The 143,556-nt window shown below is 48.2% G+C and overlaps 1 protein-coding gene across 1 annotated transcript; it reads left to right on the top strand.

The window, feature by feature from the left end:
- The first annotated feature begins 69,901 nt into the window (after nt 1–69,901).
- On the top strand, nt 69,902–138,093 carry LOC143385936 (inactive carboxypeptidase-like protein X2). The gene is made up of 12 exons (XM_076841374.1): nt 69,902–69,997; nt 71,723–71,862; nt 96,245–96,329; nt 97,178–97,328; nt 103,227–103,315; nt 109,140–109,263; nt 110,911–111,107; nt 112,048–112,226; nt 116,751–117,049; nt 120,769–120,908; nt 132,151–132,250; nt 137,843–138,093. Exons 1-12 carry the CDS (start codon nt 69,902–69,904, stop codon nt 138,091–138,093), a joined length of 1,851 nt encoding a protein of 616 aa, XP_076697489.1.
- The last annotated feature ends 5,463 nt before the right edge of the window (nt 138,094–143,556 follow it).

Genomic DNA, 143,556 nt, shown 5'->3' with positions numbered 1-143,556 from the left:
TTATTTTTGTAATTACCTTGAATATTACTGCATCATGATTACTACTGTCTAATATAACTTAGGACTGTTATTATTTTTCCATACAAAGTTTTAAAACACTTTATTGCCCCTAATCTTTTCTTTTTATGCTTGTCACGTATTTTAATTCTACACATATTTTTAAATCTCACAACACGTAATTTTAAAATAACTCTTTATTTATTTATTTTTGTGTGGTGCTGAGGATTAAACCCTGTGCCTCACACGTACTAAGCAGGCACTCTACCACTGAGCCACAATCGCAGTGCCAAGATATAATTTTTGGTGTATGGTATCATCATGTTCATTTATAATTACATAATCCCTCTTTCTGCAGCTCTTAATTGCTTCATGTGGTTCAGGTTTTCCTCTGGGTTCCTTTTCTCTGACTTGTTTTAGACGGGGTCTGCTAGTGACAAAGTCTGTTTTGCCTTCTTTAAATACCAGCATTTCGGCTTCATCTTTGAAGTGTTTCCATTGGGTGCAGAGAGGGTAGCATCCCTTCCTCCAGCACTTAACACATGCCGTTTCCATTAGAGAGACAAACTTAGTCTGTTCACTCTGTGGAAGGAAATGCTTCTTTTCTCTCTGGCTGTTTTCAAGATTTTCTTTTTGTCTTTGGTGTTTCAGCAGTTCATCTACAGTGAGGTACGATTCACTCTGTGTTTATCTTGCTGGAAGCATGTAGTGATTTTAATCTGTGGATTGATGTCTTTCCTTGGTTTTGGAAAACTGTCAGTTCTTCGTTCTTTGATAATCTTTTTACCTGCTATCTCTCCTTCTGGACTGAGTCACATATAGATCAGGTCTTTGCACCTTGTTCCTCTCCATGACCTTTATGCTCTTTCTGATTTCCTATTTTTCTCTGTGTTTCAGTCTGCATTTTTTGTATTGATTTATTTTCTCTTCACTAATCCTCCTTGTTGCTAGTTTCAATCTATCGTTAGTAGATTATTGATAAGAACATATTAGCGTTCAATCTATCGACTGAATTCTTGATCTGTTTTTTCACTTTTTAGCTTTCAGATTTTCCACTTGATTCCTTTTATAGTTTTTCAGTCTCAGATGAATCTCTGTTTCTTCTCCCCTCTAGGAGGGTCCACAGTGACCAGCCCTCCTCTATGGTCTTTATTATCTTGCCCCTGCGTCTCCCAGGCCCTTGTCAGCTGTGGGAAGCACCTGGGCCCCTTTCTGCTGTCTGACTTCCCTGTGTTTACCTGTTTGGTCCTGTCTCCTGGAGGCTTGCAGATGCCCATTGCCTGCTGGACAGTGTTCATCCTTTGCTCTGGTAGATGGACATGCTGTGGGGTCAGTCAGGACTGAGAGACCTCACCCTGGTGTCTCTGCTCCCCACTCACGCTGCTCCAGGAGCAAAGATTTGGGGTTCCCTGGGGAGAGGCTGGGGTGTTCACAAGGGCCCTCACCCCATGATGCGTTCTGACCTCTGGTTCTTGTGCCTTCAGCACAACTCTAGAGAAAGTCACTCGGGGTCAGTGTTAACCTTCCTACCTTCCCCTTTGTGCAACTCCAGAAATCTTTGAATATCTTGAAAACTGGCTGAAAGTTGGGGCTCAGTTCTCAGTCCCATCTTATAGGATTCTGGCTCCCCACCCCCAAGAATCTGGTGTTTCCAGACCTAGAAGCCCCCTGAGACCTTGGCTGGTTTCCCTGCTCCCTCAAGCAGCTCAAGGGCCCCTGTCCAGGATTCCCCGGGGAAATGAGCACTTCTCCTGCCTTAGCCCTCTTAGGAATCCTGGTCTTCCCAGTCAGGGGCCTCAGCTGCTCTCTGATACTGTCAAACACATGCCTTGGGGCTGTTTTGAGTCAAACGACTGATCCTCAGCAAGCCATGAGAAACGCAGTCCCTTTCTGTGTTTGAGCCACACTGGTTTCAGGTCTGTGGCCTCAACCTAGCAGGGCCTCACTGACTATCACATAGCACTTCAATGTCCCTCTAGGAGCGGTCCACTGTGACCAGCCCTCCAGGCTGTGGAGGCCTTTCACAGACCACAGTTACAAAGGTGGAGGAAGGACGTTGTCATCACCCACAGATAAAGGGCTCCATCAGATACTGGATCAAGAGGAATTTTTTAAAATGTTTCTTTTTTTTTTCCATGCTGGAGATTGAACCCAGGGCACTGGACCTTTAGGCAAGATCTCCACCACTGAGCTGCATCTTATTGCAAAAATACACACTTATAAAAATTTAAGTTAATATAAAGAAAAAAAATCCAACATTCAGTAAATAGAGGAAAGTGTTATTCATACATCATCGTTTTTTTCCAGTTTCATTTCTACACATTTGGCTTCATTGAGATCATGTCATATGGTCAGTTCCACATGCTATTCAAAGAAAAGCACACACAAAATAAAATAATTTAGCATGTTCCCTGTGTTGTATGAACCTCCCTGTACCTCAGTTCTCTCTATAAATGGATGCCTGTTTTGCAGGGCTGTGGTATGTATCAATCTAATAATTGATATATACTTTGTTAAAATTGTTTTAGACACACTTGCTCAATAAATGGCAACTATTACACTTATTACTTACAGTAACACCTATAAGCTCATGTCAGAGGTAAGAGGAGTTAGCCAGCTTGCCCAAGGTCAAATTGCTATGAGCAGCAGACCTGGTCCACTTAGGTCCATCTGCACCAGGTTCTTTCCATTGTCATCTTTTGCTTCCAGCTGCACCCAGCACTGGGCTGGGTCCTGGGACAACAGAGAACCTGAAGTTCCCTCTGAAAGCTGGGTGGTGATCAAGTGAATCTGTCATCAGTTGCCACAGTAAGGCTGTCTATCAAATAGCTGCAAAACCTCAGCATTGCAATATGACCCTGAACCACGAGTAGGTGGGTCACAGACTCAAGCCGCTTTGTCAGGAAGTTCTCCTGGTCTTGTCTGGGATCGTGCGGATGTCTGCTGGTAGCCATAGGCTGGATGATATAGATTAGACTCAGTTGTTCACAGTTAACAGATAGCCTGCTTAACTGCCCTAGTTAATGGGTAGCACATGGCTTGTCCCTGTGTTCCAGTGGGATATGAGGTTTCCCCCCAAAACTCCCGTGTTAATGCAGGGATGTCCGGAGGTGAAATGACCGGACTATGACGCTGTCACCTGATCAGCCCATCTTAATTTGAATGGGCTGGGTGGTAACTCTAGGCAGCTGGAGCATGGCTGGAGGAGGTAGGTCACTAGGTGTGTGCCCTAAAAGGGTTCATCTTCCCTGTGGCCCCTTCTGCTGCTTCCTGGCTGCTTCCGGGCATCCTGAGTGGCGCAGTGCTCCTCCTCCACCCCCTTCCACCATGATGTTCTGCCTCATCTTGGGCCCAGAGCAGCAAAGTCAGCCCTCCACTCACTGAACCTTCGAAACCATGAACCAAAATAAGCTTTCCCTCCTCTAAGTTGTTCTTGTCAGGTAACTTGGTCACGGTGACAAGCTAACACATACAGCTCAGTGGCAGAGGGCTAGGAGCTGGAGACAGGGGAGACGCAAATGCTTTCCCGAGCTTCTGCTGTGTCTGCCACCATCCCATTCCACAGCAAGTCACGTGGGGGTCAAGGGATGGGGCAGAGTGTCTCATGGGTGGGTGTGGGAGTTGGGGGAGGTGGGGAGCAGGCGTGATGTGTCCAGTCTATTCCCAGGCAGAGAGGACATGCGAGCCAGCGACGGCCCCAGGCAGCCTGGCTGCACCCAGCCCAGCACTGGATGGGGAAATGGGTGATGGGCTCCTAACTCTGCAGAGCCCTTTGAGTTGTGAGTTAGGAGACCACATTGCCCCCTGCGGGAGCCACAAATAAAGGAGGGAAATTCCTAGTTTTTAACTTCAAGAGCACATCCCTCCCCGACTCAGGTGAGCCCACAAGGTCAGGAAATGGCCTCTGGTGAGGGGTGGAAGAAGGACAGGGAACAGCAGAGCTCAGAGGACTGGGGCTGTGACTCCACAGGAGCACAGCAAAGGGCCAAGAACACAGGAAACAAAAAGCACCCATGAGAGATGAGACATACTGGAAGGAGCGAAGGAGGAGGGTGCCAGGCCTCCTTGTCCCCAGACTCTGCAGAATCTCGCCTTTCCAGGAGCTGGGTGGGCTGGTGCCAGCTGCCGAATTGGAGCAGTGCTGCTCCCAAATTAGGAATTTATAAGCAACTCTGGTCTTATAAGGATCCAAAGCTAATTCCTGCCCCAGCAGAGCATGCCAAATCCAAATACAGACACACAAAGAGTGAACAAGATAAAAGGTCTTGGAATCTCCAGAGAAGGAAAGAGTGAAGGGATCCTCCCCTGAGGAGTCACACCGTCTGAGGACTAATACAGTAGTTGACTGCTTCCACCCTGGAGGATGGGTTGGCCTTAGGGGGACCACAGAGCCTCAGTCAGGGTCACCCAGTTGCAGGCCACATATGGGAGCCGTGGCCACCCCTCCTGTCCTGCCTCTGCTGAGGACCAGTTGCCTGAGCTGTGGATTCTGGATGCCAGGACCATGGGCCACTGCAGAGGTCTGGCAGGTGCCCCTGGTTAGGTGGCCTGCAGGAGAGAGTGAGCGCTCCCTGTCCTGTTGCCCGCCACCTCTCCTCCTCACACCTGGACTTAAGTCTATCTGGCTCTGAGTGTATTCAGAGGGAGGAGAACTTTTTGGAACCTTCTAGTAATACAGAACGGCAGCAAGTGGTGTGTCTGTGAGCAGGCACCTCCTCAGTTGCTGCAGATGGTGGAGAACTGCACAACTGCTGGCTTGGGCGTGTGGACGCCCGACTTGTGAAGGCTAGTTGGGTTCTTTAAGGCCTGGTCCTCAGCAGGGTGGCTCCAGTGTGTCCTGTGGGGGGTGGGGGGATGGGCACAGTGACCCCACCTCTAAGGTACTGCTTCCTGGCTGGGAATCAGAGGGCACTTATTAGTTTTTTTTTAAATTAGCATACAAATAAACTGACCATTCCCTCCAGCTGAGGAGAGGAGGAGGCCTGCACCCCATGCAGTCAGCCCCAGAGGCAGCAGGCTTGGGGGACGCTGGGTAGACAGGGGTCCTGGCGTGGCCCAGAGCACAGAGCCTCCTGCAGGATGCCTCCTCTTCTCCTCCCTCGGGCTCCAGGGAGGCAGGCTGGGTGACAAGTTCATGACCCTTTCTGCTCTTGCTGTGACGCACATCTGCATTTCTCAGTTTTGCTGCAGTCGAGAGCTGCAGGGGGAGAGTTGGGGGAGAGGCAGAGAACTTTGCTGTTTCCTTGCTCAAGAGAGAAGTTTCAAAGCCGTTCCCAAATAAACCAAACTCGCCATCAGTACTTCCCATGCTGCGCTCTGCCAGGGCACGTCGGGAGCACCGGGCGGGCTCCAGGCCTCCTGCAGGAGTGGGCAGGGCGGAGGGAAGGAAGAGGGCCCAGCCTGTGAGTGTGGAGTGTGGCGTGTCCTGTGCGAGTGTGAAAGTGTGCAAGCCATGTTGCTGTGTGGAGTTGTGTTTGTGACAGTGTGTCATGTGTGGATGTGTGTGGTAGTCTTGTGTGGGCTGGGTCCTGTGGGTGAAGAAAGGGGACTCCTCTTCCCCAGGGTTGTGTGGGTCCCTGGCCTCCCTGTCAGGCACCACATGGTCACCTGTGTGGAATGCCTAGGGGACCAAAGGAGGCCAGGATAGATCCTGATTGCCTGAAGGTCAGGCCCTGTCCAGCACTGGGGATGCCCATCTTGCAGATGCTGGACAGCAGCATATAAGTGGCCAAGGTCTTTTCCGGGGTGCTGAGGGCACTGGGCATAAGACAGGAGCTGGGGCAGGGGCTGCTTGGGCGTTTCTGGGGGAAAGAAGGTGTGAGCTCCAGATTGAAGGATGCGGAAGGGAGAGAGGGGACCAGCAGGCCTACCTATGTGGCACTATGTGGCCAGAACTCCAGGGCAGGTGCCAGGCAGCACCGTGGGCTCTAGCGTCTGCCTGTTTGCTCTGAGCTGGCCATCTAGGGAGTGCTGGGCATTGCATCTGGCACCCACTGTAGGCCCACCACTCTCCTGCCTCGGGCTGCCTCTCCCCACTCAGGCTCAGGCCCAGCACAGAGCCAGCCTGGACTCTGTTCCCCTCCCACTCCACCCCATCCCTCTGGGATCCACTGACCCCCTCTTACCTCCACTGCTGTGATGAAAATCCACAGGGCCATTGCCCTTCTCTGATGACCAGGCCATGGGCCTCTGTAGCAGTCCCTGCCCTGCCAGCTGCCCAAGGGAGCCTTGCAAACATGAATGGGGTTACACTTTGCCAGAGCCTACCATGACCCTCACCGGCTCAGACGAAAGTCCAAGTCCTTCTGGTGGCCCTTCAAAGCCTGAATGGCCTACCCTCTCTCCCTGGCCTTCTTCCTGGCCCCATGACTCCTCAAATACCCAGGCTGCCAGCCAAGGCCTCCATGAAGGTCTTGCCTGTCACCAGGCAGTGAGGCCACCCGTTCCCCTCCCTGAGCATTCCCAATCCCCTTGCCCTCCTCTGCTGCCTTCTCTAGATTCATTTAGTTATCAGGGTCCCCACGCCACCAACCACACACAGCTCCTCAGAGGCAGAGATCTGGGCTCTAGGCTCCCTGGTTGGGACTTCTGCTCACATTTTCTGGGTCCTGATTTGTGTTCAAAAGATATTGGCTGAATGTTGGCTGATCATGGGGTCCTAAGGAAGCTGAGTTTTTCTGGTCACCAAAACAGGCCAAGGGAGAGTTGAAGACAGGTGTGATCTGAGCTGAGTTACACTTCAGAGAGAATCCCCTGCCTGCCAGGAAGGTACTGGGGTTGGAATAGGTATGGGGAGATGGACAGCACCTCTTGTTCCCTGAGCCAGCCTGCAGCAGGGCTGTCCAGCTGGACTTCTTAAGATAATGGGTATGTCCCCACCTGTGCTGGCCTGCAGAGTAGCCACAGCTGCCTGTGGCTTAAAGCACTCAATTTGAACTTCACTTTAAAGTTTGAATCTTGGCTGTGGGAAGAGGCTCCACACCAAAGGTGTAGGTCAGGGCAGCAGATGAGAGTGACATTTCTCTTTTAGCTTCATGCTTGGGAAAGTCTGGCCTGTGGGGAGACACAAGAGGCATCTGTAGCAGGTCAGCATCCTTAATCCTGAGGAGTGGACAAACCATGGAAGGACACAGTGCCTCTAAAGACGAGAAGAGATTTGGAGTCTCCAAGGTGTGCCCAATAGGGATGAGAGGGAATTGTAGCCATTAGTTGAATGGGGGCTGGACTCCAAAGTCCAGTTAAAGAAAAATAATTTCCTCTAGGCTGTGGTTTGGAAATTCAATCTTGCTCAGATTTTAGCCCATGGTGGGGGTGAGTCTAGGGTCCTGGACAAGGGAAAGCAACCTTGTTCTTACTGCCACCATTGCTCAAATTCCAGCAGCGGATCGGAAGTCAGTCTGGGATCTGATTGGTGGAGTTGGGAGTCAGTAGCAGATGCAGATCAGCTGGACTCAGATCCTCTGACTGCCCTATGAGAGCAGAGTATGTTTCATAGTGACTGTGAAATAGCTTTGAAGTTAATAGAGGGAGACATCTCAGTTAAACCAGCAGGAGACTGTGCTCCCAGCAGGATGGAAACTGAGTCAAGCCTTCCAGGTCCTGGGGTCTGGACTGTCAGCTCCAGCTTCTGCCTCTGTAGCCTGAGCCCTGCCCCACATCAAAGTTCCTGGATGTGAAGGCTCTGCCAGCTCTGGTCAAGGGCATCTAACTCCCATGCAGATCCAGTGTCCATGTGAACTTGAATGGACCCCAATATACTGGGGTCATGTGACCTGGAGTGCAGTCCTTCCACCCTCTGCCCAGACATTCCTCTCCCTGCCCCTAGCAGTGACCAAAAATATGCCACTCACATATTTCATTCAACTAGCAGAAACTAAAAGTTCTTGATTTAAACGAGGGGTCAGAAGGGACAATAAAAATCCACAGAACACTGGGTTACTGACTTTCCAAACTGCCACTCCCCTTTTATAAGCATGGAACTTGGAGTCATCTGAGAACGCCCCCGAAGACCAGACCACCAGAGGCTGAGTAGCCTCAGGTCCCCCTCAGGCCTGCAGAGGGCAGCCTGGACCCGGGAATGTGCTGCAGCAGCTCCCTTTCCTTCCAGAAGATCCTAGGGATGTGAGGCTGGGCTTCTTTCAAAGCCCTGCTCCCTGCTGGCCTAGCCAGGACTCAGTTTCCTCCCCACCAAAGACAGATCTTAGGCTCCCGGCCCGAGCTTGATTCCCCTTCCCCTCCTGTGGGAACTGGACCTGCTGAGCTGTGTCCTGGGGGTTTGGGCAGGGGTCTTGTGACAAGCTGGTACCCTTCCTCTCTGTACTGCCCATTGGGACCCCTCACATGGCTCCCTACAGTGTCTGTGGCTCTGAACCAGCCCCAGGCCTGAAAGCCTCCAGCCAGTCCTGCTGGCCCCCTTCTGCCTGGACCTGGTCTTTCCAAGACAGACTACCTGAGCTCCCAACTCTGTTGTGTGGTAGCCATGTGACCTCATCTCTCCGTGCCTTCTTTTCACATCTGTGCCTTAGATTCTCATCTGGGCCTTAGTTCCTCATCTGTAAAATGGGACAATGAGCTAACATTTGAGAAATGCCTAGACAGCCTGACACACAAGATCTGCAAGAGAGAGACAGATATACACAGTTTTCTCAAACTATGGAAAACTTTCTTTCCCCCTAGGGATTTCCAGTGGACCTCAAGGTGCTGAGCTGGTGGGGCTGGTGGAGAGAGCTGGCTACCCCAATCACAAGTGAGCACAGAGTGACAACCGGAGCCTCCTGGGCCTGCTGGCCACTCTAGCCAGTGTGTTCTGCTGTATTTTATTTAAAGAGATTCTCAGTATGGACCTCTCATTCCCTGTGTGCTGTGGAAGGAGGGAGGGCTGAGTTTTCCTGCTGTTTCTTGCAAATACTTAGAGGTTGAGTTTCTGTTCCAGACTCTGACAAAGTTACACAGGTCTGAAATTATACCCAGGTCTGGATCATTCCAGAATCCCCCAGAGGTATGCAAGTTCACTGAGAGCTCCCAGGAGCCAGAAAGTCTCCCTTGCTGCCCTCCTTGGTGACCTTGGATGAGAACACGCAGTGGACACTTAGCCAGGGGATGGCTGGGCGTGGATGGGGTAGAAGGAATGGATGTCCAGAGGCAGACACAAGGGCCTTCCTATGGGTCACAGCACAAAGAAACTGAGCTCCGACTGCACAAGGCTCCTTTGTTGGGCTTAATCCCCAGGGCCAGGTTGGCTCCTGAGGATCCCTGCAGCCTGGTCACCCCAGCCCAGCCCAGCAGGTCATTCTTTCCAACATAGGCCCTGGGAGCAGCTCAGGCTCCTCTCTGCTTCAGCAGCAGAGCTGGGTCCCTGCTTTGTGTGTTCATATTTTAAGAGGCTTTTCATCCTGGCCCCATCCTAGGGCGTGTGCATTGTATGAATTCCAACCCAAACCCTTTTGGTTTTCATCCTCCTCATTCTGTTTGGTTTCCTCTGATGCATAAATCAGCTGATATATTAATTACAAAAAGATGGCTGGGCAGTGGAGCTGGAGGTGATTTGGTTTGTCTGTTTAGCAGAGTGGGGAGCGGGCTGGGGAGGGAGACTCTTGCCCCAGGTCACTGGTGCCTGCAGGGCCCAGTCCCGGTCCTCCCAGCTTTCTCCTCTCTCTTGCTGACTCAACTTTCCAGAATTTCTGGAAATTCTGGGCAAACAACTGATGCCCTGGGGGTGGCAGCGCAGGAGGAAGACCCCTGTACTCGGAGGCATGCTCACAGCAGGCAGGCTCTGAAGACTTGCCCCTTGGAAGGAAAGCAGGACTGGCAGGGTGGGAGTGGGGGTGTTAGGGGGAGACCACCTAACGCTGACCCTGGTGTGGAACAAGGGGAGGGCACACAGTCCGACTCCTCCCTCCCCTGCTCAAGTCCCTCACTAGATGGGGAACCGAGAGCCCCTATTCTGCTGAGGTAATGGGTGACCCTGGTTTTGTCACCCACAGGGGTTCCCTTCAGATTTGAAAAGGAAAGGGCTCTGGTGGCTGGCGGTTTGAGTGACAAGCAGCCAAGCAAGAGTGACGCAGCCCAGGTGTGGAAAGCGCAGGCATTGACGACCTGAGGTCCTTGAGCAGACCAGAAGCTGTCTCCCAGCCCAAGCACAAGGGGGATCAGTGTCAAAATGCGGCCCCTGAGAGGGATGTATGCTCACAGGGGGCCAAAGGCGGGGCCTTGCGGGGACAGTGGGGGCGGGGCTGGTCATGGAGGCCCAGGTTGGGGTCGAAGGGGAATGCGGCCCTCTCTGAGCAGTGACAGTGGTTTGGTGAGGGTGCTGCTTCCTGGGGAGGGTGGAGACCAGAGCAGAGGCTGCTGCAGGCGCCCTCTGACCTGGGGAGTCAGACCTGCCCTCCTTCCCTGCCCCGGGAGCCAGCCGGCAGACCTTGGGCGGCAGCTTTATTTGGGACTCTGATCCGTCCTCTGACAGAGTTCCTGTCTGTCTGGTTGGTTAGAGTGAGGGACAAAAGTATCATGTCACCGAGTCCTTGTGCCGTGAGCCACCATCAGCCTGGCCTGGCCTGGCCTGGTGGGGAGGACTGGCCTCCAGGTGGAGATGGGCGGGTGGCTCAGAGCAGACTGAGAGGTCCTTCCAGCTCTGGATTCATGTTTCCATGGAAACCTGCTCTTGCTGATGAGCCCTCCCATCCCAGGCCACCTTCAGGGCAGAGGGTTTGGTGGCCGTGTGTTTCCTTTCCAGAGCTCTGCAGGGATGGCCAGGAGCAAAGTACAGGTTTGTAAGCATGGAAGTTTCCAGACTCAGGGTAAGCTGGGAGCCTGGCCTCTCCTGATGGGGAAGGAGATCAGCCCTCCACCGTGCTGAGGCCACATTTCATGAGATGATGAAACCTGAGTACCAGGTGTGAACAGACCTTGCAAGTCCCTGGGCCTTTCCAGAAGGCCGAGGTGAATCTCAGGGACGCAGGGTGCAGGGCCAAGTGTAGCCTTGGGGACCATAGCTACTTCCCTGCATTTTCTTCCATCTGTTCAAACCCAGCCCTGAAGGTCAGAATCCCTAGTTAGGGGGCCAGCAGCCTCCCTTACTGACCAGGCCCAGTGGGTGTGATTCTCCCTGCGCTGCAGACAGAGTGCCGAGCAGAGCGAGCCCCACCCTGGACCCTGGCTATAGACTCTGTCCTCTAGGGACAGCCCTTGGAGAACAGTGCCAGGACTCCAGGTGCTGACGTCCTTGCTACCACTCAGGGCTGGTGGCTCTGGGGCAGCAAGGCCAGGGGTGGGCAGTGTCCACCTGTGATGGGGGCTCTGAGACTGGGCTTGGGGCCCTGAGATCTCTCTGGATTCATGAAGCAAGAGCGTGGGAGGGAGAAGGAGGCTCTGCCACAGCTGTGGCTGCACATCTCAGTGGCACTTTGGAAAATGACTAGTTTGAGCCCTAAAGTCACCAATTTGGGGAGGTGCCTCACTCCCCCTGGGGGGTCCTGCAGCTTCTCATCTGTTTTCATCATTGATCAAAGTCCTTTGCAGGAGCTTTGGTTTGGGGTAAACTAGAGCTGCCCCGTCCTGGGGGTTGGATAGGGGTCGGGTGGGGGTCAGGTGGCATCAAGAAGTCCTAGTGAGGCAGGTGCCCACTCCTCCCACAGGCCCTCACCTTCTGCCCCTGGCAGCTCTGGTCAGATCCATTCAATGCTTTTTATACAGATTTCCATTTGCCAAAGGGTGGTGCTGCTCGAAAGCACTTGGAAATCTTTGGATCCAGGACTGGGGGACCTCCTGGCTCTCATATTTGGTGATTCAGCAGTAACCTCTTCTCCTTAGGCCACTAATCATCCAGGTCTGCCCAAGACCCAGGGGTCACAGACGCGGGACTCTCAGGGCTAAGCCATGCCAATTGGTCACTGTCTTGCACTCTCACTGGGAGAGCTTACATTTGGAGGCTTGCTTGTTTCGGGGAGGGAAGGGCACACCATTTAGAAACTCCCTCAATACTCAGAAAAGTGAACTGGAGAACCTCGTCCAACAGTAGCAGCAGAAGGCAAGATAGAGCACCGATTGCATCTGTCCTGAAGGACAGAATTTGGTTTAATTTGCAAATCACAGGGGCCAGTCTTGAGGACAGGCCAAAGCCATTGGGGCCAGGGCTGGTGTGACTGATGGGTGGTAGGGAAGAGGGCAGTTTTCAAAAGGAAGAGAATTTTGTGCTGAATATTAATCTATTTCACAAAGAGACACATAAAATCCCCACATTGCCCTGGGACTATCATGCTCATAGACAGAGCCCGGCCAGTGCTGTAGAGGCAGCAGGGCTCTCTGCATGCACCCCACATCATGTACAATCTGAAGCTACACTTGGTCTTGTCTAAGAGCAAGTCCACGGCCAGCCTTGGCCCCAGTCTTCCTAAGGGAGAAGGGAGTTGGGGCCTGGACTAGATATCTCCACCACACTTGGGGGCAGCAGGCTCCTCTGGAGGACAGAAGCTGATGCACCATGACAGTGTGTGACATTAAGTATTAGCGCTTCTCCACTGGACATACCTGGAATGGCTGGAAGTGGCTGAGTAGCAGGTACAGGGAGGACCTGCAGTGTCTGGGGAGGCTCACAAGCTAAGCTGCAAACATCCAGGTCAGGGAAGTGAGGGCCACGCAGGAGGGAGATGGCACATGGCAGGACCAGCCTGCAGTGGTCAGAGAGGTGAGAGGAGCATCCCCTAGTCTGGCCTGGGAGGGGGGAAGAAAAGACCCGAACCCAAACCCAACCCTGTCACTGCAGAGAAGGTGCAGTCTAGATGCTACCTAGGAAGACGGGTCTGGGACTCCAAGGAGGGCAGCCGGGGTTGGGCCGAGTTCCGACACCCAGCGTCAACAGCACTGGAAGAAGCTCTGCTGGAAGGGGGTGGGCCTGGAATCCCCTTCCCTTCTCTGCAGACCCCCCCACCCGTCCGCGGATGGGCACGCCTTTGTGTTCACATAATGACTTTTTAATTTTTCCCCCATTACATGCTTTAAAGTTGTAGTTTCCAAATATTGGTCTATGTGGAAAAAATGGGAAAAGAATCAAGTTTCCCCTGGCCTAAGGCACAAAGAGAAACAGGAAGAAAATGTAACGAGCTTTTCTCAAAGCTAAGTTGATTCAACTTAAAGACATTCCATTCACACTGATGTGAGGCTGTTCCTATGCTGTTGCGGTTCAGCTGGCACCTTTTAATGGGAAACATTGTCCCCAAATTAACTGAAAATCAACATCACTGATTCCAAAATCCTAACGGCTGGGCACTACCACTTAGACACGGAGAGCTTGCTATATGTCACTATGAAGTGGCACATTGGCCTATGGCCATTAGCTATTAGGAAGGCAGATCAGGCTGGACTCCACTGGGTCTGAGGTGGACGTGGTGCATCCACACAGAAGATAAGAGGACCAGGCCCCAGGCAAAGCCAAACCCACAGCCTTCCCTCCTACCTCCTGGGCTCTGTTCCCTGAGGAAGTGCGTTACCGTGGTGGTTACCGCAATGAGGGAGGTGGCAGAGTTAGGGGAAGGCTGGATGGTACTATAAGGTTGGAAGCTATAAAATCTTTGTAAAATGTGTTTCTTGGAGCCAGGTGTGAAGTGGAAGCTTTTCGTCTCCTTTGTCCCAGACATGAGATTATAAAGTCACCCAAGACAGTGACTGGCTTTCACTCTGACAGCCCCCAATGAGCTTCCTCTAGCTATTCCTTGACCCCAAGCTTCCTCTAGCTTGGGGTCAAGGAATCCAAAAGCCAAGTCCACATGCCTACTTGGAGTCTGTAGGGAATGACAAATAATAATCTCTCTACCTTTCTCAGTTGGAATGGACCCTGGAGAGATGGAAGCTTAATGACACAGCAACCTCATGCACACATGGAAAATCCCTGGGGAGATGAGTCTTATAGAGGTGGCTGGGAACTCAGGCTTAAATACCATTGTCCCCTGAACAAAGGCAAGGTACCAGCAGAAGGCTGGGTATGTGGAGGTGCCAGGAAAAGGCCCACAGAGAGCAAGGTTTGCAGATTGGTAAACCACCCTTCTCTCCCTGGTGCAGAGGAGGCACACTGACCAATGGAGATGTCCTTTGGGATGGAAATTTCCCTTACCAAAGGGCAAATTTTACCCTGTATTCAGAGCTTCTCCTGGGTCTGTTGCTTCTCAAAATAATCAGCTCAAAATAGTTCGTATGCCAAAAAGGCATATTTTGGGGTGGCATGTTCTCAAATCCTATACGCCTTCCTTCTGGACAATGCTCCAGTTTCTAGAACCTTGGAAGCTTCCATCCAAATGGCCCCAAATTTTCTGAGTTCTCCAGAGAAACAGAAGCAATGGCGAACAGGTATTAGTTCTTTATAATAAATTCCATATCCATACATAATTACTTATGATAAATTCCACATACATGAAGAGAGATTGATTCATATTATATAAAAGAGATTTCTATACATAGAGAATTATTATAAGGAATTGGCTCATGTGGTCATGGAGGCTGAGAAGTGCCAGGATCTGCAGATGGTGAGATGGAGGCCAGGAGAGCCCACGCTAGGGTTCCAATTTCATCCCAAGGGAGAAACCAGGAGAACCAGGAGAGCGCACGGTGTGAGTTCCAGTCTGAGCCCAAATCTAAAGGCAACAGAAGACCAATGTCTGAGCCGAAGGCAGGTGGAGGAGAGTGAATTCTCCCTCCCTCAGCCTTGGGTCCTATTATGCCCTCGATGGCTTGGACGAGGCCACCCACATGGGGAGGGCAATTTGTTTTACTTAGTCCAATGATACAAGTGTTGATCTTGCCAGAAACACCCTCACAGATAGCCCAGAATGGCATTTAACCAAATATCCAGGCACACATTAAAATTAACCGCCCAGGTCCAAGGTGCTTCCAGGACCTGTGCCAGTCCTTCTGCCCCCAGCCCTGGGCCCATGGCTGCAGGTTGGCCACACTGTTGTGAAAGTACCTCTGGGCCCCAAATGAGGCCATGTGGGCTATTTTCAGAGGTGGGTAGAAGAGTCTGGATATGAGGGGCTGGAGAGGGGACCAAGGTGTGCATGGTGGGTAGTCCAGGGTGAGCCAGGTAGGAAAGAAAAGGGGAACAGACTGGGACCAGCGGCTTCCACCCTGGACTTTCCACTGAGAATTCCAAGGAGGCCAAGGATTTTCCATTTGAACTTGGCTTTGTGGGTTGTTACACAGACACATTTGTCAGTGTAGGAGGGTGGTCTGTACTCGGCAGCTCATTTGCCTCACCTGTAACTGTGACATCTATGCATGTGGCTATGTCCTCAAGAGTCATACACTGGCCCTGGCCCTAAAGGTCCTGTTTGGTGGATGGATCTTGATAATGTGAAATTGCAAATTAGAGGTGTTCGGAGAGGGCTGGCATTTCACTTGGGGCAGGAATTCTGAGGCTTAGGGAGGGCAGGACAGGTGTGGTGGACTCTGATTTTGGAGTGCACTTTGGAAACGAGGTGAAATGGATGGCCAGTTCCAGGCAGCAGACCAAACCGGTGAGTGTATCTTTACTCCCACCCCAGTTTCACCAAAAAGATAACAAAGGGTTAAAGGGAGCACAGACCCTTGAGCACAAGGGGAACATGAACGAGAAAGGGTGTTTGGGGAGCTGGACGGATGAGTGTCCCAGTTTGCTCAGCTTCTAGAATAAAATGCCATAAACTGAGTTATTCATAGACAGTAGAAACTCACAGCTCACAGTTCTGGAATCTAGAAGGCCAAGGTCAAGACACCAATAGACCCAGTGTCTGGTGAGGGTCCAGGCCTCACAGATTGCACTTTCCCACTGTATCCTCGTGGTGCAAGGGCAAGTGGGTTCCGGCAAACCCCTTTTCTGAGTGCAGAAAGGACCCACCTTGTGACCTAATCACTTCCTATAGACCCCTTCTCTTAATACTGTGGCCCTGGGTATTATGTTCCAACCTGTGAATGTTGAGGGACACATGCATTCAGACCATAACAGAAGGGGTCAATGACTGGCCCTCTAGGGAAATCTGCCAGGAGCCCAGTGCAAGGCCAGCAGGCAGAAAGAACCAGGAGGACTGTGGGAGCCTGTCCAGGAAGCAGCTGGGCTCCAGATGCCCTGCTGCCTTGGAAGAGAGTCACCTGCCCCTGCAATTCTCTGCAGACTGGAGTTCTGCTCCATGGAAAGACTTTACAGAGGGACCTTGGACTCAGGGACATGGGCACAGTAGAGAGGAGGGGCTCCCTGAAACTAGGGAAGGACTTCCCTCCTCCAGGGGACTGCTCTTTTCTGTCTGCCTTCAGAATGTGTGACTCTCCCTGGAGGAGTGTGCAGGTGGCCTTTGTGAGGTCAGTGATCAGCTCCAGCGTCAGCTCCCCTTGCTAGCTGTTCCTGGTGCCCCAAGGAAAGGGTTATGACAGGTGGCCTCACAGTTCCAAAGCCCTGGGTGTGGCAGTGCTTTCCTTTTGACCAGGTGGGCAGCAGCCAACCATCAAGGGAAGAGGAAGACAGACAAACACATACCAGAGAGATGGGGAGAGGGCAGGGAGCAAAGAAAACAGCAGGCAGCAGGGGAGAATCATAGTGTCTTTGCAACAGAAGCAAGATGCATAAAGAAAGAGGAGAGATGATAAAAAGAACTCCAGGAGACCGAAAATAGACCAGAACACATAAAAAAAATCAATGGGAAAAGTCCGAAGAAACAGAAAAAGGGATGGAGGAGGGGAAAAGAGGTAAGAGAATCAGAAGGCCAAGTCGACTGTCTGCAGAATTCCAGAGACAGAAAAGAAAATGGAGAGATGATCACATTCTTAGGTTCAGTTCTTCATGAGCTGCCTCCCTCAGGGGAACACAGGGTGTGGCAATGCCAGGCCCAGAGCCCCCTACCCTTCCCACACCGGGCAACCCTGACCAGCTCAGCAGACCAGGGGGCTGGGGAGGAAGTGGGCGACTTACTGCTTCCTTGTGGGTGACCATCGGGGAAACTGCAGGAGGGGCATCTGCTGGAGGAGGGGAGCGGATCTCAGCCCTGGCCTGAAGGTGTTGTTGAAGGTCACACCTTCTGCAGCCCTGGACTCGGGGGAGCCCTGGCCCAGCACGGCCAGCTTGATTCCACGATCCGTGTCTCCTACTGCCGCTCTTGCCATTTTGTCAACAGGGAGTGGAGCTGGTTCAAGCCAAGCGAGAAACAGAAAGAAACTAGCAGAAACCTGTGCATAGACCCAGGAAGAGGGCAGACCACCGACAAGCTGGGAGGACAGGAGCGTAGCTAGACCAGGATGAGTGCCCTCCAAAGAAGACGGCTTCAACAAGGAAGAACAAAGATCCCGAACACCTAAGCCATGAAACAGCAGGCAAACGACCAGAGACCGTGCCCAGCAGAGCTCCGGGTAAGATCCAAGCAGAGATGCTCGACAACAGAAGGGGACAGGGACAGGGGGAATAGACAGACAGCAGCACAGAGACATGCAGCACACACAGAGCCCCCAAGTCCCCAGCACACAAGTTTGACAAAATCACACGAGTATAAATCCACATAAAAAGATACAAAAATGATTGCAGAGCAAATGATTTCTGCAGAAGGCCAAGGTGACTGTTTCCCAGGGAGAGGAGGGAGTAAGAGAAGAGGGGTTTCCAGCGGGAGGACTTGAGTCTTCAACTCGGGGGAGTGCATTGTACCCCAGAAAGAGAAAAGCAGAGACACATGATGCTGAGACACAATGCTTTTGACATGATTGAAAGGTGGAGTCTCATGAATGAAAGACTCAAATGAAACCAGAGGAAGCATTTCCCCCGCCCCCACCTGGGGGTGTCCATACCTGAGGGTGGTGGGCAAATTCTACAGAGTTTGGGGACAAAGGGAATGCCACTCAGGCTCACTGTGATATGAAGCCCTCTTTGGTAAGGCATTTGAGGGAAATCTGAGGAATCAAACTGCAGACATCCGAAGTGAGGTGCTGTGCTTGGGAGGATAGTGGGAGCAGAGAAAATCCATTCTGTTCTGGAATCAAGACTCAAAAAGTCCCAAAAGTACTCTACAGAACACAGTGCAGGTGTTATAGGCCTGGCCAGGTAAATAAAGGCACCAGTAAGGGTGTCTGAAAGGAAAGGAGAGAAAGGGGGCATTTCACGGGTCTTAGCAGGACGTGACACGTGGAACACGCAGCCATGGCATATAGAGCAACTCAAGTTCTCATTATTTTTGTATAGCTTCCTCCCTTAACTTTGAAGGGATCTTTGAGTTCTTTTTAAACTGCTTGACTTTGTTTCTAATGAGCATGTTTTTTAAAAAAACATCAACAAAAAAGTCATTATTCTTAAAACATTTCTTCTGAGTTTTCTCCATCTGGTTTGCTTCATTAAAGAGAGACACAGAAAGGAGGCGGAATCTCTGAGAGGCCTCTCTCCCTCAGCATCCTCAGGGCAAGAAAGCAGCAGGGGGCTGCAGTCTGGAGCTTGCAGAAGTGGGGAGGGGGGCTCCCTGTTTTCTGCCGAGGGGCTCTGCAAGCACCCAGGTCTTAGAGAAGGGCTGGGGTTGAGGGGAGGTGGAGCCCTCTGCCTGGAGCCACAACTTGCCATTGTTGGGGTGCCTTGACTGGCGCTCTGTAGAGGTGGAGCCTCAGCAGGCACCCAGCCAGCACTTGAGGAAGGACTGAGCTCTGTTGCCATCCTAGAACCCTGGGGGACAACCAAAGAAGATGGTCAACCAAAACCCATTTAGAGAGTCACTGCTAGGGCCACCCACTTGCAAAGTTCCACATTAGTGGCCCTCTCCTTATCTGGGGACAGATATGTGGGTTGGGGTCAAACTCTCCCAGATAAGTAACCTGCCAGTTTCTCTCCCTTTCTCCAGGGCTTAACCTGTATCCTCTCAAGCCAGTGTTTACTTACGTAGAGAGAAATGGAGGTGAGCACGGGAGGAGGAGGGCTGGAAGCCTCCCATCCTGATCGGTGGGTCGTGTGAGCTTGGACACACCAGTACCTGCACTGTGCCTCAATCTCCCACCTGAGAAATGGAGCCCAGCCGTCCTTACTGGGTTGTGGGAGAATCAGCTGAGATGAGACACGTGGAGTGCTTCTGGAAGATAGTGACAGAGGTGTCCTGAGGAGACTAGAGGGTCCCTGGGTGTTCAGGGAACACCAAGTCCTGGTTCTAGATCTTCTAGAAGCCCAAATTTTGTCTTGCCCTTGAATTTCATGATCTAATCCGTGATTTTGTGCTAAAAGCCCCTTTTTCTAGCTTTCAACTGCAGCTCCTATGTTGGTGACATGGGCGTGCAGAGGCAGGGTAGGAGAATGCCTTCTAGGGCCTGGTGACAGGAGCAAGCTGAACATGCTGTGGTCATGCCATCTGTCCAAAGCATGAACACTGGCAGGGGGAGGGGCAGCCAGGCATAGGGCAAACTGGGGCTAGGCTTGGGGCCCCAAGTGCAGGCAAGATGACAACTGTGGGGCTTGACACATAGTAGGTGCTGCCACCTCCCTGCTACCTGGCCCCAGTGAGCCCCACTCCCAGCTTCCTGAGATCGGTCTCATCTGTAAGTGGCAATTTTGAACTAGACAGCCTCCAGGTCCTTTCCAACCCAAGAAACTGCATCTCTTGGGACTCAGTGACAGGCTTAGAATGGTGATACCTAGGATTCCAAGACCCAGGCACTGACACAAGCTGCCAGTCCCTGTGTTAGTTTCATCTCATTCTTGTTCCCATTATATGGATGAGAAAATTGAGGCCCAGGAGGCAAAGTTACCTGCCCAGCAATGAGTGTCAGAGACACTTGAACCTGGATTTTCTAACCCCCCATTTCTTGCATTGAATCATTATATTAATGCTTATTTGTCACACGTTTAAATATCAATTCTTTTTTTTCCCTCCAACTGATGGGTAGTAAAATACCAAAGGGAAGAATCATAGGGGAATGATAGGGACAGAAAGGAAAGGTCCAGCAATAAGGGCTGTGTCAGGGAGATCTGCCAGAGTCCTGGCCCCTTAATTGAGAAAGTGTTTGGAAAATACCCGCTTTGTGCATAATGGGCGGCCGCAGCAGCTGGCTTATGAAGGGCCTGCTAGGCACATTCCCTGTGGCAGCCTGGGCCAGGCCTGCCCTTGGTTTATTTCTCTGGGTGAGTCTGCATTTAATTTCCATAACAAAATGCCTCCGTTATGGTCTGTTCCTCATTTAAAGCAAGAAAAACCCAGGATTTAGAAACCCAGTATAGAACAAAAGGCCTTGTAATTTAGCAATCTCACAAAAAAGGAGGAGGAGGAGGAGGAGGAGGAGGAGGAGGAGGAGGAAAAAAAGAAAGAAATAGCTCATCTTCTTTGCTGGTTCTGTGTGCAGCCCTTGGTCACCCCAGGCTGTCGCTGTCCGCCCCCAGCCTTGCTGGCCTGCACTCTCGGGTGGGTGTGTGCTGTGTGGTCACAGGTGTCTGACCTTCCATACTGAAGACACATCTGGGGAATCCTAATCATCTGGCACAGTGAAAGAGCCATGTTCTGACCTGACTCTGTGGCGGCATTTGATCTCCCTGATGACATGATTTATCTTGTCTCTCCTGGGTGAGCCAGGAAGCTCCCTCTGAGATGTGCAGAGCCACTGCTGGAGGGTCAAGCATTCTGCTGTCTCCAGCCAGGCAGGCTCTGTGCTCGGCTTCAGGCGACTGAACAGCACCCTTCCCCTTGGCTCTTTGGGCCTCAGGAATGTTGCTTTATATCATGGTGACCTCCCCCGGCCAGTGTGAGGCCTGGGCATTGTTCCCACTGGGCCTGAGTCTACTGACCCTGCTACTCCAGGCCCCTCCCAGGAGGGTCGCACAGGTTAAACTAGCAGGTCTTATCAGACTGGGGGGTACAGGTGTGGCCCGGGAAGGACTGGGCAGGGGATGAGAGGTGCGGGTGGGGGCGGGAGGGAGAGGAGACTGGAGAATTCTTCAAAACTATCATCTTTCCTCCTTTGCCTCCTGTTTCCCAGACCACCCTGGCATTTTGGTCTGCCCAGTTGCCTCAGGGTCCTGGTCTGTGGCCCTCTGGTTCCTTCTGCACTTCCGACCTGTTGATAAGGACACAAGTTAGCCTCCCGGGTCGGGGGCTTTTGTAACCCTTCACAGACCAAATCCCAGAATGGAGGGAGGATGATTCCTCCTAACCATAAAATCTGTAAGATTACAGGTTCCAATTGGAAGCAATCAGCCTGGGCCAAAGTGACCTAGAGTTGTCATGACTGTGGGGACTTCAAAGTCTGATGTCATCTTGCTGTCAATCAAAAGTGAAGAGATAGTTACTGTGTGTGCCTATAATTCCAGTGACTTTGGAGGCTGAAGCAGGAGGATCACAGGGTTGAGGCCAACTTCAGCAACTTAGTGAGGGTCTCAACAATTTAGCAAGACTCTGTCTCCAAAAAAGATTTTTTTAAAAAAATTGTCAGGCATGTAGCTCAATGGTAAACACCCCTATGTTCAATCCCCAGTACCAAAAAATAAAAATAAAGAGGTGGGACTGCCAGATTCTCTGGAAACTTCCCTGGGGCTCCTAATAAGACAGGAGAGCTTTTCTGAGCCTCTCTTCTTTGGAGGACTCACTCTTTCCCTTGAAAGTCCCTTTCCCCCTTTCCTGTCCTTCTGATACCCTCACACCTGTTACTCTGAGTGACATTCAAAATCTAATTTGATCTCAAGAATCTGGTTTGAAGGGGGCCTTTGCCCTGCCTCAGTTCTCAGAAGGCCCTGGCCTGTAGCACGATGGGGGTTGACCTGCATCATCCTGGGAACGCCCCTAAAGCTGTGCAGGGCACACCCCAAATCACCAAACAGGATGACCTTGTCCCACCAAGTAAAGAGCCTCATTCCTCAGATAGTGGGACCTTCCCCAGGTTTTCAGTAGGAGAATGACAGGGTTATAAACGTGGGTTAAAAACAGTCACTCTGGCTGTGGGTAGAGGTGGGTGGAGGAAAGGAAGGAGGAAGCCACCAGGTGTAGGGCTGTGGCCGGGGCTGTGCAGGGAGAGGGCAGGGAGGCCGGGGGAGGGCTGGTAGACTGGGGACTTCAGAGCCACACAGAGCCAGTGCTCGGAACCTAGAGAATGCTTGGGACACATCGCACCTTCCCAAGCAGCACCGGAACTTGGAAAGCTGGCTTCTGTCGGCCTTTGCCTATGTCTCAGAGACTTTCCAGGATTTTTCTCCTCCACAGTTTCAATGATGCTTGAAAAATTGCTTTGCTGGCTGGAGATAATGTGCACACTTGGAGGCCTTTCCATTTCCGTATCTCTTCCGTGCTAATATTCAATACCTTTCTCATCTATGACTCAAAGAAACGTTCTTGACTCCTACCACCCACACACCAGATTGGCTCTGGAGAAGCAGGAAAGCTCAGATGCTTCAGATGGAACAGACTTGTGCCGCCCGTTTGCCAGGACCCCATATGCCCGTAGCCCCTCCCATGGTCAGGCTGGGGTCCCTGCTGGGCCTGCAGCTCCAGCAGAATTTGGCAGTCTGATCCCAAAGCTTGCCACCTGTCCACTCTACCACTCCAGCCTCACATCACAGGGAGAAGCCCCTCACCTCCAGGGCTACCCTGAGAACTACCCGTCCTCCACTTGTCGGGTAGTTAGTAATGGGCAGCGATGTGCGTGGCAAGGTCTCAGATTTTCATGGAGTTGCTCTTCAAGTTTCCTTTAAATTTCTGTTGAGGTAGATAAGTAAATAATTTGTCGCAGATAACTTGTAGAGAAACATCAGATGAGAACCGATTGAAATGAGAGGAGCTAATTGGGGAAATAGGTCAAGAAAGGGTTAATGGGACTAACTCTGGACAGAGTCCACTGAGGTCAGGGCACAGCTAAGATTTTTGGCTACTGGTGTCTCCGTGTATTTTGGAATGGAGGTTTGTTTAGTAATGGGCGTAATAAGGTAACTTCTGATGGGCCATTGACCCAATGCCCACATTAATAGAATTGGCTGTAGATGAAGCCACCTGAATGGGGCAGCCACATGACAGTTCCAGAGAGGACCGACTAGAGTCCATGTCATGCTGACATGGAAGAGGAGTTGCACACCTGACTGGTGAGGTGGATCCCAGTTCTCAAGCAGATGCCAATCAGCGATAGATTGGGAGACAGCAGTTTCCTTGGTCTTTCTCTGCTCAAGGTGAGCCACTCGCTCCCTGGAGAGTGCTCTCTGCTTGAGCCTCATGTAACTTTCACACTTAACAAAGTCCTCTTGCATGGCTTTTGGTGTCTGATTTTACATTTTCCTTCTTGAAACCACAAGAACCGGTTTCAGCTCCCTGCTCTCCTGTGATATACTGACAATCTCCCTGTAAAACAGAGAGAGAGGAGTGTGAATTCTTAGTAAATCCACTAGGGGGTGGGGCAGAGAGAGGGAGGGTAGGGAGGAAGAGAGGACCCAGTGAGTCTGAAGAAGACGATAAAGCTCATGGCTTAAAATCACAGTTCCAGGGGGAGAGTGGCCAAAGAACCAGGAGGCCATCCAGATGAACCCCTGTGGGAGGGGAGTCTGTGAGTGTGTGTAGGCAGCTGCTTTAACAGCAATGTCCAGGCAAGGGATGGCTCCTGGGCAGCTCACTTCTTGCTTAGGGAACCTTCTTCACCAAGTCACTTTGGCAGCCAGGGTCCTTCCTCTGGTTTCCATGCTGTCTGCATCTATCCGCATGAGGGGAATGGCCTTCGGGAGAACCTGGGGAGGTTTCAGAGCAGGCCTGGATGGTGCCCTCACATCTTCTGTTTTTTAAACAACTTCATCCAGGTCATTTTGCATATAAAATTTAACTGTGACAGCTGTACAATTCAAGAATTTTTGTTAGCTTTATCAAGTAGTGACCCATTGCCATAAATCAGTTTTAGAATCTTTTATACCCAGCAGTGAGGTCCCCTGTGCCTATTTCCTGTTAAGCTCTGGTCTTACCTGCAGGCAGCCCACTCTCCTTACGTCTCTGTAGATTTGCCCATCTCTTTTTGGTTGATGTTGTTCTGCTTTTGGGGGCAGAGCCCAGAGCCTTACCATGTCAGGTACACTCTACTCCTGAGCTGCGTTCCCAGCCCCAATGTGCCTTCTCCATCACTGAACTTGAAAGGAATCACACAACATGTTTTCTCCTGTGTCTGGTTTCCCTTCACTTGGCATCGTGTTTTTTTAGGTCAGAGACTGTTCCTTTTTACGGCTGAAGTGCATTCCATTGCGTGGGTAGCTCCTGTGCCTTTGCCTCCACTCCCTTCCATCTGCTAGGACGCAAGTCACATGGTCAATCCAGCCACGAGGGAAGCTGGGAGGTGCACCCTATTGTGTGAACTGGTTAGCACTGCCCCTGCCCAATTACCCCATAAAAATCTATAAATACACAAATGCCATGCATGAGTGTAAATTGTGTGGCGTGTGTGTGTAAATTGCAGAGTCCAGGTCCCAGGTGGCTCCATGAGCAACAGAAAGTGTGTGTGGGGAGCACACACCATCCAGAATGAGGGTAACTCGAGGACATTGATGTGACTCCTGCTCTGCTCTCTCAGAACTGTGGACTTCCACAGACCAGAGTAGGAGAAACAGGAAAGGGCTAAGCAGGTCCTTGGAGGCCTGGAGACCCCACCGACACATGGGTTGCATAATGGATGGCTTTGAACCCCTGGGAACAGCTCTGGGGGTGCCCTTCCAGGGCTGTGTAAAGGTGTCTCTTGGGCTGTCAGTTCCCCTGTGGGCAGCGCATGGTGGCCGACTCTTAGCTGTCCATGCATCTGTATTACCAGAGCTCAAAGTCTAGAAGCATCATTTTTAGAAAGAACCCATTGCCTCTTCTTGCATTCCTGGAGTAGTCATCAAAGGAGGAAGTGGCCTCCAGAAAAACCTGTGGTCTTTGTAGAAGAGAAAAAGAATCCCACTCCTGGCCTCTCCTGAGGCCGATGCTGGACCAGAACTGCAGGGTGAGGAGCGGAGGAGGAGCGGCAGAGCAGCCTCGTTTGTTATTTGAGGACACATTGTGCTCCCTTTGATTCTCAGCAATGTTTTTTGCTTAGCATTTTAATCATTTGGCAGGAACAGGGAGGTGAGCTTTCAGGGCCAGAGAATTCCATCACTTGGAATAACAGACTGAGCTGCCCACACTGACCTGTGGCTGGCTGGCTTCTCTGGGACAGCTGGGGCCCACACCTGCTCAGGAGGCCTGAGAACAGCTGAGCATCTTAATCAGGGCAAGAAGTGATGTTGCTTTTCCCCTTTGGAAATAGACTATTGGAAATGCAGCTGAAATTCTATCTGCCATCCAGAGGGCAGTGGGATTATAGAAAATTGCACAAATAACTCCAAGCAACCTCTCTTTACCCTGTCCAGAAAGTCCATTCAAGGGTAAAGTTCTATTTAGGGAGAGTCAAGAGGAAAGAGCAAGGAAGAACTCTTTGCTGAAATGTTGTAGCCACTTATTAGAAGAGCAGTCAGTTTCCCAGCTCCTGAAGAGTTGAGAGGTTTTATGCAAGGGCTCCATACTGGCTCAGGTCCCACAGAGGAGCCAGTGAGTGTGGGTCTGGGTTGGAACTAGCACTTGGTCTTGTGGCTCGTGGAGACTGTCTGGATCTGTGCTGGATCATGAGAGCCTGTGAAAGACCTATTTGCCACTCTACCAGAAGAAGCAGGTGCAGGCAGGTGTCCAGGGGATGTCAACATGGTTCCTATGTCCCAGGTGACTCCCACAGCTCGCCTGGTCCACACCACTGTTGCTCTGTTGGTGGACCAAGTAAACTGAGTTCAGCACCTCTCCTGAGGCCACACAGCAGCAACAGGAAGGGCTGGGACTCAGATAAGGTTGGCCTCCCACGCTAGCCCAGGGTCTTTGTGAAACCTCCTGGACAGAGTCCCTGGCATTTTAACCTTGAGGGGCAACACATCCTCTCCCAAGCTGTGAGAAGTTAGGATGGCCCCGGGCGGAAACAGCAGAACTGACCCCGGCTGTGGGCTCTTTAATTCAAATGCCTTGAGGACCTTCCCACCTCTGCACTAGCAGCAGACACTGCTGCTGGGAGGGAGAGCTTATTGCTCCTGGACAGAAGGAGCTCTGCCTCTTCCATTTGGGAAGAGGACCAGGAGGGTGGGACCCCTCCAAGTGGAGATGGGCTGTGCTTTTCTGTGCAGGTGGATTCATCTTGTGACAGTCTCACGTGACATGCCTCAGTCCTGCACCTCCGCCCTCCCGGCTGTCAGCAGCATCCCTGCACCCTGGCAGCACCAGTTGGCGCACACGTGGCCGACTGTACTGCTGGCAGGCATGCTTTTATGACCCTGTTTGTTATTTTTCAGACCTAACCTCATCACTATGCACTCCAGGGGCTGAAACGCAGCCCTGTGCGGGGGCCCACTGGGGCTTTGGCTTTCCTGCAGCCTGCTGGCCACCTGAAGTTTTGCCTCTTGCTGGTCATCCATGTCCTGCACAGACCGAAATATCCCCTCTGAGATTTTATTTGAGGCTCCCGAGGTACCCTTGAGGTATCAAGTCTAATATCTTTACCCTTGCATTGGCTGTTTTTGACCACAGATACCTTGCAATTGCGCACTAATGTGTACATCCACATGCTTTGTCCTGCTGCCCATATTAAAAGGATACTATTCTTAAATTATGACTGTCATAAAGAATGAATGAACACACATCAAACTTATTTAACCCATTGTTTAATGGGAAAACCATTAGTATGCTACATCCAGTTCAAAGGAAAATTCAAAGAACATGGCTTTGGAGGTAAGCAGGAACAGGTTAGCAGATTCATAACCAGGTCAAGCTGGTCAGTTCCCACCAGGCACTAAGCAACTGCATCTCACGGAGGGGCACGCAGCACTTCTACAGACAAAAATCCATTTCATGAATTAGTATTCTATAACCTACAGACTGTCAAATCACTCAAAGGCAGGAAAGGAGCAAGCCCCTGGAGAATCTGGAACCCTGCAGGGTACATGAGGCAGGTACCCAATATGTTTCTATTTTAGATTCTTAGAGTTTCTCCTGACTCTCTCCTAAGGACACAGGTGTGTTTACCTGTGAGTTAAAGTGCCTAACGATTTTAGGGTATGTGTTTTGGCTTCTCTCATCCTCAGATGAGGCTCAGAGAGGGCAGGGGGCTTGCTCTAGGTAAGGGAGAGAGCCAGTCTCCTGGCCTCAGGTTCTGGCTCTTTCCCAACGCAGCCTGGGGAAGAAGACATTCAAGAACTGGTGAGGGCCACAGGCCATAACTTGCTGCATGTGTGAGCAATCTTTACTTCTTACAAATTTTATATTTCATTCCCTCTTAAATCCAGGTTGAGCTAAACATAAAAACAATGTTTTAATTAGTGTGGGTCAAATTGTGTCCTCCAGAAATGTATGCTGAGGGCCCAATCCCAAGTATCTCAAAATGGGACCTTATTTGAAATAGGGATGTTTCAGGTAAAATTAGTTAAATTTACAAGAGGTCATATTGAAGTAGGGTGGGTCCTGAATCCAATATGATTAGTGTCCTTCTAAGAAGAGATGCAGATCCAAGAGGAAGAAGGCCAAGTGATACAAGTGGGGCTTGAAGGGCTACAGCTGCCAGGCCAGGAGCCCCAGGGATAGTGGCAGCCTCCAGACGCTGGAAGAGCCATCGAGGGAGCACAGCCTTGCCAACATCTTTCTTTTGACTTCTAGACCCAAGAACTGTAGGATAATAAATCTCAGTGTTTTAAATACCCAGTTGGCAATAGCGTGTTGTTGTGACTGTGCCAAGAAACTAATGCAGTCACCATGGAGACAGTGAACACTCCGGGAAGAACCATTGAGCTTGTCCTATGGCTTTGAGGACCACAGTTGTGCCTGCCAGTGTGGGAATCTTGCTCTATTTTATGATCCTCCATCAAAAGTTCACCAATGCCTTAAATGCCAGAAGGTGAAAGGGAAAAGCTTTGGACAGATGTGGATGCCTATCAGGCAGATGTCCTAGGAAATGAGGCAACCAGCCTGCTCACTGAGAGCTGTGATCAAACCAACACTCACAGGGTGGGCAGAAAGTGGTGGGTGGTTTTCAGGCTTGGACACCACCTCACCAGGCAGGATTCCTGGGTGGACCCCAGGAATCTCCATGGACATTGGGACCAGTGCCTGTCAATCATGGGTGGGTCCCAGAAGAGGCACAAGGACAAATGTGGGCAGCACCTCCCAGGGAAGTGGGGGGCTTGAGGCTGTGGATTTGGCATCCTCTCTGCCCTGAAGGTGGGCTGGGGTCTTGGGGTGAGCTGGGTGCAAACAGTGGGGGAGGGTTTGTGATCCTGCTATGGAGAGCTACAGGGGGACTTAGACGAGTTTAAGGGGGATTCTGGATCTGGGGCTGCTGTCTCCATGGTGAGGCAGGACCATCAAACACCCCAGTCTTCTACATCTCCTCCTTCTGCTCTATTGGGGTCCAGCCTGTGGATGTGCCCCACTACTCCTGCCTGAGTGCAAGGGAAGAATGTCCTGGTCCCACAGCCCTTCCGCTCTTCCGGGGCTATCACGGAGAGCTGGCCATGTGGCTCCCAGATGTGGGTCAGTTCCCTGGTCAGCCATGCTGGGATCAGTCTGTCTCCAGGATAGGAGTGCTCCCTGCCTCTGGTGTCTGTGCGGGCCAACATGCCCTGCCTGTCTGTGCCTGACAGAGCTGCACCCAGGCTCTGAGACAGGGGCCCTGTGCACAGTAGAGCTCACTGCTCCCCACCCCAGCACCAGGGGACAAGGACAGTGTGGGCTGTGATGCCCACTTTACCAGATGTGGCTCATGCAGTCCCCATGACCCTGTGTGTCAGGAAGCACGTTCGTCTCTTCCCCACTTTTAAGATGAAGAAACTGAGGCTGAGCTTAATTCTGGCTCAAGGCTACCCAGCAGGTCAGCAGCGGAGACAGGGTTAAAATCCAGGCCTGTCTGACCCCAGAGTTGGGATCCTTCCACCTCTCCTCACCAAGGGCCATAGTGAGAACTCCAGGGTACCCACAGGGGAGAGAGATCTTCCACACCCACCTGGGCCCACCTTCTGGGCCTCTCCTGCATGGCTTTTGTAGTTTGGCTAAAACATGAGAGCCATTTCCAGTCCTGCAAAGCAGGCCCAGGTAGGAATCATCACCATGGCAACCCCGGCTTCCAGCAGCCATGTTGCTTCAGGAAAAAATGAAACTTGGTTCCCAATGCTTAGTGCTCTGCAGGGCTGAGGGGCGGTTTAATTGGCACTGTTCGCAATTGGCTCAGTGGACACACTCTGGGCTTTGTGTCCATGACGTGGTATCCAGGATGCCAGGAAACACCAGGCCTTTGCTCCAGGAGGAGTGGGAGGGGCAGCCTGGCTGTGTCCTCTGCATGGGCTGATCAGAGGGGTTGGCCGACCTGGAGCTTGGTGGGCTATAAAGCACCTGGGTTGTGTTCCAGTGTGTCCCCAGGTCACGTATGTTCCCCCATCGAGGGTCACCTGGGCTTTCAGATGAGGGTTGCTCCCCTGCCATTGTCCACTCCATATTGAGGACCCAGCCCCTCCCCAGGTCTCTCTGCTGAATGCAGTAGATCAGAGAACACAGGGGTGGCCTCTACTGTCTGAAAGAGGGCTGTGGCAGACATTGCTGGCCTGTCACTCAGTCATCATTCCCCTTTCTTTCTTGCTGAAGGCATCCATCATGGTGATCTTTCCAAGTGCATCTTTCCGAGGTTCCCTTGCAGTTCCAGGTAGCCATGTGGCAGAGAGGTGGCCAATAAGATAGAAGAGGGCAGACTTCCTGGGAGACTTCCTGGGAAAGAAAAAGTTTTAATTCCCCTTCCTGATAAAAGGAAAGAGACCCGAGGAAGAGCCCCTCTTCCTTCTCTTAGGGACCAGACATGCTCTTTGGAGACATCTTTTGACCCAGAAATCAGGGACTAGATGAGCACCCTGATACAGCCGAGCTCAAACCACCCTGCACCTGCCTCTTGCTCTGAGACACAGGAGCTCTCCTATGCCAGGGCCTCATTGCTTCTGGTGCGATCCAAGCTGCAGGTCCCGGGGAGCCTGGGAGAAGTGCAGGCTGCAGCCCCTCGCCCACACCTGTTCAACCACATGCTGCCCTAGGAGTGAAAAAGATCACCAAGTGACCATGTCCACTCGGAAGTGTGAGCAAAGACAAGACGACCACACAGACAGAAAGCGAGAGTGGGCAAAGAAGTGTGGCCTCCTTGAAAGAACTGACTTTCTGGAAATTTGTTTTCTTGAAGGCATGTTTGTGCTCTTGCGTCTTTGAGCCAGGAGCAAGGGGACCCTCTCACTCTTCAAAGGGAAGAGGGAGCTGGCCCCTCCCTCGAGCCCCCACAGCACCTAGCTGCCCAAGCAGATGTTGGGGTTCCTTGCAGAACCACAGTCCATGGGACACAGGGGACAAGGGCTTTTGCATTGATCTTCCTCCTCTTAGAAGTCTGGTCTCTAAGTTTAGGAAGATCAAAAACTTTCCCTGAAAAATAAAGCTCTGCCTGAAGCTTTCTCATTCAAAAAGCTTGTTTCCCTCCTCAGATAAGAGATAGGGGCTCCCGAGAGGAGACTGCTGTGGGTTTCAGCTTCCAGGCATTGTGAGGAGGCTGCTGAGAAGGGAGCTCCATCTTGAGCAAGGATATTTGATTCTGGAAGTGAAAGAAGAATGCAGATTCCAAGGAAACAGAATTTTCATGTTTTTGTTGGTTTGTTTGTTCCTGACAAAGCTGAAAGCTGGTGTGCCTGTCGGCTGCTAGAGGTCTGGGGAGGGGGATCTCAGAGTTGCAGGACATTGGAGAGGTTTCTCAGTGTTGTTGCAGCAAGGCACCCTGGATGCAGTCGCAGGTTTTCCTCCTCCATGCGCCTCATACAGAGGGAAGCGTGAGGCTCCGAGTGAGATTGAGGCTTCCCTGAGGCCCCACAGCTGGTAAGAGGTGGGGTCAGGGCTAGAACCCAGGTCCAGGCTTCTTTCTCCACTGTTAGCACTGGCCCCATGCCCGAGTTACAGGCATGAATACTTTGGGGTCACCTCCTACTCATCCTAATTTTAGCAGGAAGCCTGGGAACTAGAGAGGGGGAAATGGCAGTGTGCTCAAAATTTGCAAAGGTCCCAAGTTGGCCTCTGTTCCCAGTTTGTTGACCTCTCTGAGCCTCAGCTTCTCATCTGATTAAGATGTGGATAAGGAAAGGCAGGTGGTGTCTCCAAGGAGCAGCCTTGAGCGCTGATGCTCCTGCAGAGTGAAGGGAGGGTAGAGAGACATACAGGAGAATGCCAGGGGAAGGGAACTGGGGGCTCCCCATGGAGGAGGAGACTTGGGACGGTGGGAGGTGGCAGTGGACCCAGACCACAGGGGCAGGGAGGGGACGTGGAAAAGGAAATGCTGTGTGGAGTGAGACTTGAGAAAGAGCAGACCATTTTAAAGAAACCTTAATGTTGTGTGACACCTGTCCTCATAAGAAAGACAATGTCTTCGTTCCTTTCCAAAGCTCATTGGAGCTGCCGTTCCCATTTGTTCGGGTGCATCATGGTGTGAGGCAGAGTTCAAGGTGTCCTCTTTTTCTTGGGAGATGTGCAAAAGAGGGACAATATCTTTTCCATGGGGCTGTGGCCCAGAGACAGAACTCCTGCTCCAGCCTGACCCACCCACACTACAGGAAACTGGTCTGCAGCCCAAAAGAGCCGCAGACACTTCTGGAATCTTCTGACTAATCGCTGATTTCCTGACTCATCAGCCACTTTGTTACTGAATGATCTTGTGGAGACAGGAAGGCATAATGCTTTACCATATGGTCCCTTTTGCCCTTACTGCCTGGTGACTTTGGAAGGCTCAGTCCTTGAGCCTTAGTTTCGTCATCTATAAAATGGGGATAATAAGGCTGACCTCAGAGCCTTCTTTTAATATAAAGTGCAGCGCCTAACCCTGGTAAAATTTCAAAGCTGACGATTGTGATGGTGATGATAATAATGGTGGCAATGATAATGTTGATGATGGTGGTGAAGATAATAATGGTGATGTTAACAGTGGAGAGGATGGGGGTGGTGATGGTGGTGATGGTGATGACAATGATGAAAATAATGGTGGTGATGTTAACGGTGGTGATGGTGATGACAATAGTGATGGTGATGATGATGATGGTGATGGTGATGATAGTAGTGGTGATTATGATGGGTGTGATGATGATGGTAGTAGTGATAATGGTAATGGTGATGACGTTGATGGTATGATAATGGGCACGATGATGACAGTGATGGTGATAATGATTGGCATGATGATGATAATAGTGATGATGGTGATGGTGATTATGGTAATGGTGATGATGATGGTGATGATGATGGTGACAGTGATGATGGTGATGGTGATGATGATGGTGATGGTGATGGTGATGATGGTGTTGATGGTGATGATGATGGAATGATGCTCCTCTGATTGGATCTTTGCTCAGAGTCTCTCACTGACATCATTCCTTATCTTAGCTCTTTTCCCTCCTAACTCTCAGGCCTGAGTTCCTACTCCTACCAGAACTGGGACACTAACCATTTTCTATGGGAGGAGCAGATAGGACACAGGATAGGGGCCAGGATGCCCATTTGGCTCCTGCTGAAGTTGTCAAGCCCCAACCCCCATGCATAATTTCTCCAGAGTATGTATTCGCAGATTCATGCCACCAGAGGCGGGGTTCCAAAAGACAGAAGCTCCGTCCTGTGTCCTGTGTCCTGAGCTGGCAGAGGCAGGCACCATGTAGTCCTTGAGGCTCTTCCTAGCAGGCCCTCCCTGGAGGGTTTTGCCCGGAGCTGCCCCCTCAGTTCCTGTTCGCATCACAATTACCTCTGCTTGAGCCCCCCCCCCCAACATCTGGAAATGCCACCAACTTGAGTCCTTATTCATTTAAAGTGTAACTCTCCCTGGGATGGCCACACTTTCAATCGGGGCAGGCAGCCTTTCTATGAGTCCTTTGTGTCCCCTCTGTGTACTAGAGCATTAATAGCCAAAGGTTAGCAGGACCGAGGGCTTTGTGCGTGGGGCCTCTTGGCAAGCCAGTTAGCCCTATGGTCTCATACCACAGCCCCCTTCCTAACAGGGAAAGAGACAGCAGATGTCAGTGAAGTAGCTTGTAATAAATGCCAGAGCCAGCAGAAAGGTGGGGCAAGAGAATGCCAGGGGCTTCCTCCTGGCTCGGCTGCCTTATGCTTTTGCCCCAGGACAGCCTCAGCTGCTTCTTCTAATTTTAGGTGGCGAGAATTCCAGCTCGCTGCAGCCCGGCAGAATGTGAAGTCTGAGCATTTGGATCAAGAAGAACCTGAAATGGTCTCAACACACGGCCAACAGGACACACAGTTGCCCCACTTTGCACCAAGCTGGGTCTGAGCGAGAGGTGATACATGGCAGAAAACAGAGACACGGGAAGAAAGGGAGAAGGACAGTGGCCAGGCCTCCCCCTCCATGTGGGTGGGGGAGCGCAGGAAGAAGGGCCTCCTGCAGGACAGCAGAGATGTCCACACCTGCTTCTGTCCCCCCAGTAGTCCAGTTGGAGATCAGCCTCGCTGTTCAGTGTCGGCAGGATGCCACCCTGTGCTTGGGGCCCTGAGGAGCTGAAAATGTCTCCCCCAGACTCATGTCTACAGGAGCCTGTGACTGAGACTTTATGGAGAACTAGGGTCTTTGCAGATGTAATTGAGCTAAGATGAGGTTATGACCAGTGTGCTTAGGAGAAGAGGGGCCCTTGGATGTTCCTGAGTGGTTGACCATGGTCTCCAGCCCTTCAGAGCCCAAAGCCCCACCAGAAACCACCTTGCTTCACTATCTGTTGTGGCTCAAGTCTCCTGGGACATTCTGACCAGATTTAGCCTTCCACACATTTAGAGATGACCATCCAGGGGTCAAGGGCAAAGGCCAGCCTCTCTCTGGTTAAGGTTGCTACTTTACCATATAGTAAGTACCTGAGTATATTCGTGTACACAAACCACAGTTCCACACACATACCCCCGACATCTGCACATGAGTTACATACATGTCAGCACACACACATATATGCATGTGAACACAGGGCAGAACATATACCCATCCCTGTCCCTATGAGCAGACATGGCTTCACATGTACATCAGTGTGTTGAATGTTCTGGGTTGTCCAAGGAGCCATAATTGAATGATCCCCTTCCCTTTCAGTCCCGTCCCTTTCTCCTCTGCTGATTAGGGAATGGAGGACTGCGTCTCCCACTCCCCAGCCCTCCCTCAATGTCTGTGTCCCATCTTCAGGACACCCATTTGATCGAAAAACAAAATTAATTCATTCTCCTTGCTGAGATTACCAGTGGTCAAGTTGTACCCAAGGACGTGCCTGACCTCAAAGCCTGGTCTGTAACCCAGATATCCCGGCAAATTCAGGTTGGGTGGCTCCTGCCCTCACAGCCCTGTACATTGGAGAGGGCAGTGCTGGCTGCTCATTTTCTGGAACTGTGAAGGGCCTGTGATAATAGAGCATCAACTGCCCAGTTAAGGTCAAGGCCAGAAAGTGCCATCGTGAACCGTTTGGGAGCGTTCTTTCACTGACTGGCTGGAGCTGCTCGCTGGACACCTCCCCCTGCTTTTGTGATAACAGAGAAATTAAAATCATGTGCAGCTTTAGGGCATGTTTTGAATTTTCAAATCTTGACCCTTTAACCTGAGGTTGGAGCATCTGGACTGCTCCTGGGCTGGCTGGTGTTTGCGTGCACTTTGAGGTTCCTGGGGAAGTGGACACCAGAGCTGTTTTGAAGCAGCCCATGGAGTGGGGCTGGAGTGCCCTGGACCCCGCGGGCACCAGCATTCACCTGACCTCTCCTTGGGCCTGGTTGCTGGCAGTAGGAGGGCCACTGCCTTTGGAATGTTTGAGGCCCAGGATAAAATGAGAGGAACAAGAAGCAGGGTCCTCCAGCACTTGTCGGCCAGCCTGGGGACCAGTGAGAGGCTGAGGGGCAGGTCTGGGATGCCCCACAGGTCCTCTTTGTGCACTTGGGCACAGTTTTCCCAAGAAAGCTGGCAAAGCCATTGGGTATTAGCTGCAGATCTTCCTTTCCAGTGGGTAGCGTTTCCCAGTGTGGGAAGGAGGCCCCAGGTGGTGGCCAAGTGTAAGTGGGGAACTCAGCTCCTCAGGGAAGAAGGGCCTCTCAGGAACACAGCCAAGGTGGCCCTGGGTGGCCCTGGGCAGAGCCTGGCATGGGCTGGAAGGCCGAGGGGGTGTTTATTGAGTCTGCTTCAGCAGGGCCTCTGCCAGGAGGGGACTATGACCTAGTGGTCAGGGCTGTGTGTCCCTAGACTTCTCGCTCCTTCCTGGTGATTATGGACGGGGTCTTTGGGGATGACAGGGCACTCAGGGGAAGGCCTGGTGAGGGCAGGGTGCTCACCTGGCCCTGGTGCACGCTGCCCTGCTTGTCCTGTAGGCTGTTACCAAAGCAGCTGATCTTGGACAATGGGTCACATGTGGGTGCCGTTTTACACTGAGTGCCCAAGGATCTGAAAGAAAGTGAGACAGCGGCTCCAGGTGGCAAATGAGGCTTCCTCCAGGGAGCCCTCCCATTCCTCCCCTCCTTGCCCTGCTGTTGGCTGGGACCTTAGTTTCCTGGTGACTAGATTCAGTCACTGTTTAGCAACCTCCCTTTTGTGAGAGGTCCCAGGGACTCTGATCCACAAAGCTGTGAATGGGCCCCACTAGGAAAACCCCAATTCCCATCAGCCAGCAGTACACCAGCTCTCTCCCGGACCCGCCAGAACCCACCCTCCCTGACCCTGTTGGGGCTTTAGATACCAGCTCGTCAGATCCCCTCCCGCTAGCCCCTTGGACTTACACTCTGAGTCCTGCCTGTCCTTGCTGTACCTGCTCCCCTGTCACCATGACAGCCCCTTCTCTGGTCTCCTGACAAAGAATCAAGGTGTCTTGTGGCCCTAAGTCTGCTGATCTTTGCAGGGTTCCCGGGCTCGACCTCTGTCCAGCATAAGGACTATGCAGGAGGACTCAGTTTCAGGCAGGGTTACAGGCAGCTAGCTACCCAGGCTGCTCTGTGTCTGGATTCTGGCTGTGGGTATGTACAAGGCAGTGTTCCTCTGGTGAGCCAACTCCCAGAGGGTAACAGGAGCCCTGTTATCCACACTTGGAATATTCTACACTTTCTCCCTGGAAATAGTAAAATGCCTAAACAATGCTCAATGCCAGCTGCTGTGGTAATGTCCTTCCTGAGGAGGTTCTGTGCTGGAGTCTTATCAGCCTCGACCTTAGACGCTCAGCTTCTGGGAATAAAGGAACTCTCTTAGACATCACCAATGTGTCACTGGGCCTAAACCTGCCCACATAATAGTAACTTTATACTATGGGCAATGTGTACTACTGATGTCAATCACCTAATGTAACCTTTGGATATAAATAAAGCTGGCAGCTCCCATGAGCAGCCCCTTTTACTTTGTCCATGCACCTTGCTTACTTCTCTGTCTCTTTTTGTTTTTCTTTACAGCTGGTGCCTGAACAAGGACCCTTCTGGGTGAACATGTTAACAGGGGAAGGGAGTAGCTTACCACCTGGAACAGGCTTTTGACGCACCTCTTTCATCGGCTGGTACTGATCCCTAATCAGTAAGCTATGGGAAATGCCCTGTCTGATGCTCAACATCGTCATCATCAGGCTGAACTTTATGATTTACTTCACAGGTGGACATACTGTAAGTAATGCTAACCTTGCTGCTTTGCTGGCAGGAATAGATTCTCTTTGCTCCTGGTACCCAGAAAGTGGTTTTTTATATTCCAAAGATTAGGAAGATACAGGGAAGGGGCTTCATGAGGAGCCATGGGCTCCTGTGCTTCTGCTGCAAACTTGGTTTCTCTGTCATGATGCCATTTCTAAACTTAAGCTTTGTAATTCTCAGCCCACACTCTCTTCCCCTCCCATGCTCAACACGCTGCCTGCTGCCACAATCCCAGAGCCTGGGTGTGGGGTCCCTTTAAATTATCTGCCACACTTAAATGCAACAAACATAGGAGTGAGGAGAATTTCATAATTTAGCAATCTGCCTATTAGGCTGAATCCCACTTGCCAATTAGAGCATGAACAATTAAAACAGAAAAAGAAAAAAAGACAATATAAACTACAACACCATGCTTTGAGAAAAAAATGGTTCCAGCAGTTTTCATTACTTCTTAGCCTCTCCCGGATCTCTGGTCTCCTAGCCTTATATTTAAAATGTGAATTACAGGCCTACAAAATATACCAGGCTTATAGAAAACCAGTTGAGACAAAAGAGGAAAAAAGTGTCCTTTTTAAATCCAAACTGCTTAACTGGCCATCTTAACTGTTTTCAGCCAGCTTTCTTAACCAGTTCCTCCCTAATGTTACAACACAGAAAGATAAAAGTTGAAAAATTCCAAATGTACAAGCTTTATTTTTATTTTTAATAATTTTATTAGTCATTCATGGGCCTTTATTTTATTTACTTATTTATATGTGGTGCTGAGAATCGAACCCAGTGCCTCACACATGCTAGACAAGCGCTCTACCACTGAGCCACAACCCCAGCCCCATGGTTTATTTTCAAAAAACAATTTTTTTTTGAGAATTTCAGACTTCCAACTGACTATTATCTGAGCTAAAGGTACACTCTAACCTGATGAAGAAGTTAATATTATGGCCATGTACATTGTTTAATATTCTTCATAAGTTAATGTATTTTTTTGATCAGTCTTATTTTATCTAACTATAAAAGTTTTTATATTCTGTCTTTGTCCAGAAGCCAATTTCTCCAGGGTTATCTCTCAAATACATTAAAAAATTTCTTTTACTAAATCCTTAGGAGGATATAGACATGGTGATGTTGGGGCTAAATCTGATAACTATTTTATGTGATAACCATCGAGGACAAATAGCTGGCTATCTGAAACCTCTGATTTCAGTGTCCATTGTGGCTGTTGAACTTTATACCTGACATTTCCACTTGTACAGGCCTGTCCTGTGTCTATATATTAGGTACTTGGTATCAAAATTGGCATTTAGACAAATGAGTGCTCATAAATGAAAATTTAAACAAAAAACAAATCCAAATAATTTAATTCAAATCAAGTAATCAAATAAAAACAGATGATTTTAAAATTCTAACTCACAAATTTTTTTCTAGATGATCAGACAATTAATAAAGTGTTGATTTCTATAAATCTCTAAAATGTAATGTAGCATTCATTGCTTCTAGGATTTTTCTTTAACAGGAAAGAGATGATTAATATTGTTAATAACATTTTTTCTGATATTTTTATTTTTTACAGTTAAAATAAATAAATTAAATTTATCATAAATAGAATTAATCTTCATAAATATATTTTCTGAAATGGATAAATTAAGAAAGAAGTTTTAAATTGCTTTGTCTTGGTCTTCACTAAAGCAAGGTTACTAAGAGATAAAGTTCTAACAAGTGTAATTCTATATGCAAAAGATTCAAAAGTTTCAACTATGTTCAATTAAAATACTGTAAAAAAAACAAAGTATTTCATCTTAAAGGAGTAATTTATCTAAATTCAAAATTTTATAAAGGCTATTTTCAAATTATAAACTTAAAGGGAGAGAAAGATACATAAGATTGTTTATAATGGGGGATTAAATATAAGATGATTTATGATGGGAAATTAGATATAAGGCTTGTGGAGAAAATTAGACATAAGGTTCACAATGGAAATTGATATAAAGTTTTTATTAGGATATAAAGAAAAAAGAAAATGTTTCTAGATAAGAAAGTCTTTGTGTTGTAAAAGTTGAAACACAATAAGAGGGTCTGAAAAAGTGACAGGAGAGTCTGTGTAAGTGAAGGGTACATTTTAAAAAGTTTGTGTTTCCGATTAAATTGGTTATAATTAGCACAGTCCATTAAATTTATTTGAAATTTAAAATTCTGATATAAAGCAAAGTCTGAAACATTGGTCTACTCTTATCAGTAAAATTAACTTGTGTGATTTTAAAATTCTATAATTTTCTTTTATTTGTTAGGTTTGATTACTTGGGAAAGTTAACTCTTAAGGAAATTAAGATGTGTTTCTGTTCCAAAATCTTAAATGATTACTTTGTAACTGTTAAACAAACAACTGTTATTTAGGTTATAACAATATTGTTGACATCCAAAGCAACCCTTGTCTAGGTATATGTGTGCATCTGAGAACTACATCTAGTGTTGTGTCAAAGTTTAAAGACCTGCCTTATATCTGTTTGCCTTGACTAAGTCAATTTCTACACTATTCCCTAAATGTATAAGATATTTAAGGCTATTCGTTGATTTTTGTTAACCCATACAGATCTGTAATTATCATTACTATACACTCTGAATTCTAAAGTCTACAAGTTAAACTTAGTTAAATGGAAAGCTTAGGCGAACATTTTGCCAAATTGGTGCTCTCCAAACTAAAAATTATGTGTAATGAAAGTTTTATCAAAAAATAGGGCTTAAAGAAGTTATTGTTTGTCCAACTCAAACTATTATTTTAGAGTATTATGTTACATTCCTGATTCTAAATTTTTCTTCAAATTTAAACTTGATTAATATAAAAACATCAGTGTAATTATAAACATCAATATAAGTGTGATGCTGTTAACTTTTTCTTTATATTCTAAAAGTAGTCATAAAATCTTTTGAATATAAAGTTTAGGAGAAAGAATATTTTTTTTAATATTCATTTTTTAATTGGACATGATATTTTTGTTTATTTATTTTTATATGGTGCTGAGAATCAAACCCAGGGCCTCGCACATGCTGGGTGAGTGCTCTACCACTAAGCCCCAACCCCAGCCCCAGGAGAAAGAATACCTTTACAAAGCCCGTGTTCTCCAAGTTAAACTCCTCTATAACAGTGGTCTATTATAAAAATAAAAAATTTAGTTAAAAATTTATTTGTGTGATTTTAGAATCCTATAATTAGATAAAAATAATCTGTGTTACTCTCTACAATGAGAGGTAAACCAAATATACTTTAAATAGGCAATAAAGAAAGCCTGTTTTATTTATGGTTTTTATAATATGAGATGTAAAATTACTTTTCCTCTTTCCCACACAAGTGTTAGAAGCTCTCTTGTTTGATTTATATTTCAGATGTAATGTTAAGTTATGTTAACTGATTCACATAGACTCGAAAATGATATACAAAAACTTTATAAAACAATATTTAAGAAAGAGATTAAGATTATTTTAAAAAATAAAACACCTTACCTCTAGAGGCCACCTCACCTGAGTTACGATCATGCCTCTGATCACGTGAGAAAGATATGCAACTGCACTTACACCAGCAGGTCCTGTTTGGATTCTGGCTCCATTGATGAGACCTGTCAGTTATGGGTTGAATCAGGACCTTCACAACCTGATCCCCAAGTTTCACTTGACCTTGGATGAGGAGGATCCCTACCAAACAAAAAGACAATCACTCTCCTTGAAAGAGAAGGACCCCACAGAGGGCCCCAAGATACCTGACCTCCAGTGACTTGGGGAGATAAAAAATCGTTAACAGCCTCAACTCAACATTTGTTGGCTCAAAAGGTGTTAAAATGCACTCCAGAAAATCTGGTTACGGCTTTGTTTGCTAAACTTACACACAAAATTCTGTAAATGTTTTGATCCTGATGATGTTGTTTTGCTGTTGTACCCCAGCTATGGGAATCCAGAAAAAAAAATCAGGCTCCTTGTTTATAATCGGATGTTTAGCAATACTGGGATTTTTATGTTCTGCTTGTTACTGTTAATACCTACCCTATTTTTGGCCTCCACCAATATTAAAGAGAAAAGAAGTGTTATTCATCCAAAAGGCCACACAAAACAAGACAGGGGAGCTGTCAGGATTGTAGCAGTGGATAGGTCCAGGGCAGCGTTCCTCTGGTGAGCAAATTCCCAGAGGGTAGCAGGAGCCCTGCTGTCCACATTGAAATATTCTATGGTTTCTCCCTGGAACTGTAAGATGACTCATGCATGCTCAATGCCAGCTGCTGCGGTAATGTCCTTCCTGAGGAGGCTCTGTGCTAGATTCACGTCAGCCTCGTCCTCAGACACACGAGCAACCCCTTTTACTTTGTCCCTGCACCTGGCCTACTTCTCTGTGTCTTTTTGACTTTCTTTACACTCTGGGGAAGCCCCACATCCTGATCACCACTGTCATACAACAGACCCCCAGTCGAGAGGCGTAAAGCAATTTTTTATTCTCACAGAGTCTGTGGGCCAGGAACCTGAAGAAGCTGGGGATGGCTGGCTCCTCTTTTCTGGTGTTCAGGAAGACTGAGGCTGGCTGGAGTCTGGGACCTCTCAGGGTTCTCAGTGGGCACCTGCGGGCAACCTCTCTGTGGGCTGCCTTGGCTTCACAGCTGCTGGATGGTGTCCTGGCATGATGTCCCAAGAGAGCAGAGCTGCACGTCTTGACCTCACCTCAGCAGTCACTCAGGGCCAACACAGTAGCAGGATCAAGGGGAAGGGACAGAGATGCTACCATCAGGTGGAGCAGTGTCAGGACTAGGCTGTCAGAGGAGCTGTTGAGGCCATATGCACTGCTTTTTTTTCTGCTTTGTAGAAATATAATTTAATTGCAGACATTTAAACCCCATATTAAACATGCAGATTATATCTGGAAAACACAACCCACTGCCCCAGAGGCCACCAGACCATTCGCCCTGGCTATCTTTACAGAGGTACTGGAGAGATCAGGGACCAGCAGTCTGGATGGATTGGCCAGGTGTCTACGACAATCTCTGGGGTGGATCAAAGATCTCTGGTGACCACTTGGTTCATCACCCAGAAACCAGTTCACAACTGTGAATTAGTGGACTACACAGCTGTTGCGGGAGCGATGGCAGGTGTCCGTCCAGCCAGCAGCCAGGAAGCTTGGCCGCTGCACCTGGAGCAGCACCCACCTGGCCCCAGAGGCCAGCTCAGTGCTGTACACATGGTCCTGGAGCAGGTGAGAGGCTGATCAAGGTTAACCCACCAGTTCTTCTTGGGCCCTGTGGAGCTGGGTGGACCAAGGAATGGAAATGTCTGGTACCTTCCACCATCCCTGGGGCACTCTGAGGGGATGCCGGGAGCAGGTGGCAGATGTCACCATCAAGTGGGTGGAAACTAGAGCCATAAGATGCTGGATGAGGTTGTGGATGGGACTCGTTTGCATTCACCAGGGGATCACACTCCATGAGAGTCACATCAAGAGTGACAAGAGCCTGTTGGGAGTCAAGGAAGCAGGGGCTATGGGGAACCCCAAGATCATACAGAGCAACAGGCAAGAGCACAGAGGCCACCACCAACGGCTCAGAGAGAATCCCAATCTGCCAGTCACGAGCTGGGCAGGTGCTCGCAGTCCTGTGCCTTGTCCGCTCCTCTGCGGAGTGGGAGTGTCTGCAGGCGGAGGCCACAGGGAAGTAAATGAGTCAGTGGTCTGTGACTTGTCTAGAGTGGTGCCCGGCACGGCGGTGTCTGCTCTCCTCATTGTTCGTGAGAGGCTGACTCCAGTCTCACCACGACCCAGGAGCCTGGCGCTTTTATCACGTCAGGTTAAGATCTAGTATCATCGGAAGGTGGAGCACAGGAAACCTCCAGAGGAGGGGCCCAGGGGCCTCAAGGGAGGTAAGGAGAGAGGGGAGATGTCTTTCCTGAGAAGGAAGCCACCTTCTCAGGGCCCAGAGGTGGCTGGAGCTTGGGCACACGGGGAGGCTCCTGTGGAGAAATCCACAGCTGGGTCCTGTTACGTGCCATGCCCTCGGGGTCTGGGAATTCAATGAGGAGGTCTGCCCCTTCTCTGAGAGGCTCTATCAGTTAGGGCCCATTTGGCTTGGACACCCAGGAAACCAAAACAGCAGTGACTTAAGGAAGTTAGGGGGTTTTCTTGGCAAAACAGTAAATCTGCAGCCAGGCAGTGCAGGGCTGGTACAGCCGCTCAGAAGCCACTGGGGACTTTATCTGATTTTACCTCCTGTCTTAAATTATGACTTTAGTCCCCATGGGAAACAATTTGGCTGCAGTACCTCCAGACATCACATTCATGTTCCAGGCAAGATGAAAGAGGAAGAGCAAAGGCCAAAACCAAAACAGAGCCAGGGTAGCTGGGTAGCTGCCCTTTAAAAAAGTTTTATCAGGGGGCTGGGGATATAGCTTAGTTGGTAGAGTGCTTTCCTTGCATGCATAAGGCCCTGGGCTCAATTGCCAGTACCACAAAAAAAAAAAGAAAAAGAAAAAGAAAGTTTTATCAAAGCTAGACTGGTATGTACGGCTGGTTTAATGGAAAGAGGACCTGGGAGGGTGAGTAGTTACAATGGGACCCACCCACTGCCACTTGAGTTCAGGTCAAGGGGGACAGATGGGGATGTAAGCAGATGATTCCAACAAGCTGTGCCAGGGACCATTGCAGAGGGATGCCCAGGACTCTGAGAAGCCATCAAGGGGCACCCACTGGGGAGGACCAGGGGGAGGAGGCAATGTCTGAGGTGAGGCTTAGGGACAGCGGGAGCTAGAAGAGGAGCAGAGCAGGGTGGAGGGAGTGGCTACCCCAGTGCAAGACTGGGCACTGGAAGATGGGATTGTTTTCCCAGTTCTTCTCAGCCCCAGGGTTGGTGTGGGCCAGTGACTTTCTATGGCCAATGGGAAGTGATGGACAAGGCACAGGCACATCCGGTGTGCCCTCTGGCCCTCCTGTGATTCACCAGGGGAAGAGCCTGCCAGGACAGTGTCTCTACAGGGCAGGGCTCAGGGGCTGTATCCCAGGGCCCATCCATCCCTGAGATCCTGCTGCGGTTTTAAGCATTGGTGCATAACCCTGTCACTGGAATTCCACTGAGAAACAATGCAAACAGGGCACATTTGCCTAATGCATGATCTTGGAGCCTACCTTTTACTGCGACGTTAATGCCCTATGCTAGGATCATGTCTGGAAGCTCCACGGGTTTGTTCAATTCAACACCTTCAGTTTGGGGAGAGTTTTAACACGTAGTAGATGGTCAATAGAGAGTTGTTGAGAGAACGAATGGGTGGGTGGTCTTCATGGTTGAGTGTGAGCTAGACAGGCCCTCAGAAGATCACACAGTATGAGGGGGGTGGGGGGGAGGGTGCAGGAACACCGTTCCTGCCTCTTCATTCCCTCGGTACAGATGAAGATGCCCGTCGCCTTGGATGTGTGGAACTCACCAATATTTTGGCATAGGCTTAGACTTCCAAGAGGATGTTTACAAATTAGAGTGTTTTTAGAATTTATGCATTTCAATCAAACTCACTCCACTATGTGGAATTGTTGTTGGATCTGCTCTCCTTCCCTATACACTAATTAGCAATCAAGCTGCCAATGTGTTCTGTGGATTCAGCGAAGGCTGACAAAGATGATCTTTGATTTACTTGAAAACAAAATTAATAAGTGTGTGCAATTCTTTCTAATAATCTCCATGGCTTAATGAGGCCTGGAAACTTGCCACAGAGCTAGGCTAGTGCTCCAGTCTTTCTGTCTTTCTTTCTGTCTTTCTTTCTTTTTGCTGTTTTTCAATGTCAGAGATTACACCTAGCTGAAAAAAATATATATATATATTCAGGAGGTCATTCCCTGAGCCTTCCCGCTGGCCCTCAGGTGTAAGGGAAAAGCACCAGATCTGGCTCCACCCTCTGTGGGAGGTGGGCTTTTGAGAACAGGACCCCACCCAGCCAGGCTTGAGGTTGCTAGCCCTTAAGCTCAGCACAGGGCTGTAGAGAGCAGGTGCTCAACTGTCTGGTGCTGAATGGAGACATCCGGGAATTGCATGGGAGCCGGAACCCTATCTGGCCTTTAATACAATTGGTCAAACTTACAGAAAATTTGGAATCCTCCAAGGTGGATATTGCCACATTTGATCTATCTCCCTCTGTATGTCTGTGAGCATATAGAGTGAATATATGTGTATAAATATATATTGCGATGTTACATATACATAATATGAATACATTTTTAGATATATAGATATATCCACATAAATCATTTGGACATAAGTTCAGACTATTATGACACTTCACCCCGAATCTAATCCTTCAGCACATATCTTCCAGGAACAAAGACATTTTCTTCATGTGACATAATAAAAATGACATACTTGGTCTCTGTCTCTTGATTTCTGGCACAGAATCCTAATCCCTTGGAATTCTTGGGGGATGGGTGTCTTTTGCTCTAATGAGAAGAGTCTTGGGCTCCTGGACAGCTACAGAATTGGGTCTGGTCTTTAGAAAGAGTGAGCCATGGTCAGAAGCTTAATGCTTCCTGTCTCATCCCCACACTCCTAAAGGGGGAGGGGGCTGGAGATTGAATAAGTCACAGTTGCAATGCCTACCAGCGGGAGGCATAAAAATCCCACAATAATGAGATCCAGAGAGCTTCTGGGTTGGTTAAAACACCCCTGAGCTGAGAGGGTGGTGGTCCCCTACTTCAGTGGGACAGAAGCCCTGCATGGGGAACCCTTCCAGGCCTCCTCCAGTGTCCCTCTTCCTCTGGCTGTTCCTCTGTGTCCTTTATCATGTCACTTATAATAAACCAGTCAACACAAGTCTCCCTGGGTTCTGCCAGTCAGTCATTATGGCAAGTTGTTGATCTCAAGGAGGGGTTCCTAGGGGTCCTCCATTGGTGGCCACACCAGGGACCCACTAAGTAGTCGCTGGCCTCTGAAGTGGAGGCAGTCCTGCAGAGCAGACCCCTCACGCATCACCTCCAGTAGCTCCTGCATCACTGACCTGCAGGCAACTGGGAGACTGGAGAAGTCCCACCCGGGTGCTGTCCAAAGTGAGGGTGTGAGAGCCAGCAGGAAAAAGAGGGTTTTATTTGCTTCCTTTTCACTTAAATAGGCACAAGACTACTATTACACTTGAAAAGCGAACCATGTCAACTGTAAAATGTCCACCTCCCTGTCCCAAGACCGTGTCATGCCTGTTTCTTAAAAATCAGGATTGGCTCCAGGTGTACTCATCACTGCCCAGGGTCCTGGATCAATCCCTTTGAATCTAGGATGGTCCCTCTGCTTTTCCAAGACTGTGACTCTCTGAAGTCTTCAGGGTGGTGGTCTTTTGGAATACCCCTCAGCTTGGATTCTTGTCTCCAGATCTTGCCTGATAGGCTTGTCACTGGCTTGTCCTTGCATCTCTCTCATGTGTGGTCCCCTATAGCACCTATGAGCTGGGCTTTAGGTGGTGGTCCAATGGCTTGGGGGAGTCAACCGTGAGATGTGTCCATGCTGAGCCCACCATCTCTTTGCAATGGGCCAGGTGTCTTGGGGTGAAACTTTGCCACCTGTGAGCATCTTGTTTCCCAGGAGCTTGTCACCCACTGATGATTCTGGCTTGACTCAATCATTACATCAGGGTTAAAAAATGGAGCTCTCCCTCCCTTCCTTCTGCATGGTCACTGGTGACATTCCAGGAGGAGGACCTCCCTGTCCCACCCCCTCTCTCACCTCTCCTACTCTCCTTTCCTTTGGAGAGTTTAATCTCAGTTCTCAGAAGTGCTGAGAGGTGTACTTCACGATAAAAGTATACATCATGAACTGCGGTATCCCCGTCTGCAAACTGGGAAGACTAACTGTAGATTCAAGTTGCAGCTGCTCTGGGGCGAGGAGCATTGGAACCCAACTCTTTGTGTTCCTTGAATGAAGGAATGAGCAGGTAAGTCCCTAACACAGAGGTCCAAGAGGGACAGCAAGACCTTTTTAAGAAGAACAAAACTGCATTATATCCACAAAAGAAGTTTTACTCTTTTCAAATATTTAAAAATCTTGAAACTTCTATGTTCTCTCCTTATTCTCTTAGGCTCTGCTGGGCTCAGTGGCCACCCCTGTACTTAGGACACCTGGATCCAACTCCTGCTTCTTTAGAAACTACAACCCGTGCAGTTTCCCAAATGGCTACACCGTGGTCCTGAACCATTTTTGAGGCAGGGTACATTTGGCAGTGTCTGGAGGCATTTGTGTTTGTCACAACCATGGGGCATGGGCGCTACTGGTCTCTATGATCCGAGGGCAGGGATGCTGCTAAACATCCTACAACCCACTGGATTTCCCTACAGTAAGGAAATTCCTGCCCCAAAAGGTCAGTAGTGCAACTTCTCAATTTCCTTGGAAAATCCAGAAACAGAATAAGAGATATTCTTAAAGGCAGAGGATTCAAGGGACTGTGCAGGGAAGGATGGAGAGAGGAAGAAAAGAGCAAAGGGGAGGGATCAGACATTACACACCAAAGTTTGCAGGCCTCAGCCCCCCCCCCCCCCACGATCCTGGAAGGCCTCTAAGTCGGGAATGTGCTCTCCCGCCCATGGTTGGAAGCTGTCAGGGAAGTAAACTGCCACGTCTCTTGGGACTCTTTGGCTCCTGGATGTCTGTCTCTTCATTTCCCACACCATCCTGCAGGTCCCCTGAATTATTGGGCATCGGGGACGTTTGCATTTGCGTCTCCTTTGTCCTGGCCTCAGTGTGCAGCCTGAACTCAGGAACTCTGAGAGTGCTCTTCACACATGATGGTTTGGGAGGTGGCTGCCACTTGTCCTATTTGCCACCTAGAACGTTCCTTCAGCTTTTAGGTCGGCATCTGCCATCTGAGGCTAGTGGATTTTTTTTTCCTTCTTTGCAGTGGATGACTTACTAATGGTGGGGCTGTGGTGACTGTTAGCATCTTGGAGGGTGAGACCTTTTTCTCTATGTAAACAGAGTTGAGAACGGTCAGGCATGAGTAGTATGTAGTGATTTTGAACTTTAGGTTTTATTTTTAAAAATCTCAACTATCTCAGATAATTGGAATTTCAAGAAAATGAATGAAACTGAAATAATGGGCCACTTTCTTCACCTGGGGGGCATTCTCTCACCCCCCCTACAGAAACCTTCAGTCTTAAACATGTTATTTTTTTGTACTAAAATTTAGAGATTAACTCTATCCTTTTCCCGACTAACCAATCCATTTAGAAGTACTATTATAAAATAGTGAATTATCCATTGAAATTTTAGAAAATATTAAAAGGAGAATTACTGATAGTTCTATAACTAAAATAAGTCTCAAATGACACTTTATTTCACTTTCATCTTGCTTTTCCTCTCTGAATAGAATGTTTGGACATAACTGCAATCATACTGTCTTTTAAATTCAGAATCATGGTTTTTTAAAACATCAGATCATAGGAATTTTTCAAAGTTATTGCAACCCCTTGGTAAATTTTTTTTAATTTTTAATTTTATGTACTACAGGTGGTAATTTTTTTTGTCTTCCTTTATCTGAGTACATCCTAATCTCATCTCCACTCCTAAAGATTATTTTTGTTAGATAAAGGATTCTTGACTCTGAGAACTTTAAAAATAATTTTCAACTGTCTCCTGTTCTCCATGGTTTCTGGTGAGAAATCTGCCGTCATGCAAATTGTGGCTCCGGATGCCTAAAGCCTCCTCTTTCTCTGACAGTTGCAAGATTTCCCCTTCATCTTTGGCTTTCAGCAGTCTGATTATGATAACTTGGCATGGGCTTTCTCTGACTTTATTTTACTTAAGGTTTGCTGAGTTTCTTGAATTTATAAATTTATGTCTCTTGTTAAATTCAGGAGAAGTTTAAAGATCTTTATTTAAATGTCTTTTGCACCCACTCCTTGTGGGTCCTCAGTGGCATCAGTGTTAGACTTGCTGTGATTCCACGGGATTTTAAGTCTAATTTTTTTCTATTATTGGATAATTTCTATTGACCTATCTTAAAACTGACTCCTTCCTTTTTCACCTCCATTTTGTTATTGTCCCCCTCTGAGGATTTCTTTGAAAACATTCTGCTATTATAATGTCCAGTTTTAAATTTTCTATGTATCATTTCTATTTCTTGGCTGAGAACTTTTAACTTTCTATTTGTTTCAAGAGTGTTCACCCTTACGTTTTCCCCCTCATACTGGGGATGGACCCCAGAGCCACACACATGCCAGGCAGGTGCTCTACCACAGAGCCTCATCCCCGGCCCCTTACTATGAAGTAGGACTGTCAAACCTACTTTAACTATTTGATAATTCAAACATCTAGGTAATCTTGTGTTTGGCATGTATTGACTTATCTTCCCCCTCAAGTATTTTTTTATGTAGTTTCTGTATGTTGAATAATTTTTGATCTTATCTTGAATGTTTTGAATATTTATGAGATTTTGGGTGCTGTTGAAATCCTCCGGTGAGTGTTAATTTCTTTACTGTGTTTCATTTTATCAGGCAATTTCCCCAATTAGTCCCCCATTCATCTTCCCCTGCCGTTGCAATGTTAACCTTGTTTACAAAACCTTCACAGTGGTATTTGGATATGTAGTGTGCAGACACCACCCAGGATCCAGGCTGGGACGGGGTCACCCTGAAGTCGAGTCCTGCAGCCTGGTGTGTATTGCTCTGTGTTAGTTCCATACACACAGCACAGAGATCAGCCTTCAAGCCCAAAAGTATGATGTCTCTTTCTCTAGCTTTCTGCTCTTCTAGATTCTTCTACTATTTCCAGTCCCTGATTCTCTGGCTGGAAATCTATTGTTATTATTATTATTATTATTATTATTATTATTATTATCTTCCTTATATTTTCACAAACTTCCTGTGATGGTGTCTTACCTGGAACAAGGCTTGGAAAAGTAAGAGGGACCCAGATAAATAACAGGCATCCTTCCCATCTCACTCATTAGACCACGAGGACCATTTTTCAAAGTTCCCCTGCTGCCGTGGGGCTGGTGATGAAGGACCACAGCTCTGTGGCAGAGGCTTGCCCAGGGCAGAGCTGGGAGAGCCAGAGCAGTAGAAAGAGAGCCTGGGCACCCCATGCTCTGCACTCAGGGGCTGCTTCTCTGCTTCTCTACCAGAAAGAGAGGGTTCTCCTGGAACTTGTTCTGGCCACATCTCTGCATAGCTCTGGGGTTTGGCTGTCCTGTCTCTAAGCCAGGAAATATGGGGGCAGGGGACCAGGACTCCCACTGTCACATCTGTATCTCTCCATTTTGATTTCCCTCCCACTCCCTTTCTTATTTATTTCTCAGAATACTCCCATAGCTATTTTATATCTTCTACCCTGAAATTTTAGTTGTAATCAGTGGGAGAGGCAGGAGGGAGTGTACCTCCTAGCCACAATCAGGGCCTGTCAAATTATTTTTCATTGCTGTGTAACATTTCATCAAGCCAGTATTTCGTGATTCCTTGAAATTTTCTCCTATTGGATTTGAAGTCATCTCACCTTGTTTTCAGTATTATAAATAAGCAGGGAGTATCTGTTTCTGTTTGAAGAATAGTTGCCTTACTACAGGTATCCAGGAGTGGAATACTGAGTCAAACATTCCAGGGAACATCTTTAGACCCCTGTGCTACCTGCTTTCTGGGACATTCTGCACCATATTTTCCCATGAATTGGACTTTCTTGTCATTTAACACCTCAGGAAGCACCTGATTCTTCTACCACCTAGCTCATCTGCTGTGTGTTTCATAGTCTTATAAGGTCATCCCCTCCAGGAAGGGGATCTGTCTCTCTCCTCCTCCACTATATCCCAGTAGCCATATAGTGCTTGTCACATAGTAGAAGCTCATTAAATGTTTGTCAAACAAGAAATACAGCATAGTCTTTCAACCTATGTGTTCTTAGACTGCTGGGTTTAAATCCTGGCTCAGATCTCAAAAGAGTATTGAAGGATAATGCATGACAAGCTTGGGGCCTGGTGCAGTGGACATTCATAGACCCAATGCTTACGTGCTGCTTTCAAATTGCTCCTTCTGTACCAAGGACTAGTAATCCTTCAGGTTGTGAGAGCACATTTGGTTGTGAGGTAAAAAGGTGACATTAAAATTCAAGGCATTATGTCTACTTTTATGCATAGAAAATAGCAGGAAAATTTCCTGGGGATTGCAAAGCCCATTACAACCTCTCCCCAGAGCCGCCGTGAAGTGAAGGCTTGGTCTGCAGCGCTTGCCAACACCCCCACGGCTCTGCAATATTTCCTTCTGAAAGAAAGTGCTGAAAAAAGTCCAGGCTGGGTGTAAGAAATGACTCTGTAATTTAATTATTTGTAATGACATTAAAAATGTTAGTCATTGTAACTTTCCTTCCTATGCCTGAGCCCATCATAGCGGATCCTTAATTAGAGACGGGGATAAAAGATCTTTGCTCCGAGCCTCTGGATGGGTGTTCTAGGGAGACTGGGACATTCTGAGTGCTTTGGCACCTGGAGATTGTATAGATCTGTCTCCAACCCCACCGCTCTCCCTCTGCCTCAAGGTCTCTCTCAACGTCTGTGCCTCCACCAGGCCCGGCACCCCCATCCTTGCATCCCTCCTGCCCCCCGCCTTTCCATCTGCTTCTCTCCCTGCCTGCCCACTCCACCAAGCAAGCAACTGGAATCAAGAGGAGAATCAAATGGCAGGAGGCAGCTTGAGCCCGAGAGCTGCAAGGAACTCTGGAGATCAAACCAACAAGCATTAATTTGATGCCTGCTGTTTGCCAGGTTCTGAGCTAGGGGAGGGAGTGATCCAAGGCTCCTGCCCTGGAGGAGCTCCTGAGATGGAGATCAGGTGCTCGTGGAGAGCTGTGGCATCAGCAGACTCAGAAGAGAGCACTTGGCAGGGTCTGGAAGAGCGGCCAACGCAGCGGGCAGGAGTGCCAGGGGGCCTCTAGACCTGGGTGGAGTCAGCCTGCTGCAGCTCTTTGGTGTGTCTGAATGAGGGCAAAGGGACCAGGACTTTGAAGTTGATGGCTCTGGCTTCTCAACAGAGGCGCAGAGCAATCCACAGCCTTATCTCGTGAGTAGTTCATCAGTGCAGAGGGGCTTCTCTACCCTGCAACTCCCAGCCCCTGCTCCATAGCTCCCACTTCTAATCACACAAATAAAGACGTCCCACCCCGACCCTCTGGATACAATTCAAGTTTGACAGTGGCCAACAGAGCACACTCAGAGCTGGAATGACAGATAGCTGAGCTGTCTCCCTGCCTGTAGTTTGTTTTCCTACAAAAGCAAAAAAGCAGTTTTGAACTCCAATTCCAATAAGAGAACAAGTCTTGCACCCAGTGCCCTGGGGCCCACCAGTTTCCAGGGCTGATGGCTGGTCTCCTGGAGGCCACCGAAAAGGCTCTGGTGCAGGTGCTAGGTGTCAGTTCCAAGAGCAGAGAATTGTTCAAGGCCATCAGGGGCTTTGCTGGAGGCCCCCAAGAGTGTTGGTTGGGACCCCAGGGCTGGGGGTTCAGGCTGACTTCCTGAGTGACTTGGTTGGGGAACTGGAAGGTCCCTAGGAAACTTTCTGAATCCCCCATTATCTTCTCTGATTCCTTCCAAGTAATACTTGTAGATGTCACTATGGACAGATCCTAGGGATACAATGTGGGTAAATCAGACACAGTTCTTTCTCCCGGGAGCTGCAGTTGAAGTTACACAAGGCAACAGACTAATGAAAAAACTTACCAGTTGGTCAAGTGCTGGGAACAGCCAGAGCTGAGATGGAGACAATAGGAGGCTTCTTTTGTATGGAGAAGTGGGAGGAGGTGGCAGGGCCAGACAAACAGCAGGCAGCCCAGGCGGGCAAAGGCTCCAGGGCAGGAAAGCATCTCCTTTTGGAGAAACCAAAAGAAGCTGGTGCGGGAGGAGTGGGAAGGGAACCAGAGTTGCTGTTGTGTTGGAGGGGACAGGACAGGGACAGTTCCAACCCAAAGCCCAGGGAAAGGAGTTCTGCATGCACCCTGTGAGGGCAAGCACTGGAAGGGTGGAAGCAGGGCTGCGGTGGATTCATTGTTTGAACTGGTCCCCTGGATGCTGCATCGAGAACAAACCATCTGTGAGCAAGAGTGGAAGTAGGACTAGTTTGCAGGCTGCTGAGCAAGTCAGACTGGAGACTGTGGTGACCTGAAGGATCAGATGATTTCAGAGAGTCAGAGAGGGAAACAGAGTCACTGTCCATCTTGGAGGTTGGGGTGACCAGACAGGAAGATGGGTGCTGTGCGGAGGGTAGAGGCAGAAGTTAAGGCTGAGCCCCAGATCTCTGGCATAAGTAACTGAGTGGAGGATGATGTCATCGACTGAAAGGAGGGAAACACATCTTGGGGAGAAAATCCGGAGTTTGCTTTTGGATTTAAGTTTGGGACACAGATGTGATTATCTGAGGGCAGGTGTCAGGAAGCTTTGGGTAGACAGACTAGGAGCTCAGGGAGATGTTGGGGCCCGAGGGTGACATGGGGACCATCTGCAGGAATGCTATTTAAGGCATAGGAATGGAGGGTGTCCCCTGGAGAGGGAGTGGAAAGCTAGAAAAGGGACCAAGAACAAGCACTAACCAGCATGTGCTTCCAGAGGCTCAGCAAGGCAGGGAGGTGGGGAGCCTGTCAGGCCAGGGGGTAAAGGCAGAGTGGCCTTCTGGGTCCAAGATGTGAGCGTTGAGGGGAGGAAGCCCTGGTCAAGTGCCTAACACTGCAGAGAGATTGACCAAGTGGACAGTTATGTCATCCTCACGGAGTCCACAGATGACCTTGTTAAAAGGTGTTTTGACCTTCAATTGGTCCAACTTATTTTTTTTGCCCCTCAATCCCAGGGGAGTCGGGACCCCCTTGCAACTTGCCACACTCCACAAGCAGACACAATTGCAGGCCCCTGGAGGTCCACTCCAGACCCCCAGGGAGCCAGTACTATTGGTCTGATGGTTAGCCATGGCATGGTGTCAGGGACTGATGGCAGCTTCCAGCTTCCAGGGCACAGGAGGTGGGGACCTTCTGCACTGGACCAATGCTTGGAAGGATGCCCACGGCATTGGGTTAAACAGTCCATCCCAGCACCTTCCAGAGCTTTATCTCTGCAGACCTGGAGCTGCTGGTCACCATGGAAACAGAAGCCTTTGTTCACCACTTCCTCTCCGGTTTTTCTCAACGCTCCTCCTCCTCCCCCTTTTCTTTCTTTCCTGTCCTCACACCCACTCGCTCTCTTCCCGCTACAGTTTTCCTTCTATTTTTACTCCTCACTTTCCATCTCACTTGTCCTGATTTCCTTATCCATTAAAAAAAAATTCTGTTATGTAGTTTTGTTAGTCCCCTTTAATTCCCTTTGAGGGAATAAGGTATCGCACACATACGTATATTCACTTATATGTACACACACCACCTACACACACAAACACATTTATAATCCCAGAGCTCTTTCCATGCCAACGCTACTCAAACAATTATTAGGAAAAGAAATAAGGAGTGAGGAAAAATGTATCCCAGCCTGCCGTTCACCACATGCTACTTGCAGTTTAAGGATTTTTCCCCATTTATCCTGCAACTCTGCATTTAGATAAGATGTATAACTTAAAACAGCCTGGGTTGTTCCTCTCCTAATAAGCATAGCTGTCAGTCATGTTCAGCTAAAAATACCTGCAGTGCATCTTTTATTTTATGTGTACACACAACCAATCCAGAATCTTCCAGGAACACGTCTGCCAAACGCTATAGTCATGAATCAAATCAAGGCAGAGAGCCCAAGAGCCCACAGAAGTCAGAGAATCCAGTTTTGAGCTCTTCATCTCTTCAGATTTGGGCCCTGGGATCTGGGGGCACCTCTCCTGCACTCTTCTAGTAGGTTGGCTCTTCTGGTCCTGGCCGTGAACTTCCAGGTGGTACTGGTTTAGTCAGAGTCCTGGGTGAGGCCATGGTAGAGATGAGTTGACAGTTCCCACCTGACATTGTGCAGCATGTTGGCAAAGAGTGAATGTCTGATATGAGAGAGAAAAAGAGGAACCATAGATGGTTGCCTGGAATGAGATGGTTAAAAAAAAATAGTTCATGGGAGTCAAAATGGCAGAGAGACAGACAGCGAGGGCTCAGAAGCCCTCCACTGCATGGAGTGGATGGGGCGTGTGTTTGGGTTCGCGTTCCTGTTCCTGGCGGTTCATCTAAACTGGTGAACATGGGTGAGAACCTGAGAAGGTGTCCCAGACAATAACAAGTGCTCACCCCCAGCTCATAGTGCCACCAACCCCTCTTTTGCCCCTGGGACAACAACTTGGCAGGACCAGTCTACAGACGGAGGCCTGGGCTTGGAGCAGAGCCGAGAGTCAAGCTTCTGCCTTCGAGGGCGGGGGAGAGAGATGTAGGTGCAGGGAGCCTCGGCTTCCTCCGCTGTGCCGTGTCAGGGAGCCCCACTCTGCGAGCTTGCCGGTGTAGGTAAAGCTGTTGCTCACTGTGGCACCTGTCATTGTAGGTGCCCTGTGTGTGCCATGACTTTTCAGTGTCACGTGAGGCCTGGCGTGACCCAGAGCTGCCTCCCGGTGTCTCTTCAGGCTCATCTCGTTCCTCCTGTCAATTACCAGCTGGCAGAACCATCTGAAGTGTCTGAAGACTTGAGGCTCCTCTCATCCCTGGATTCTTGGCAGGACTCTTCCTGTCCATGGCCTCTTTGCGGAACTGGCACTCAGCCTCAGCCTCAACTCTGTCGTTGTTCCCTCTGAGAAACATGATTGATGTCCCAAGACTGGTACAGAAGCCCCCCTGGTGTCCTCATGTCACACTTCATTGTGGCTGCCTGCTGACTTGTCCCCTGCACCATGAGCTCTTGAGGGCTGGAGTCCCTAGCACCTAGCACAGTGCATGGGATGTATAGGTGCTTAATAAATGCTTGCTGAACAAGTCAGTGAATGAAGAAGTCAGTAAAATGGATGTATGGCAGGAAACACAGGTCTGTCTGTTGTGGGATGATTTGTGTCCCTCAAAAAAGCTACATTGAAGTTCTAACCCCTGGTGCCTGTGAATGAAATCTTATTTGAAATCAGACATAATGACTTTGTGGACTTAATGAAGTTAAGATGAAGTCATTGGTGACTGCTGTCCTTATTAGAAGAGGGAAGTTGAACATAATCACAGACACAGAGGAGACCACCATGTGGAAAACCAATGAACCAGAGGAGCACTATGTAGCGATGAGACAGAATGGAAAGATGTGGCTCAAGTCAAGGGACCCCGGGGCTGGTAGGCGAGGACCTTTGGAGGGAGTGTGGCCCTGTTGACACCTGAAATTCAGATTTATGACCTCTGGACCTGAGAGAGAGTAAACCTGTGCTGCTTCAAGCTTCCACCTTTGTAGTGCTACAGCCACCCTGGGAAATGGGTACAAAGACAACAAGTCAGAGCTGGGCGTGTGGGATGAGAAACTGTACGTGTCCTCTATCTGTTCCAGTCTGGCTCACTGTCACTCATGTCTAGAAACTGAAGCATCTGAGGTAAACTGGTGTTGGCATCTGTAGGTGCTATTGGGAGGTCTGCTGAGGACTAGCTGGTGAGAGGTGACAAAAACTGGGGTCCAGTGGGGTGGGGTAGGGAGATCTCCACCACCTGAAGTCTAGCACGGAGGCTGGGGCCAGTGATGCACCCCAGCATCTGTGAGTGTGTGATGTGAGCTTTGGTCAATGTGGATGGGACCTGGTGGGCTCTTCAGGGTAGATATCAGGTCTTGGTCATTCATTTGAAGAAGAATCCTGCATCTAAAGTCATGGGGACACAGAACCCGTCCCCAGCCCTCAGGAGAAGGATTAAAAGAGCCTTGGTCCAACGCTGGCATGCAGGGTAAGGTCCGTGTCTGCACAATGAGCCAACAAAGGGCTGCGTAGCGAGCAGAGGCAGTGTGCAGGTTGGCCTCCAGCGTGGGGCTGGGTCAGTGGGGACGTGGTGTGGGTGCCCACTGCCGGCACTTTCTGCGGCGGTGGCCTGTAGTGTACTGAAGCTCTGCCCTTAACCTGCACTGGTTGTGTGGGCTCTGGAGCTGCCTGGCTGCACCCACAGATGCAGGCAGGTCACCCTAACAGGTGACCCTAATAGGCTGGAGGTCATCCTAGCAGGGGACACAGGGGACCACGTCTTCTTGGGGGAAGCCCTGAATCATACCTTGTGGTCTCTGATTTCAAAACCACAGCAGGGGAGAGAAGTGTGGTGGCAGCTCTTCCCTCAGCCTGCAGCCAGAATGACTTGTTGAAAGACGTCCCTTGGGGATTTTTTATTGGCTTTCCATTTGAGTCATACTTTAGACATTGAAGGCTGACTGTCAACCTCCGCTTTGGGGGATTTGTTAACAAAGATTTACTTCCGAACAATGGAAAGAAGTATCTGGAGGCTTTGAATGGCCCAGCAATTAAACATGTCGGAGAGCAGTCTGGACAAAGGCTTTAGAAGAAACTCAGGGCAGAGTAAAGGTGGCAAGAGGCTGGTCTCAGACTTCCACTTGGCATTGTAGCCCAGCAGAACATAAATCACAGAGCTCTTTCTCTTCCTGGGCATAGCACCACTTAATTTCTATACTCAACACATATTTGTTACTTGAGCATAGTTTGATATTAAAAAAAAAAAAGCAGGGAAGCCCAGGGTAGTGTGTGGTGTGAACTTACAGAAACAGAATCCAGAGGTGAGAGGCCCTGGCCAGGGCAAAAGTCCTACCTGCAGCCTAGGACAGAGACAGACAGCAGGAAGGCATGGGCCCCCACAGGCTCCCTGGAAGCCTTTCCTGGACTGGGAACCTCAGGGCAGAGGGAAGCGAGGGTCCCTTATGTGACCTGTGCGATGCTGAGACCTATTCTTGTATTGTCTCCCATGGGGACCATGGTGCCTGAGCTGGATGGCAGGATGTGCCTAAGCCCTGCAGAAAGCTTGAAACCACAGCTTCAAAAGGACAGACTTGCCTCTTAAAAGGGAGAGGCAATACTTTGGGTCGTAAGAAAATGTTCAGTTAAACTCAATGATACACTTCCTGGCTTTTTTATGTTTACTACTTTAAATCTTTTTTTTTGTTGTTGTTTTTTGAATTTAGGGTATCATTTACCTATAGTGACATTTACATACAGTGAAATGGATGGGCAGCGCACAGAGGGCTGAGTTTTCATCAACATGAAACCCACACCAGCCACGATGTGCGACTCTGTTGCTGCAGAACCTCTCCAGTTAGTGACCTCTGGCTATTTCCACTCTAGATCAACTCTGCACACATGGACAGATTCTGTCCATATCCAGCTGTTCTGGAAGATTCTGCTCAGTGGTCTGGCCTGGAGCAGCTGCTCCTCGTGCCCCCAGCAGGCAGATCCAGGTGGATCTCACTTGCATGCCTGTCTCCCTGCTCAGCTGCACGTGGTCCCCACAGCAAGACCCCAGGCCTGCCCAGGTGTTTGCTGAATAAGTGATGAGTGACCTGGCTCAGCTGCAAACAGGATGGTTTCTGCATTTGGCTGGAGCCTTGTCAATAGTGCTGCTCCAGCTGAGATCTCAAACCCCTCTCACTCCTAGTCTTTCTCCAACACAAGGGCCCTACTCCAGTCCCCCACCCATGTTTCCTCCTCCCTCCTCCACTTACAGCCACCCCCAGCAAATCCTGGGACTCTATCCTACTAGCTGGTTGAAAGCCACCCCTCCTTTCTTTCTCCATGGTCCCTGTGCTCACCCCAAGGCACCACCATACCTCCCATGGATGGTGAGGTGGCCCGCAGACAGGTCTACCTGAACCCTCGATTCCCACTCAAATCCCAGACACTCTGCTCCTGCCCGCCTCCTCCTGGCCTCTCCTTTCTTCTCTCCCTTTTTTCTTCCTCTCCTTCCCCCCTCCTTTCCTTTTTCTGGTCCCTCTTCTAATCTTCTTTTGCTCTCCAGTATTTATCAAAAGCAGCTTGTTTTGTTGATGATTAGCTTATTTATTCATCCCAGCCTCCCCCACACTGGGATGTGATCTCTGTGAGGCCAAAGACCACCACAGCATGAGGCCTCCTGTCCATCAGCGTGGTCCCTGGCAGGGTCCAGTACCTCTCTTGGCACCAAGCATGTGCTCACTATTTGACGCTGCACATAGGGACCTGGGGGAGGGTATCTGTGACTCTCTGATGGAAACAGTGGAAGAAACATTTTAAAATAATTGTTCAGTGATGTCAGTGCTCACAGAGAGCCAGCCCCTGGGCAGGCCTGGGAGCCTGGCTGTGGGATGAAGCTACAGCCTCCAGGCAAACAGGCCTGCAAATGAGGATCACCTCTCCAGGAGGTCAAGGCTACAGGGGAGGGCTGGGGCAGAGAGGGGTGAGGGGAGAGGCCACCTGGTCCTGTCGGGGTAGGAGGGCTCTACCTCACCAGGTGATGCCAAGAGGGACAGTGTGGGCCTTGGAGTGGGTGACTTCATCTCCCTCCCCTGCATGAGTGATGAAGCACACTGTGAGGACCCTCCCGGGTGATGCTGCTTGCTCTCACTATGGTCAGCCCCAAGTAAATGCATTTTCATGATCTTACAAAGCACAAAAGTTCGAGAAAAAAAGCACAATCTGACTTGAATAATGGTCTCTCTTCCAATTACTAAAAGCTGTGTGTGGTTTGAAAAGAAAAGAGTTTTCCATTAGGAGGTCTTTAAAAAATAGCCATTGTGATTAGAAGCACCTTCTCCATTTCAGCATGAGTGTTAATTACCTTTGCAAATCACTCTGGCCCCAGAAGCAGGTGTCCCCACCTGGGCAGCAGCCTCTGGCAAACATTCCAGGCTGAAGGGAGCCCTTCTGGAGTCGGATTACCTAGAAAATATACTCAAACACCTTGCCCAGGTTCCTACAGGTGCCTCTTAGCATGAACCTGCAGGGTAGAGACTCACGAATCCCAGCGGTGACTCCAGACTGATCACAGGCATTTCCCTGGAGAAGGAGAGCTGGGCCTCGCCAGGGAGGCAGCCTCATGGGAGGCAGCCAGGGTGTCCTCTCTGCACCATCCTGGGCTGCCTTCCCTGCTTCTTGGTCTCAGTGGTTTGGGACCCTGCTTCTCTTCTAGAAAATTCATGAGAGTGGCTTGACTCCTAACCATGGGAGATGCTTCCTGCAGAGACTCCTTATCTTTGGAAGCCTACCCATATTCCTTTGGAGCCAAGTTAGGGTATTCAGGGTTGAGTGGGCAAGATGGTGGTACTTATTTATGGTCCCTTTGTTGGTTCTGTGTCCCACAGTGGGGGATGTGCATTTTGAGGTTTATGATGTGGTACAGCTTCTGGATTGAGTTTAAGGTTTGCTCTGTCGTGTCCAGGAGCTCAGAAGGAGCTGCTGGGGCTGACACCACATGTGGTTGGAGTGTTGGGGACGTGCTTTGGCAGACCATCAAGATCCCATAGCTGTCTAAAGGAAGAAAGACTCCCTACCCACTGCGTGGGAGGTGCCTGGGTGGATGGGCAGGGGCATGGCTAACTTTACTTAGCACCAGCCCTGACATAGGTGCAGCGTTTCCAGTTGGGGGAGCCGAGCAGGCCTGAGGGTCCCATTTTACACACCAGGAGACTGAGGCTCCATACACTTAGAGAGGGAGATCAGCACGTGGTCTGCTGGCGTTGGCTGAGGAAGATTTCTGGAGTGAAATGTGCCAGGTTGGGAGTCAGGAAGGGGAGATGAAGGAGAAGTTGTCAGGGGTTGGCTGGAGTTGGTGAGGCCTCTGCTGGCAGTGGGAAGTCAGGGAGCAAGGGTGTGGGGAGCCATGAGGTGGTGTGACCTCACTCCAGTATTCATGGCTGGTGAGTGACAAGTGGAGAGAGCAGGAAGGCAGGCCTGGCCAGGGCAACCCAGCAGAGTCTCGGGGACAGAGCATGAACACTATCCTCAAGGTGGCAGAGAGGCCCTGTAGAGGGAGTCTCCAGATAGAATTTTCTGGAAAGGGCTCCCTGAGGAAATGCACTTTAAATTGAGACCTGAAATATGAAAATCATCTTATTCATGTAACTAATAACTGGAGAGCTTGTTGTGTTTGGAAAAGAAAACAGTGTTTACTGATATTAATGATTAGGCTGTTCTCATCTTGCTTCCTAAGCTCATCTACTGTTTTGTCCAAAGCTGATTCACTGAGGTGGGGTTTCGATCATGCTGAGACCTTGCAAAGGCCGATAGGAGAGGTGATATCATCAGAGCCTCCCCAGTGAATCCCAACTTCTGTCACACAATAGCTGTGCCTGGCAGTTAGCTTAATTTGGCTCTCTTGGCTGTTCAAAAAATTAATTGGTTTTGCACCAGCTTTTGCTTCTTGGAGAATGAGACCTAAAGTTTCAAGTGGCTGTGCCACCTGAGGACACTGCACACTATGAAGTCCTCAGGTCCTAAGTCTCAGGGCTCCCCACTGTGGGACAAGGAAGGGCCACAGCCCAGTCTCACGGGAATACCAGGATCTGTCCCAGCCCCAGAGCAGACTCCACTGATGCCAGGAGGGACCTGAGGCTGGGTGGGGTGAGCAGGGCAGCAGGGCAGGTGGCCTTGGTCCCTGCTGAGATAAAGGCTGGGGAGGAGGCACTCAGAGGGAGTGCAGTCCAGGCAGACCTGGAAAGTCAACTTCTATGTGAACCTTTGTAGAGCACCCACTGCATGCCAAACCCGGGGTGGGGGGCGCGTCCCTGGGCAGGATGCAGAGGAGAATCCGATTTTGGACCTCACTCTCAAAATCGTTTCCCCAGACATTCAACCACACTTACTGAGCACCTTCTAATGCGGTAGAGATACCTGCTCCCTTGGATGCAGCCATCCATTAGCAGGAACCACTTCAGAGTCCTCTGCCTCCACATGAGATCCATGCACAGGGAGGGAGCTGGGGAGCTCAGGCTCAGAGAAACAGGAGCTTGCCAGCTGCCGGCCCTGGCAGCGCTCCACGTGAGAGCAGGAGTCCACTGAGAGAGGAGGGTCCCAGAACACTCCAGGTAGTGACAGGCAGAGAATGTAAGGGCATGGTGCAGAGGGTGTCTTCCTCAGGAGGCAGTGACAGCTTGCACCTCACGCTGATGGGACAAACAGTAACGACGGCAGGGATAAACAGCAGCTGCAAACCCTTGCTGAGTGCTCACCAGGCTCTGTGGGCCAAATGCACCCTTGTTGGAATCCTCACCCCCAGGCCAATGGTGTCAGGAAGTGGGGCCTTTGAGGGATGATTAGATCAAGAGGAAGGCGCCCTTGTGAGTGGGATTCATATCTTTATGAACAGGTGGAGGGAGCTCTTTTGCCTTTTCCACCATATGAGCATACAATGAGAAAGCACCATCTATGAAACGGGCCCTCACCACACGCTGAATCTGCTGATGCCTCCATCATGGACTTCCTGGCCCCCAGAACTGTAAGAATTAAACTGCGGCTGTTTATAAGCCACAGAATCTATGGTATTTTGTTTGGTGGACCAAACTGAATAAGACAGTATATGGCAAGTTTTATGCTACCTGTTATGCACATTATCTCATTAAAATCTCACCATCATTCTCTATGAGGTTGTCATGGGGTCATGTCACCTGGCAGTCATACCTGCTTCAGGTTGTGCAGCTGGCAGGGTGGAGTCAGGATGGGAGGCCTCATGCCCACACTGAGCTGATGGCCTGTCACCTGCCTGTACATGTCCTCAAATAGGCCACTGCTGGTTCAGATACCTCCATGCAGAATTTGTTTCTTTATTAAATTATAACATTTAAACACACTCCATAACATTTAACACCCTCATTCACCTTTGTGATAGAACACTCAAACAATAAGGACAAAAATGCTTTCTATCTTATCCACTGGGGTTTGAAAAGCTTAGTGTTATGGCTTGGATATGAGGTATCCCCCAAAGCTCACATGGAAATCAGGAATGTTCAGAGGTGACATGATTAGATTATGAGAGTTGTGACCTAATCAGTGGATTGATCCATTTGCTGCATTAATAAGTCTGGATGGATTTCTGGGTGGTAGCCACAGACAGGTGGGGCAGGGTTGGAGGAAGCAGGTCCCTAGGGGAGAACCACGGGGGTTACGTTTAGGACCTGGCTCCACGGGCACTCTCTCTCTGCTTCCTCTGTGACACTCCTCCACCACGATGTCCTGCCTCACGTCAGGCCCAGAGTGATGTAGTCTGCTGACCAGAGATTGATCCCCAAATAGTTTTCCTCCTCTTAGCTGTTCTGGTCAGGTGTTTTGGTCACAGCAATGAGAAGCTGACAAACACACTTAGATTTGAAAAAGTGGTAAGAATTTTACCCAGACTGTGGCAAAGGTTGCCAGTGTAAGTTGCATACCCAGAGCATCAGGTCTTGGACTTGGAACATTAATCTTCTTAGAAATGGAGTCTTAGTGACAGAGTTTATCAACCCATGTGACAACTTACCTTCGTTTGCATCTGGAGGGATTAAAGAGCTTGGGTGGAAGGAAAACAATGTCCGTGCTGCTCCAAGCTCCCACCTTTGATGCCTGGTTCCCTCAAAGCAGGCTAGAGCTCAGCGAGTGATCTACAACATGGGGGCAAGACCTCGGTGAAATCCAGGTTCAAAGAAATGATGTTAAGACTTTTAAAAAAATGTTTTTCCTGACTGTGCCCCTGAGGATAGAAGTAATTGGATGTAATGAACTATTGTGTCTCTCCTTTTGGTAATAGTAGCTCCGCTATTGGGAAATCTAATTTTCTTACTGAATGGGGCATTTATGTAACATAGTCCTTGGATGGTAGGGGGTCATTTTACACCTGCTTCTAATCCGTACATTTGCTTGCTTATCTGTCATGTATCTCATTCCCTTGAGGCCATCAGAAAGTGTGGAAGAATAAAAGGTTAATCCACTTTTCCCAATAATTAATTTGGGCTGACTCTGGAAGATATTGCCATAAAAATGATTGGCTTATTCAATTCAGTGGAAAAGAAAAAAAAACAGTTATGTTGATTGACCTAAGTTTTATGTTATCGAATGACAACATGTAGAAATTATTTAGTGATGTGTGTCCTGAGTTAATGTAATATTCAAATAAATCCCTATCGGCACAAACATTTAATGGAAAAAATTTTTCTCAGGTATATTTTTTCATTTTCATTGAGCTCATGATCTCTGACATTTTCTTTTATTCAAGGATAGTCATTTTTTTGGGGGGAGGGGCGGGTACAGGGATTGAACTCAACCACTGAGCCACATCCCCACTCCTATTTTGTACTTTATTTAGAGACAGGGTCTCACTGAATTGCTTAACACCTTGACATTGCTGAGGCTGTCTTTGACCTTGCAATCTTCCTGCCTCAGCCTCCAGAGCAGCTGGGATTTCAGGCATGTGCCACCACATCCACAAGGATAAGGGGACACAATTTTGCAGTCCCCCTGCAGATACTGTGGAAGTTCACGTCCCTTATATAAAAGGGTATCGTATTTGCATAGGACTCATGCACAACCTCCTGAATACTAGGTTATTTATACCTAATACATCATAAATGCTCTGCAAACAGTTGTGATACCATATTGTTTAGAGAATGCTGCAAACAAAAAGCATGTACATGTTCAATATAGATGCAATTGTTTTTCTTTCCAAATATTTTTTGATCTGAGGTTGGTTGAATCTGTGGATATGGAGCCTGCAGATGCAGAAGGGCAGTGGTCAGCATTCAGTGGTGACAAATGTGAATGTTGGGATTCATCAAGGGACACACATGTGCTTTCCAGATGGGACACTTTTTTTTTTTTAAGTCATAGATGGACACAGTACTTTACTTTATTTATTTATTTTTATGTGGTGCTGAGGATTGAACCCGGTGCCTCATACATGTGAGGCAAGTGCTCCACCACTGAGCCCCAGCCCAGCCCTGGATGGGACACTCTTGCAGCCTCACCAGCAGTGCTCCTCCTGTCCCACATCATCTCTAGCACTTGATGCCATCCAGTTTGTGATGCTTGCCCAGCTGGTAGCTGTCAGATGACATTTCTTCATTCAAATATGCCTTTCTCTGGCTCCTAAGTGCTTCTCATTTTCAGGGATCAAACTTCAGTTTTCTCTTCTGCCTGGGCCTTTGCCCATTTTTCTACTGGGATTCCCCTTTCTCTTCCTTATGGATCACAGACATTCACTTTTTATAGAGATTTTATTTAAGAAGTTCGTCTCCATCTGTAGGATGCAAAAACATTTTCCTTTTTATCTTATGTTTCCCATTTTCATGTTTAATTCTTCAGACCATCTGGAGTCCCCTTTCTGTGTGGTGTGAGGTAAGGATCCAGTTTCACTTCTCTATGTGGAGTTGGGTTTTCTCCTGGCCACAGAGTAAAGAATCACCTTGACCTGTCATGTTCTCACATAATGAATGTATCATCCCCAAATACGCCACAGAAGTCGGCATGTGGTTCTCTCTTCACATACATTAGACCGTGGCCTATTTTTGAGCAAAAACCTTCCTTTCATCTTCTCTTCCTGCCTTCCTTTCCCTTCTCCTCCTCATTTCCTCTCCCCCTCTTTCTTTCTCCTTCTTTATATTTTTGAATATGGCTTTGTGATGTGGCTTAACTTCTAGGTGGGTAAATCAACACTATTTAAGCTGTTTGAGGACACTTTCCTTCCTTATGCATTTTAGAGTTCCTTAAAAAACTGGAATTTTGATTGCATATACTTTATTTATTCTTATGATTAATTTATTCACAGATCAATTTGTTGGGGAGGAACTGAATCTGTATCTTGCCAAGTTGTCCTACATGAGAGCAAGGGTATCTTGCTTTTTTGTTCAATAAATTTTCTATGACTTTGACTAAAGTTTCAAAATTGCCTTGTTATAGGATTCTTGCTTTCTTCTGTATTCTTGGCTAATAAATTCCAAATAATTCATAGGTTAGCTGATATTATAAATGATTCTATGTTGTATTACATTTTCTGGTTGGTTATTACTAGTATAGAGTAATGGAATTGATTTTTTAATGTTCATATTTGATCAAACAATCTTGTAAAACTAAGTCTTATTTTGTCTGATATTTCTGTTGGTTTTTCCTGACTGTTTAACCTGTAAAATAAATATATTTTTATTTTCTTCTGAAATTTACATTTTTTTGGTATCTTTTTCTTTCCCTATGAGCTTTGGCCATAATGTACAGGATCAAGAAATGATATCCCAGCCTTAAATCAGGTCTTCCAGAGAGTTTATCTAAACTTGTTCAACTAATTATTATGTTTGCTATAAATTTTTATTTTATAACCTTATCAAGAGTTTCCTTTCATTTATAGTTTGCTAAAAGTTTCTTTTCAAGAGAGATGTTGGAGTTTATAAAAAATGCTTTCTTTTGATCTATTGATATGATGAATTACATGGATGTTCTATGGTTGAACCATCCTTGTATTTCTAAAATAAAGCCTATATGATTATATCTTAATTTTTTAAAAATTAGTTGTTAGTTAATATTTGACTTAGACATTTTTGCAACTATGTGTAAAACAAAATAAACCTATTTGATTATTTTTTGACATTTTCATTCTCTGGTTTTAGTATTAAGGTCACATTAGCCTAATAAAATGATAAGATAATAGGTTTCACTCTTCCATTCTGGGGAAAAAACCCATATCTTTTTTAAGCTTGGCAAATTCACCTGAAAAACTACTTAGAACTTTTTTTTTTTTTTTTGCAGAGTTGGCTGACTCCCATTTCAATTCCTTTAATATTATTCTGTTTGGGTTCTCTCTTCTCATGTCAAACCTAGCATTTTTTTTTCTGGGAATTTATTAGACTTACAAATTTGTTAGGTTCACAAAGCTTTGAATCTTTTTAGTTTCCCTCTGTCTGGCTCAGTGGGTGGTTGGTGTGGGAGAGAGCAGAAAGGCCCCACTTCAGAGTCTCCACGGGGACCCCTGTTGGGGTTTTGTTTACCATGGACTTATAGGCCTGGCTGTTCTTGGCTCTCCAGATGGGTATACCAGTAGCACTCGCTGATGCTGTTCAGAGCCGTGACCCTGGCACAGGGGATAAAGGGTAAGGTGCTTGAGCTTCAGGCCTTCCTGACCCTTTCTTCTGGTTCTGGGCTGGAACATAGTTGTTCCATGCATGTGGAGATGATGGGCTGGAGAGAGGGTGGTATCTTCCTAAGTCTTGTGTCTTGGCTTCTCACCTGGAGTTCCTCTTCATGAAAATGGAGACTCCAAAAGGGTTATTGCTTCTTTTCTCTTGGGCTTTGTGCATTCAGTGACAACAGAAACAGCCCCAGAATTTTTAACTTGGAGGGACTTAAACCTTAAGAAATCTTATTGAAAGGAGGAGCTAGAGAAATGCTGGGGTCTAAAGCCACCCCAACTGGTGACCACTGTGGAGGGCTCATGCTCCACCTGCACTCAGCTGCTCTGCCCGAATGCATCTCAGGCCATGTGTGGGCAGGCACTCCCTTGGCCTGAGGCTGCAGCATACATGGTGGAACAGAGGTTCTGGACCCAAACAGTTGGAGGTTCATTCAACTCTGTGACTTGTTATTTAGGTGTCCTTCAACAAGTGACTTAACTATTCTAGTCAGCTGCAAGACAGAGGAGACTTATTTCTCCTCTCTTAGTGCTTTGGGAGGAGTATATCAACCAGCAGAGACCAGCAGGAAAGAGTGGCACACACAGATGACCGAAGCTCAGAGGTGTGGGCAGGGATGAGGGGACACGTGAAGGATACTGAGGTACCAGAACCTAGTTGTTGCAGGCTCAGGCCTGCAGGAAGTCATTACCACCCACAAGCTTCCAAAACTGGGGCTGAGAAAGAGGACTCCAGGATAGTGAATAAATGCAGCCACCAGCAGGTCCCCAGGGGCAGGGATGGGAAAGGGTTGGGGTCAAGGGGAAGAAATACTCAAACCTCCTCTCCTTTCTCTCATCTTCCTACCTCCTGGTGGCACCTCCCATTGGCCAATGCCAATCAGAAACCAGAGGACACTGGACCTCAGGCCTCAAGGGGGTGCCTCCAGTATACAGGAGCGCAAGAGGGTTGCAGACCCAGGGGTGCACACAGGAAAGCCAACACAGAGGTGAAACATCATTGCTGCTGTAAATAACCCTGCACACAGTAGGTGAACAAGAAATTCTGGATTTCCTAGGATGCCCAGCAGGCTCTGGCTCTTCTGAGTTGAGCATCTCCCCACATGTCTGTTGGGGTGGTTTCTTAACTTTCATAACAGTGTCTTCTTGTTTACAAATGGATAGCTCATGCCCAAGCAAGTCTCCCCAGAGGTCAAAGTGAAAATGAAATCACAGAGTAGAGGCAATGGTGGGGAGAGGAGCTGAGGTGCAAGTGGGACCCATGAACTAAGAATAAGGCTTGTCAAAAGATGCCAACTCCACAGGGCATGGGAGTAAGAACAAACACACCGAAGATTAAATATGAAGTGGGTAATTATGTAGCAATGAGATTGAGGATATTACAAAGGACGCTGCCATTTAAATCACCACATCTCAACATAGTAATGAACGGGAAAACCCTCCAGCTTCATAATTATAATCATAGTTGCCATAACAACTTGATATCTCTCTCTAAGCATCCATCTCCAGACCGTATTTTTAGAAATGGCTGTGCCTGAGTATGTATTTTTCTTTATATAGAAGCTAATTTTTCAAATTACTGATCTTTCAAAAAATTCCATTTTCGTTCTCTCTCTGAAAGTGTAAAGCTTCGGGGATAATTAGGGAAATGAGCAGGTGCAAAAGTCCGTTATGAAAAATGCTAGGAAAGTATTGATGTCTTGGCAATATTTGTTTCAACAGAATGTTCCTTGGACCTGCACAGGCTCTTGTTCCTTGTCAAGCAGCTTAACATAAATCTCCTCTGTGGGGCTCATAAATATTTGAACAATTATTAGCTGTTTAAGGTGTTTGAGGATTGTTTGACAAGCACAGATTTATGTTGTATAACAGAAACTGGCTTAACAGCATCCTGAGTCTGAGGGATTGGATTATAAATGCCTTCTATTTTTTTGCCAGAGTTTGAGGTTCTATTTCTATATCTTTTTTTCTTTGGGAGGAAACTCGAGAAAAGAACACGGAAAAAAAATAAGATATTTCCTCCATCCTCTCGAAGTGGAGAAATTCTATTTGGTTGATCTTAAATAGATAATGTCAGGTTTTCTCTTTGTTATAGTCTTAGTGACTGCCACATTTATCTTTTATAAAACTTACTCTGTTAGGTGCATTAATTCTTTAAGGTAAAGAAATGATGCACATAACTTCATCACCTTGAGAAAATTACATTAATCCTCAGTTAATTTGCTGCTATAGTAGAATGAATCTTACAGTGTTAAATCATACATTTAAGAATCAAACTTTTTATTTCAACAACTCTCAATTAAAATTTCTCCTAAAATTTTCAAGTGTTTCCCTGTATGATTAACCAGAAAGGGACAAATGTGCTCTCTTCCTGGTTCCTCAGAGGCATCTTATAAATATTGCATGTTGCAGTGTGGCACAATTTGGTGACATCTCTGAGCCTGGTACCTCCTCTTTCACTAAATTCTCCCAGGTGCTTGTCCTTTAAGTTCAGAAATTGATTTTAAGGAGGTAGCTGTCACCTTGCAATGAGTCATCTTCAGGCAGGACTCTCCATTCCCCTGACTCTGAATTGCATTTAATTGACTGGTGTCTTCAGAAAGAACTGAGATTGACAGCGGAGGCAAAATCTCCTAGCTAGCAAACCAGGAACCTTAAATTTAATTGCGAATCCTGTTCAGTAGATGTTGATTTAATAGCTGAGGATAGCTCTTCCATCCAGGCTTCTGGGATTCCATATAGTAAACATCTCAAGCCACAGGGCAGCTCTGTGGTAGTTGACTTTGCCTTAGGCCAGGATTATACAACCTTGGCCTCCTGGACATTTAGGCCAGGCTGTTTAGCACGGTGGCAGTTTTCCTGTGCACTGTAGGTTGTGACTGTGGAATGTCCAACAAGCATCCCCGGCTTCTACCCAGTGGAGGCAGGGACACCCTCACTCCCAGTAGGGACAGTCAAAAATGATTCCAGACATTTCCAAACACCCCAGAGGGGCAGCATTGGACTCCTGTGAAGGACTTTAATGTTATGGGTCTCCTTTTTCTTCAAGTTCTGTATAATTCTGTTCTGGGTGTTTGAAGTTGTAGAAAATATGACAGAAGTTAACTGAAATTAGTTGCAGAATTCCCTGGAATTTTGTGAAACTTGAGAAAATTCATAAACCATCCACATTTCCACATTTTGCCAGGGCTAACTGAATTACACTGCTTTAAATATTTTGATAAGTAATGTTTATGGAGTACAAACTCTGAGCTCACCCTATGTGCCAGACCCAGTTGTAAACACAACCAACATCCTCAGGGAAAAATGATCATTGCTTCCATACTGACAGAGGGAGAAACCAAGGCTCAAGTTGGGGCCCACTGCATTTCAGTGGCCAAGTTAGGATTCCTGGCCGGCCAGGTAGGGGGACCTCAGAGCCAGAGCTCTGTGTGATGGCTAATTTGAAGATGGCAGTATGAGTAGACTAATTCATCTGCCAACCAGAGGACAGGGCTTCACACATTGTTCATTTTTATGTCCCTGTTCCCTGGACCAATAATTGACGTATGGCAGAGGCATAGTGAAGGTTTGCTTTGCTAAATGAATGGGACCATTCTAAACTGCAGTCTCGCCTGTGGTTGATGAGGAAAACAAACAGTAAATGCATGTTAGGGCTTCATGAGAGGAGCTGAGTTGTGATATTGTAGGTCATTAATGTGTTGCAAATCTCTGTCATTAGCAGGGTAATTACCTTCCAGTGCAGAAAGGAAGCAGGGGCATAATTACAGCCCTCCGGCTGGATTCTGGGCCTCCTTGCTGGATGGCGGGCTGGGAGCTGAGATGCTGTGCTGAGTAGAGGCCCCACCACTTCCTAAGAATTAGCATGTCACCAGTACACGGGAGCATTTGTGACACACACGTGATAAGAGCAGACTTTCTCTGACGGTTCTCAAAGGCAGAACCTGCAGCCCCTCGGGGTCCTCACAGACGTCTCCAAGGCCATCTGGTTATGGAGATGTGGGTTTCTGTTGACAAGCAGCTTCTGACGCTGGCCCTCATGTGAGGCGTCAGTGCTGTGTTTGTACTCCAGCATTTTCCCTCAGAGTTCACGGAGGTGGGTGTCAGGGTGGCCTGGGACTGCGCAGGCCACAGGGTGGTCCTGATACAAAGCCTCTGTTGGTTCGCAGGAACCCTTTGGCCATGATGTCACTGTACGGTGAACTGCACCTTCCTGATGCCCATTAAAAGTCAGGCCCTGTGCAGAATTGGAGTCGAGGCAGGGAGCGTGAGCTGACCTGCCATTCTCTGTCCAGACATCTCATTCATTAGGTCCTTGAGAAACAGCCATGGAGAAGCAGAGTCAATGCAGAATGGTCTGGTAAACCCAGATGCTTCTTTTGGCTTCAATGTCCTTATTTATTTATTTATTTTGGTCAAGGTCTCATCTCTTCAAATGGTAACACTGCTGGCAAATTTTCAGAACAGAAACTTCACCTGCCTTGGAAATTCAGAGCCAAAGATTTTTTGGTAATAATAGTAACAGATACTGAGCACATCAAATAAGTCAGACACTACCAGACAGATTTTTTACTCGGTAAACAACCTCAGCACCCAGCTCAGCACCCAGTTCAAGTACCCCCTCACCTTGGGGCTTTCTGTGTGGTCTCCCGAGATTTGTTGTGCTACCCTTAAGCTTCATGGGAGTTTGTCCATATTCCTGGAATAGCACTTGTCCTGCTGGGTTCTGATTTATGTTTTCATAACGTCTTCCTTCCTGCCTGGATGGTGAAATTTTGAGATGGAATGATTCACCTTTGATTCCCCAGCACCTGGCGTGTGTGGGCTGGGGTGTGGGAGACATTTTTTGTGTGTTGGATGAATGAGTAATAGGAGAACTCATTAAATTTCATCTTTCACACTGGGCAAGAAGAGGACATACCACATTGAGATAGTTCCAACTTGTTAGTACAGAGCAACTCCCTTTTGTGACTTAGAAAGAGGATTTGAGGGCACAATTGCTGTTTTCCTTTATCCCCTTGATAATTTTCTCCTATCTCACCTTCCTCCTCTCAGCCTGAGGAAAATGTTTGTCTTACTGTTCTTCAGTTAAGGTCTTTCTGAAACACACCCTTCTTTTCTTTCCAGGCAGGCATTAATGAAAATGATTTTTACGACGGTGCATGGTGCGCAGGTAGGAATGACCTTCATCAGTGGATTGAAGTGGACGCCAGGCGCCTGACCAGGTTCACGGGGGTCATCACGCAGGGACGGAACTCACTCTGGCTGTAAGTGGCCTGCATCTGTGCTTTTGGGGCTCTGTGTCCTCAGTCTAGTGTTGGAGGGTTTCGACAGATGGGAGGCTGGAGCAAGATATCTGGCAACGGGTAATGCAAAAATAGAAAATCGAAATGTGGACTGGATCAAAGGTTCATCTCCTAGAAAGACACCTTCCTACGTACAGCAGGGAGCAGGATCCACTTGGAAGGTAGGATAAAGTAGGCAAAAGTACAATCCAAACAAAGCCGTAGGCAAGTGGCTGCCATCTTGGATCCATGGCACAATCCAGACAGGTGCACAAGCACAGGCCTAGGTGGGAACTCTGGACAAGCAGTGAGCTTGTCCTGGGCTGGAGGGTATGAACCATTCACACTCTGAGAAGAAGGGCCAGAAGCCTTGACAGCTTCCTAAGTGAAGGAATACTCGAGAAGTTGTACCAGTGACCTGGTCTGAGGTCTGGTCTGAGATGCAAGGCCATTTCTCAGAATTGAGTGTGGGGTCGAGCTGGGGCAATATGAGTGTGACTTGATGGTACTTCCTAGAGGAACAGCCCCTGAGAGCCCCATCCCATGGCATGTGCCTCCAGGGGAGCTGTGTTCAGCTTAGAGAGGGGGGAATGCTGACACACACTGCATGTGGATGGACCTGGGGCTCTTGTGCTAGGTCCAATCAGTGAGTCACCAAGAGCAACAGCTATGCGTTCCTCTTCCACAAGGACCCAGCGTAGTGGGATGCGTGGAGTCAGAAGTGGACTATGGCTTCCAGGGGCTGGCAGTGGGGTTGGAAGCTGAGTGTACAGTGTTTCATGTGGGGAGGGTGAAATGGCAACGGTTGCAAATCACTGGGACCATACTTAGTGCCACAGTCTCCACACTTGAAAGGGGTTAAGATGATCCATTTTGTGTCATGTATATTTTATGACAACAAACAACAGACACATATGAAACCATCCACCTTCCCCTCGGCCCAGCCCTGGGCTAATTGTGGAGGTGGAAGTGCAGCTGACACTTCAGGAGACCTCCTGTGTCACCACCCTGTGAACAGGGCATACAGGGACCTGGGCATGCTGGCCTGGGAAGGACTTCCACACTTGCTGAATTTGAATGAGCATGCTTCTGGTTCCTCTAACCTTGGGCCCGCGCTGAACGCCAAGGACACAGATACCCACATGGTGACACTGTGACTGGTCGTGACCCTCTACCAAGGCCCCCCTGGCTGAAGTGTCCTCCCCCTCACACATACCTGCAGCCCTCTCCAGTTCCATTTCTTGGCATCCTTCAATATTTATGAATTACCTGTTGGCAACCAGGTGAGATCAGTGTGTAACTTGCCAGTGAGATTAATTTCTGGAGAGGTCGACGTTAATAATAACCCAGGATAAAAGAGCTGAACCTGGTCTCTGTACTCACATTTAACCACCTGTCATTGTCCCTGCAAAGGGGACATTGTATCACACAGTGACAATTGTCAGGCCATGACTCATCACCTGTTTTCCTCTCAATTTCTTTTTATTATTCAGAGGATATTGTAGCATCTCGCAGCATTTTAAAACATTATCCTGGATCCCACTGTCATTATGAAGACAGATTTTTTTTACATATGGCCTTCATATTGCGTATCCAGTGGTGTTATTTTTAACTTAATATCTCGGTAACGTGTTTCGTGCTGTGACTGTGGCTTCATAATGATCATTGTTAATGGCCTATAATTTACTCAGCCATGCCTTTTCTGCTGTCACATAGCACATTGCACTTTTCTTCATTTAAATTATTTCCTTCAAATGAATTTCCAGAGTGGGAATCATTCGTGCCCTTGGACAGCATTTGGTGACGTATCTGTGTTGCCTTGCGGACGCGTCTCCTTTACTCAGCTTTGCAGTGACTCTTTGAGCGTGTGCCTGGGTGCCGGCTTTTGTTCTGCAGCTTGCCTTCTGCTCTCCTCAGTGGCTTACTGCCATGATAATTGTCTTTACTGTTTAGATTCTGAAAGATGGGAGTCTTCAAAGGGGGAGGGGTCACGGAAGTTGGATTGCTCAGGGAAAATGAAGATTCAGATGCAAAGAGTGGTTTGAGATTCTCCAAAGGGATGAGGCAGAGATTTTTACCTTCATGCATAGATATTAACCTGTCTGGCCTCTGTCATTGGAGATCCATGTAGTCCGTTCATTGGATTAGGAAATAAGAGTAAGGTAGGAACGTTGCTCATGTTCCATTTCAATTGGAGGCACCAGAGGGCCTGGGGAGAGCAAGGCAGGCGGTGAGGGAGCATTATCTCTCTTGTTTGGCCAGGACAGAAACATTTAATGGGGAAGGCAAGGCATAGAATTCATAGAATTTCTTTTCAGAGTTAGATTTTTAAAAGTGTCTAAATGTATTTCAAGTTGAATTATTATTCAGGGATGATGGAAAGAAGAAACCTGATGTGTCCCAGTGTGTCTTACCTCATGGAATGGCTGCCTCCACCCAGGACTGCCGCAGTGGACACGGGTACATTGTGGTACTCAGCTCTTTTCTCCTGGAAGCATGAATAATGTCAGAGGCAACAGGACTACCCAGCGGGACCAGAAAGAACGTCAATAAAAGACATTGTTAAATACTGACAGTGAGAAGAGAGCTGTTGTTCCTCTAACCCCCACGTCCTGTCCCCACTCTGCCCTTGGCAGATAGCATCAGTTTTAATGCTTCTGTCCATTGGTTTCTGTTTCTCTCTCCACTGGGCAGTGAGACCCTTGACGATACTGGCAGGACTTGATGTTCTGCATCCTTGGGACCCTGTCTGGTCCCAGGCATCTAGTAGGTGCTCTATAAATAACTCTGATGAACAAATACCAGCATGAAGCAAGTTCACGAAGGTTCACTCACACTGAATAGTAACGAGATGACCCATGACTATACATGACTGGCAGCTGGCGTCAGATGTAAGGGGAAGAAGGAAGGGACTCGGAAAGAGAGGCTGAGAGATGACAGAGATATAGAGATGGCTGCCTTGCAGAACTGACGGATTTGAAATCATGTCATGGCTCTTGCTGGTAATGAGATTTTCCTTCTCTGAGCCTCAGTTTTCAATTCCCTAAAAAGGGATAATTATTCTTTATCTAATCAAGATGTGATGAGGGTTAGGTGGAATTAATAATGTGTGAAAATTACCCAGCACATAGCACTCAGTAAATGGTAGGTTCTTCCCTCAGCCCCTCTTTGGGTTTATGTACAACAGTGGATTTCTAGCTTTATTTTTAGTCACTGAGCTTTTTCTCAAATAAGATTTTTCTTGAAAATATTTAGAAAATACAGACAGGTGAGGCGACTCTGTGTGGATCTCTGGGTGGTAGGGATGCTGCCTGCCTGGCCCTCATCTCTCCTTGCACGGGACACCCCTGAAAGACAGATCCATGCCAGTGTCTCTGTGTGAAAGCATACTGGACAGCCAAGGTGACTCCATGCAGGTGATAATCCTGGACCACCATCAGATGCCCATTGCCACATCCCTGTTCTGCAGGTCATGGACAGGTGTGGGATTCAAGCCAAGACAAACTGTGCCAGAACTGGGATTAGAGTTTTATTTTTCTAAGTAAGCATGCAGAACAGATCCATTCTCGAAGAGTGCTGCATTTTGATTGGTAACATTCATAGACATGGAAGAGAAAGAGGGTGCTGGTCCTTTGGAGTTTGCTAGATGGATGTTTCTTCCCGACATCCTCTTTATGTGTTTATTAATTTTAATCTATGTGATGTCTACTGAATGCTCTGTTCTAAGCATTGGGACTAATATACACAGCATGAGCAAAAAAGGGGTCTTGTTTGCAGTGAGCTTTCAGTCCAGCCCCTTGTTGGTGCCACTGACTTGAGACAGACAGGAGCTTCCGTCAGACAGAGATGCAGTGAGGTCTTGAGTCTTGGCCACCATAGTCCTACTGCCAGTTCATGGCCAAGTTGACAAGCCTACAATTCCAGTTTTAATATTTTTCAGATAATTAATTCTATTTGAAAGCAATGAAATGCAATTGTTTTAATGACATTGAATGCTTTATATTTTTTTACCAATATAAATTGTCCTTCCTACTGCATTGCACTTGAGTGAAATGTTAGTATACTAATAAAACCAATCTTTTATTTCCCAATGACAGAAAGTTTATTAGATGTATGAGAGTTACAATTATAACCAGTGAGATGAGTGAAAAGTTAATTAATCTTCTTGAGGTGAATAGATGCTTCTAAGAACTTAGAATAAATACAGGCAACTTAAAATAGCCAAATGCTTTACATTTTAACTGTTTAATAGGTAGGACAGTCTCGCCTCCCAGCAAGCCAGCATTGGGTTTGTAAGGTGGGGGCTGAGCAAGGCTGGCTAATTGCTGAATTTGTAAAGTAGTTGGGCTGGTTAGGGAGGATGAGCACAGCCCCTGCCAGGAGCCAGGCTTGGTGCCCAAGGAGGCAGGCTTGACAGAGCCCCAGGAAGCTGGTGCCATTGAAAGTGGAGACTCTGAGAAGACCAAGGTACCCAAGTCAGAAGAAGAAGGTCAGGAAAGGCAAGTTGCCCTTTTCTGGTCAGACAGCCATCCACGCCCTGGAGGGGACGATCAGGTTGACGGGAGACATGGGCCTTGACACAAGGGGGGTCTGTGATGGCACGGGTGCAGGAGGGGCACAGGGACACCCACAGTGGAGAGCTTGGCCTGGAAAGGAATAGAGGCCTGGTCCCCGAGGCAGTCCAGGCAGGGAAGCCGGTGCTGAGGGGCTCAGGGCCTGCTCCTGGAGGGCTGTAGAGTCTTAGAGAAGGCAGCGGCAGGTCCTCTCAGAGAGTAGCAGGTTTAGGGAGTGGAAATGCAGAGAGTGTAAGACCCGTGTTGAGAAAAAGCACAGGGAATTTCTTCAGTTGCAGAGAGGGCTCAGTGTGTGCCTATAGAGGGTACACAATTGTCCTTGTCCCACTGGGTTGTCTGTTATGCCCTCAGGGGTGGTAGAGTCGGGCAGTTGCAGTGGAGGAAGGCAGGGAGGAGGCACTGTGTGCTTCTAGAACATGACTTGTATTAGGGGACGCTGGGGTGCAGGAGCTAAAGCCTGGAGTCAGTTGGTGGAATCTCTGGGAGAAAGAGGGCATAAAATATGATAGAGACTTGGTCTCGGAGGGCAGAGGCCAATCTGAGGACTTCATGAGGCAGTGAAGGTGATGATTGGAGTCAGGGTGCCGGGGGCTTATGGAGCGAGCCAAAGGGTAGAGAGGACAGACATCTGGGACCCCGAGGCTCAGGGTTGCTGCTCTGTGCTTGCCCTGCGGGGGGGTCTGCAGGGCAGGCTGGACAAGGCTCAGCAGAGGGGGCTGCTCAGGACAGTAGGGCTGTAGCAGAAGGAAGAGAGAGGGTGACAAGAGGCTGTGGCAGATGAGCAGCTGGAGGACGTTGGCCCAGAGCTGGGGACAAGCAGGGGTCTCGCCAAACTCCTTCTTTGACTGGGGGTCCCACTTCCCCACCCAGCAGTGCTCAGCTGTATCTGTTTTCTGCTCCCTGAGGACCCCTCCAGCCTTTGCTGCTGGGTCATCCTCCAGGGTGGGTCTGGGTCCCAGCACTGCAGCAGCCAAGGTGCGGAGGGAAGAGGCGCCAGGGCCAGGCGGGAGCTCAGGAAGCAGAGCTCAGCGGAGGCTTCTCACTCACATGGTACCTTCCTGGAGAGTGGGTGTGTTTGTAGAACTGTCACGCTGCGTCTCCTCCCTTCACAGGGAAATGAAAATTTTGGCACCTGTGGGGGGCTGGGGAGAGAGAAGTTTCCAAACTCCTTTCTAACCTCTTTGAGAACTGTCACTCTGAACAGCAGAGCTTGTCAGGGAACGGATTTTAGCAAAAACATCTTCAAGTTCAATTATGAGTTCAGGCACTAAGTCATTTCCTCTATCTTATGTGAAATTTCAACGATGCAGAGATAGCTACTTGAAATCAAATAGTGCTCTCAAGATGGCGTCCAAGGCTCCTGGGTGGTTTTCTGGGTGTTGACTGAGGAGTGAGCTCTCGGGGGATTCCACGTGTGAAGTGGAAACAATTGCAGAGCTTGTTCTGGGTGCAAGCTTCACCCTGCTTTATTCAGGGGCTTTACGCCCCAGCCTGGCTCCCTGGAAATGCCTCTGGATGGTTTCTGGGCACCCCCTGCCTTTTGATCCCCTGGGAGACCTTCTAGAGGCATCCTGGGTGTCCGCTGCTTTTTCTCTCTCTGTTTCCTGGTGGGGAAGGCCTCCTGCAGCCGCCCCTGGTCAGCTTGCCCCTTGCCCACAGGCCCTGTGTGGCCTCATTCCCTTTGCTCACTGTGTGTGGAGCCAGAACCCTCTTTTCCTTCCCCAGCTGCACCAGGCATGCTCCTGCAGGGGTCTTTGCATGGCCTTGCCCTCTGCCTGAAGACTCGACTCTCTCTGCACCAGGGGCTGTCCTTGGGCCACCTTCTGAAACCCACTCCCTGTTGCTCTGAGTCCTCCCGCTCGGTTTGGCCCCGATTGGCATCTGTGTTGGCTACTCCTGAGGAGCAGGCAGCCAGTTGCCGCTGCATCTCCAGTGCTAGGTCAGCGTCCTTCCAGGGCAGGTCTGCGTAACCAGCCCCTGCTCACCCACCTCCTCCAGAGGTCAGCCACCCAGAGCTGCCCGCAGGGGAAGGAAGCAGCCATTCCCCAGGGCAGCTCTGGTCCTCGGCTGACCAGGGCTCCCCTGGAGTTGGAGCCCAGACTGAGACCAGGATTCCAGACCTGCCTAGCTGCATGTCCTGGGACAGGTTTCTGGCCTTTCTGTGCCTCAGTTTCCTCATTGGTAACATGGGGTAGTAATAATGCCGTTGGCTTAGTGTCGTGGGGACTGGGCAAGCACATTCATGTCAAGCAGCTGAGGTCGTCCTTCCTTGGCACACGGCAGGTGCCCTGCTGTTGCTGTGATTGTCTTAAGACTCCCTCCCCCTGGAAGACAGTCCTGTTCACACATTGGTGCCTGCCCTCCTTCTTTCTCCTCTCCAGCCAATCTGAAGTGTGCTCTGCCTCTTGGAGTGCTCAGACCACATTCTCTGTTCTCAGTGTCTTTAACCAGAAGGCTGCTGTCACCAGCCCCAAGTAGGTCATCTCACCCCCCTGAGCCGAGAGAGGTGTTGCCTTGCTCTGCACTCTCAGCTTGGGCTGCAGGTGGGAGGCCCGAGACCACGAGCTGGTGCTGCTCCTTACCCAGCAGCCTCAGCCTGGAGCCCCTCCCCAGCATCCCGAGCGGGTACCACCAGTGTGGCCAACGCCTCTCCTCAGACACACCTAGGAAAGACCAGAACTGTATCATGTGACCACCAAGAACTTGAGTCTGATTGTGTGAGAATTTCCTGCCACACATCGGCATTTCTTTGAAACACAATGGTGGATAGGAAGTTTCTTTAAATAAAGGTACACTGGCTCTAGATCAGGGCTGCTGGGCACCTCACCTTGCCACCTGCAATGACCCCAGTGACCTGACAGGTAGGGCCCTTTTTTGTCCCCATTTTATGGACTATGAAGAAACTGAGGGGTAGAAAGCCTAAGTAGCGTGTTCTAATCTGGTCTGTCACAGTAAAGATGCTTGTCCTCTGCTCCTCCTCCTGCCCACTCCTGGCTAGTGCTCAGGGTCTGCCCTCCTGCCACAGGCTGGGTGAATGTGGAGGCCGCACCTGGACCGTGTGGACTTCATCTGAGGGCATCCAAGGCTGGGGCCTTGGAGCAGCAGTCGTGATACCTGGGACCATGAGACCTTCAGGAGCCCGTGAAGTTTTTAATTTCTTTTAAAATCAGAAGAAAAAATTAACTCTTAGGTTGAAGCAATCTCTTTACTCTATGACGTTGATCTGTTTGTCTTTGTGCTGGTGCAGTTGTAGACTATGACATTGACAGAGGAAGGGGAGAGCAGTCAGCAGGATGAGACCCTCCTCCACCGTGTCAGTGACCTGATTCCTGGAACCTGTGAACACACAAGTTTTCACAGTCAAGGGGCATGAAGTCGGCCTGGGATTGAGGCTGCTGAGTGGCTGACCTGAACATGGGAGATGATCCTGGACCGTACAGATGGGGCCCATGGAATCACCAGGGGCTTTAAATGCAGAGGGAGGCAGCAGGGAAAGCCAGAGAGATGGTGGCTTGAGAAGACCTTCCCTCCTGCTGGCTTGGAAGGGACAATGACCAAAGAATGGAGTGACAAGGAAAAACAGATTCTCCCTGGGGCTCCCAGAAGGAATACAGCTCTGCCAACGCCTTGATTTTAGGGCTTCTGACCCCAGAATTGTGAGAGAATAAGTTTGTGCTATTTAAACTATGAACAGTGCCTACAAATGCAGAGTGCTTCCTCGGCCCCACGGACGGTGCAAATCCAGCTCCGCTGAGTCCTGGGCAATCTGAGCAGGCCATGCCCCTTGGCACTCTCTGGCCGGGGTCAGTGCTTGCCAGGCAGGGAGCAGGATGGGGCCAGCCCTCTGGAGGCTCCATCCTGTGGCATTCAGAGGGGTCTCACTTTTTTGTTCCTTTCCTCCTGGCCCCTCATGTGACTGTTCCAGGTCTAGGTAGGCGTCGCATACCTTTTTTTTTACTATTAGTTCTCTACAGTGGGTTTTAACACTGATTTATTGCAACCTGGCTCTGAAAGTGGCATTTCCCCTCCCGTTTCCCCGGTAGATGTTTTTACTGGAGGTAATGGAAAATAGATAGTATTTCTAACCTTATAACATTCCCTCCTGCTGTCTCGAAGAGCCATGGTAACTAGCCAAAGTGAGAAATCCAATAAATCAGTGGGCTGATGTTTCACACAGTGTCCAACATCTGGCTGTTCTGAGGATGTGGCAGCACCATTCAGCTGTTGAGAGTGGTTCCAGCAGATAAGGGCTGGGGAGTAAGAGTGGGGGGGGAGACAGACAGATGGACAGACAGGCAGAATGAGGACACTGTGTTCTTGCTGCTGTGCATGCCTCTGCTTATTGTAGACAAGAGATAGGACTTCGCTTTTTACACGTTGTCTCCAGAAGCTGCTGAAGGCAGTCTCGGCCTCTTGGGATCAGTATTCCTGCCCAAAGTTATAGCTTGGCCTCCAGCAAGACTCGAGCCTGCCAGGCTGCTGGAACGCTGCCTCATGAGGTGATGGATGGGGAGCTGCCAGCTTCCTCATGGCTCAAGCAGAGAGTTGGCCTACAAAGGCCTGAGCCCTGGGACTCTCCCTCTTCTAACTGAAGAGGAACTTGGCGCTGCTGGCCCTGCTTCTGTATGGAAGTGGGTGACACCTGGTACTGGTCACCACCAGGGGCCAAGAGCCAGTGGTGATCCTGCAGCAGGCCTCGTACCCCTTATTCAAAATGCTTGGAACCAGAAGTATTTTGGATTTGGGCTTTTTATTATTATTTTTGAATATTTGACATACATTATGTGCATTGGTAAGGGGACCCAAGTCTAAACACAGAATTCATTTATTCCCTCTGCACCTTCAGCACACAGCCTGAAGGCAGTTTCCTCTGTTTTTAGATGCTTGTGTTGTGACTGTGACCCATCACATCAGGTGAGGTGGGAGGTTTTCCACTGGGTTGTCACATTGGTGCTCAGAGTTTCAGATTTTGGGTTTCCAGATCAGGTCTCCTCCACTGTGTGTGGCTGGTTTTGCCCATTTGCTGTGTCAGTGATGAGCCAGTGACGCTGGCTGGAGTTGATGGTGTTTTGGATTTTTGCTGGCATTATTTCTCTCTCTCTCTTTCCTCTATGGAGTATATGCACACTGTGTATCTGGATAGAGCCAAAGTGTGAGAGGCCTACAGGACATCTAACCAGTGGCTTCCCAGTTTCATGAAGTCCATTCCAAGTCGTCAAGACACAGGTCATCAAGGTCTAGAAGAGGAAAACTTTTCCTTCTTAATCCTACACCACAAAACTCTGGTCTTAGATTTCTGGTACATGTTCAGCTGTCACCTTGGAAATTTTTAAATTATTATCTTCTAATTTTGATTGGAGGGAAAAAAGAGACACAACTAGGAGAAGGCCTGCTTCCTCTAGGTGCCTGTTCTGTATTGGCCGGGCTCCTCTCTGGTCCTGGAAAAACGCATCAGTTGAATGCCTTCGTCCTTGCTCCCTGTCATGCAGGACAGAAGATGCTGGAAGATGGCATGTTTCATCACGAAACGGTCTTGGTGGAAACAGCTAGTCTGTCCTGAGCTACCATCATGGCAAGTACTGGTAATCGTTCCTCCCAACACCTTTGGAAGTTAGGTTTATCAGCTTGGTGCAAAGAGCTGCACCTGCCAGAGTGGCCTGGTCAGTATGGGTCAGAGGGCATCCTGGAGCCCCATGCTGCTGCCTCATAGGAGGCCCTCCACCACACCAGCCTCTGCATCAGGTGTGCCTGCTCCCTCTCCAGCAGGGCTGAAGGGCAGACAGCTCTCATGGTGTGCATTTTGCACTTGATTCCCTCTTCCATGCCTGGTAGGAAGCTTCCTATTTCTACAAAGATCTCTTTCAAGTGCAGAATTTTCGTATTATGCTAGCTGTCCATCCAGGTTAAAGGAGCGATCAAGTACAAGGTTTTCCCAGCAGTTTTGAAAGTAAACTCTTGGCTAAGTTTCACGGAAGACTTTGTTTTTATTCTTTTAAAATAACCTTCAGTTCTCCAGTTTTTCTTTAAAGTCCATCTAAAAAATAACATTTGTGCCACCAGCTAAGTAGTCCATTGGCAGCACTTCAGAACACAGGGCGCCCAACAGGGGCGAAAGGCCACGTGCTTCCCAATTGTTCTCATAAAATTCCACTGACCTTCTCTCGAGTTCACACCATAGTAAAATGTGAACTCTTAAAAGGAAGAAAGAAATTCTGCTTTTTCGTCTTGCTTTGAATCTGTAACATATAAATTGCCCTCAATTCTCGCATGTGTTGGAAGAAAAAGACCTTGAATGAGTGAAGACTTAAAAAAGTGTCAGAGAAATAAAGAGGAAATGAGAAAAATGTGGGTTTATTCTTTAATTAAAAATTATTTTGCTGTTTAAAAAGTCAAATAGCACTAATGACAATTACAAATAGCAGTCCCATCTCCTAGTCTCTGGGACAGCTAGTTCTTGTGTTTTATTTTTCTTAATCCCCAGGTTTCTAAATAAAATGTTCTCAGTGTTCTTTCTTAATCTTTTAAATTAGTTATCTGCTGACATTCTGCTATGAAAAGCAAGAATGGAACTCTCTTATTGACCTGTGTTCAGCATATTCTGCCCCCCTCTCTCTCATTTCATTCTTCCTAAGGAGCTATATTAAAACTTTTGTGGGGCTGGGGATGTTGTTCAAGTGGTAGTGCGCTTGCCTGGCATGCACAGGGTGCTGGGTTCAATCCTCAGCACCACATAAAAATAAAATAAAGATGTTGTGTCCACTGAAAACTAAAAAATAAATATTAAAAAAATTCTCTCTCTCTCTCTCTCTCTCTCAAAAAAAAAAACTTTTGTGAAATCAGCACTTAATTCTTATATCATGGTCATATTGAGTTATTATTATTATTTACAGCCAGGTCATCTGCTGTACTATAATGCATACCATACAGTCACCTATTTAAAGGCATGATTTAGTGTTTTGATATATTCACAAGATGGTGCAATCATCACGTGATCAATTTTAGAACATTTTCATTATGCCAGAAAGAAACCATGTTACCTCTCAAAGTCTTGAATTTTCTGTTGCTTCTTTACCTTCAATGTTAATGATATATATGTCTGAGGACATCATTCTTACTAAGAATCTTTGAATAATTCTTCCTCTATGAAGTTCTTAGGGTTATTTTTATATCTCTTGTGCTAAAACCCACACAATATTGTACTTTGTTATAGCTGAAACTTGATATGACCTTGAAATACAGGAACTCATACTTTTTAGCTCTAAGGTATTCTATTTATATTATGTTATTGTTCTTACTATTAATCTCTGCTCCATTTTCTTCTGCTTTTTTTAGAATTATTATTTACCTATTAAATCTCAGCTTTTTTTCTTACTGGATTAAAATGAATCTGATCCTTACCTAGTTATTCCTGTTTGTTCTTCATGTCTCAGCTCAAAGACAGCCTCCCCAGGAATGCTCTCCCCAACCAGCCCTGGACAAAGTCAACCCCTGCCCCATTTAAAAGCCTTGTATATTCCTCCTTTGAACAATATCACAATGGCAGTTCAATTATTAATTGCATTATTAATTATGCAATCTCTGCCTTCTTCTCTAGACTGTAAACTACCTGTGCCCAGGGTCACTGAGCAGTGGCTGGCCTACTCCCTGTCCCTGCTGTTGACAAGTATTGGTCATGAGTTGTTTTATTTGGGGTTTTCACCACTGTGACTAAAAGATGCAACCACTACAATTGTAGAGGAGGAAAAGTTTTTTGGAGGGCTCATGGTCTCAGAGGTCTCAGTCCATGGACAGAAGGCTTTATTCCTCAGGGCTCAAGGTGAGGCTGAACATCATGGTGGAAGAGTGTGGCAGAGGGGTTGACCAGAAGGAGAGAAAGAGACTCCATTTGCCAGATACAAAGTCATGCCTCCTGACACCACACCTGCCACACTCCACCTGCCTTCAGCCACCATTCAATTAATCCCATTAGGTGATTAATTCACTGATTGAATTAAGGCTCTCATAACTCAATCATTTCTCCTCCAAAACTTCTTGCATTGTCTCACCCATGTGCTTTTGGGGGACACCGCACATCCAAACCATAACATGAGTCTACATTGTGGCTTATAGGGTAATATGAGCCAGGTCTGGGCTGCACCCCAGGCTGTCTGTAAAGACAAGTTTTGGTAAGAGAGAAATAGGGTTGCCTGGTGCAGGGGTGTCCAAAACATTTGAAAATATTTTGGAAGAACCAGTTTCTGTTCACTGAACAGCTGTTCTTTGCACGTTTCTGACAGGTAACTGAGCCACATTCTGAAAAACTGCTCTTGCTACCGCATACCTGCTTCTGAGTCCTTCGTGTTCTTTCAGGCAAATCAACAGGCATGTTGAAGAAGCCTGTATTATCGGATATCCACTCTGGTCTCTAAAGTGTCATAGCCCCTGACAATGCTGTGCCTTAGTTTCCACACTGATAAATTGCGGGTGACATCACTCTTCCCTCAGTATAGTTTTGAACAACCTCAGTGGAGAATACCCATCTTGCTATTTGAATGGTTCAGAATGGGGCTTCTCCACCCCAGCACTGTTGCAGTCTGGGGAGGATAAGTCTTTGCTATGGGAATCGTTCCTGTGTATTTTCGGATGTTTAGCAGCACCCTTGGCCTCTACCCAGGAGATGCTCCTCACCCTGCAGTAGCAGCCTACCCAAGCCCCACAGTCATAAAAACCAGAAATGGCCCCAGACACTGCAGATGCCCCTGGGGGCAGAAATACCCTCTTGGAGAGCCCTCACTATACTTGCAGAGCCCTGGGCTACACCTGCATGATTGCTGGGGACCCAGAGGAGTGCAGGGAGCCTGGGCTGGCACGGGAGGGGTTTCCGGAATCTGCAGTGGCTGACACTATGTCTCCTGCTAGTTGGGCTGACTCTGGGTGAGGAGTGGACCGCCTCTTTCAGGAACACAGCTTTGACCCTGTAGAAGGAGCCAGATATATTGAGAAATACCAGGGAGTTTTAATTACAGTCAGTGGGTTGAGAAGTCGATCATGAGTTGTCAGGTGGGACGGAATTTTCTTTGTTTCCTTGGACTCTGGCTCTTCAGGAGAGAGCCTCGTGGTGGTTGGGGAGGGGGGAGTGATGCAGTTTTCTTTGGCTGTGGTTTTTTGGCTAATACTGAAGATTACCATTTATTGACTGGAATTTGGGAAACAGCGTGTTGTCCTGTTGTGACTTGGCTAGCAGGACAGGCCTGGACTCTCAGGCCTGCGCCAAGAGAGAAGGGGTTCTGGAGGGTGTACGGGGGAAGCCAGAATCAGAGTGAGGGTCCCAAGGTGGAAGATGTCCTTCCACAAAACTCACCCATGCCAGTCCCCAGAATCTGTGATATGTGACCTTACATGGCAAGAGGGACTTGGCCAGTGTAATTAAGCAATGGACCCTGAGTAAAGAGAGGGACTGTGTTTACCCCATCTGAACCTATCTGCTGTGGATGATCCTTCAAGGTGACTGGCTCCTTCTTAGCTGAAGCAGGGTCGTGATGTGGAAGCACCCCGTAAACTGAAATGCCACTTGAATTATTAGGAAGTAGTTATACTCACTATCTTAAGAAAGAAAAAAAATGTATATAAGATAAGACAAAGACAGAGACTAGGTCTCACCCACAGCCCCAGGGCTGAGGCGAGGGTCCTCGGATCTCACTGAGCTGCACAGCCACCGTGGTTGGGGTGGAGAGCTCACATTTATCTACATGCTGTACCCAGTTTTGCTGAAAGACAGGGGCATGTTGGGAGGGACTTGGGGGTTCTTTTGGCTCTTCTCAGATGTCCCCATTACCGTGATAGCAATCTCTGTTTCCTAATGTCCACAAGGGGGAAAGTGACCGCTGCTGTCCAGCTGGGCATTTGGTCATCTGTTCCTCAGTGGGCTCTGATTCTTGGTGGGGGACAAGGAGCTGCCCAGCCACACAGCGCCCTTGCTTCACTATTGCTTACCTGCTTCCAGTTGTACCTCCTGGACCAGAGCCTCTCCCTATGGTGAGTTCCTTACTGAGGCCACAGGAAGTAGCCGGCCTGCTCCGTATCCCAGCTTTTGGTGTGTTGTCATAAAATGCAGCTGGTAATGGCTTGGCTGCTTTGCCTCTGTACAGCCATAACTTCCAGTCTCCTGACCTGGGCTCCTAAGCCCTCTCACTCAGGCTTAGCAGAGTCACATATGAGGACCCCTGAACCTTTGGTTACAGTTTAGGAGCAGGAGGCCCTCCTTGTCTGAAAGTCACAGGGCCCATCTTGAAACACTCTGGGGTATCAGCAGGCCTCAGGCAGCTCCTTGGGTGTAACTGGGTCCCAGCATCCAGAGTTGGCTGAATATCTCCTTCTGTAGAGTGTCCTCTGCCTCTCTGACCACAGAATGAGGAATAGAACTGCCCTTAGCACCCAAGGGCTGTGGCTTCCGACTCCAGCCACCTCTTGCATTCAGATCCAGAATCCCATGGAAGAATGTCTTGGCTCCGTTTGGGTCAGGTGTTCCATTAGGCCAGTCGACTGTGACTGTCCTGGTTTCTGTCACGTGACCACCTTCAGGCTATTCAGCCTGGCAAGGTGCAGGGTCATGCTCCGTGGAACAGCTGCTTCAAATGTGACCATGCATAAGGGTCAAAGTGGAAATGTAACTCAAAACAACAGGGCTGAACGTCCCCACAGTGTCCCATACAGATACAATCAAAGCAGTTCTATAGGTTACTACCATTTTTCGGCACACCTTCAGATATCTGAGGTTCTCTGGTTACTGAAGACAGTGATGTTACTGAACCATCCTTAGGAAAATTCATCAAGATCTAGACTCCATGTTTGTCTGGTGCTTTCTGTGTTCCACATTTGGGAACTGTTTTGTGATGGTGCATCAGCCCTAGACTGTGTTTGTAGAAAGGGAGGTTATTTGCAAATGACTGAGACGTGCTGGTGATAGGTACTTTTGAGAAGAACAGCTACTGTTCATCACATGTGGCTTACAATAGCTTGCTCACACACCCCTGAAGCACTGGATAGGTCTGGGTACTGAAACCTTGTACCCAGAACCAAGGAACGAGAGAAGTTTGATGAAGACCAGAGGAGAGACTGGAGCATTTATGTATAGGAATAAAAGCCACATGGCACTTTCCTCCTACCAAGCCGGTTAGCAACCATGTGCCTAATGAGGAACTTTGCTTGTTTCTCTAGGATGAAATCAGACCAAGTAGGCAGAGGCATTTTGAAGACTAACGTGCCATTTGAATTATTACTAGGAAATCTTAATAGAATTGTTCTTTCAAGGACAGAAAAATTGCATATAAGAAGTTATATAAGATTTATCTTTTTTTTCTTAAAGTCTGCCTTTAAGAGATGAGTTGCATCTTCACATACATCCTTTTTGCAAGAGAACTGTGGTACTGTCCTGTATGTCAGCCTATTATACAACATTCAAATAAATATTTTCTCTTTCTCCTTCTGTAACATTTGATGGGTACAAAAGATGAGTGTAATCTATTTGTAAGGCTTTAAGCATCACAATAAAACCAACACCATGAGCCCACCATGCCACTGAGCCTGACCCTGCCAGGGCTGCGAAGGCAGTGCAAGGGCAGGGGATGTCTCTCTTCCTGGGCTGGTAGGAAGCTCTCTCCTGATGCTGGGCAGTGGCAGTGAGCTATGGCCCTGCCCATGTGGCCTCTTGTGGGCCGAGTCACCAAGCCGTGATGCACAGTAGGTCAGAACCTGTGTTTGTGGGAATGTGACTGCATCCTGAGTGGAGGAGCATCTGTTTGCATCTTTGATAAAGAAAATTAAAAATATGTATGCAATAGTTTCAAAATCTGAAGTTCTTTGGGATCTAAATGAGCTGTTTTGTTTCTCCCAGGGGATGTTTTCTCGTAGATTCAATGATGTTTTAAGATTGCCAGCCAGTGAAACCTCAGAGAACCTCCTGGGTGCTCCTCGGGAACCGAGTAGGTGCTCCTGTTGTAAGGCCATTTTTGTCCCTTTGAGAGTCCTGGGAAAAGTCCAGCTTTCCTGGCTTAATGTCTGGATGCCCTCCCCTGCCCCGTTGCCGGCACCTCCCCCGCAGCCCAGGTGTCTCCTTGGCACACTGCTTGCTGTTCTTTTCCTCCCCTCCTAACCAGGCCCCTACACAGGGCCCTGCAAGCAGACACCCCTTCTTTGCCCTCTGAGGGTTGATTCAGGGTAACCAGGGTGCGGCTGAGCCACAGTGGAGGCTCCGTGACCCTTTGCTGTGGCGTTTTATTTGTATGGACACCAGGTCTTCACTACGCAGTCCTGTCTCCCCAAGTTCCGCTTCTTCTTTGTGGCCCACTCCTCTGTTTCCCTGGTTTTAAGGGAGGATGGACTAGGGGGTGTGATAATGGCATAGGAGGATGTTTTGTTGTGTTTTCACATTTCTAAGCTGAGGGAGCTGCTGCAGCCCAGAGGAGCGTCATGGGGGCCCTGTCTGCTCTCCAGAAGCCTCTGATGCAGGGCTTCTTTGCTTGGACCCTGGGGCTTTGAGTCAAAGCCTTCAGTGCTGAGGAAATAATATCAAGGTGGCTTTGTGATGTGAAATAATCTCTCTGAGGGAAGTGGAAGAAAAGCCACAAAAGTGCTATGAATTTCAAGCCTTCCCTAAGGATTAGGAGACCAAAGAGCAGGGCCATTGTGGCTACAGTCTACACGGCTAGCTCTCCACACAATGAGTGAGCCCTGACAAAGGAATCCAATATGCAGCCTTGGAGTGGACAAGGGTGAGGTGTGCCAGCCAGCCTGCCCGGCCTCCCGGCCTCTGCTGCAGGTGCCTCGCTCCCTCCGCCACACACTGGAGCTGGAAATGTCGGGGGTGCTGTAGCTGTAGGGCTAGGAGCAGGACTTAGCCATCCCGTGGCTTTAGCCTCTTCCTGTGGAAGGCACAGTCAGTCTCAGCGTCACAATTTTGGGCAGGTGGCTCTTCTCTCACCCTGTATTATCAACCTATTAATTTTAATTAAAACAACTCCTCCTTAATTTCTTTATGGCTCTGACAGCTCATTTCCATCACAAGAGCAAGAAGGTTAAGCCTGAAGAGCCGCTCCCCAGAGTACCTGGAGAAGCCTCCGCTTGTGCTTCCGTCCAGCCTGACATCCCGGGGCCAGCCTGGGATCTGACAGACGCCCAGGAGGAGGGAATCCTTACTAACAGCCCCTCTAGAAAGGGCACGTGCTGTGCATCTGGCACTGAGCTCAGCCCCTACTGCTTTGGTCCATCTCATTGACTGAACAAGAAGGTAGAGTTGGTGTCTTTTTTTTTTTTTACAGCAGAGCTGTAAGAAGTCACAGGGAAGGAAGTGGAAGAACTAGAATTTAACTTTTGGCTTCTTGACCTCAGAACCAGCAGTCTTAACCTTCCACTATAACATCTCTTAATTTAAAAATGAACACACATTCTCCTGGTAGCTATTATTTTCAGAAGAAGAGGTGGCTTTTTAAGTTCATGTAGTTACAAAGAATAAAAGTGGATTAGAGCTAATAAAATGGTTAGAATTCATTTCTCTGCTCATATTATTATTGTACATTTACTAAATGCCAAGTGGTTTTAAACGTGGGCATGTGTGGTCTTGTTCAATGGTGAAATGTTGAAATCTTTCCTTCAGTCCCAGTGAGGAGACAAAAATGTCCGTTATTACCACGGCTTTCAGCATTCAACTGGAAATCTTAGCAAGTACTAAAGCAAGAAAAAGAAATTGAAAACCTAATGATTGGAAATAAACAGAACTGCCATTGCTTTTGGATGACATAATCATATCCATAAAATAGCTAAAGAGATCTACAAACTATTAGAATTAACTGAAGAATTAGCAAAATAGCTGGATACAAAAAACATTTATATATCCTTAAAATAAACAAGTTGAAAATAAAGTTTAAAGTGATATCATCTTTAAAATCATTGAAAAATCAACTACTTAAGAATAAATATAGCAAATCTGGCAATCAATGTAAGTAAATAGGTGGGTATATCATGTTTATGGATTGGAAGAGTTAATATTGTAAAGATGCAAAAGTATAAAACTCATTTCTATACTCAATGTCATGTTATTCCAGTTAAAATCCCAGAAGACTCTGTTTTGGCAATTAACATACTGATCCTAAAATTTATATGGGAGGGCCAAGGATAGATAAATTAGAAAAGCAAAATCAAAGTGGGGAAACACAATGCAAGATATTAAAATATGTCATAAATCTGTAGAAATTAAGGCAGGTTTAGGATAAGGTATGGAATAGACCAAGGGAACAGAATAGAGGGTCTAGAAACACACCTCCACATGAATAGTAATACGACTTATAACAAAAGTGCCACAGAGGAGCAGCAGTAAGATCATCATGTAAATTTCCTGAGTTAATTGGAAGCCCATATGGAAAACAATGTATCTTTAAAAGATTTGTTAAAATTTGTTTTAATTAGTTATACATGACAACAGAATGCATTACGTACTTTGATATACATAGATATATGGGATATAATTTCTCATTTTTCTGAGTAAACATGTTGTAGAATCACGATGGTCATGTGGTCATATAGGTACATAAAGTAATAATGTCTGTTTCAGCCTACTATCCTTCCTCTCCCCACATCCCCTCCCCTCTCTTTACTTCTCTCTATGTAAATAAAGTAACTTTATACTTCTCTAGTGCCCCTCCCTCATTGTGAATTAGCATCTGCATATTAGAGAAAACATTTAGCCTTTGTTTTTTGAGATTGACTTATTTTACTTAGCATGATATTCTCCACCTCCATCCATTTACTAGCAAATGCTGTGATTTCATTTTTCTTTAAAGCTGAGTAATATTCCATTGTATATATATATATACCATATTTTCTTTACCCATTCATCTATTGAGGGACCCCTAGGTTGGTTCCAAAGTTTATCTATTGTGAATTGAGCTGCTATAAACATTGATGTGGCTGCATCATTGTAGTATGCTTATTTTAAGTCATTTGGGTATAAATAGAGGAGTGGGATAACTGGGTCAAGTGGTGATTCCATTCCAAGTTTTCTGAGGAATCTCCATACTGTTTTCCATAGTGGTAGCACCAATTTGCAGCCCCACCAGATATGTATGAGTGTACCTTTTCCCCCACATCCTTGCCAACATTTATTGTTGCTTGTGTTCTTGATAACTGCCATTCTGACTGGAGTGAGATGAAATCTTAGTGTAATTTTTATTTGCATTTCTCTAATTACTAGAGATGTTGAACATTTTTTCATATATTTTATTTATCAATTGTATTTCTTCTTCTGTGAAGTGTCTGTTCAATTGCTTAGCCTATTTATTGATTGAGTTATTTATGTTTTTTTGGTGTCAAATTTTTTGAGTTCTTTATATATTATACAGATTAATGCTTCATCAGAGGTGCATGTGGTAAAGATTTTCTCCCAATCTTAAGCTCTCTCCTCACATTATTGTTTGTTTCCTCTGCTGAGAAGAAGCTTTTAAATTTAATTTAAATTTCTTGATTTTACTTCTTGTGCTTTAGGGGTCTTGTTAAGGAAGTCAGATATTTGGCCAACATGGTGAAGATTTGGACATTCTTCATAGAAATAGAAAAAGCAATCATGAAATTTATTTGGAAAAATAAGAAACCTAGAATAGCCAAAACAATCCTGAGCAAGAAAAGTGAAACAGGAGGCATCACAATACCAGACATTAAACTACACTACAGAGCTATAGTAATAAAAACGGCACCAAAATAGACTTGTAGACCAATGGTACAGAACAGAAGACACAGAGACAAACCCACACAGATACAGTTATCTTATACTAGACAAAGGTGCCCAAAACATTCACTGGAGAAAAGATAGACTATTCAAAAAATGGTGCTGGCAAAACTGGAAATCCATATGTAGCAAGTTGAAATTAAACCTCTATCTCTCACCCTGCACAAAAATCAACTCAGAGTGGATCAAAGACTTAGGCACTAGAATAGAGACCCTGCACCTAATGTATCTTAACCCCTACTTCACACCATACGATAATCAATTTCAGATGGGTTGCAGAAGTAAATGTGAAAGATAAAGCAATGAAGCTTTCAAGAGAAAACAAAAATTTATTGAAAAGGGCACAAATACTAAACAATGATAAAGAAAAATAGTTAATTGATTGGTATTAAGAAAATCTTTTTGTCAAAAGGTACAAAGAAAGTGAATGAAATGACGGAATCAGAGATAATACTTTCAGACCATATATTCAATCAAAAATCTCATCTCTAGAATGCAGAAAGAACTCTTGAAAACCTGTATTAAAAAAGTGGCTAACTTAACTGGAGAAGGGGGGGAATGTAAGAACCTCATAGATGTTACTCAAATGTCAATAGACCTGTGAAACCTATGGCTTCGTTAGTTGCAAATTAGTTCACTTAACACTCACCCGAATGGCAAAGATGAAGGGGAAAGACGTGCCACATGTTGGCGAGAACCCGGAGCAGTGGGGGCTCTCTGGGGCCTGAGTGCAAATAGTTCCAATTAACTTGGAAAATGGCTGCAGCTGAACATACATATATAAATAGACATCTATGACTCAGTGACCCAGAAATTCTTCTCCCAATTATACACCAAACAGGATTTTGTATAAATTTGCCAAGAGACACATACAAAAATATTTACAGGAGCACTGCTTTTAATAGTTCAGACCCCAAATGACTCAGATCCTCACTGGCAGTAAAGTGGGCAGATAAGGCGGAGTATCTGCTCAGAGAGGAATACTGAAAAGCACAGAGAGTGGAAGGAAAATCTCATGGCTGTAGTTGATAATAGGAACCGCGGGAGACAGCGGGCTGAGGCGTGGCCCAGGGCAGAGCACTCACCCAGCGTGTGCGAGGCAGAGGCCCCGGGTTGCATCTACAGCATTGCATCATGATGACAGTAAGACAAAGTCTGAGACAAAATGAGCAAAGGCCTCACGAGAACTTGGGGCCAGAAGACCCCTCTGTGGGCGTGTTCACCTCAGCTGGGTTCAAAGGTCGGGGAAGGAGAGGCAGCTTTACAGTGCAAACAGGGAACTACATCTCCAAATAGCAAGCATCCTATGATGAGGCAAATTTAGGAGGCAGAGGAGAATTTCTAGTTGGCCTTCAGGTACTTTTGACCGGGCTGCTTGGTGGACTTCAGGGCTGGGGGTCAGCTCCCTACTGCATGGCAGAGAAGTCCTGCTCCCACCACATGGCCTCCAGAGCCCACCTGGCCTGGCCCTGCACCTTTGGCCCTCACTGGGTGCTCCAGGCTTCCTGTGTGGCCTCCAGAGCACCCGGTCTCTCCTTTCTCCATCTGTGAGCTGTTTGGACTCCAGTAGGGGATAAAAGACACTATCAGACGATTTCAAAAAAGGAGTTTAAAATCCCAAACCCAAACTAAGAATGAAAAGGACATACAATGAAAACTTGGCTAGATAGGAGGGCCAGGACAGGCTTTTTGATACAGTTTGATTTCTGAATAATTTAGAGGCAAACAGAAGAAGCAGTTGAGACGGATGGAACTGTATGTTAAAGACCCTGAGGCAGCAGAGTGTGTTTCCATATGGGGAATTGAAGGAGAGAACACAGAAAACAAGAGGTAAGTTAGGGTCTTGCACAGCATGGTGAGGATTTTGGTCTTCATACTAAGATGAGGATACACCTGCTGTTGGAAGGCTAGATGCTTAAAGTTAAGAGGTATTTCAAGCAGGAGGTGACATGATATTGCACTAGCAAAGTGAGCCTCTGACTCTGGGATTTACTGGGGAGCAGTTTAGATTCCAGGAGACCATGTAGAGGCAACTGTAATAGTCCTGGCCCCAGAGAATGGGCTGGGTTGGTCACAAGGGAGTTAGGACAGAGTTGTGAGCCTTCTGCAAAGATGTGGGTGGTCGAATAGCCAAAACATGGTGACTGGAATGTAGGGGAGGGGCGGGGTGTGAGAGCCAAGGATGGTTCCTGGACCCTGACGCATGGGGGGATGGTGGTACTTTCCCGGAGGCCACCATGTTGGGGTGCACAGTGGCAGAAAGCTCAGAGATGTCACTTAGACATCAAGTAGAGGGTAAAGTGGGCAGGAGACCCGGCTGCTCTGCAGTTCAGACAGAGTTCCAAGGCATCACTGAGTCATTATTCAAACAAACACAATTTTTATCTATATGTTTTTTAAGTTTGAGAAATTATTTCATTCTCTTTTTTTTTCTCTCTCTTTCCTTCTTCAGAGGATTTATTTCCATTTTTCTTTCTACCTCCCTTTTGTGGAGTGTGTGTTTCTTTTGCCTGAGGGGTCACCTAAATGTGCCACCTCTCCCTCAATAGCTGCAGACCCCAACTCTGACCTCTGCCTCCAGAGCCCAGTGGGGATGTGTCAGCTGACACAAAGCGGCACCTCCTGTGAGTCATTTGGGAATCGAGATGGGGTAAAGGGGTTGCTGTTTGGGGGGAGGGTGGTTGTCCAGCAGAGGACACCTGAGCCGAGGGAGGTGCTTCTCAAGGGCCTGTTTGCTACGTCCACTGCAGTGGTGGGCTCCGGCCTGGGGCTCGCAGGGGGAATCGTGTTGCTTGGGAGATTCTGGCTTCTTGCAGGGATCTGGAGCAGTTGGTGGGGAGCAGGGAAGAGGGGAGAAGGTGACAGGCACGGGTTTGTTTCCAAGCCTGTGTGAAAGCCCCCGAGAAGAACTTTCATGCCACGTCTGTCAGATGAACCAGAATGAATAAAACCAGCTGCTGTGTCTGAAGACTCACTGGCCACTCCTGACTCGACAAGAAGCTCAGAACCTTCTTGGGAAAGCTCTGGACCCTGAGACCAAGTGGACTTCACAGCACGGGAAGGATCCCAAGCAGTTCAGCGGGCAGAGTTTGTGAGAAAACCAGGGAAGGTGCTTAGGGCCAGTATTTAAGAAATGAGGAAGGGTGAAGGCAGAGGGAAAATTTCTACCCTGCCTAAGAATTAATATTATGAAAAATGAGGCAGAGGGAAGAAGTGTTCTCACCACATGCAAGTTCTTGCTCTGAGTTTGCTGAGTCTCTCCCCTTGAGCTTTTCTCCGGGAAGTCAGATTACAGCTGCTTTGTCCCCAGTGACATTGGGGCAGTAGGATGTACTGACAGAGGTTTGGCTTTGAGTCTGCACACCACTGGCAGGGACCATCTGTGTGACCAGGACAGCCAGGGAGAGACTCAGCGTCTCTCAGAGACCCAAGCTGTTTGGTTTTCGGTTGCAGGATCTGGTTTGCAATTGCAGGATCTGGTTTGTTACATTCCCAAGTCAGTTTCCCGAATGAAATGTTTAAGCAGTTTCTGGCCTGTCCTGAGACTATTTCCCCAAACTCTTCCTGTGGGCTATGTCACTGTTGACTACAAACAAATGCCCTGTTATGTGTGGTTACTGCTGAGCGCTGCCTGGGGCTGGGCATGGTCCCACATTTTAGAGGGTATCAAACTGTTCTTTGCTTCCCAAATCCTTTAAGGTAGGTGCTTCCATGATTCCCAGCCTAAGGACGAGTAACCAGCGGCATAGATGGGTCAATTACCTGGCCAAGGTTGCATAACCAGTGGCTTGGAACCAGGGTTTGGCCCAGTGCTGGGAAGAGCATGTCTGCTTCCTGGACCTGACTCCTTTCTCCCTCCCCCTCAGCACTGCACACACATTAGGTATTCCTCAACAGCCTCTTGCTGAACGAGTGGACTGTCGACTCTCACACCCCTAATAATTGAACCCCACAAGAGCCTCTGCTGTCCTATTTCTCCACCCACCCGGAGGAGGTAAACATTGTACAGATCCAGTGATGCTTTGTTTTCTCTTAGGAGTGACTGGGTGATGTCCTATAAGGTCATGGTGAGCAATGACAGCCACACCTGGGTCACTGTCAAGAACGGATCTGGAGACATGGTGAGTCTCTTCTTGGTTCTGGCTGTGTGGGACCCTGCAGAGAGATGTGATATGCCTAGTCACCTGGGACTTACCATTTCTGGGTCCACTCCAGCCAACCCTGAGAGTGTGATGGACAGTGACCCCTTTCCATGGCCCAAAGTTCAGCACCAGGTGGTCACCTTTGGGGACGATGTGGACTCCTGCCTTTCCTCCTGTCACAGGGTCTGAACCCAGCCTCTTACCCACACCCAGGCCAGCCCTGGAGAGAGACAGCATGCAGGGCCCCTCACAGCTGTTCAGTTATGAGTTTCCTAACTTTTTCTAATGCCCTTGGATCTTTAGCTCTGTGATGTGGTGCAGCTTCACACTGCAGTCACACTGAGATACTCAAGGGCACATTCCCAGCACCATGTCCCCTGTCTCACACCCATCTCGCACACCGCCTGCAGATTCCTTATCACCCACATCCCTGTGTCCTGGTAGAAGGGTGCCAGCTGCTCTTCTACCTGGGAACCCATTGCTGTGTCTTTCTCTAGAATATTCCAAGATAGGTATGTCTTTCCCCCCATGTCAGGTCAAATGCAACTGCTTCCCCACAGCTTTGCTTGGTCTTCTTCTGCTGAAATACAAAAGCTCTGTGGTGTCCCTTTGCCCTGACCTTGATAGTTATCTTACAGTCAATAGGTTCTCCCCAGGACCCAATCGATGGGGGCTTCCTGGGACCTGACTCCTTTCTCCCTCTCCTCAGTGCTCAATTCACATTAGGTATTCCTCAACAGCCTCTTGTTGAGCCAGTGGACTGCCAATCTCACACCCCCAATAATCAAACCCTACAAGAGCCTCATTTCCCCCTTGAACATAAATAGATATTTGAAGGAAACAGTGAAAAAGAGATCCCTGTGCTCAACGAGCTGCCTGTTCCCATGGTGGCCCGCTACATCCGCATCAACCCGCAGTCCTGGTTTGACAACGGCAGCATCTGTCTGAGAATGGAGATCCTAGGCTGCCCACTGCCAGGTGAGTCCACCCACCTGCACTTCCTGCAGGGCAGGATGCTGACACAAAACAGGTGCCAGCCGGGGTGAGTAAAATTAAGCTGCACAATTGTTTTCTAGTGTTAAAAAGAAGAGATGTGTCTATTTAGAATATTTTGAAAATACAAGTGAACCCAAAAGAAAACAAGTACCCCCATTATCCTGCTAAGAAGCATCATGAACATTGGGGGTATCGAGGTCTCTTGCCAAGGGAGGTTTATCCCATTGTGCATATTTCAAGGTTGACAATTACCCAACCCCACCACTCAAGGGTGAGCAGAGACACTATAAAGGGGTTTTGGAGCATTGGGGTACAACTCAGCCATCGAGCTCTTGTGAGCATGTGCAAGGCCTGGGTTCCATTCCTTGCACTACAAAAAAAAAGTTTTGGAGGCCACATTTATTTGTCTCTTCAGATCCCACTCTTCTAGGTAGAGGAGGTAGGGCAGCAGCAGCAGAAGTTCACTTTAAACTTGACCCTTGATGTGGTCTTGTTTAGAGAGCTTCATGGGATGCCTGTGTCTTGGGTCACTTATTCTTATTGGTTGTGTTTTCTTGGCCCTATCTCTACATGATGGTTTTAGTGTGTGACCCTAGGGTAACAGGGAGAATGGTAGGGACTCCTGAGCCAGCTGGGTCCCTGCTCTGTCTTGCTCTGGACAGGCTGGCCTGAGCTGGCTCTCATAGATGGTTGGCTTGTGTGCTCAGGGACCTGTGGTAGCAGCCTCTTCCTCCTGCCCAGACATCTCCAGGGAAGGCAGCGGGCAGGAACTTTCTCATTCCTGGGCACCCTGAGTCAGGAGGACCAGGAGCGAGCCATGACTCATCTCTCCCAGGCTGCTCCTCCAGGGAGCCTCCCTGCACTTGATCTTGCAGGTGTGAGCTGACCCCAGCTCCCTCTGGACCCCTAGTTCTTCCTAGTGCTCTGGGGGCCTGGCACCTCCAGCTCTGAGGCTGTGTCTATCATGACCCCACCCCTATCATGAACTCACTTTTACTGTGTTTTCAATTGTGTTTATGTCATTGTGCTCTTTTCCTCTCAATCCCATAGTTTCTATGAACTCTCTTTGGCAACCATGGATTTTTAGAGACCAAGTTGAATCTAGGTACCTACTTAATTTCCCTCATGTCAGATATTTTGTTTTATAATTGTTCACACCTACTTTTTTTTATGTCATTAAAACTGGCAGAGACCCACTGTCTTACTGATGCTTTCTCTCCTAATCCATGGAGAGATCCTGTGTTTTTAATCTGCCTTGGAGAGTTGGAAGTTGAGTTGTTTCCAGCGTCCTGATTCTGTGAACACCCGCAGTGGGCATCCCTGTTCCTCCATCACCATTCCACGTCACTATTCCACGAGTGCATGTCCACGGTTAATTCCCAGGATGGCCTTGGGGAGAGTGGGGTTGCTGGGACAAAGGAAGCGCCCATTGTCAAGGACGGCTTGGGGAGAGGCTGCCTGGTTTGAGATTGAAGCCTCCTTTTGTGGCCTGTTGTGTTGGAACTGGGCACTGCTGTCCAGGTCCAGCCTGTTGCCATCCAGGGCCTGCCGGGTTCAGTGTGTCCTAAGGCCCTGAAGTCAGTAGGTATCTGCAGAGGGGGAGTCATGGACTCTGGCCCTCTTTACATGAACCTGGGACTCTTGTTCAGCAACCGCCAGTCTGTTTGCCTTAAAGAGAAGGGTCATGGTTCTTCTCTGCAGGCAGGAATTTATCTGTTGTTAGCAAAGGGCAGAGGGCAGCCTGTGCAAGTCTCATGAAATAAATATTTCCATGTGAAGTTATTCTTGGGGTGTGTTTGAAGATAGGTCCTGGGAGCTGTTGAATCACTCGCAGAGACAGTTGCATTGTGAAATCTGGGTGGCTGTCAAGTATGGCCTCAGCAGTATTCTGCTGTCCCCCCCTAAATATTTAGGGCCATTTTTCTTCTAGAAGTTACTTAGCACTCTGTCCAGAGGTGCACTAGTGTTCACACATGCCGCCTGGTGGTAGTCAGGTCCGAGGACCAGGGTGGCACAGAGGTCCAAGTTGAGCCTCTCATCATCGCTGTGCGGAAAAGATACCTTCATGAAAGTTAATGAGATTGAAGCCAGAGTTGTGCAGACAATGCAGCTCCCCAAACCCAAGGTGACCTTGAGGTCTAAATGCAGCCACCAGTTCCATGCTTCCTGGAATTCTTTTTATGAAAAATGTACTTACCTCCATTCTGCATCTCTGCATTCCAACCATGCCCTCCCTTCTCCTTTTCCTGTGAGGCCTCTGGTGGAGGCAGACTTGGAGGGTGTGGGTTGCTTTTTAAGACTTGGTGAATATTTCCAGAAATCTTTGAGCTGGAAAGTGCATTACCATAGACCATGGACTATTAATAGGATTTTTAAAGCTCAGAAGTAAAAGAAAATGGGGCGCTGTAATTGCATGGGTTTAGAGTTTCAGGTCTGCAAGATGAAAAATGTTCTGTAGCTGGATAGTGCTGTGCATATTGAGTGAAGTATGTGGCATATAGCAGTGTTCCGTAACAATGGCACCAAGCGAGGGAAGGCCTTTTGCTCCAAGACGGAAGCCATGTCTCCATTAAGCACCGGGTGTCAGCCGGACACAGGCCAGATCCAACTGAAGATGAGATCACAAGATTGCTCTCATTTACTGTGGTCATTGAGGTAGTGAACAATGGGCCAAAGAATTAACAGTTAATTATTTAATAGGAAAACATGTGCATCTGCTGTGAGAGTTGAGCCTTTAAGCTGCATGAGTATACTGCCTTGTAAAGGGAGATCTGCTTGCTAGAGTTGATTGCTAGACGGGGTGACCACCCATCCCAATTGTCTGGGACACAGGAAGTTTTCAATTTATCAACCAGGACAGCCCCAAGCAAACCAGCACATGGTGGCCTCTCTCTGGTTAGACCACATCTCAGTCAGCAGAATCAGGGGAACAGAGCATTTGGGGAGTTTGGTAAGGGGAGTCTGTTGGGAAGACAGCTTTAGGTACCAAGGTCTGGAGTTTGTCCCTGTAACTAGGGTGTCTCTGAGGAATCAGCTGTTTTTCAGCATATAGGATGTGCCCCGAAGGAGACAGGAGCCAAAGCTCCATCTGAGACAGTCAGGCTTGTAGACTGAGGCAGCTGGGGCTTCAGATGGGAGCACGCTGTTCCAACTAGCTTAAGAGAAAAAAGTGGGCTGATGTCAAATCTTAGGAGCGGGTCTGATTTTGGCTTCAGGTTAGGGTAGGTCTACTGTCTCAGGGCCTTCTAGGTCAGGGCTCACTTGGTCTCTTGCAGACAGGCAGGTGGCCACTGATGACCAAAGTCATCCTCTCTTCAGAGAGATTCCAGTAGGAGAGACTCCTCAGATCTGGGCTAAGAGTCTTCTGGTGGCCCCGTGTGGATCCTGGGATCACTGGGCTCAGGGACTGCGGCCAGAACAAGTGTGTTAACTGGCTGGCCTGAGTCACATGGCAGCGCAGCTCCCTCAGAACTCACAGGGAAAGGAATTCTTTTGCCCACAGAGGGAATTTGGGGATGGACACATGGGATGCCAATTGCTCTGTGTGCACTCATTACTTCAGTGTGTGGCTCCTAGTAGAGCCTCAATTAAAACCTTGGCCAGTCAGAATAAATGGACAGGAAAGAAGAATTTTTTTCAGGATAGGGAGACTGAAAGTTGTGCAAACTCGCCGTGGCTTTGAGACAGTTCTGGAACTTGTACCTGAACCTTTCAGCAAACTGATTAGTCTTAAGGAAGGAAGAATATCCCAGACACAAAGTTCTTTTGTCCTGGAGGCTCTCAGTTTTTCTTCACTCCTTTTCACAACCTTGAAGGCAGAACTTGTGTTGGAAAACAAAGGGGGCTTTCAAGTCCTTTGGAAAGAGGCCCCAGAGACTGGGGCAGGGTGTGGAATAGCTCTCAGCACACAGCTCTGGTTAGGTTCACTGTAGATGACTGGGTAGGTTTGGTGGAAATTAATGCAAAAAATACATGCTTCTCATTTGCTTTGAAATCTACAGGTTTGGAATTCAAAGGGAAGGCAGCTTGCCAGAGGTGTTGTCAGCCCACTCCCCAAAGGAAAGTGTTGGAGAAATGAGTGGGCCTCTGGCTGAGCCTCTCTGTTCTTGCTGGCCAGCATGCCCGCCTGCCTCCGGAGACATTTCCTTTTCTCCTTGGTTACTCGTATCTGATTGTATCACTGGAAAACCTTTTGTGAAGATTTAAAATTCTATTTTCAGTGTTTGTGTTCATCTGTGATTCTTACCTTGTGGCAGGTGACCTCAGTTCTGAAGGGTGAAGCCATCTTCAAGGGCGCAGGGCTGGCTCAGCTGACCGGCTGGGTGGAACATCACTGATGCCTTCTCCCTGCTGCCACACACTGGGCGGCTGTCAGCCTTCCGGCCTGCAGGGTCAGCTGGCGTTCTGTTAAAGTGTGGTTCTACCCTGCTGAGTCAAAAGGTTCTGTCAGGTTGGTTCTGACAAAGAGCCAGTGCTGCACATTCGGATCAGAGATAGGGCCCAGCCTGCCACCCTAGGGAGCAAGTGCCCGTCCTTCTGCCACCTACCTTGGCTCTGCTTCCAGAATGACCTTGGAGCCTCCTGCATCAAGCCGAGGCCGCTGTGGCTCTCCAGCTGCTCACATGCTCCTAGGGTTGTGGGTCGGCCTTCCAAAGCTCCCATGTTCTTCCTGTCGGGAGCTGGTGCTGGTGGAGATGCTACCAGGCTGGCTGGGGCCTGCCACCCTCCTTTCCTGTCATCATCAGATGAGGAGAAGGACCTCAGCACCAACTGATGTCCCTTCCTGCTGTCCTCCTTGTTCTTCCTCCTCCGTGTCCCCTTCTTTCTGTGTGTTCTTTGGTTTTTATAATTATATGCAGAATACAAGCTTAAGAAATTAAAGGGTAAAAATCAACTTATGCTTCTGGAAGGGAATCAAGCGAAGAGCATGCATGTCCTCCCCAGAGCCCAAGCCCTAGTCCTCAGGGTCACCGCGGTTAATATGGTCTGATTACACCTACCAAGGAACTTTTGCTCCCGTGAAGGGAACTCACTGACTTCAGCATTATGGTCACTCTGTGTCTTGTGAGTGCAAGTCCAGGGAGGGCCGAGCTGCAGGGCTGGCTATTCAGCAGCTCCTGATGTAGTTGGGCTTCTCTGTCTTTTGCTCCTGGTTGCCCATGTCCCTGAGGTCTTCCTGGGGCTAGTTCCTCTTGTAGTCAGATGCCCACTGTGGCAAGCAGGCGATGTGCTTCTGCACACTTTTCCTGTCCTCCTCTGTGCCCAAGTGCTGGAGCAGTTAGAGTGGCCGGGGGGCCGGGGGCGGGCATGCTTTGATGGCCTGGAGCTGGGGCCCTGAGTTTTCTAGAGGTGGGAAGAGGGGACTTCCAAATGTGGGGCCTCTGTTAGGAAGAACAAAAGGAATGTGTCCCCAGTAAGAGCCCAGCAGTGTCCACACACTTCCTAAAGTCCCTGCATATGCGCACAGCTTTGATATTGCATCTATTTCTTTAGAGTGGCTGTTTGCTAGGCACATAGGATGTTTCCTCTACCACTACCAGTAGATCGGTGAGGCCAGAACCACTCTATTCCCTGTTTATGGGTGAAAAACGAAGGCAAAGACTGACTAGTGACTTGCTCAAGATCACACAGCACATAAATGGAAAAGATCTGGACCCAGGCACCCTGGCTCTGCACCCTTAGCCACTGGGTGATTCCAAACCCTGTCTTGCTCCCTGTGTCTCGGTTCTCTGCCTCTGAGCCAATGTTAGGAGCTCGAGGTTGGACTGGGCTGGGAAGGCTTTGCCATCCCCCTGGTGCTTTCATGAGTCAAGCCCTAACAGGGTTACCACAAGTAACAGAATGGTGTGAATGAATTCAAGGTCATCTCTCTGTCCCCAGATCCTAATAACTATTACCACCGACAAAATGAAATGACCACCACGGATGACCTGGATTTTAAGCACCACAACTATAAGGAAATGTGCCAGGTAAGACCCAGGACACGGGGAGTGGGGCCGTGGCTCCGTGGTAGAGCTCTCCTCTAGCGTGCATGAGGCCCTGGGTTCAACACCAGCACCTCACAAAATAAACACAGAACAAAACAAGAAACTGAGCTTGTAGCCTCAGGCCAGGAGTTTGTGCAGGGCAAATGCCCTAAGCACTTCGTATGTAGGGTTCATGTTCAAGGGACAGGAACCTGAATTGTCCCTTTGGCTGTGGAAGACACACTGAATGCTCGCACCTTCAAGACTGAGGGGTCTTTCTGGGATTCAGTGATCTGGAAGGTTCTCCCACTGCACAGGGTTGAAATGGGCCTGAAATCCAGACTCTCTTCTCATTTAATACTCCAGTTCCTAAGAACCACTGTGTGTGTGAGCCAGGTCAGGGACGGAGGAAGTCAGTCATGTGCAGAGTCGAAGAAGAGGAAGCACATGGGGACCCTGCTGTTGGCAGGACTCTGCTGGAGCCCACATCACTGCGTTCAGTCCTCTAACACCCCAGGAGGGTAGCACTGTGGTCATCCTTTCTTACAGATGAGGAAACCAAGTCACCAAGTCACTGCACAGCATTTCCCTGTGTTACACAGATTCTCAGTCTCCATCTTGGTTGCCTGTTATAGTCACACTGGGGGAATTTGTAAAAATACGCTTTCCTGAACTCGCTTCAGAACAAGTAAAGCAGAACCCTTAGGAGAAGGACCTGGGGACTCAAGATTTTAAAAGCTGACCTTGGGCTTCTGCTGCATAGCCAGGTCTCAGAGCTTCTGCTTGACACCTTTATAGTGGGGGGTGCAGTTGGCAGGAAAAGACCATCAGAGGAGATTCCCCAGGTTTGATCAGCGAGGCCCGCAGTCTGAGCAGTGGCAGCCTGTGCCTGCTGGCTGAGGAAGGGGGGAGGGCCACCACTAATCAGAACAGGTAAGGGGCAGCCCCTGGGTGGAGCGCATTGCCTCTGACATCCTGTTCCATGTCTGCCCCCCACATGTGCTGGAAATGCACAGGGGTTGTGGGCAGACAAGAAGTCCCTAGAAATCAAAGCATCAGTCTGAAGAGTCAGAACGAGCAGGACTGTACGTGAGAATGTATTTTCAGAGAAGGATTCACTCAGGCAAATTACTGAGGCTCAAAGGAGGGCTGGAGGAGCAGAGGGAAGGAGCAGACGCCAAGACAAATGTGGAGGACGTGTCTGAGCTCGGGGCCTGTAGGCTGAGCCCAGTCTATGAAGGGAACACGCCCAGCAGCCCAGTGTCATTTAATTGACAGGCAGCTTCTAGACACCTGTCAGCACTGACCGGGAAGATGGCAGTGTTGAGCCTCTTGCTCTTCAGAAACCAAGATGATGTCCTTGGACTTGAGGTCCATGACTCATGCCTGCGGCTATGCATTCTTGGGGTGTCTGTGGCTCTGCCCCCAGTTCCATCACAGGGGCACCATGGATTGACTCAGAACTGCTTTCTGGACATCTCAGGACATCCCACTGAGTCCAAAAGAGAGAAAATATCAATTTAGTTGGTGCAGTGAACGTCAAGAGCCATAAATCTGAGCCATAAATCTGCATTTAAAGGCAGCAGGCTGCACCAAAGTGTGTGGGTGCTGGTGTCGGTCAGTAGCCATTGCACATGGACAACGGGGCTCCTCTCTCAAGGAGAGCTGGTGGAGCAGCCTTCATCACGCAAGGTCACTGTCACTTGGGGGGCGGGTGTCAAAGCCACTACAAGGACATAGAATCATCAGTCAGCTGCCTCAGGGGCACTGACTGAGTCCTCAAGGGTCTGCCTGCCTGACAGTGCTCAACTGGAGACTGTCCAGGGAGCGTTTCTCCATTGTATGGCAAGTTCCCGAGTGTGACTTGCCACTTGGATTCCCTCGTGGCATTGGCTGGTTACTGTAGACGTCTCTCTACCTTGGGGACAATGGTTAGTTTACCCTACTATTGACAGAGACATTTCTGATGAGTAAAAAAAAATAAAAAGAGAAACAGCAATGAAAAGCAAGAAGAGAAAGTGAAAATCTTACACCTTATGGGAGGGAGAGGCCAGGTGTGTGGCCTCCCAGGCTCAGGAACTCTCCTGAGCACCAACTTGAGAGGCTCTGCCCAGACCCAGGGAGGTGCAGGGGTGGGGGGGGGAGCTGAGAAGCAGGGGAGAAGGTGGGGGCCGAGTGGGAGAGCCGGGCCAGGAGAAGCAGAAGGCCTTCAGAGCGGGTCACAACTTATGATCACTTGACTGCTGTTCCTTCACAGACACCTTGTCCGTCTCCCTCATTGGAGCTGGTGAGGGCTTTGGCAGGCGGGAACAGAGGAGGGCATGCCCAGCAGCAAGGGCAGCAAGAACCGCGGCATGGAGGTGGGGCGTTCAGGGAGTGTCTGCCACAGTGGGCAGTGGGCTGGGAATGAGCCTGGTCCTGAGGTTCCTCGCTGAGCAAGGCTGGGCCTCTTATCTGTGTGGAGAGAAGGTGAATAAGAGCCATTGGGTCCCCAGGACAGGGGCCTCCTGGGCCTGGACAAAGATGGAGGGAGGCATCTCTGAGGCCCTCTGGCTAGTCTGAGGCCACCTGGTAAAGTGAGTTGGGGAGAGAGAGGACTCTGGCCTTGTCCTGCAGGGGAGTGGGTGCTTTCCCAGGAAGGAGAGAAGTGATTTTGAGGACTAGGTTTAACTTGACTCTTTTGGGAGGTACAGTGTTGCCGGGGCCCCATACTCAGGAAGCCCTGGTTGCTTGGCTGATCTGTGGAGAGTGAGGTTCAGGCAGATGAAGGTAAAGGGACAGGACATGAGCCTCTCCATGCTGAGCCTGGCCCTGGGGGAGGTCGTGGTGGGGGGAGTCAGGGTAGGGCAGCGACCTGGGGGTCCAGACACACCAAAGTCCTGAGCCACGAGGTCCCTCCCAGCAATCCTCTCCTTCTTCCCATCCTGTGGAATTCCTTTCCCATTGACCGGGCGCAGTCTGTTTCCCAGGTGAATGAAGAAAGACCATGGAAGAGAACTTTTTCTCCTCTGCCTCCTTTTATTTATTCTTTAAACATTTTCATTCACTGGACAAACACTGTTGTATCAGTATGTGACCCCCAAACCTACAGATAGATCCTTCTCAAACTTTCTTACCTGCCTCAGTCTTACATTTTCTCACATGTCTCAGTCTGTTAATACTTATGGTAACAAAATACCAGAGAACGGATAATTCACAAACAACAGAAGTGTATTTCTCATGTTCTGGAGTTCAAGGTCAAGGCATCAGCACGTCTGGTGTCTGGTAAGTCCTACTGTCCACTTCCAAGATGGCACCTTGTTGCTCTCCTGTGGTGGGAGGTAGAAGAGGGAAGGGCCTCGCTAGTTCCCTACAGACCTTTTAAAAGGATATTAATTTCATTCATTAGGACACCCCCTAAAGACCCATCTCTGTTGACCATCTCATTGGATCTTAGGTTTCCGCATATCACCCCTTAGTGACTCAGGGCAGGAAATGTGGTGTGTCTCTGAGTTTCAGCCTGGCTGTCTTTAGAATGGGGGCAGTCTCTCTGCCTTGTCTACATCACCTGGAGGTCTTGGTGGTGAGATGACACATTTTTGCTGTCTCCTTTATGTTGGCAGGGATGTGGGTGCTCTTTCTTGTAGCCATTTTTGTTGCCACCTGTGTGTGTCCCCTGTGATGTTCATGCCCCTCCCCTGTGGCAGGTGTCTGCCTCAGCTGTCTTGCAAACATGGGTCTTTAGCAATTGGGTTTTTCTCAACTGAATATTGCGACACAAAGTGAGTCACTGCAGAGTGAAGCACACTTTCCCCCAGAATCAACGAGAGAATCAGACCCTGAATTCCTAACCAGAGGAGCGCCTGTCACCTCTCGAAGGTGTGCCGGAAGCCAAGATAGTGAGGATAAATCCTTCAGGCCCTCAGGAATTCTCCTTAACCTGCTCTGCCCGGTGATGGCAGAATACTGTGTTATGCAGGTGACAACGACCACAGCATGACACCTGTCTGTATCATAGGCTCTGTGTAATATCAGTTTTCCAGTTTGAATAGATTTTCATCCACTATAAAAGTTGCAGCAGCTTATTTACAATTTACAAGGACCTTCAGTGTATCATTCTGCTGACCAGGAACCTTTGAAAGATCATTCCAGTGCCTGCAGGCCCCTGCTGTCCCTCGGGGACTGTGCCTTTCCCTTGCTGAGCAGTCCAGCTCATCTTTTCAGAAAGGTGGAGCCCTTCCTAATGGGTGCTATCTGCCAACCATCCTGGCTGCACCCTTCCTGACATTAACAGAGGGTGGTGCAGCTGTCCCATGATGAGTGAAGCCTCCACCAGGAGCACGGGGCCTGGTAAGGGGCAGGCTTCTCAATAAACATGCAGTGAATGGACCGTGACCCTTGAATCGGGGCGTCTTGCACTTGGAGTGGCTAAACGAGTTGAACCAAGCTGGCAAGTCCAAGCCGCCCCAAAGCAGACTGACAGGGCCTCGTTGAGTGGTCCAGGCAAGGCAGCCTCCAGGGAGGTGTCTCTGGTCCTCCCCCACAAGGGCAGCTCCCTCCGCGTGGCTGTGAAGCCTGGTGACTCCTTCAGCACTTGTGTCGCTCTCGCAGACCACAGCTGTCAGTCTGACCAGCCGACTCCAACGGAAAGATCCAGAAAGCAGCACAGACGGATTTCACTTTGTGCTGACACCTGCTTTGCGCCCTTCCCCTGTGACACCAGTTACGCGCCGCATGTGCGGTCCTCACTCAGCACTCACAGGAGTGGTGCTCTCAGCCCCTCTGTGTCGGCACAGCAGCTCAGGAGCGCGGAGCGGGGAGTGTCCCCCATCCTAGCACCATGTGCGTAGGTCATGAGAAATTGTATTCAAGAGACACTCAGATGGACCACCCATGTCCAAGGATATTTATTAAGAAAGCAGGAAATCAGAGTGAAAAATAATGACCACAGTCAAGGAGGTGATGACAAATGTGATGAACAGCCAGGGAGGTGACAGCCACAACCAGGGAGATTACAGCCACAACTAAGGAGGTGACAACCACAAAAATTAAGGAGGTGACAGCCCCAACCTGGGAGGTGTCAGCCACAACTAAGGAGGTGACAGCCACAACCAGGGAGGTGACAGCCACAACTAAGGAGGTGACAGCCACAACCTGGGAGGTGACAGCCACAACCAGGGAGGTGACAGCCAAAGTCGAGGAGGTGACAGCCCTATTGGAGGGAGGTGACGGCCACAGCCAGGGAGACCTCTTTGCTCACAGGACCGACATGACAAAAGCACCATGAACAAGCTGCTGGCCACAGCTGTTGCTTGGGTTCTGGAGGCTGCAGCTCTGGAGGAAGCCAGTGGCAGAGCTGTGTCTGGAGGCTTCTCCCTCCAGCTCACAGGCACGCTGTCCCCACATGCCTATGTGCAGGAGGAGCAAGCGAGCCCCCCCAGTTACGCAGTCACCACTCCTGTTCCCCAGGCCTCTGCCCTGGGACCTAGTTGCCCCGCCAGCTTCACCTCTGGACACTGTGGCTTTGGTGACTAGGTCTCAGTGTATGCTTTTGGGGGACACAAACATTCAGACCGCGGCAGGAGGTGGTACCACAGCCAGGGGCGCTCAGTGTCCAGAGCCGCAGTGGGCAATGGCCAGGAGCGCCTCCTTAGAGATGACCCCAGGGCAGGCTGGCACAAAAGGTGGGTGCTGAGAGCCTTGGGGGGATGGTTGTGGGGAGGAGCGTCCACGTGGAGCAGCCAGGCTGTGGGAGAAGGGCCCTGTGGGGAACAGGAAGCAAGCGGCTGACCTCCTGAGACGTCTGCCCCATCGTTACTTGAAATGGTTCATTGACTTTGTCTTTCAGTTGATGAAGGTCGTGAACGAAATGTGCCCCAGTATCACCAGGATCTACAACATTGGCAAAAGCCACCAGGGCCTGAAGCTGTACGCCGTGGAGATCTCCGACCACCCAGGCGAGCACGAAGTCGGTGAGGGGCCCCTGGGGTGACGGTGATTCGCCTTATCCATGGTGCCTCCTCAGGCATCATGTTCTATCCCCGAGAACATTCAGGAAGCAGGGCCTGCACTGGCCATCGTCAGCTGTCTCATAGGGTGGACTCTGTAGGGCACACAGATTGGAGACCTGAGAGCCTCTGGCCCCTGTGACACAGGCCGCAGATTATTTAAGCTGGACACACCTTCCTTCTCTCCATAGAGCCCGCACCTGATCCTGTGTCCCCTCCAAGGCCATTCACAACAGCCGAGGAAGAAAGTGGCTAGACTCCTCTCCCAGGAGGAAATGCTACTCATTGATGGCTTAAGCTACAGTGCTTCACTCTTTTTTGTTTGTTTGTTTTTGGAGAAGGGGACTGGGGATTGAACTCAGGGGTACTTGACCACTGAGCTATATCCCCAGCTCTATTTTTATATATTATTTAGAGACAGGGTCTCACTGAGTTGCTTAGCGCCTTGCTTTTGCTGAGGCTGGTTTTGAACTCTCGATCCTCCTACCTCGCCTCCCAAAATGCTGGGATTACAGGTGTGCGCCACCATGCCAGGCTGTCTCCCTCTTTTTTATTTTTATTTTTTCATGTCAGTCCTATCTTTACCCATTCCTGCATTCAGCCACTTCCCATTCACCTGCTCCCCACCCTGAGCCCCTGCAGGTAGGGTGGGCTTCTCTGGATTCCTTTCTAGTAAATCTGCCAGCTGCTTAGAAATCCACTGCCATTTAGGTTCAGAGATTGTCAGATTCACTCAGCCCTCGCATTCGACTGAATCCCTGGAGTTTCTTTTGAAGGGCAGATGTCAGCTCTGCTGGTCAGTCACATTGTCCTCAGCAGCGGTGAGGACAATAAGGGGCAGAGAATTGTCAGCTCTGCCCAGCACAGATGGCCCCATGTCTGATCTGTTCATCTGCTATCACAAAATTCCAGAGACTGGATCACATACGAGCAACAGAAATCTGTTTATCGCAGTTCTGGAAGCTGGACGTCCAAGACCAGGGGCCGGCACGTTCAGTGTCTGCTGAGGCCCGTTTCTCTCAAGGCTCCCTCTTGCTGTGTCCTCTCCGGGCGGAAGCCTGAAGGGGAAAGGGACCTTGCTGGTTCCCTTAGGCCATTTTAAAGGGTACTAGCTACTAATCAGCTGCAACCCTACCTCTGGATACGATCACATGGGTCTTAGTTCCAACACGTGAATTTTGGAGAGACACACATTAAACCATAGCACCCCTCATATTTCAGAAGCTGAGCTTTGAAAGAGAAAATGCTCAGCCCCTTTCCCAACTGTACTGCTGTTAACCTGCCCTGCAGGACTCTTTTCTGCTTGTGTCCTTTCATCTTTGTGTCTTTGTAAGACATGGAAAAGGAGAGAGAATATGGTTGCTGTGACTTGTAACCCTTAAACCTCATAAGAATGAGCAGGACTGCTCGTGGCTTGTGCCACCCAGGATTTTTCTGTCTTTGCCTACATACCTGACTATTTTGGAATTTAAAAATTATCCCGCTATAATTTGGGAGGTTTATTGGAAAGAACAGGTTGGGCTACGTAGCTAAGTTTCTATCGTTCAGAGGCAGGGACAGGCGCCCTTGGCCGTGCGCATGCCCGCCCAGCCTGTGCCTCTCTCTGTGAAGGTGAGCCCAAGTTCCACTACATCGCGGGTGCCCACGGCAACGAGGTGCTGGGCCGTGAGCTGCTACTGCTGCTACTGCAGTTCCTGTGCCAGGAGTACCTGGGCCAGAATGTGCGCATCGTCCTCCTGGTGGAGGAGACCCGGATCCACATCGTTCCCTCCCTCAACCCCGACAGCTACGAGAAGGCCTACGAAGGGGTAAAGTGAGGCTTTACCAGGGTGTGCTCGGCCAACAGGCCACGGGAGGTCCTCAGGAGGCTTCTTCTTGGTGCTTCCCTGTTGTGGCCAGGAAACCACGAGGTTTATGGGAGATGCGAACCATGGCGACCCTGAAAGAGGGACATGCCCACTAAATGGACAGAGAGAACATGAATAATAACATATATAGGATGAAATGATGGAAGACTTACGCCCTGTGTTGACTGCACCCTGAAACCAGGTGCCAGCCATGCGCAGCACCTTTACCCTCTCCACAGCCCTGTAAGGAGAGCTGCTTTTATTATTCTGAGATGTTATTTATGATTCCTGTCTAAACTCTGATGCAGAATTTTCGTAGGTCATTGGTAGATATAAAACAAGCCTATGTATGTAAATATGTGCTGACGGTACTTAGAACTATGTTGTGTTGTGGGTCCACGATGATTTACCATAGTATCTGAGGATAAAGTGGACCCCTGTATAAACAGTGGCACCTATCAAATGCAAGCTTTAGGTTACAGACCTTTGGTTCAGTTCACTGGGGATCTGCAGGTCAGAACCTGGGCAGGCGGCAAAACAAGCACTCTAGGCTGTGCCAGCCTCGTGTTGCCCTGCAGGGTGGAGTCCTAGGTTCGTGGTCACTCAGAGGTCCCACCGAGCTGTGCAGGAGAGAGGTGGGAGGAAGGGTCTCATCCCTTTGAGCAGTGCCAGGTGGCAGGGTGGTTCTCTGGGTGCCCTCTGGAGTGACCTTGCTGTATTACCCTTCGTCACCCATCAAATTCCAGCAGCAGGTTTTCAGTACTCTCCTGGATGCCATCTTTAGGTCAGAGTGTGTCAGAGGCTCCGAGACACACGGGTGGAGGTGGACATGTGCATCTCCTAGGGCAGGGGTTGGTTTTCCTACATCTGCGGGTTCCTTACATTCTGAATCTTCTCTCAGGGCTCAGAGCTGGGAGGCTGGTCCCTGGGACGCTGGACCCACGATGGGATTGACATCAACAACAACTTTCCTGATTTGAACATGCTGCTCTGGGAGGCAGAGGATCGGCAGAACGTCCCCAGGAAAGTTCCCAATCACCACATTGCCATCCCTGAGTGGTTTCTGTCTGAAAATGCCACCATGAGTAAAAGTATCCCGATCTGCTGAGCAGCGGGCAGCCAGAGGACACCTGCTATGGCCGAGGCCTGGCACTTAGGAGCAGGGCAAAGCCATGTGCTTTTGCTTTCTCCAGAAGCAGGGAAGTGGGCAGAGAAGGAGCCCCCTCCGAATGGGTACTTGGAGGTTCTTCCTAGAAAATATTGAATTACATTTCTTGACAACCGCACAGTGTTGCAAAGACCAAAGCACACATGTCTGAATTTTACCTGTTGGTTGCTGTCATCCTTGTCCTCCCTGTCAGTCTTCCATGACATTACCTACAGCCCTCACTGACTGTTTGACGCATCTGATTTTATTTGAATAAGTACCTGTGGGTTTATTGCATGTGTCACATCTTTGGAAACAAAAAATGAAATTGGGTAGGAAATGTTTTCACCAAATGCCTTTGTTCCTGTTTCACAAATATGTTCTCATGAAAGCATCATGCGTTGTTGGGGTGCCCTCGCTGTCAGCGGTAACTCCCTTCCTTTCCCTTATTCTTTGATCTCATATGTCCTTCACCCGGTCTGCTTTGATTGGAACCTAGGTTAGTGTTAGTTCGACCTTGTAGTTGAACCCCAGGAACCCAGATGAATATCTGTCTTTCTGCCTCTACCATGGAGACATGTGACTTTCACCCTCAAGGTCATAATCCAGGGTGGCAGCCGGTGCTCAGGCTGTCATGACTGTGAAGGAAGAGGAGAGAAAGTTTTTTCCTGTGTTTTTTTTTTTTTTTTTTTAAGGTCCCCTTCTCAGGCAGCTCGGTGGCCAGTAGGAGGCCTTCCTAGAATCCCTGCAGACTTGGGCTGAAATCTCACTGGGCAGTTTCTCTGCACAGGGCATCCACTGCTTTGGGAAGCTGTAGTTTAGGTAGCACGCTCGGGCTAATCCAGAGGGATGCTGCCTCGAGCCCCTGCCCATGCAGCACAGCATGCTGGGCCTCTTACTGGTGGAGGGTCAGCATGTGGTCTCCTTCAGTGGCCCACAGCCCAGGGCTGAGCAGGTCCCCAGAAGTTGACTGATGGGAACAGACCATGGTGGTACCCTGTGGTTGGTGAGGATGCCCACAAGATGATGCAGGGATGGTATTGACCTCATTGGCTATGAGCTCCAGGTCTTCTCAATCTTTCTCCTGGTTTTAAGTTCAACCCAGTTGGTCCATAACATCCCAATGATACCTGGCAAACTTAAGAATTCAAGTGATGCTATATTTTGGGAGCACTTGGATCAAAATTGGAATTGGTTGCCAGCTCTGGTCCCCCCGAGGCTGTGGAGACACCCCATTACTCCAGCACAGCCAGGCTCAGCTCCTCAGAGTTCAGACTTTGCTTTAAGCCTGGAATTCAGTTTTCTAAGCTTCTCATTCTCTAGAAGTACAGGAGAATTACACAGCATCACCAATCCCTCTCTCAATTACGGACAGTTTAGAGGTGAGAAATCAGTAAAAGTAAGATTTAATTAACAAGATCAATAGGCTTGACATAAGGAACCCATAAGAATTCTACAACCAACAATTAGAGAATATTCTCATTAATCCTGGAACATTTTCAAAAATTGAGGGTGAATGGAGCTATGATGGAATTTCAGAGAATAGAACTCAGACAAACACGATCTCATCACCTTCTGTCTGAACTGGAAGATGATGATAAGACAAATGAAAAAATTAGTATGTATTTAGAAAAAGTTTTAAAATCTTCTAACTATAGGTCAGAGGAAAACAATTATACTGGCAACTCAAAAAATATTAAGCAAATGGTAACAAAATATTATTATCAGAATTTATGGAGTACAGCCCAAAATAGTGCTTTAGAGAAACGTGTATCTTTAAGTAAATTTATTGCAAAAGAAGAAAGGCCAAAAATTAATTAATTTGAGAAGTTATCAAAAAGATAACAAGAAACTCAAGTTAATGAAATGATTAAAAAAACCCCACAAATACGAAGTAATTTATCTGCAGAAAAGAGCATTTGATAAAGCTTGAAAATAATTCACAGTAAAATCTTCAGTAAACCTCTGGATATACATGATTAGCTTTCCGGGTGAGAAAGCCTATTTTAGGCAAGATGCACACAGGCTTAATCATAAAAGATTAATAAATTCAACTACCTCAAAATAAGAAAATCTACTCAACAAAAGATTTAATAAACTATAATGATAAGCTGCAAACTGGAAGATGTTATTTGCAAATTATGTAGCTGAAAAGAAGTAGAATTTCCAAAATATGTATAAAGAGTTTCAAGAAAAATGTATGCAACCCCGCAGAAAAGACACAGAAGGCAGTTCACAGAGGAGGAGATGTAGGGCTGGTCTCACAGGAGATGTGGACGTGTGGAAGTGTGAAAGAGAGAACCTTGCACATCCACCAAGCAGCAAAAATAAGAGGCCCAGCAACACCCAGATGTCAGACAGGATGGACCCAGTGGGTGTCATACCTTTGTGGTGAGAGTCGTGACTTTGGGGACCAGCTTGATTACCTTGCGAAACTGGGACATTTCCACATCCTGTGATGTTACCTGTAATTCCAATGCTGTGATACAGGGAAGAGAACTTTCAGGTGGGTGTCAGGTGACAGCACCAGAAAGGTCAAAGCACACTGTCCATTACAGCCAAAGATTGGAGGTTACTTCATGCCGTCCTCTTAAGCATGAATAAATTGAGATCTTAGTGCTGAAGTGACAAAGACTGAACCATGGCTTGAGTCGACGTTGGGGCTGAGCGTTAGAAACATCAGTTGAGTGGAGAAGATGTACAAGTCAGCCATCAGTGTGGTCACTCCCTCCTCTTTAGATCAAGAGCAAATGAAACTAAATCGCATATTTTGGACATTTGCATGTGGGATGAAACAGAGAAAATGAGGTTCATCTCAGGAGGCTGTTCCCTGTGAGTGGGATCCATGGGTGGGGTCGGTGGAATCCGCAGGAGCTATGAGCAGTCAAACAGGCACCATCCCAGTAAGTTGGGAAGCCCCTCAAGGGCTGGGGCCGACTTTGTCACTTGGCTTGACTTGTCAATACCTTCACTGCCGCAGTCCGGCTGCAGCAAAATAACCGGGGGTGGGGGTGGGGGTGGTGACGAACAACTTGTGTACGTTGATACAGCAGGAATGGGAGCCGTTAATTGTAGGACAACAGAGGTTTTTATACATTCCACACAGCTTATCTTAATTAGCATAAACTAGATACAGCAGTCAACCAATCAGGAATCTCCACACTTAATTGTTCACTGGCGTTACTTCACAAACCACTCCCTCTGGCATTTTGCCAGGCGCCATCCAGACTTGTTTACAGAGTCTAACACTTCACCCCCATTCTTTTCCTCCCCACTGACTGAAGCGGTTCCCAGAGACTGTGTCAATCACCCATCAATTTTTCAACAGCTATCTGTAAAAAATGGGGACTCTTTTTCAAAGCTGTATTTACCATTACTATATAAAGTAAATGATAATGAGACAGTAATGTACCATAGTCTATTACCGTTATTACTGCAAATAAATAATGTCTTAATATTATGAAATGTCTGGTCAGTGTTCACACTCCCCCTGTTACACTGGTCAGTGAGTTCCCTTCCTCCCCATTTTCCACTCTTCCTCCGTCCTCTCTGAGCCCCTCTCATTCCACCTAACCCCTCAGCTTGCTCAAGTCAAGATGCACATAAAGCCGTGGGTTTCAAGGGTTTGAAGTCTTTTGAATCTCCTCGAAGCTGAGGGTTTTCCCTGGGATCCCGTGGTCTGTAACGCTGGACCGTGAGCCACTGGGTTCTCTGGCGTGTTCTGCTGTCTGGTGCAGCCAGTTGTGTCCCGTGATGTCACGCATGCATCCCTGGTACCTCCAGGCAGCTGGCATGGGACTGAGCCTGGACAGAGTAGGTTGGCGGGCCTCAGTGGGGCCAGGTCACCGGGGCTGTTGTGGTAACTGGTTTTTTGTGGGTGCACATTGGCCTTTTGTCTGTGCTGCTTCCTTGATGCAGGGCACAGTTGAATAATCGTGACAGAAACTGCAAGGCCCACAGTTGGGTGGGGGCTCGGCCACACTCGGGGTGCTGGTCTCTCGTGCCATTGGTAGCCATGGATGATGTGCTGCCTGTGAACTGATTCAGTGGTGTTGGAGTGAATCATCACTCTGCCAGTGACCCTGGAGGCTGGGGCAGGAGGATCACAAGTTCAAGGCCAGCCTCAGCCACTTAGCAAGATTCTGTCTCAAAAGAAAGAATAAAAAAGGCTGGGAATGTAGCTGCAGTACTGTGGATTGAACCCAGCCAGGGCTTCTCACAATGGTGTTCACTGGAATATTCCCACCATGGAAATCAGACACTTCCCTGGCTTCCTTTTTTTTTTTTTTTTAAATCCACTATTTTCACAAGTCCAGGTTCCCCAGGATAGATTTTGAAATTCTAGCAATTCTAAGGTTATTCTAGGAAATTGCTGCTGTTTTGAACAGGCAGCTGTTCTGAGAGCCAGGGTGAAACAGTCTCTGTCTCATGGTACCCATCCATTTTCCATGCTCACAGGTGGCCGCGGAGACCAGAGCGGTCATTGCCTGGATGGAAAAGATGCCCTTCGTGCTGGGTGGCAACCTGCAGGGGGGCGAGCTGGTGGTGGCCTACCCCTACGACATGGTGCACTCCGCGTGGAAGACCCAGGAGCACACGCCCACGCCCGACGACCACGTGTTCCGCTGGCTGGCCTACTCCTACGCCTCCACCCACGGCCTCATGACGGACACCAGGAGGAGGGTGTGCCACACAAAGGACTTCCAGAAGGAGGAGGGCACCGTCGACGGAGCTTCCTGGCACACGGTTGCCGGAAGTAAGTCTCATGGTCCTGGAGGGCATCACGAGGCCACGTACTCACAGACAGCTGGCCCCACAGGAAGGGCACAGGCGACCCTCAGTGGCATGACTAATGCCTTTACTCCTACCTGGGTCTGGGAGGTGGTTACTCTCCTTTTATAAGTGAGATAACTGGCCCGTGGAGACTGGTGGGGGTCTGCCAAGCAAGAAAGGGGTAAGTTGGGGTCTGCCTGACCTTGTTCTTGGCCACTGAGCTATGCAGACGTTATAGGATCACAGATGGGTGAAAGTGAACTTAGTGGTGTTGGACCCCAAAGAAAGCCCCGTGAGGAAGCAGAGCATGCTGGCACAGAGCTGGGCTTTTCACTCGGAGCTGTTCTGGCTTGGGGTTTGCTGTGCTGGAGCCTGTGAAGGGGATATGGACTGATCTCATGCTCAGGTGTGAAGTGAGTGGGCTGCAGGTGTGTCCAGAGACCCCTGCATGGTAGAGACCATATCTGCTATCCACTGCAGGCCAGCAGACCTGGCCTCCAGACTCCACACTGCACGTGGTCTAAGCAGCTATGTGCAGAGTGGGGACCATGAGGTGTTCCTTCTAGAATCCAATAGGCCTGGTGATGCCTCCACCAGAAACCTCCACCTTGCTTCCTGACTCTGGCTGTTCTCATCCCAAGGCTCCTAATCCAAGAGGGATAAGGATGGCATATTCCCTAAAGTCCCCAGCGTTGGATTATAAGACCCCAGCATAATTATTGTTTCTTATTTTCTTGATTTTGTGAAGGTTGGTTAATCCAATGATGGATTTGAATAACACTCTACATCAGAAAGACCTGGATTCAAATTCACCTCTATCACTGAGAGGCTGTGTGACCCTGAGCAAGTTAGTTTACCCCCCTGAACCCCTATATGTTTCCATTAGTAAAGTTGGCATGATGGTGGCCATGGTGGTGGTGATGGTGATGTCTCCTGAGAGGTGTCTTGAGAAGGTGGAGGGGTGGGCTGCTCAATGTCTGCTTCTCAGAGACCCTCAGGGCAAGTTCCCATCCCTGCCCTTTCCTGCTTTCAGGGCAGACTCACTGTGAATCTCTTTTTTGATTATCTTCTTATTCTCTGTAGACTGTACCAATGAGCTTTCATACGACTTTACTTTGCTTTAAATTTCGCCTTCACATAATTTTCATGTATATTTCCACCCTTGAGAAAGACAAAAAGTACAACTATGTGTTCCCATGGCCATTTTAAAACACAGAGAGCCTCCCTCCCCGACTCTTTCTCTATTAAACACCAAGTGGAGGTGTTCCCTCTTGTCTGCACCATGATTTTTGCCTCATATGAAATGTTTAAGAGCTGCAAATCCCCGTCTATCAGGAAGAGTCCCTAGGGGCAAATCACACTTCATATGCTCAGTTTTAGCCCCAGGACCTACCTAGGGAAACCTTCAAGTGCAGCGGTTCAGGAGCTGCTGTGAGGACGCCGGGTGTGGTCGCAGTGGGATTGGGGTGGGTCACCAGTAGCGTCACGCAGAGTCAGCTGTGCCTGACCCTTTCTTGCTTGACAGACCCCTATCAGTCTCCAAGGCTCAGTTATCTCACTTATAAAAGGAGAGCAACCACCCCCCCCCCAACACCCAGGCGGGAGTAAAGGAGGGTCTATGCAGCGATCAGGGGTGCGTTTTTCTTTCTCAATTATATTTCCCATTATTCCAGGGACCTGGTGGTGGAGCCCTAGCTGGCTCAGACCTTTTTAATGGTCCTCCCTCGAAAAGAGTGACAGTCTGCAGGTGTGTCCTTTGTAGGATAATGAAATGTGATTTCTCACTCTCACTTTTTGTCCAGTTCTTCCTGGTTAATGGGGGAGACACAGCTGAGAGCCAGGCTCAGTCAACTTCACAAAGCCACCGTGGGCACTGTGCACATTGAACACCACGGAGACAGACGTTGGTTTCCCTGTCCCAGGCCTCTGGTCCTGTGCCTTGTCCTCCAAGGAGGCAGGTGCACAGAGCTCTGAGGAGCATGTGGCCCTGTGTCCCCCATGAAGCTGGTCTAGTCTGAAAACACCAGGGTATGTCCCCTGCCCCGGCCAGGACTGGAGGCCTGACAAGCGCTGCCCAGTGCTGCAGCACCTCGTCCCCTGTGCTCGGGTGGAGGAAGCTGGCTGTGGGAGCCGTCCTCACGGGGCCTGGCCCTGGGTGGCGTCAGCAGCAAAGCCGGCCTGGCCCGAACTTCCTCCAGTTCTGCTTTCTCATCCTGCCGCTCAGGCTTCCCGACCTTTAGAGACATTTGCAAAATGTCTCCTTATCACCTCATCAGTACTGCAAGGCCCAAGAGGGTGGCCACAGACACTCTGTGTGCCATGAGATGTCCAGCCCCCGGTGGAGAACTGTACTAACCCAAGTGGACACTGCCCTGGCCCTGAGGCCCTCTGCAGGACTTGCCTGAGTGACTTGACTGGGCACGGGGCCAGCTTTCTGCAGCTAGGCCAGGCCCTGGCAGAGGACTCACATTCCCTGACACAGCCACGCCATCCACTGCTCCTGTCCTTCCTTCTTTTATCACAATTAGTGACCAAAGCCCATTGCTGCTGGCTTCTGAGTGATTGGAACCCAGAATCTGGTAGAGAGTGGCTTTTGCAAAAATATTAGGTGAGGCGGTGGCTTCACCTGTGGGCCCCCTACTTGGGAATGTCACCTTATTGAGACATGGTCTTTGAAGTTGATTACACTAAAGGCCTCAAGATGCAGTCATCCTGGGTCACCCAGGTGGGCTCTAAAACCCTGAAAAGTGTCCTTATAAGGGACAGAGGAGACCATGTAGAGACAAGGCAGAGAGAGGGAAACACCTGGGCCACCAAGAGCAGAGAGGCAGGAAGGGAGCCCCCAGAGGCTTTGGGGGAGTGCAAGCACCTTGATCTCACACGTCCAGCCTCTAGAACCACAGGGAGTGAGCTCCAGTCCATTTTAAGCCAGAAGCGGCCCTTAGCAGCTGCAGGCTGGGAACCTTGCACAGAGCCTGTGTGCCTGCCTGGGTGGCCGCTGGCACCCTGCTTAGTCGTGCTTGTCCATGTTGGATGTGGGGGTTGTCTGCTTGGGGCTTTCGAGGTGGGCATGATTGCCCCGCAGTCCACAAGAAGTGACTCGTGGTCTGGAGATGAGAGCAAGGGCTGTCACCAGGCAGACCTGGGCCCACAGTCTAGATCTGATTCTGATCATTCGGGGTCTCAATTTTCTTATGTGTAAAAATGTGCCCTCTGCGTACCTCTGGTGGTTGGGTTGGGGGATACAGTGACTCCTCCAGGGGATTCAGGGGACCTAGGACAGGCCCTGGATGACAGAAGGCACTCAGTAAAACATGGGATAGAATTACACCAATTTTATGAGTAGGAAATGGCTGAAGCTGAGGTCCATGTGGCTGTGGAGATAGATTTAATTCAACACTTAAAAGCCCCACAGTGTTAATGACTGATTGTGGGTTAAACCACCTTAATAAAATAAATACATAAAAGCACCTACACCCACCCTTCCTCTCTCAGTGACGTCTGGGGCAGTGTCCTCCCCTGGGCACTTCCCCCACTCCCTGCCCACTCTCTCCAGACCTCACTTCTGCAGTCCTGCAGGTGCTGGTCAGTGGTAGGTGCCTGTCTGGGTTTAGTGACATCCTCCGAGTGCTCAGGAACACCCCTGCTGGCTCCCCTGCCTCCAGGAGCATAGTTCAGCGAGAATGTCCCTTGGCTTGGCAGGTCTGAATGACTTCAGTTACCTACACACAAACTGCTTCGAGCTGTCCATCTATGTGGGCTGCGATAAGTACCCGCATGAGAGCCAGCTGCCCGAGGAGTGGGAGAACAACCGGGAATCGCTGATCGTGTTCATGGAGCAGGTATGGCGGGGTGCGCGGCTCGAGTGGGGCAGCCGAGGAAGGGGCTGTCCTATGGCTGAGGGCATGGGCTGAGTTAGTGCTCCAGGCCCGGCCGTCACCGTGGCCAGCCACAGTGCTGCCTGGATCCTTGGCCTGTCTGCACTTGGCCAGAGCCCCAGTGAGATGCGGGGGAAATGCTCCAGACCAGTGGGGCTCCTCCACACGCTGGTGGCACAGCCAGTGCAGGGCTCTCGGACGCTGTGTGGGGAGTGGGTGACATTATCTGAGCAGGTGTGCCCGCAGCCCATTTCTGAGTTTGCTTTCACCAGGAGAAAATACCACTGACTGGTGGCTCCAGTGGCAGTCCTGGAGCTGGAATCCCAAGAGCAAGGTCAGCAGGTGGTTTCCTCTGATGCTGCTCTCTGTGGCCTGCAGATGGCGGCCCTCTTGCTGCCTCAGGAGGTCACTCCTCTGATCATGCACATCTGTGCATGTCCAGATCACCAGTCCTGCTGGATTAGGGCCCATGGCTTCATCTGACAGCCTCAGTTGGAGGCATTAAGCTTCACATGATAAACATTGGGGGATCCAGTGCAGCCCATGAAACCCCCAGGCCTTCAGAGTCACTGTTGCAGGGTGTGGCATGAGATGACAGAAGCACTTATACCAAGGTCCTGCAGCCAACTGATGAGGCCCTGAGTCTTCACTGGACCCCTGGAACACCTTCCCTGCCGCACGTTCTCAAGACACACCCACGATGGAGCATTAATGGGTCAGCCAGGTCTAATGCTAAAGCTAGCTGCATCATAAAGAGGCCCAGACTTCCTGGAGATCAGGGGGATATGCCTGCATGCACAGTGAGCCCAGGACTCTGCCAGCATACCAGTTAGATTCTGCTTAACCCCTGCTGGAGGAAGGACAATCCTGGGACTGCACACAAGGTGCCCTCCTGTGCGTTATTGTGTATGAGTCAGAAGCTGCAGGCAGCCCACCTGTGGCTTGGGTGCCAGCTTCCTGGTGCCTGTGGCTGCACCTCTGCACCTGGAAATGACCTCTCAGTCTGCCCCACAAGGGTCCCAGGAGCTTCATCACAGCCCCAGTGAGCTTCCCTGGCATGAAAGATGCAAGCCAGTTGGTGGAGGCGATCCCCCACTCACTGTCTTGACAGGGTCACAGTGAGAAAAAGTGTTGGCAAAGCCGCTCTCCCACTGTCTTGACAGGGTCACAGTGAGGATCAATGCTGGCAAAGCCACGCTGGTTGGTGGGTAACCGAAACCATGAGACCCTTTTTTATGTAATTGGGACTTTGCATTTTCATGTTTATGTTTCTCACAGGAGGCATGAGTATGTTAAATGTCAAACAAATTAAATTTTAGATGGCTAGAACAGAACAGGTAGTTCATGCCTTGGAGGCCGTTCTACCCACCCCTCAGCATATCAAGGACAAAGTAAAAGGCTATTCTTCTATCTTAGTACATTGTGGACAAACCTAATAATGGACAACAATCATCCTCTGAAAAACAAATTCTTTGAGAACTAGTGCACCTTGACTGAGAAACAAACTCTTTGAGAACTAGTGTACCTTGACTGAGAAACAAAGAAACTCTTCGAGAAAGCAGCTCAACCAGTTTTATGAGAATAAATTTAGGAATCAATTAAAATAGGTTTATAAGACACAGTTTTAAAATAATGTTAGAAATGTTATTTTATTTAGATTCTTAAGTTTAGAAATTCTTAAGTCTTTAAGTTGTATAGGTTTCTGATATGTTTTAAGGATGATTCATAAACTTTAGGATATTTTAAATATAAGATTTAAAGGGACTTTTTTAGATGGGAATTTTGAATTAGAAATAAAGTACAAATGTACTTTAGGTTAATGATTGGCTAAAGACTTAGAGTCTGGTTACGTAGTTTGGCATTAGTTAATAAGGAAATAACATATCTTGGGAAAAATAGTAAATCTTGGGAAAATCTGAAGGATGTAAATTGGTGACATGTTTTATTGATGATTTTGTACTTTGATGATTGTATAGCTGGGGGTCATATCCTGGAAGAATGTAGATTGGTGTGCTCTCAATCATGGTTAAGGAAATGTCATGTCTTGGCAAAGTTTTAAATTATATAATCAATGACGTATTGTGAATCTATAATGATGAGAAAAATTGTAATAAAAAGGGGACCCAGAGAAAGCAGTTTTAGCTCTCTCTCTGGAGATTGCTCAAACGGAACGACTCCTGTCTCATCATTTCGCCGACGCCACTCCTCCATCAGGACTCCCTGGACCCCGCTGGGGCTGGACCCCGGCAATTGGCGCCCGAGCCAGGGACCTGAAGGTAATCCCCTCGGCACCTGAAGGTAAGCCCCCTCGGCATTTGCCCCCTTGTTTTCGGAGTGGATAGGCCATTACCCGTGGGTTTCGCGAGCCCCCTGTTGGCAGAACAGGTGAGAGTGGGTAATTAGGTAAAAGAAAAATGGGAAATACAGAATCCAAGGAACGAGGATTATTCATTGATATTGTTAAACATTTGCTTAGAAAAAAAGGAGTTCAGGTTCCCACTTCACAATTACAGAGGTTTTTTCATTTTATTCAGGAATGTTGTCCTTGGTTCCCAGAAGAGGGAACCTTAGATCTAAAAACATGGGTAAAAATAGGAGAAGCTTTAAGAGCATATTACTCTAATTATGGACCAGAAAATATGCCTGTAGATGCTATAGCATTATGGAATCTTTTAAAAGATATGTTAGATCCAGCTCAAGAAGCTGAAATCTTAAATAAGATTAACTTAACTGTCCCTACTGAAGAAACTCCCCTAAGGAAGGACTCTAGAAGTGAAACTTATGTCCTAAAAAAAGATGAGGAGAAGGATCAGTCTTGTTTACAAAATAAAGATAATTTAGAAGAAGCAGCTACTGAATATCATAATGAAGAATTCTTTGCCCCCATAAGTACACATTCTTGCGGATCTTCTACCAAAAATAAATTGGGTTCCAAAATGAAAAATACTTTACCACCTCCTCCACGGAATGTAGGATTTAAAGGAGCTATGAAAGAGGCTCTACAATCTGGAGATTTAAGTTTTACTCTCCCTATCACTTTTGATTCAAATGATGAGAATTATATGCCTCAATGGGAGCCCCTTCCTTTAAAACTTTTAAAAGAATTAAAACAGTCTGTTCATGATTATGGGCCCACTTCTCCTTATACTTTACAGATAGTAGAAATTATTGCCACTAGATGGATGACTCCATATGATTGGTTTGCTACTGCAAAATCTTGTCTCCCTGGAGGAACATTCTTACTATGAAAAACAGATTATGAAGATAGAGCTAAAGAACGCTCTCGATATAATAAATCTATAAATAGTGAAGTCACTCTTGATATGTTAATGGGAGAAAATGATTGGGCTCAGCCAAGTGATCAATTACATCTTCCTCATCCTGCCTTGATCCAGTGCTCAGATTTAGCAGTTAATGCTTGGAGACAATTGGAAAATAAAGGAGTTAAAACTTCTGGCTTAAGTACTATAAAACAAAATCCTGAAGAACCTTTTGAGGATTTTTTGTCTCGATTAAAAGAATCAGTGGAAAAAATTATAACAAATAATGAAGCTACACAAATTATAATTAAACAATTAGCTTTTGAAAATGCAAATACTACATGTCAGACACTCCTAAGACCTATTAGAAAGACAGGAAATTTATCTGATTTTGTTAAGGTTTGTGCTGATGTATCACCCTCATATTTGCAAGGTGTAGCCATAGCTGCAACATTACAAGGACAAACAAATGCTCAGTTTCTTAAAAGACTTCAAAACAGAGAACAAAATAAAGGAAATCAAAGCTGTTTTTCTTGTGGACAGACAGGTCATTTTAGTAAAGTTTGTCCTAATAAAAATTTTCAAAATAAAGAAAACATAGTTTCTAATCAGATATCTAGACCCAAAACTTTATGCCCACGTTGCAATAAGGGTTTTCACTGGGCAAAGGACTGTCGCTCTAAATTTCATAAAGATGGGACACTTTTAATAGGTGGACCAATGCCTCAAAAATTTCCACAAATCACTGCCAATCCATTGCCGGGAAACTAGTAATGGGGCCCTCCTCGGGCCCCTTAAATAATAGAGGACATCAACAATCTTTTTCAACAGAATATACTATAAGGGCTTTATTAAGAGCCACACCAGATTCAGCAGGATTAGATTTGGCATCTTCAAAATCAGTAGTTATTCCCTCAGACTCTTCTGTTCTAACTATACCTACTAAAATTTATGGACCTTTACCTAAAGGAACTTTTGGTCTTATCCTAGGAAGAAGCTCTGCTTCCCTACAGGGAATCAAAGTTATTCCTGGAGTTGTTGATTCTGATTTTACTGGAAAAATTAAGATTTTAATAGAACCTCCATCTCGGAAGACTTTGATTATTCATAAAGGACAAAAAATTGCTCAAATTTTGCTACTCCCCTATTTATCTATCGGAAACCGAACTATTTCAAATAAACAAAGACAAACAAAAGGATTTGGCTCTAGTGATATGGCATTTTGGGTTCAAAAAATTCAAAATTCTCGTCCTATGAAAAAATTAGAGATTCAGGGAAAAATAATTGATGGTTTATTAGATACAGGAACAGATGTGACTTGTATAGCTGAAAAAGATTGGCCTTCAACCTGGCCTACAACAGTAACTCCCTCAACACTTATGGGACTTGGAACTGCTACTAATGTAACAAAAAACACTCAAATACTTAAATGGGCTGATGACAAAAATTCAGGAACTTTTCAGCCATATGTTATTCCTTCTCTTCCTTTTACTTTATGGGGCCAAGATATAATGTTTAAAATGGGAGTTTCTCTCTCTACTGCTCTTGTAAAAGAAGCTCAACAGGATTTTTAATTGGGGCCATTGTTGAAACAACAGATAAAATGACTTGGAAAAATGATGAGCCTGTATGGATAGAACAATGGCCCTTAACAACAGAAAAATTACAGGCTGCAGACTTGTTGGTTAAGGAACAACTTAATTTAAAACACATAGAACCTTCTAATAGTCCATGGAACACTCCTATATTTGTTATTAAAAAAAAAATCAGGTAAATGGAGATTATTACAAGATTTAAGAGCTATAAATGCTACCATGGAGGATATGGGTTCCTTACAACCAGGACTCCCATCTCCAGTAGCTGTCCCTAAAGGATTTCATGTTATGGTAATAGACTTACAAGATTGCTTTTTTACTATTCCATTACATCCTGATGATCACAAAAGATTTGCTTTCAGCCTTCCCTCTGTAAATTTAAAACAGCCATATCAACGTTTCCAATGAAAGGTGTTGCCTCAAGGTATGAAAAATAGTCCTACTCTTTGTCAAAAATATGTTGCAATAGCAATACAACCAATAAGAGATAAATATAAAGATGCTTATATCATTCATTATATGGATGATATATTAATTGCTCATAAAGATGTCCAATTGCTTCATCATATATTATTAATGCTGACACAGTCTTTACAAAATTTTGGTTTAATCATTGCCCCAGATAAAATTCAGCAATCACCTCCTTACAATTATTTGGGTAAAATTATAAATACTCAAACTGTTTCCCATCAAAATTTGAAATTACGGATTGATCATTTACAAACTTTAAATGATTTTCAAAAACTTTTAAGAGATATTAATTGGATTCGTCCTTTTTTGAAACTTACTACTGCAGATCTTAAACCCTTATTTGATATTTTGAAAGGAGACTCTAACCCACGTTCTTCTCGTATTTTGACAAAAGAAGCTAAATTGGCTTTAAATAAGGTAGAAAAAGCTATTAATAAACAACAATTACAAAGAGTTGATTATACTCAAACTTGGGATTTTCTTATTTTACCTACTCCTCATACACCCACAGGAGTATTATGGCAGTCAGGCCCTTTAGAATGGATTCATATGCCGGTTACTTCTAAAAAGGTTATTTGCTCATACCCTACTGTGATTGCTTTATTAATAATAAAAGAAAGACATAGAAGTAGAGAGTTATTTGGGAAAGAAATGGATAGTTTGGTGATTCCTTATTCCAGAGATCAATTAAATACACTTATGAAACATTCTGAAGATTGGCAAATAGCTTTACAGGGATATTATGGTCATATTAAATTTCATTTGCCATCTCACCCTTTGTTATATTTAGTTAAAAATAACCCTGTTATTTTTCCAAAATTGTTTTCTTCTGAACCTTTACCTCAACCAGCAGCTTTAGTTTTCACTGATGGCTCCTCAAATGGACGAGCATCTTTAGTTATTAATGATAAAACCTATGTTCAATGGACAGAGGAAACCTCTGCTCAGAGGACAGAAATCATAGCTGTAATTATGGCTTTTACCCAATTAAAAGATCAAATGTTTAACTTATATACTGATTCTCAGTATATTGTAAAAATTTTTCCTCATATAGAGACAGCTTCTCTTCCTCAACATAAGACTACAATTTTTCATCATTTAAATTCTTTACAGAAGTTAATTTTAGATAGACAACATCCTTATTTTATAGGACATATTCGAAGACATTCTAACTTACCAGGAAAATTGTCACAAGGCAATACATTGGCAGATTCATTAACCAGACCCCAAATTCTTACTGTTCAGGAAGCTACAGCTAGTCATGCTTTACATCATCAAAATGCTTCTGCCCTTTGACAGCAATTTCATATCCCTAGGGAATCAGCTAGAACTATTGTCAAAAATTGTCAAACCTGTCCATCATTATTGCCAACTTTACCCATGGGAGTTAATCCTCGTGGTTTAAGACCTAATGATTTATGGCAAATGGATGTTACTCATATTCCTTCATTTAAAAAATTAAGTTATGTTCATGTTGTTGTTGATACTTTTTCTCATGTGATTATTGCCTCAGCAAGAACTGGGGAAGCATATAAAGACGTAGTGCAACACTTGTTTATTTGTTTCTCATATTTGGAAATGCCTAAAACATTAAAAACAGATAATGCACCAGCTTACACTTCAAATGCTTTTAAAAAATTTTGTGATATGTTTAAAATTTCTCATTCTACAGGAATTCCTTATAATCCTCAAGGACAAGCTATAGTTGAGAGAGCTCATCAAACATTGAAAGCTCAAATTACTAAACTTCAAAAAAAATATAAATATAGTTCTCCTTATCATGTTTTACAACATGCTTTGTTTGTGATCAATCATCTTAATTGTGATTATAAAGGAGTGAATCCCATGTTAAGACATTGAAAAAGTAAAAAAATATCAGCAAAACCCTTGGTAAAATGGAAAGATCTTTTGACAGGTAAATGGAAAGGACCTGATGTATTACTAACTTGTGGGCGAGGATATGCTTGTGTCTTCCCACAGGATGCAGATTCCCCCATTTGGATTCCTGACAGACTGATTCGACCCTATGTCCAGCCTCCGAACCAGAAAGCGGAACAGATCGTGCCCTCCGAGTCTCCGACACGCCTCACCATTGACCACGGTGCCTGAGAAAGATTTGATGACTACCTTGATTCCATCTTTCTCCCAAATGAGCTTTGATGACCCTCAATCCTTATTCAGACGATCATCTTCTACAAGATTTACAAAATTACCAACTTGGGGACAATTAAAACAATTGACTCATCAAGCTCGAGAACTTATTTCTACTCAGTCAAACCTCTACACTCCTAAAAAAATGTTTGTTGCTATGCTAGCTATTCTTGCCTGTCAGATAACCAATGTGTCTTCTAAATATTATTGGGCATATTATCCTGATCCACCTTTATTTCATCTCACTACTTGGGGAAAAGGAGATATTAAAGTATTTACCAATAATACTAATCTCCTGGGGGGTAAATCTAATTCTTTTATTACTCCTATATCAACTCATAATTTTAGTTTTAAGGGTCATAGTCATTTACCTCCTCTGTGTTTTAGTTATAATATTATTCCAATTGTGGGCTACATACCACTTAATTATAGAACTTTTATGACAAATTCTCCAAATGAGGAAAATGATATAAAGGATCTTTGGATGCTTTCTATTTTAGCTTTAGATTTTCCTGATTTTTAAAAAAATTTGCCTTCAAAAAAGCCTCCTTCTATGTTTCAAAATTATAAAAAAGCTAAGTCCCATCTTGATCATTCATGGGTAAAAATAGATAAACAATTTGGATTTCCAATGTGGCATACATGTATGTTTATTAAAAAAGGATTTAAAATCTTTCCAAAAAATTCTTCTTTTCCAATATATGATTTTTCTATTTCTAAATCTAAATATGAGGCTCCTAAAATTTTATCGTCACCTTCATGAAATACTCCTCAAATACGAATTATTAGGAGCGTTCCACTTGAACCCATAAATAAATGGTTCTCAGCTGGATGGGTTGCCCCTTTATATTTTACTAAAATTAAACAACATTATCAGGTTTATACAGAACTTTACAGATTATTGGCTTCTTTAAACATAATACATATGATTAGGCCTTCTTTAGTACATGAGAGTCATTTTGTTACAGCTTGTGTAGGATCCCCTTATACAATATTACTTAAAAATCAAGGAACACTAAAAATTTCAAAATTAGAGGATGAAACTTATGATGTTGTTTGTAAAGGTTGTACATTAACAAATTGTATTGATCCTAACATATCAACATCTAATCATATTTTAATTGTACATAAACCTTCTTATGTTATGTTGCCTGTTAAATTAGATTCTGTTTGGTATGATGATCCTGGGTTACAAGCATTAGATTCAGTTAATCAAGCCTTAATTAGACCTAAACGTTTTGTAGCTAACTTAATTTTAGGAATTTCAACATTAATTGGTATAATAGGGTCCATAGTTGCTTCCACCACTGCATTAGTTAAAGAAGTTCATACTGCTCATCATGTAAATCAGTTGTCAAAAAATATTTCTACTGCACTTATGATTCAGGAACATATAGATACAAAGTTAGAAGCTAGAGTTAATGCTTTAGAAGAGGCTGTCCTTTACATTGGTAATCAAATTCAAAACATAAAAACTCAAATGACAACTAGATGTCATTCTCAATATAAATGGATTTGTGTTACTCCTCACACATATAACTATTCTAAAAAAACATGGTCTCAGATACAATGTCATTTACGAGGATTATGGAAAAACACTAACTTAACTCTAGATATAAATAAATTGCAGGAAAAAATTAAAGACATTAGCCAGGCACATATTTCAGAAACAACCATTCCAAAATTAGCTGACACTTTTGTTTCCAAATTAAACTCTTTAGTCTCCAACAAAACTTTATTTTCTATTTTAATTAATAGTGGTTTAAGTATTTTAATTATTCTTGTCCTTATTTTTGTCCTTCCAGTCCTGTTCAGATTGCTGAGTCGTAAAATTCGTTCAGCCCATCTGGAACTAAAGTTACTTCATTTAAAAAATAAAAAAGGAAAAATTGGTGGAGGCGATCCCCCACTCACTGTCTTGACAGGGTCACAGTGAGAAAAAGTGTTGGCAAAGCCGCTCTCCCACTGTCTTGACAGGGTCACAGTGAGGATGAATGCTGGCAAAGCCACGCTGGTTGGTGGGTAACCGAAACCATGAGACCCTTTTTTATGTAATTGGGACTTTGCATTTTCATGCTTATGTTTCTCACAGGAGGCATGAGTATGTTAAATGCCAAACAAATTAAATTTCAGATGGCTAGAACAGAACAGGTAGTTCATGCCTTGGAGGCCGTTCTACCCACCCCTCAGCATATCAAGGACAAAGTAAAAGGCTATTCTTCTATCTTAGTACATTGTGGACAAACCTAATAATGGACAACAATCATCCTCTGAAAAACAAATTCTTTGAGAACTAGTGCACCTTGACTGAGAAACAAACTCTTTGAGAACTAGTGTACCTTGACTGAGAAACAAAGAAACTCTTCGAGAAAGCAGCTCAACCAGTTTTATGAGAATAAATTTAGGAATCAATTAAAATAGGTTTATAAGACACAGTTTTAAAATAATGTTAGAAATGTTATTTTATTTAGATTCTTAAGTTTAGAAATTCTTAAGTCTTTAAGTTGTATAGGTTTCTGATATGTTTTAAGGATGATTCATAAACTTTAGGATATTTTAAATATAAGATTTAAAGGGACTTTTTTAGATGGGAATTTTGAATTAGAAATAAAGTACAAATGTACTTTAGGTTAATGATTGGCTAAAGACTTAGAGTCTGGTTACGTAGTTTGGCATTAGTTAATAAGGAAATAACATATCTTGGGAAAAATAGTAAATCTTGGGAAAATCTGAAGGATGTAAATTGGTGACATGTTTTATTGATGATTTTGTACTTTGATGATTGTATAGCTGGGAGTCATATCCTGGAAGAATGTAGATTGGTGTGCTCTCAATCATGGTTAAGGAAATGTCATGTCTTGGTAAAGTTTTAAATTATATAATCAATGACGTATTGTGAATCTATAATGATGAAAAAAATAGTAATAAAAAGGGGACCCAGAGAAAGCAGTTTTAGCTCTCTCTCTGGAGATTGCTCAAACGGAACGACTCCTGTCTCATCATTTCGCCGACGCCACTCCTTCATCAGGACTCCCTGGACCCCGCTGGGGCTGGACCCCGGCAGCCAGTCTGCTCTCTTGAGAAGCCATGAAAACATGTCTGTCGACCCGGGAATTTGTGAGGGATGGCGCCTTCCCCTTTGCATTTGAGACTTGACTGCAGCAACTTGTCATTCTGAAGCAATGATCTGACCTGTGGATACGAAGCCCAGGCCCAGTTATATGCATAAAGAATGTCTTTGGAAATGCGGGCATGTCACCTTGGATCACCACGTCATCCTACGCCGGGGGCTCGAGGCAGGAGGTTCAGAATTGACATGTCTCTTGATACAGCTGATGAGCAGAAGGTGCCCAGGCACAGCAGGCCTTTCTAGAAAAGCCTCAGTTCTTTTCTTTCCTCTCTGACTCTTCAGTCATTACATCCATAGAGCCCAGGGAAATCCAAATAAATGTGCCTTATCAACATTAAGTTTTAATTTTGGGTGGGTGTATTGGATCCTGATGTTTATTAAGTCTGTGGAATATTTTAATTTTAAAGGGAAACTTTCTGGTGGATGGACCCCTAAATGGAATTCAGAAAAATGCACTGGTTCTGTGCAGAGCCAGGGTCCTTGGGCTGGCCTGGTGCGGGGAGCGTGCTTGCTTGGCAGGGACGGGGCTGGCTGGAGTTTGGGCCACTTCCTTGTGCTGAGTGTGCAGAGCTCACTGTGTCTCCCCATGTCCTGAGCAGGTTCATCGCGGCACCAAAGGCCTGGTGAGAGATTCGCATGGAAAGGGGATTCCAAATGCCATCAACTCCTTAGAAGGTGTTAACCATGACGTCCGAACAGGTAATGGGGAATGTCTATAAACTGTCTCTCCATAAGAAATACCTGTGTTCTTGAGGTGCTTTACTTCAGTTCCAATCATGACCCGAGTGCCAGAAACTCCTTGCTCAGAGCTAAAGTAGAGTCTCCTCCTTTCACTCTCCCGAGTAACCCAGGGGAGCCAGGTTTTCAGCCTGTGCCTCTGGCTTCCTGGGATGGGCTTGGAGCAGCCCTTTGGCTCCTGGCTGCAGTGGAAGTTCCCAAGAGGTGGAGGAAGCAGCAGCTCCTTCTCCCCTGGGTCATTGCCTATGCAGCAGCTAGGCACCCAGGTCAGCAGGATGAGCCCTGACCGGTAGGGCAGGCAGGCACCCCTAAAAGGAGACGCTGTTGACTTGGGTGTTCCTGCTCACGTAGGACCTGGTGGGGCTGGGGTGGAGCCATCAGAAAGGACGCATCCAGGGAGCAGCTGGGGCGGGGCAAGAACCTGGCCTTGACTGCGGATCAGAGAGGATGCAGTTTTTCTGTTGAACCACGGAAATGACCAAACATGCTTTAGGAAGACTCCAGTCTCCCGGATGTAAAGCAGAGGATCACAATGAGCCCACATGCTGTTTTGGCATCTCCTGCCTGCCACCCTCCAGAGCTTTGCGTGGATTGACTCCTATCTTTACAATGCTGTTGCTAGGCAAGGAAACAAGGCACGTGTAGAAGTGCAGCAGGGAGACCCAGCTCCCATCTGCTGAAGGACAAAGGGGCTGGGCTGTTAACTCTTGAGGGACCACACATTGACCTCCATTTGAGTGGAGTGTGGAGAATTCAGAATCTTGGATACTCTAAGGGCTAGAAGATGATATCTAAAAGGCAGTGCTGAAATCTTGTGCAAACTCTTTTGCAATACCCAGTCTTACAAACTTGGTTTCCAGTTCCTAAAATACCAAAGAAAACTCACACCTTTTTCTTTTTTCTTTTTTTGATTCTTGGGATTGAACCCGTCTAGCAGGGGTGCTTAAACACGAGCCATATCCCCCATCCTTTTTATTTTTTATTTTGAGACAGGGTCCTGCTAAGTTACCTAGGGTTTCGCTAAGTTGCTGAGGCTGGCTTTGAAACTTGCCATCCTCCTGCTTCAGCCTCTTGAGCCACTGGGATTACAGGTATGTGCCGCTGCTCCCGGATAACTTCACACTTTCAAATGCATTCATGGCGTGACCAAACAGCCTCAGGAGAGCAAAGGATTGACTCTCCCCAAGTCCCCCGGGTCACTCAGCTGCAGCAGTGGCATGATGCTGTCTCATGTGACCTGTTCCCCCTCCCTGAGAACATCCGCACATGTTCTTTCTTTTCTTTTCTTGTGTTATCCCTGTGAGGGAGAAAGCCCATTCTTTCCCCTATTCAGGTGACAAGCAGAAGCTCCAAGAGGCTGGTTGGCCCCATGGAGTTTCCAGAGATGAGCTGGGTTTGCATTCCAGTCCCTACTACAGGTTGGGCTGGAGTATCATCTGTAGGTGTTCTGTAGTATCCACTCCGGGACACTGCCATGGTGCTGGTGACTTGAAAGTGATGTGGAAAGAAGGTGCTCCCACAGTCAGGGTTTCAAGCCCTCAGATCCCAGCACTCTCATCACCTGGGACACCTCAGTTTAAAACTGAAGATGCCAAGTCCCAGGAATCCCCAGTCCCTGGCAAACAGGGGTGATCGCTCCTTCCACCTGGCTACTCGCAGTTCCTTTGGACTGAGCCCATGTCAGAGTTGTCACCGTAGCCCCTCCTTCTGCCTGGACCCCTAGGGAGTCCTTGGCTCCACCCTCAGCCCTGCCCAGGCTGCTCAGATGTCACCACTCAAGGCAGCCAGTGTGACCACCGACCTAACACTATGCACCAGCCCGCCCGCCCTTATGGACCCTCTTAGCACCCAGCTTTGTCCGGGGAACATCTGTCATCTCCCATACGATCCAGCCATCCAGTACTTACTGTGCTTATCATTGCTTCTGCCCCACCCCCACACAAGGGTGAATCCCTGACTATTGCTGGGCTCGTCACGGGCACACTGTCTGGCCACACATGAGCAGCCGGTGCTCAGTAAGTGAATATTCCCTGAATGAATGAACACACGGTGGACGGACCTCACACATTTCCAGGGTTGCCCAGCGAGCGAAGCTGGGAGGGAGCCCAGGTCTGAGGCTCCACAGCCAGAGCCCCTTCCTGGAACCCATGGGGCTGTCCTCACTGCTCACAGCTGTCGTCAGATCCTGCCCTCCAGCTGTGGTCCATTCAACTGCGAGGAGACACAGACCCTGGGACACAGGAGGAGGACATGTGGGGTCCACCCTGGCCCTTGGGTTCAGTGCCACTGATTTAGATGGATGAATTATGTCTGAAATGATATAATTCATTGGGCCGTAAATTGCGTTCTTCCCATTTAGTTCCGACTTATTCACTCTGTATTTTTGGAACCTTTTTACCATTTACCATCCCGGATCCGATAGCGGCTGACCCCAAGGCTTCACGCCTCATTGTGTGACTTTACACATGGCAGCCCCTCAGAGGCTCTGCCTTCAGTTGTTCATCTGTTAATTCAACAAATGTGAACTGAGGACCATAAGGTGCTAGAGACAGGTCGCTGGTGGTCACTATGAATAAGGGAGGCCATTGGGTCTGGGCCTGCATAGGATTGGTATCTTAAATATCCCTTAAGCGATCCTTTAAAACAGCGATTCATAAAGGCATCTGAATCATTCCTTGGACTATTTAGTGCCTGGGAGGCAATGTGAGAAGACCATATTTTCAACTGAGTGGAAGGGAGGGAAGCCCTGGGCCACAGAACCCTGGCTGAGCTCTGCATTTGAAGCCCCTGTATTCAGGGAGGCAGTTTGGATGAGCTAATGGGATGTGCTCTTATTCCCCCCGTAAGTGATTTCCCAGTGTGTTCTGACAGGCGTGTTCCATACTTTACACATGGCTGTTTATTTTATTGGTCTCAGTGTCTTTGGGAGCTCAACAAAAGCTCGGAATTTGCCTTGATTCAGAGACTTGTTCAACCAGTTTTATTGACAAGTTTTGTTTCAGGAGGATTTTGCATAAAATAAACAGACGAATTCCACAGGGAGCCAAGCGCTCAAGGATGCTTTGGAGATGCGCATGGACGCATTGCTAAACACCTGACTTGGAATTCCACTGTGGACTGTCCTTGTTTGGTAGATACCAACCTGAACTGTTAGTGGATGGACCTTCATGGGCCTGGGCTGCCCCTGCTGTCCACAAATGCCCAGTGGTGCCATTCCTTATCCCCTCTCCACTGTGGCTGCTTGGGGTGTTCACCCCTGACCCAGCGGTTCTCTCAGCGGGACAGGAACCCGCCGCTGTGCCCTACGTTTTATCCAGTATATGTTCATTTCTGGTTGTCAGGGGTAGGAGCAGAGATAACAGAGCCTTGGGGATAAGGTGGGGAACCCCTTGACCAGGAGCTCCTAGGGATAGTGCACCTGCCCGGCCCAGGTGAGAATCAAGCAGGTCAGGATTCAGAAGTGGACACTGTCAGAGTACAGAGCCACACTTCCTGTTCACATCTTCCTGATAATCCAGTTCATTCTTCCAACACGTCTTACTGAGCACCTACTAGGTGCCAGACTGGAAATGCTGCAAGAGAAAAGAAGGGGACTCCTCTCCCCAGCAATGTGCCTTCTCATGGAGGCCTGCAAGTGAGGGCAAGGGAAAGACTTCAAGTTCAGTGCAGACCATAATCAGGGCCAGGAAAGAGGGGAATGTGAAGAGTCGGGAACAGCACTGCAGCTAGAGGGAAGGGTAGCTACTGAGTCAAGAGTCCAGGAACAAAGAGAAGTTGTGTGGCTGGAGTGGCCACTGTGGGCAGTGGCTGGTGATGAGGTGGGCAGGGCCCCAGGCCTGAGTGGCATTTTGCTGAGTGCTTAGCTCTCACGTGAGTAGGGAATCCTCAGCTGACAGGGCCACTGTCTCCTAGTCCCTGGCCACTTGTGTGATCTCCACGTTGCACAGACATAGCTTCTGCCTGAAGTCATCAGGCCTCCAGCCTGGCAGGAACACAGGCCCTGGCACCTCAGAGGCTGTGAGACAGAAGAGGAGACACTGGAGAACATGGCATGTGGAAAGACAGGGCTTGCTCTGACTCCTTGGACCCTCCAGGCCACTCGTGATGGAGGCTGCCGGGTTATTCCCTTTCCCACACGTGCAATGTGATGCCCTGAGAGTTGAGCACCATTGTGTGAGGCCACACAGCTAGTAACTAGCAGGTCTGTCCTGGGACACCCAGAGCTCCGAGAGCGAAGGCTGGATTTGACCGAGTACTAAGCTGACGAGTCCCTTGTACACTTACAACACTCGCAGCATCAGGTTTGAATTCACATTATGGTCTCAGTCATCAGGACACTGCGTGTCATGCAGTGAGCTCTCCGGAGCACAAGTTGTTATGAAAAGGGAATTATAGGGGTGTTTGCCACAGGTGCACATGGTCTGCTACATGGGCACTACATGCGAGAGGCCAGGTGCCCCCTACACACACACAGAGGGAGGTGGCTCCCTGTTTTTCCCTGTTCTTCCTTTTGTGAAAGTGCAGGGTTTTCTACAACACAAAATGCCTTCCTGGCTTTTCAGCAGGTGAGAGATTCCTGGGGCTCTACTGGCGCTGAGCTCAGACAGGTCCCCTTCGAGACACCTCTGGCTCCCACTGCTCCCTGGGCTGACTGAGCGAGCCCCTCCTTCACGGGACCTCCCCCTTCCTCTCCTTCACCAGTACTGTCCTTGAGAGTGATGATGGCCTCCTGCTCCTGTCTTGGCCCATTGCTAGGCTGGGAAGTCCTTCCAAGTGTGTGTCCAGCACTCTGCCAAGTGGTCCTCATTGAATGGGATGGAGAGACATGAGGGAACAGGGGGCCAGACGCCATCTTAGCACAGCGGGTGGATATGGGGAGTCTGCAGTACAGCGGGTGCTCACAGGGATCAGTCAAGGCCTGAGCTGGCCCCTGCCAAAGGCTCTCCTGAGGCACAGGAAGCCAGGGATGGACCCTGATAAATTAGTACCTGCTGGGTGAATGGCTTAACTGGGGTCAGGTTTCCACCTTGGGTCCAGCCACAGCTTGTGAGCTCAGGGCATCTCTGCCTCATGGCAGCTGTGTGTGAGGGCCATGTCTCCCTCAGCCCCAGCCATGAACGGTGGCTGTGGAGTGGCCGCAGGTACCAGGCCCTCCGAGGTAGTCCGTTCTGCTTTTCAGAAGTGAAGAACCCCAGCCCTTTTAGAAATTGTTTTCCTGTATTTGTAGCCATGCCAAGGGCATCAGGAGGCCTGATGGCATTTTATGGTGAGGGCACACTGTGAGTTCAAGTTCATAATGAATGGTTTGCACTGCCACAGAGAGAGGAGTGGTCACGATCATTAGGGGTATCTTGCATCCCAAGCCCCTTCCCATTATGGCAGCTTCCAGTAGAGGGAGAGATCTTGGCCTCCAGAAGGCACTAGGGCTTGCTCTGCAGGCTGGGTTCCAGCAGGGCTCAGAGGCTGTCCACAGGGGGCAGTCTTGGAACAGGCCACTGCTATTTGTGTTAGAAAAGAACTGCTCTGAGCCTCCACCCTGGTTTCTCTTCACAGCCAGCGATGGGGATTACTGGCGCCTCCTGAACCCTGGCGAATATGTGGTCACGGCCAAGGCCGAGGGCTTCACCACCTCCACCAAGAAATGTATGGTCGGCTACGACATGGGGGCCACACGGTGCGACTTCATGCTCAGCAAGACCAACCTGGCCAGGATCAGGGAGATCATGAAGTTTGGGAAGCAGTCTGTCAGCCTGCCTGCCCAGCGCCCAAGGCTGAGGGGCAGAAAGAGACAGCAGCATGGGTGACCCTCCTGGACGGCTGAGATTCATCCCAGACTCTTGCAAAGGAAACCCACCCTAGTAGTAGCTTGTAGAGGACTCGCTCAAGCTGTTTTCTCTGTAATTAAAGAAGCGTCTGGGGGGGGGGTGTGCATTGGAGGTTGATCTCATGCTGGAGGCTTAGGATATTTTCTTTCCTTTGTTCCCATTTTTCCAAATACCTTGGACAGAGCAGCAAAGAAGGGCTGGAGGGGGCAGAATTTGCCAAGTGAACCCCGGGAGCGGAGGGAGCCACTCTGGGTTCAGGGCCTCGCAGCTGCACGTGGAGAGCCAGGGCTTCCCTGCTTGCGTGTCAGCAGGAGTTTCCTCTGCATTTGCGATTGGCACAGCTGATGTTGCAGCCCTCCTGGAGCCTGCCGTCCCCAGTGCTACCATTCGAGATGCTCCTGGGTGCCCTTAGAGAACCCGCCCTCTCTGGCTGGCCCCAGGACATTTCAAACTGCTACAGATAAATGCTGCACTCTGACGACAATAGGGACATTACCAAGTGAACATCAGTGGGCCTCGGGGTCAGCCCAGTATCCCTTTTCAGCAAAGATTGTGTCCTCAAAAGGGGACAGAAGTGCTTGCTGGGAGCCAGGCAGCACTGGGCTTATCGTGTGCAATCTGGGCCCCCAAAGCCCCCAACTCCCTGCTGGCCCAGCAGGCATGGGGGTCAGTGTCTGGGGCAGAGGGGAACCAGAGGTGCCAGCCTTGCAGAGGTGCCGCAGGAGTTAGTCTGGGTCTCCTCTGTGGCCTGCTGGGACTTGCAAACAGCCAGGAGAAGGTCGGCCTCCCAGCCTCTCTCTGGTTCCGCTCTCGGGTGGGAGTCACTTTTGATGTGTGGAATGCAGGTCTTCCTCCTAAGACTGAAGTCCCTGAGAAACCCTGAGGCTTACCCATGGAGCCTCAGAGAGGGAGGGGTCATTGGGTTATCAGCAAGCAAACAGCTATGTGTCACTTTTTATTCATGTTGCTGCCTCATTGATCTGGGAAGAATGGGAAAAAATAAAGAAAACAAATGGTAAGAGTCTCTCCGTGTGCCTTTTCTGGGTGGTCTTGTGGCCACTCATATGCTACTGCCGTTGCCTGTCTCTGAGGTCAGTCACCCTAGAAGAGGTGTTTCCTGGACCCCTGTAAAACTTAGCAATGGCACTGATAGCTCTATGTTCCCCACCGGCTTCCCAGGACAGACAAGTGGTGGAGACACACAAGTGCCTCCTACAGATGCCAGTGAGTGTCTGTGCAGTAAAGTCCTCATGCAGCTTTGTGATGATCTGCACCAGGACTTGACTGATTTCTGATAAGGATGACATCATCAGGATGGGAGGCTGTGCAAGCCATGTGCTCTCTGTGTAACTGCTCGGCTCTGAATGTGCACATACATCAATGAGTGGACATGGCTGTGGTCCGGTGCACCTTATTTACTACAACAGGTGGCAGCTGGATCTGGCCCAAGGCTGGGGCATCATCAACTCCTGTTATAAACCCGTGTTGTCCAATAGAACTTCCTGAGATGGTGGACGTGTTCTGTGCTATCTAATGTGGTAGCTGCTAGCCCCGTGGGGATGCCGAGCTCCTGAACGTTGGCTGGTGAGACCGAGGACCAGGATTTTCTCGTGTTATGTAATTCTAATTAATCTAAATTCAACTTTGAGTAGCCATTGTGGTTGGAGGCTATGTGTTGGACCACACAGCTCTCAGCCAAGCCCATGCTAAGAAAATCCCACCCCTCAGCATTAGAGCTGTAGGTGCAGCTATAAAACATTTAAAATTGAAACCCTTACTCCCAGCCCCCCCAACCCCCTCTCCCAGGTCTTCAGCTCCACATCTGCTCAGGAAATAGTGAATTTGTGGGGTCTCTGCCATGCCTGACCTGGAAGCCGAGCCCTGGCACTTGGTGCCACAGAGCCTCAGGCTCATAGGCAGCGTTTAGCCCTGAAGTGTGCAAGGCCACTGCACGGTCTCCAGCCTTTACGCAGGCCTCCATCCTCCCTGCAGTCCTTCTCCATCAGGCGCCACACACTCTAAGCAGAGCTCTGGCCTCCAGGGCTTGCAGTGCCCTCCGGTGGGTGTGTGGTCTCAGGAAGTCACTGCTGCAAAGCGAAGTCCTGGGTTTGATGAACTCCGAAGGTCAGGCTGGCTGGATGTTCCCTGGTTTTTGGCAGAAAGCCAGAGCCCGTGTTCCAGAGCTCTGCTCTCAGGAGTTGGGAGTGACCTCTCTCCTGGGCCCTCTCCATGCACAGCAGCTCCTCGCAGGGCCTTCAACCCAGGACACCTCCCCGGGCCCAGGCCCTGGGCCTTGACCCCTACCTGCTGTTCTCAGGTGGAGTTGTGCTCCCAGGCCTCGCCTCCGGCTCTCCCAGGCAGCCCTCCTTCCTCTCAGGACCTCCATGCCCTGGGACAGTCTGCCCTCAGCACCTCTCAGAGGAGTTGTCCTCCTACAGGCCTCGCTGCCCTGGGTCTGGAAGCCAGGCGGGGCCAGGAAGGTCCCCTGGGGTGTAGGCTGTCCCTGGGAGTCAGCAACCCTCCGCCCCATTGCCTGGAGTCCTTCAGAAGAGCCTTCAGGATACAAAGCATTTTAAAGCTCAGGCCTTGGGGCCAGGTCTGGGTTCCCAAGGGCAGGAGCAGGATCCCCTTGGTATCTGTCCCCCAGGGCCATGCTTTGCTCACAGCAGGTGTGAGTGCATGTGTGTGGGGGACAGTCTATGCCACCCGGAGCTTTGGTTTTTAAGATTCCCTTACAAGTTGAGAAAATGTGACTTTAGAAATTGAAAGTCGGTCATTTGAATTTATCGAATGTGTTTTTACCTCTTGAGTTTTCACTTGTATAAGCCAATCTTGGACTTCACTGAGTAGAAACACTATTCACTCAGAAGATGAGAGGTCTGTTTTGTTTTAGATGTCCTTCTATAGGATAAGATCAGCTTAGAGAGAATCTACAGAGAATCTACTATTGTTTGTCATCTGTATTCCCCACTCAAGTCCCAGGTGGCTGCACTGCCATTTGACTGCCACCTCTGCTTGACGCTGAGACTGTTTGTATGGAACTGGGGATTGAGCCCAGGGATTCTTAACCACTGAGCCACATCCCCAGCCCTTTTTACTTTTTGCTTTGAGACAGTTGCTAAGGCTGGCTTTGAACTTGCAATCCTCCTGCCTCGGCCTCCCAGGTCTCTGGGATTGTAGATTGCACCCCTGCCTGGCCCTACTGAAGGATTTTGAGGGGCTGTGTGGAGCAGAAGCTCAAATCAGAACTATTCAGTGATCACAGCTCATTTTCTATGAGTTTGGGGCACAGTCTTTCACAGGACTCAGTCCCTGCACAAAGGGATGTTACAGAGAACTGTAGAACTGCAACACGTGGTTACCCTGTGCAATCAGCACGGGTGTGAGTGGCATTGGATTCCAGTGGTATTCTGCATGGCAAGGCCAGAAAGGTCTCCCAGAGTTGCAGGTTCAGGATAAGCTCTGGGTGGCACCACCCTGCCAGAGAAGCTTGGGTTTCCATACCATTTTGGGTTGGTGTCCCCATACCCAGTGGGCAGCCACAGAAGTGGGGTGGCTGCTACCCACAAAGCCACAGCCCAGTGGTTCCAGCCAGCTGCTGCTGAGACCTATGGTTCCTGGGCTGACCTGTTCTGAGGCTGTGGCGGCTGGTCCTCCTGATTGTGGATTCCCCTCACTTAAACACATCCCCAAGTGTCCAGGGCACAGAAAGTCCCCAGAAAATGAGGAAAATAAAAATCCAAGAACTGAAACACATGGGTGAAAGAATCTGTGGGTTGCTTCTGGTGTGTGCAGAGGAGAGCAGAGTGCCTTCCTTGGAGCTGAGGGCCACTTCTGAGACCAGTGTCTGAAAGTATGGAGCCAGGCCTCCTCTTGCAGACTGACTCATCAGCATAGTTACTTGGAACTTGGTGTTAAGGAGGGTTCTGAGGCAGAGTTCCGGCTCTGTGGGAAAGACTGCTGTGATTGATTAGCCACGCTCTCTGGGTTTGGAAAGGGGTGAGAGCAGTAAGGCAGTCTTTAGGTCCAGCCCCCTCCTGCCCCCCCCAAGACAGGAAAACTGAGCCCCTGGGTGGGCCATGGATCCCCCAAAGGCATGTTCCACTAAGGGCAGGAACGATGCCAGCCTGGGAAGCTGTCTTTAGGTCCTGAAAACCGTGGGGTTTGACATCTTGGCCTGCAGGGTCTGACTTTCTCAGGAGCAGCTCCTGCCTCCAGGCAGTGACAGAGCATCCCATGCCACAGTCCCCTTCTGGAAATGACAGGAATGAAGAAGGAGCCCTCGTTGGCTCAGCATGTGCAGGAAACCAGCAAGGAGCAGGTTACACACGCAGCAAAGCCCTGAAGAAGCTGATCGGGCCTGATTCCTGTGTCGCAGCTCCCGGTCGGGGTGGGACCACCTGACAGCTATCTCCCAACTGCCTGTCACACTTGGTTTTCCATTGCTGAAGCTCCTGGAGGTGCAGCTTCCGCATCCCTCACTGCCCTGTCCATTTCCGTGTGTCGGGAGGTCAGCAGCACCCCAGCAGCGTTGTGTGCACAACCTGGCTCTGGAGGGGATGGTGGCCCTGCTCGATGCTCACTGGTGCCAGGTCATGCCACACTGTGCCTCATGCACTTGCCCTGATCTGTGGGAGGGCCTCTCCCTGGAGCTGCCCACCACCACCCACTCTGGAGCAGCCTGAGCAGGGAGCATCTGACATGTGAGCCCATCCTGGGAGTCCACCACCTACCAGCTGGACTTGCCTCCAGCTCCTTCCGAGTAGCCTTCAGCAAAGCCAGGTGTTTGAGAATCCCATCCTTGGGGCTCGGGGGTCTTGGTTTGAGTCCCAGCCCTGCTTTGCTCCCTGCACAGCTGTGGGTGAGTTATGAGCCTCAATTTCTCGTGTGTAAAATGGGCAGAGTAACTTACCTCACATGTAAGCCTGGGGAGGAGACAGAGGCCTTGAGGAGAGGCAGCCCCAGGTCTTCAGAGGAAGGAAGAAGCCCACCAGTCCCTGCACCACTCGGGGGTCAGTGGGATTGAGAGCAAAGGGCTGGAGCTTTGGGGAAGGTGGGTCTGCTGGAACCCCAGACCGCCTCTCCATCTGAGCAACTTTGAGCAAGTGACATCATCCTCTCAGGGCTGATTCCCCATCTCCAAAGTGCACACGTCACTCCTGACTTTTGGGGTGGTTGTGCGGGTTTGGTCCATGGTAATCTATTTAAAACTCTGAAGTGACCTAGAAGCGAAAATGGGCTGTAGTTAAGAGAAGAGCGCGGCTGCTTTAGCAGGGACAGGCAGCTTCTTCTCGTGTTTACCATGGGGGCTCCAGGGAGTCCAGCAGATCTACCCCTGGGTGCGCGCCCCAAGAACTGGAAACCGTGAGCACAAAACCCAGGCATGAATGTTCATAGCAGTGACTTGCTCTGGATAGCCAGCGACCCATGGTCTGGGTGATG

Source organism: Callospermophilus lateralis (assembly GCF_048772815.1).
Source record: "Callospermophilus lateralis isolate mCalLat2 chromosome 11 unlocalized genomic scaffold, mCalLat2.hap1 SUPER_11_unloc_1, whole genome shotgun sequence".
Taxonomy (NCBI): domain Eukaryota; kingdom Metazoa; phylum Chordata; class Mammalia; order Rodentia; family Sciuridae; genus Callospermophilus; species Callospermophilus lateralis.
Note: the sequence above shows the minus strand (reverse complement) of the source record. Positions and strands in the feature narration are given on the sequence as shown.

Coding starts and splice junctions, on each gene's coding strand:
- LOC143385936 (XM_076841374.1), top strand. CDS start 69,902: ATGATCATTGCTTCCATACTGACAGAGGGAGAAACCAAGGCTCAAGTT. Junction 97,329..103,226: donor CCTAGGCTGCCCACTGCCAG/GTGAGTCCACCC, acceptor CTCTGTCCCCAG/ATCCTAATAACTATTACCAC. Junction 103,316..109,139: donor ACTATAAGGAAATGTGCCAG/GTAAGACCCAGG, acceptor TTTGTCTTTCAG/TTGATGAAGGTCGTGAACGA.